This window comes from Pongo pygmaeus, chromosome 1, assembly GCF_028885625.2.
Source record: "Pongo pygmaeus isolate AG05252 chromosome 1, NHGRI_mPonPyg2-v2.0_pri, whole genome shotgun sequence".
NCBI classification, from domain to species: Eukaryota; Metazoa; Chordata; class Mammalia; order Primates; family Hominidae; genus Pongo; species Pongo pygmaeus.
In genome coordinates this window covers 97,153,969-97,298,147 of record NC_072373.2, presented here as the reverse complement: position 1 = coordinate 97,298,147, position 144,179 = coordinate 97,153,969, and the positions used below count along the sequence as shown (strand labels likewise).

Sequence of the window (144,179 nt, the reverse complement as noted above, 5' to 3'; positions counted from 1 at the left end):
TAGCTTTCAGAGATGAAGCCAGTCATCTGAATTGATGTTATACCACAATCAAAACCTCAAGGTTATCAAATGAGATAAAGAAATTAAAACCCATCCAAATGTCAGCAACTTCAAAGATTGAAGGAATATAAGCACATGAAGATAAGAAAGAATCAGCACAAGAACTCTGACAACTCAAGAAGCCAAGGTGTCTTTGTTCCTCCAAACAACCACACAGCCTCTCTAGCAAGGGCTCTGTACTGAGCCAGGATGGCTGAAGTGGCAGAAATAGAATTTCAAATATGGATAGGAAGGAAGATCATTGAGATGTAGGAGTATGTTGAAACCCAATCCAAGGAAGCCAAGAATCACCATAAAACAACGCAGGAGCTGACAGACAAAATAGCCAGTAAAGTAAAGAACATAACTGACCTGATAGAGCTGAAAAACACTACAAAATTCATTTTTTGTTATGTTATAATGCAATCACAAGCATTAATATCTGAATAGACCAAGCAGAGAAAAGAATCCCAGAGCTCAAACACTGACTTTCTGAAATAAGACAGCCAGACAAGAAAAGACAGAAATGAATGAAAAGGAATGGATGAAGCCTCAGAAAAATACGGTATTTCATAAAGAAATCAAGTTAGTGATACATTGGTGTTGCTGAAAGAGAAGAGAAGTGTGTAACTAACTTGAAATGTATTTCCAGATATTATCATCCATGAGATCTTCCCCAACCCAGCTAGAGAGGTAGACATTCAAATTCAGAAAATGCAGAGAACCCAAGTAAGATACCACAGAAGAACATCATCTGCAAGACACATAATCATCAGATTCTTCAAGGTCAAATGAAAGAATAAATGCTAAAGGCAGCTAGAGAGAAAGGTCAGGTCACCTACATAGGGAAGCCATTGAGACTAAAAACAGACCTCTCAGCAGAAACCATACAAGCAAGAAGAGATTGGGAGCCAATATACAACATTCTTAGAGAAAAGAAATACCAACCCAGAATTTCATATCTGGTCAAACTCAGTTTCATAAGTTGAAGAGAAAAAAGATCCTTTTCAGACAAGCAAAGGCTGAGGGAATTTGTTAGCACCAGACCTACCTTACTAGAGCTCCTAAATGGAGCACTAAATATAGAAAGGAAAAACAATTACCAGCAACTACAGAAACATACTTTAGTACACAGACCAGTGACACTATAAGGCAACCACATAAACAAGTTTTTAGAATAACCAGCTAATACCATGACACAATCAATTCCACATGTATCAATACTAACCTTATAAGATACACATCTTATAAGGCAGCATTACTGCAAACATGTCTCGCCTCCCACCATAGGGTGGTTTTTCTCTGATCTCAGAATTGAACAAATGTACAATCGGGTTTTATACCGAGACATTCAGTTCCCAGGCGCAGGCAGGAGACAGTGGCCTTCCTCTATCTCAACTGCAAGAGGCTTTCCTCTTTCACTAATCCACCTCAGCACAGACCCTTTATGGGTGTCGGGCTGGGGGACGGTCAGATCTTTCTCATCCCACTAGGCCATATTTCAGACTATCACGTGGGGAGAAACCTTGGACAGCACCCCGCTTTCAAGGGCAGAGGTCCCTGCGGCTTTCTGCAGTGCATTGTGCCCCTGGTTTACTGAGACTAGAGAATGGTGATGACTTTTACCAAGTATACCACTTGTAAACATTTTGTTAACAAGGCACATCCTGCACAGCCCAAGATCCCTTAAACCTTGATTTCATACAACACATGTTTTTGTGAGCTCCAGGTTGGGGCAAAGTGGCTGGGGCAAAGCTACATATTAACAACATCTCAGCAAAGCAATTGTTCAAAGTACAGGTCTTTTTCAAAATGGAGTCTCTTATGTCTTCCCTTTCTATATAGACACAGTAACAGTCTGATCTCTCTTTCTTTTCCCTACACACAAGAGAAGAAAGCCCTCTCTCACCACTCCTATTCAACATAGTATGGGAAGTCCTGGCCAGAGCAATCATGGAAGATAAGGAAAGAAAGGGCATCAAAATAGGAAGAGGATAAGTCAAACTATTTCTGTTTACATACGACATGATACTATATCTAGAAAACCCTATGGTCAAAGACCAAAAGGGTTTTTCAGCTGATAAAAAACTTCAGCAAACTTTCAGGATTCAAAATCAACGTACAAAAATTACTAGTACTCCTGTACACCAACAACCAAGACAAGAGTCAAATTAGGAACACAATCCCATTCACAATTGCTACAAAAATAATAAAGTACCTAGAAATATAGTTAACCAGGGAGGTGAAAGATCTCTACAACAAGAATTCTAAAACACTGCTCAAATAAATCAGTGGTGACACAAACAAATGGAAAAGCATTCCATACTCATGAATAGGAAGAATCAATATCCTTAAAAGGGCCACATTGGCCGGGCACAGTGGCTCACACCTGTAATCCCAGTACTTTGGGAGACCGAGGCAGGCAGATCACGAGGTCAGGAGATTGAGACCGTCCTGGCTAACACAGTGAAACCCCATCTCTACTAAAAATACAAAAAATTAGCTGGGCCTGGTGGTGGACGCCTATAGTCCCAGCTACTCAGGAGGCTGAGGCAGGAGAATGGCATGAACCCGGGAGGCAGAGCTTGCAGTGAGCTGAGATTGGGCCACTGTACTCCAGCCTGGGCAACAGAGTGAGACTCCGTCTCAAAAAAAAAAAAAAAAAAAAGAAAAGAAAAAAGGCCATATTGTCCAATTTACAAATTCAATGTGACTCCTATCAAACTACCAATGACATTCTTCACAGAACCAGAAAAAAATTTTTTTAATTCATATTGAATCAAAAATCAGCCCGAATAGCCAAGGTAATTCTAAGCAAAAAGTACAAAGCTGGAGACATCATGCTATCCAACTATAAACTATACTGCAAGGCTACCATAAAGGAAACAACATGGTACTAGTGGAAAAACAGACACATACACTACTGAAACAGAATAGGGAACCCAGAAATAAGACAACACACCTGTAACTATCTGATCTTCTAAAAACTTTTCAAAAACAAGCATGGGAAAAGGACTTCCTGTTCAGTAAATGGTGCTGGCATAACTGACTAACATATGCAGAAGATTGAAACTGGATACCTTCTTTACACCATATACAAAAATCAACTCAAGATGAATTAAAGACTTAAATGTAGAACCCAAAACTATAAAAACCCTGGAAGACAACCCAGGCGATACATTTCTGAATATAGGAGCTGGCAAAGATTTCATGACGAAGATGTCAAAAGCAATTGCAAAGAAAAGAAAATTGACAAATGAGATCTAATTAACCTAAAGAGCTTCTGCATAGCAAAGGAAACTATCAAGAAAGTTAACAGACTTTAGGTCTAAAGAATGGGAGAAAAATTTTGCAAGATACACATCTTATAAGGGTCTGATATCCAGCCTCCATAAGGAATTTGAACAAATTTACAAGAAAAAAAAACAGCCACATTGAAAACTGCACGAAAGACAGGAACAGACACTTTCAAAAAGAGACATACAAGCCATATGAAAAAAAGCTCAATGTCACGGATCATTGGAGAAATGCAAATCAAAACCACAATGAGATACAGTCTCACACCAGTCAGATGGCTATTATGAAAAGTCAAAAAAAAAAAAAGAGGTGCTAGAGAGGTTGAAGACAAAAATAAATTCTTATACACTGTTGGTGGGAGTGTAAATTTATTCAAATGTTGTGGAATACAGTGTGGCAATTATTCAAAGAACTAAAATTAAAGAACTACCATTAAAACCAGCAATCCCACTGCTTGGTGTATACCCAAAGGAATATAAACCATTCTACCATAAAGACACGTGAACATGTTATGTTCATTGCAGCCCTATTCATAATAGCAAAGACATGGAATCAAACTAAGTGCCCAACGATGATAGACTAGATAAAGAAAAAGTGGTACATATATACCATGAAATACTATGCAGCCATAAGAAGAAATGAGACTGTGTCATTTACAGGTACATGGATGGAGCTGGAGGCCATTATGCTTAGCAAACTAATGCAGAAACAGAAAACCAAATACGACATGTTCTTACTTATAACAGCAAGTTAAATGATGAGAACACATGGACACATAGACGGGGACAGCAGACAATGGGGCCTACCACAGGGTGGCGGTTATGGGGAAGGAAAGGATCACAAAAAATAACTAATGAGTACCAGAATTAATACCTGGGTGATGAAATAGCTGTATGATAAACCCCTATGACACAAGTTTAACTATATAACAAACCTGCATATGTACCACTGAACTTAAAACAAAAACTTTAAAAAAGCAGATGCCAAAGAAGATGCAAAGAAAAATGTCTTATATGCTCTTGGTAAGGATGTAAATTAGTACAGCTGCTGTGGAAAACAGTAAGATTTATCCAAAAAACTAAAAATAGAATTATCATTCAATCCAGCAATCCAATTACTGTGTATCTATCCAAAGGAAAAGAAATCAGATTATGAAAAGAGTGCCTAAACTTGTATGGTTATTGCAGCACTATTCACAATAGCAAAGATGTGTAACCTAAGCATCCATTAATGAATGAATGGACAAAGAAAAGATAGAATATACATGCAAAGAAATACTATTTCGTTGTAATAAAAAGATGAAGTCCCATCATTGGAAGCAACATAGATTCAAATGGAGGTCATTATGTTAAGTAAAATAAATCAAGCAGAGATAGACAAATATTGTATGTTTTCACTCATATGTAGGAGCTGCAAAATTTGATCTATAAAGGTAGAGAGTAGAATGGTAGATACCAGAAGCAGGGAAGGGAGTTCAGGGGATGGAGAATGATAAAACACTGGCTAATGAGTACAAACATAGAGATATATAAAAGGAGTAACTTTTAATATTTGATAGCAGAGTAGGGTGACTACAGTTTACAACAACATATTGTATTTTTCAAAATAGCTAGAAGAGAGGAATTAAAATGTTTCCAACAAAGAGAGAAATGATAAATGCTCAAGGTGATGAATGCCCTGAATTTCCTAATATCCTGACTTTATCATTACACATTTGATCCATGTAACAAAATATCACATGTATCCCAAAAATGTGTATAAGTATTAGGAACCAATAAAAACAGAGTCTTCGATAGCATTAGGAGATATACCTAATGCTAAATGACGAGTTAATGGGTGCAGCACACCAATATGGCACGTGTATACATATGTAACAAACATGCACATTGTGCACATGTACCCTAAAACTTAAAGTATAATAATATTAAATTAAAAACAAAAAAACAGAGTCTTCTTATTTTTTATATTAGTTACATCCAAGCCACTCTATTGCTGGAACAAATATGGTAGTGGTTGTCATGGGGAGTGATGATGATGATGATGATGGTGGTGGTGGTAATGGTGGAAACAATGATGATATGTTACTGCCAATAAACTTCTAAAATGACAGCTAATTATGTGTCAGGCATTGCACCAACAAAATTTCAGATAGTAATTAGATTTATCCCGCGACTAGTTTGTTAAGTAAATGTTATTTTGCTCGCTTTGCAATAAAGAGATTGACATTCACAGAAGTTGAATAATATGTTCCTGAAATCAATCAAACACTAATTAAGGAAAATAAAAGTGGTTTAAATAATGCAGACATAATCTTTGGTATGACCCAAATTTTAAGATTCTGACTGGTTGAAAGAAAGGTGGAAATAAACCCAAATGATTATATAATATTACTAATAAAGCAGATTTGAAAAGAAACAAAAGATCCATTCACAAATATGTATGCAAAGATACTTTATTCAGGGAGTGAAAGAAAAGTGACAATTGCACAGGTGTTAGAAGCCCATGCCCAGGTGACAGACAGACACAGAAAACATCAACAGAATTTTTTGATGGTTCCCAGGGACAGAGCTGCTGGTCCTTCTTCCAAAGCTCTGGGAACTGACACTGCTGAGGACTTCCTTTCTCAGTCTCCACCTGGACAGTGGTAGTACGGCAGCCTCAGAAAGGAAACTTTTGCTATCAGGGCTCATCATGGGCAGATCACTGGCTAAGAGGAAAGAAGCTCCCTGTGTATCCATGGTAGGCTTTGATGAGAAGATGTGGGTGAAGCTGTGGAACAAGGTGAGCCAATTATCCTTATCCTTTCATGCTCCTGATGAATTCTGAAGCTGTTACTTGCTCTTGGGTGGATACTTTGACTGGCAGGGTGGGGAAGGTGTCACAGGAGGACATTTCTGCTGGCACTGCTGAGGTGGGCAGGGCTGCGGACACTTTGGTGGTGGGCACGGCTCAGGGCACTTCGGGGGTGGACATGGCTCTGGGCACTTTGGCGTGGGGCACACAGGAGGTGGCTGGCAGGGCTGCTTGCACTGCTGCTGTTGATAAGACATCCTGCTGGAGTCTCAGAATCTGAAAGAAATGATATGACAGTGTTCATGGGAATGGACTCCTCCAGAGAGAGAAGCCAAAGCTTATATAATACCATGGCATATTATTTCTCCAATCTCCAAAATTTTATTTAAACCCTTAGCTCCCTTTTTATGACTTCCTGTCTTCTCCTTTCCACTTTAGCAAGTTGCTTCATCAGCCCTAGGAAATCCTGCCTTTCCTCATACAATTTTTCCAATGAAAACATCTCTGTAATAAAGAAGCAAGCATGTTATTCCATGAAAATGACATCTTCAGGAAAGGCAGTCACAAGTTCAGACCCCCTGGGCAATCTCACAAGCTATTCCTATCATGATTATCTGTTGTAAAGCACCAGTGGGTTGACTTGGGCACAGAGCAAGGGCTGTTCAGGAAGAAGTACTGGCTCTCACACCTGCTAAGACACAAACTTTAGAAAAGGACACCAGGAAAATACGGAAAACAGAAAAATACTTCATCCCTTTCTTCAAACCAAAGCTTTCCTATTAACTTCTCTGTCCATATGGACATGTAATTGTACATTTTTTAAAAATCAATGCAAAACACTGTATCATGTAGTCTAATCTTGTAGTTCCATCCATTAAGTACCATCAAACCTATGATCATAGGTTTGGATCCACCAAACTTGCTGGATTCAGATTAAATTCAACATTTCAGGGCACAAAGAACAGAGGAACTCAAGGAAGCAGACTCACCAGGTTCTCCAAAGCAGATCAGTGCTCAAGTACCAGGAGTTTAGGAGTTGTAGAGCAGAGAACCTCTTTATAGGGCCAGCTACCCCACCCAGCAGGAAGTGGAACTACGCAAAACTGGGCTGGTCCAGCAATGTCCCAACTAAAATGCAAATCTATCCATAACTAGCATGACAGGGATTCTCAAACTGGGAAATATCCTGTTCTGGGATCTTTCCACTGGATTAAGTGCTTCTGACTCACTGAGGCCCTGCCTTAGATCTCAGTTTCAGTGACTTACAGCAAAGAGGCACTTGGGGGATTCTCTAACTGGTGGTCAAGGGCTCTCTTTCTTGATTAGGGGCAATGAATGCTTCCCATCTTACACCTTCCCTAAATCATGAAACTTCCTGCCCTGATCCACTTTAGCTGAATGCCATATTGTTTGTACATGAAGCCATTCCACCTCCACTTTCCTTGTACAATTTGCCAATGTGCTAGAAGGAAGGAGAGACCTAACAAAGGCCTGAGTTCTGGCCCCAGATTTTTTTGCTAAGTTGTATGACCACAACCAGGTCAACTCTCCTCCCTGGAACTGTAAACAGAGGAGCATCATATTTACCTCTGGGTTTGAAGGCACTGACAACATTGTGCCATCTGTTGACCCTGTTCAAGCCTGAAATTTTCTGCTCCACCTCTTTCTCTCGCAGAACCCCAGATTTTACCTATATTCCTTTCCTCTTTGAGGGTTGTCTTCCACAACCCTTGTCTTCTACAACCCTCAAAGAGGCACTTGTGTCCCAGGATAGATACCAGAGTGAGATCCAGTCTTTCCAGTATGTTTTCCACTGCTGCCATCAAGGGTGTGTACTACAGGGTTTTCATTTGTAAAACTGTACTCTTATTCACCACATTAAGGAAATGGAGAAAAGGGAACCAAAGTTACAAGCATTCATTTTAAATCTATGTATTGAACCATGCCTGTATGTTTCCCTGTGAACATCATATAGAGAACAAGATGCACAGACTTACAGTATCTTGTGTAAATAATTAGAAGTTTTCCAGAATAGAGGTCAGAGCACTTAAAGTCTGAAATCTAAGGGAAAATATAAACTCAGTGTGATCCTATGTGTTTGCTTTCTCTACCTCTCTTTCCAAACAGGTTTTAGTCTTTGAAAAACCATATTTTTTTACTTGTTTGTATGTTCTTCCATTGTCTTTTCCAAAAGCCCTCTAGTCCCACAACCTGCTAGACTATCAACTCACACCCCAATGTATACCTCTCATCTGTCCATTTTAGTACACATCGTTCACTCGATACATATGTTGTCAATGTGAATGTCTTTCACATCTTTTTAAAACTCTTCCTGCAGTCAATGGGGCTTACTAAACATTGTATATTAAACATTTAAAACAATGCTGCTGGAGCTTTCTTGTCTGGGCCAATGATCAGGAAGCTTTCCAAGAATGTGGTTTTATAACTGGAGAAGAAGAAGGAAGAGGAAGATAAAGAAAAAGAGGAAGAGGAGTGACTCAAATTCTTTGGAGCACTCACCAGCTATCCTCCAGATAGAGCAAGAGCACTGAATCAACCCAGCATCACATCTCTCAGTTAAGCAGGTTAGGTTTCCAAATCTGCAATTGCTCCAGTCTCTAAGGAAGAGCTTGTGGCCAAGATCACCGCGGCCAGATGCTACAGAAATACAACTATCAAGTGAGCACCTTTGCGCCAGGTGTTTACAAAAGTGTTCTCACCAAATGCTTCCTGTAGACTATTACACATGCCAAGCACAGTGGGTAAAGTAAACAGACTTCACTCAATAGGTCCCCTACTCCTCCCCAGAGTCTCACATCACATCTACAACACAAATCCTTAGAGAAATGTCTGATTTCTAACATGCAAAATTGGAGAACTGGCTGCCAAATGAGATCACTGTGTGAGATAATACAGTTTGGGTCATGCCCTGAGACTCCCCTTCTGAGAACACCCCACTCAAACAGGCTGTTTATCACAGCAGTGCAGGCACCAGAGTGGCAGCAGCCCTAGTGCCCTAGTGCCCCTAGCATCTCAGACAGGCTCACTTTACAAGTTGAGGTGGTGAACTTGAAACTCAGAGTTTCTCACAGTCCAGGTACATGAAAAGCAGCCACAACATGAAGAGGGGCAGCTACTAGCCACAGCTTCCCCAAGTTATGACTTCCGGGCCCTGAAACATAGAGTGAGGCATACTTCACACACACACATACACATACACACTCACACACACACACCATGAGTCTTTATCTGTCATCTATCTACATGTCTAAAGAGGTTAGCTTTATCTTCTTTAAGAGTCTAATAGCCTTAGGTTCATTCCTATTACTTTTACTCCATAATTTTCTAGAGGATCATTAAGTATGAATTATTAGTACTTAAAAATGACAGGAAAGAACAAATACCTTTAACATTTTGCGATTCAGAAAGTATATTTGAATTTTATTAATTATATATTCACTCATGTGTGTTTGTGTGTGTTTATAATGCTATGAAATTTACATCACATATGTAGCATTGGCTAACTACTACTACAATCAAGATACGTAACTGTTCCATTACCACAGGGCTCCTCTGCTCCTCACTTATAGCCATAACCACCCCTCCTTTCCAAATATTTACCTCTAGTAAATATTACTCTTTTATCCATCTCTATGATTTCATTATTTTAAGAATATTTGAGTGAATTTATACATCATGTAACCTTTTGAGAATTGCTCTTTTTTTTCACATAACATAATTTCGTGGAAGTCCATTCACTTTGTGCAAACACTTTTAATTTTGTCTAATACTTCATTCAACATTTTATCTCACATTTTAATACGATACATTCCACTAAACAAAATAGTACTGGCAAATAAAGTTTTAAAATTAAATAGAAAAAAATAAAAAAACAGGAATTATGGTAAAATATTCTTGATATGTTCAGAGATATGGTAACTACAACTCCCCATGCATATCTGCCTTCTGCTTTTATTTCTGAATGAAAGGCTAAGCCTAGCATTTGTCCTTCCATGCTGAATCTGATAAATTACAGAACATACATAAGGTAGAATAGTGAAGATCATTAAGGTGGATGTTTTGGAAGATTATTTAATATAATTTAAAATATTCTAATTGTACTAAAACATATGTAAAGCATGACAACATTTTCATCAACATTTATTAAAAGATAGGAAACATATGAAACAATATATTAAATGTGACTATGTATGGCTGGTGGAATTACAGATGATGTTTATTTTCTTGTTTTATTTTTCAAAATATTCTCCAAATGTTACCTATTATTGAGGTAAGAATCTTAAAATTCTGCTTTGAAAAGCTGACAACAGACAAGCCTGTCCATTTTTCAATTAGTGAGATAATGGACTTTTTTCTTTTCAGCATTTTTGGCCAGAGACCAAGGGTGGAGCTGGATGTAAGTAGCAGTTGTTTTATTGTTATAGCTCTACATTGGATCACGTCCCTTCTAAAATCTCTCTTGAAGAAAACCCCGATAATATTTCCCATCCTCATAGCAGTGACATATGTACACAGAAGCCACAGACACCCAATATCCATATGTATCTATAAAACAGTTCATCAAAATTGGCAGATCTTCCTAGGGTAAAAAACAATCAGGAATGAGTTTGTCTACTATCTAAGACCCAGACAGATACAAATCATAAAATTGGCCATAATATGATGAAATTGGAAGTAATGGATGATAAGTAGACAGGTAATAAAGATAATAGAACATAATGATAACAATAGTACCTACCACTAAATTGTCATGAGAAAAAAAATTAAATCAGAGACTGCATATAAAGTACTTAGCACAAACTACAGATAGTACTCAAAATAGTAAAGAAACACATGGTTAATCAGAGATAGAGGCAAAACATTGATTTCAAGTTGTTTATGGTTAAGAAAGGTATTAGCTTTCTCTTTAAGATTGTTTATATAATCCTTGTTTAAAGTATGTGCCAGAAGTTTTTAGGAAAAAGCAAATGCAAATGTATGATTTGAATGAAGTGTGCAGAAATAAGATAGACTGTTCTGCACATTTGTTCTTATGTGTTACAAATGAGAGTTAACCTAAGCAGAAATTTAGAACAAAGGATACAAAAAAAGTTTTTATTTGTCCATGTTATTTGAACTGTCTACAGACTTCTTCTCAATTCAGTTAGTACATGAAAAAATAAATCTAAAAACAATAAATAGCAGTATGTTGATTTATTGATTTGCAAAATATTAACATGTATAGATATTTTTATTCTGTGTGAAAATATATATAAGTTTATTCTGTGTGAAAAAAATATATAATGTTAGCTCCCATTTAGTCTACTGTTCCTGTGGTTAGCTGTTTAGCACAATAAAAATATTGCTCATTTAAATATCACAAACTTCTGCTGGCAAACTACCTAAATTTTAGGCTAAATCCTTATAAAAAACTGAATACCTCATTAGCCCTAATCTTTCCAAAGTGTATAAACCTTATAAATTCTACTTTTATTTTCTCCTTATGTTAGACCCGAATATTTAAGAGCAAAATTCAAGAGCTATTAGTAATATAAAGTACTCCTGTATGCTTAGTGTTAATGAGATTAAGAAGGCTATGTGGTAAATGATGGAATGAATCAGACACTTCTCCTTGTAAGAATCTTTTCAAGAAAGTGAACGTGCATAGGCTGTGGTCTCCCTCAAAAAAAAAAAAGTCAAAAGGAAAACAAAGAAACACAAATGAAATTGTGAAAAAATTTGGAGAGAAAAGACTGTCTGAACTCTAACATAGGATGAGAGACCTGAAAATTCTACTGTAAGTTTGAGAAAGGTTAAATAAAATATAAACACTATGAAAAAAATCCAAACTAACTTACAATCTTAAAAGATAAACATAATTTTATGATATGATCCCACAATAACACATTCAAAAATTGATCTAGTACATTTTAAAATATCTTGACAAAAAATAATGTGCATTCAAATAATTATAGCAGCTTTAGTCATAATATCCACTATCTGTGATCTACCAAGATATCCTTCAATAATTGAATCGATAAACTGTGGTACATCACACCCATGCAATGGAATGCTGCGCAGCGATAACATGGAATGACGTGCGAGACTCACAAAGACATGGTTGAATTTGAAATGCAAACTGATACGTAAGAAAAGTCAGTCTCAAAGGCTATAGGCCCATTTACATGATTTCTGTAAAAGACAAAATTACACATCCAAAAAGTGCAACAAACTCCAAGTTCAATGAATTCGGTGACACCCACTGTGACACACATTACAATCAAATTATCAAAAGAGAGAATCTTGACAGCAGTAAGAGGGAAGTGAATCATCATATTGAAGAAATCCTTAAGAAGGAGGTGACCAAATGCTCATCAGAAACTTTAGAGATCAACAGGTAGTGGGATGACATATCTAAAGCGCTAAAAGAAAACACTTTCAACCTAGAATTCTACACACGGCAAAATTGTCCTTTAAAATGAAAGCAAAATTATGGCATTTCCAGAAATTAAAACTTGAGGCATTTCATTGGCCCTAGATTTTGTGTATGAAAAATTATAAAGAGAGACTCTCAAGTTGAAATTCAGGATGCTGGAGAGAAACTATATGAAGATATAAAAATCTCTGATAAAAGTACACTGGTACATAAAAGCCAGCATTATTGAAATTTTAGCTTGTAACTCCACTTTTTATTTTCTACAAGATTTAAAATGCAAATAAATACAATGTAATTACAAGTTTGTGTTAGTGAACACACAATGTATAAAGATGTAATTTGTAACTCAACATAAAAACAGGATAGGTTTGTATGAGTCAACTTTTCTTTTTCTTTTTGACAATCTCACTGCATCACCCAGCATGGAATGTGGTGGCATGATCTTGGCTCACTGCAACTTCTGCCTCTGGGCTCAAGCAATTCTCTTTCCTCAGCCTCCTTAGTAGTGAAATTACAGGCATTTGCCACCACACCCAGGTAATTTTTGTATTTTTAGTAGAGACAGGGTTTCGCCATGTTGGACAGGGTGGGCATGAGTCAACATTTCAATACAATTGAAGTTAAACGAATGTTAATTCAAATAGATTACTATAACTTTAGGACATAATATATTATCCCCATTGAAATCACAATAATATTTTCGAGTATACACAAAAGATAAAAGGCAATAAAATAGTTTCACTACAAAAAAATCAAATAAACATAAATCAGACAGTATTGAAAAACAAGCATTATACAGAAAAGACTAAATGCAGAAAGAAGACCTTCTTTATCAGTAATTACTTTAAATGTGAATGAATTAAATTCTTCCCAACAACACAAATTGGAAGAATGAATTGAAAAGAAAACAAAAATTCAACTATTTGATGTTTAAAAGAGACTAACTTTACAGCTAAAGACACAAAGAAGGTGAAAGTAATAGGATGGAAAAAGATATTTCATGTAAATAGTAGCCAAAAGAGACCAGAGGTGGCTACACTAACATCAGACACAATTAACTTTAAGTTGAGAACTGTTATAAGACACAACAAAAGACACACGGATTGATAGAGATTTGTTCACCAAGAAAATAGAGAAGTTATAAACATACATTTACTAAATATCAGAACTACAAAATATATGAAGATACAGTGAGAGAAATTAAAAGAAGTTGATAGGTCTATAATAATGTTGAAAACTCAAATAATTCACTGTCATTAGTGAATTGTTAGTGAATTCCCATTAGTGAATTCTCACGGCTAGAATAATAGAAGTTTGAAACAATAGAGGACTTAAATATATAAGTCAATTGGACCAGACAAATATAGAACACTCCACCCAACAGCAGCAGGATACTCCTTACAGTTTTCTCAAGAGAATGTGGAAGAACACTCTCCAGGATAGACCACATATTAGGCTACAAAACAAGGCAATGTATTTTAAAAGACTAAAATCATGCAATGGACTTTTCCAATCACTAGGAAATAAAACTAAAAACTTATAATCAAATTAAAACAGCAAATTTCACAAATTTGTGGAAATTAAACAACACACTCTTAACCAACAAGTCAAATATGAAATCATAGGGAAAATTAGAAATCACTTGAGACTACTGACAACAAAACACATCATGCCAAAACTTATGGGTTGCAGCAAAAAGCAGTGCTAACAGGAAAATTTATAGCCATAACCACATACATTTTTAATGAAAAAAAAAATCTCAGATCAATAATCTCATGTTACACTTAAGAAACTACAAAAAGTAAAATAAGATAAACCCCAAAAAAGAAAATATGGGCCTAGCGTAGAGATACTAATAAAGGACAAGCAAACAGTAGAGAAAAATCAATAGCATTAAGTTTTATTTCTTTGAAAAGGTCAACAAACTTGACAAATCTTTAGACAGATTAACTACAGGAATAAAAAACAATGTAAGAATCAAATACCTAAATTCTTAAAAGAAAGGAGGAATGCTACTACTGATTTTACAGAAATGGAAACAACTTGAAGAGGAAACTATAAATAATTCTATGTTAGCTTATTAAATAACCCAGTTAAAATGAACAAATTCTTAGAAATATACTGTCTACCAAATCAAATCATGAAGAAATAGATAATTTGAATAGATATATAATAAGTAAGGTGATTGAATCACTAATCTAAAATCTCCCTAGAAAGAAAGGTGTTGAACCAGAAAGATTTACTGGAGAAATGTAAAAAAATCCTTCTCAAAATCTTTCAAAAAAGAAAACTGAAAATAGAGACTACTTCCTGTTTTGTTCCATGAGGCCCGCCATTACCCTGACACAAAAACCAGACAAAGACACTACAAGAAATGAAAACTACAGAACAATATTTCTCATGAATATTGAAGTAAAAAAGACTCAAAAACATTTAACATCCCAGATAATTCCTTTGGCTCTGGGCAAGATGGCCAACTGGATGCCGCCAGGTGGAACAGCTGCCACTAAGAGACTGAGATAACAGGTGCACTTCTAACAGATATTCAGAGGGAAGGCACTGAGAGGGAACCAAGGGAAGACCCAGAAATGAGGCTGAAAAGAGAGAAAGTTAGGAGTCCTGCACAGGGACACTATACACCAGGACTGGTTCCTGGCCTCCAGTGACTCCAGGGGAACAGCTGAGTTGAACTGGCAAGGAGCAACCCACTCTTGCCATGGGCCTCTGGAATTCCAGCAGGAGGAGACCTGCTCAACCACCAAGGACACTCCAGTTGTCAGGGAGAGGTGCTTAAAGACAGGGGAGCTGACGTGGAGTCCAAAACATTTGGTGGGGGCTTGTCTATAGTGGAACAGGGCCAGGGATGGCCATCTCCCTAGGCTCAACTTACTCACATAGCAGACTTTAGCCCTTGGGGAACTGTTGGACCTGAATTCTGCGTAGCAATCTTGCCGTTCAGATGGGGCCAGTCTGATCTGGGCACTCCCTGGTCAGCTGGTCTCTCCTGGGGTGCCAGCCTGGATGCACTTCCTTGCAGGGCAAACTCGGGCAACATTGGGACCCATATTTTAGCCTCTGTGCTGGGAGATCACAGCTAACAAATGGAGAACTCCAGTGGGACAGCCACCCAGGGTCACCCACCAGCCCACCTGCTCACTCCTAACACTGTAGCCTCCCTGGGGCCCAGAGCAACACCCCATATCACTTTGCCAGCATGTGAATGCATGAGTGGGTTTTGCTTTCCTCTCCTCACCGGTACATGTGAGAGTGTGCATCCTGCCCTGTCACCGCTGCAGTGAGAGTACAGTCAGCCCATTCTCCCTGGTGATAGCCATTGCAGTCACATAGCCAGCCAACCCCATCCCTGCCAGTGCCCGCGCATGCCAGTGTATACCCCATGCCAACAATGGGAGTGAAACCAGGCAATTAAAACAATGGAAACTCCTGCACCCCAAACAACCACCCTTAACTGCAGCACACAGAAAAAGGACACAGACCTGCACCCACCAGCACCCTGTCATGAATGTCCCCACAGAAGCAGGTACCCTAGCACCTGCAAGAACCCTGCCCCCAGCCCAATAGTATGCACCCTGCCATGCTGCCACTGCTCTTGACACATACAAACAAGAATGGACCCCACTGCCACCACACTGCAAAACACTTTGGCTGACACCACCCATCAGAGTGTAGTGAACAGGGGTCAGGGAGCACCTCAGCCTCCATAGCACAGTGGATTCCTAACCTGGGGGAGCCAAAGAACAAAGTCAAGCCTGACACACTTCCCTCAGAGTTACGGCATGCAGTCCAGGATTTGGGAGCTGAGTGCTGGGACCCTAAAATCTTTCAGAGATGAAGCCAGTCATCTGAGTTGATGTTATACCACAATCAAAACCTCAAGGTTATCAAATGAGATAAAAGAAATTAAAACCCATCCAAATGTCAGCAACTTCAAAGATTGAAGGAATATAAGCACATGAAGATAAGAAAGAATCAGCACAAGAACTCTGACAACTCAAGAAGCCAAGGTGTCTTTGTTCCTCCAAACAACCACACAGCCTCTCTAGCAAGGGTTCTGTACTGGGCCAGGATGGCTGAAGTGGCAGAAATGGAATTTCGATATGGATAGGAAGGAAGATCATTGATGTGGAAGACTATGTTGAAACCCAATCCAAGGAAGCTAAGAATCACAATAAAACAACGCAGGAGCTGACAGACAAAATAGCCAGTATAGAAACGAACATAACCTACCAGATAGAGCTGAAAAACACTACAAAATTTATTATTTGTTATGTTCTAATGCAATCATGAGCATTAATATCTGAATAGACCAAGCAGAGAAAAGAATCCCAGAGCTCAAACACTGACTTTCTGAAATAAGACAGTCAGACAAGAAGAGAGAGAAACGAATGAAAAGGAATGAACAAAGCCTCAGATAAATATGGTATTTCATAAAGAAATCAAGTTAGTGATACATTGGTGTTGCTGAAAGAGAAGGGAAGTGTGTAACTAACTTGAAATGTATTTCCAGATATTATCATCCATGAGATCTTCCCCAACCCAGCTAGAGAGGTAGACATTCAAATTCAGAACCCAAGTAAGATACTACAGAGAACCCAGGTAAGATACTGCAGAAGAACATCATCTGCAAGACACATAATCATCAGATTCTTCAAGGTCAAATGAAAGAATAAATGCTAAAGGCAGCTAGAGAGAAAGGTCAGGTCACCTACATAGGGAAGCCATTGAGACTAAAAACAGACCTCTCAGCAGAAACCATACAAGCAAGAAGAGATTGGGAGCCAATATACAACATTCTTAGAGAAAAGAAATACCAATCCAGAATTTCATATCTGGTCAAACTCAGTTTCACAAGTTGAAGAGAAAAAAGATCCTTTTCAGACAAGCAAAGGCTGAGGGAATTTGTTACCACTAGACCTACCTTACTAGAGGGGGAAGTAAATATAGAAAGACAATTACCAGCAACTACAGAAACACACTGTAGTACACAACCAGTGACACTATAAAGCAACCACACAAACAAGTTTTCAGAATAACCAGCTAACATCATGACACAATCAATTCCACATGTATCAATACTAACCTTGAATGTAAATGGGCTAAATGCCCCAATTAAAACCCAGAGTGGCAAGCTAGAAAAAGAACCAAGATCCATTGGTATGCTGTCTTCAAGAGATCAAACTCACATACAATAAGAGATCAAACTCACATACAATGACCCACATAGGATCAAAGTAAGGGGATGGAGAAAAATCTACCAAGCAAACAAACAAACAAACAAACAAAAAACAGAAAAAAGGAGGAGTTGCCATCCTAATTTCAGTCAAAGGAGACTTTAAACCAACAAACATCAAAAAAAGACTAAAACATTACATAATGGTAAAGGGATCAAATCAACAAGAAGACCTAACTATCTTAAATATATGTGCACCCAACACAGGAGAACTCAGATTTATAAATCAAGTTCTTAGAGACCTTCAAAGATACTTAGACTCCCACATAATAATAGTGAGAGACTGAAACATCACAGAGACAGTATTAGACACATCATAGAGACAGAAAATTAACAATGCTACTCACTACCAAAACACAGCACTGGATCAAATTTACCTGCTAATAATCCACAACTGTCCACCTAAAAACAACAGAATATATATTCTTCTTATTGCCACGTGGCACATAGTCTAAAATCCATCACATGATAGGATATAAAACTCTCCTCAGCAAATACAAAAGAACTGAAATAATAACCAATGTCTCAAACCACAGTGCAATGAAATTACCAATCAAGACTAAGAAATTCACTCAAAAACATACAATTACTTAGAAATTCAACAACATGCTTCTGAATGTCTTTTGGGTAAATAATCAAATTAAGGAAAAAAATCAAGAAGTTCTTAAGCTATAAAATACCAAAATCTCTGGGACACAGCTAAAGCAGTGTTAAAAGGGAAATTTATAGCACTATAACACGGTGAAACCCCATCTCTACTGAAAATACTGCAAGCTACACATCTTATAAATGTCTAATATCCAGCATCTATAAGGAATTTGAACAAATTTACAAGAAAAATAAATCCAGCCCCTTTGAAAAGTGGACAAAAGACAGGAACAGACACTTTCAAAAGGAGACATACATGTGGCCAAGAAGCATGTGAAAAAAAGTTCAATGTCATGGATCACTGGAGAAATGCAAATCACAACCACAATGAGATACAATCTCACACCAGTCAGATGGCTATTAAAAGGTCAAAAAAAAAATAAAAGGTGCTAGAGAGGTTGTAGAGAAAATAAATGCTTATACACTGTTGGTGGGAGTGTAAATTAGTTCAAACATTGTGGAATACAGGGTAGCAATTACTCAAGGAACTAAAATTGAAGAACTACCATTAAAACCAGCAATCCCATGACTTGGTATATACCCAGAGGAATATAAACTATTCTATCATAAAGACACATGAATGTGTTATGTTCATTGCAGCACTATTCATAATAGCAAAGACATGGAATCAAACTAAGTGCCCATTGATGATAGACTAGATAAAGAAAAAGTGGTACATATACACCATGAAATACTATGCAGCCATAAGAAGAAATGAGACTGTATCCTTTACAGGTACATGGATGGAGCTGGAGGCCATTATGCTTAGCAAAGTAATGCAGAAAGAGAAAACCAAATACGACATGTTTTCATTTATAACAGCAAGTTAAATGATGAGAACACATGGACACATAGAGGGGAACTTCAGACAATGGGGCCTACCACAGGGTGGCGGTTATGGGGAAAGAAAGGATCAGATAAAATAACTAATGGGTACTGGAATTAATACCTAGGTGATGAAATTGCTGTATGATAAATCCCTATGACTCAAGTTTAACTATATAACAAACCTGCACATGTACCCCTGAACTTAAAATAAAAGTTTAAAACAAAATAGTAGGTGCTGAAGAGGAGGTAAAGAAAAAGTCTTACATGCTTTTGGTGGGAATATAAATTAGTACAGCCACCATGGAAAACAATAAGAAGATTTCTCCAAAAAAAACTAAAAATAGAACTATCATTCAATCCAACAATCCAACTGCTGTGTATCTATCCAAAGGAAAAAGAAATCAGATTATGAAAAGGATGCCTAAACTCCCATGGTTATTGCAGCACTATTCACGATAGCAAAGATGTGTAACCTAAGCATCCATTAACAAATAAATGGATAAAGAAAATATTATGTACACATGCAATGAAATAATATTCCATTGTAATAAAAAGAATGGAATCCTGTCATTGGAAGCAACATGGATTCAACTGGAGGTCATTATGATAAGCAAAATAAATCAAGCAGAGAAAGACAAATATTGTATGTTTTCACTTACATGTGGGAGCTACAAAAGCTGATCTATAAAGGTAGAGAGTAGCATGATAGATACCAGAAGCAGGGAAGGGTGTTCAGGGTGTGGAGAATGAAAAAACACTGTTTAATGAGTACAAACATAGAGATACATAAAAGGAGTAAGTTTTGTTTGTCAAAGATCAGATGGTTATAGATGTGTTATTTCTGAGGCCTCTGTTCTGTTCCATTGGTCTATATATCTGTTTTGATACCAGTACCATGCTGTTTTGGTTACTGTAGCCTTGTAGTATAGTTTGAAGTTAGGTAGTGTGATGCCCCCAGCTTTGTTCTTTTTGCTTAGGATTGTCTTGGCTATGCATGCTCTTTTTTTAGTTCCATATGAAGTTTAAAGTAGTTTTTTCCACTTGATGAGGATAGCATTTAATCTCTTAATTACTTTGGGCAGTATGACCATTTTCATGATACTAATTCTTCCTATCCATGAGCATGGAATGTTTTACCATTTGTTTGTATCCTCTCTTATTTCCTTGAGCAGTGGTTTGTAGTTCTCCTTGAAGAGGTCTTTCACATCCCTTGTAAGTTGTATTTCTAGGTATTTTATTCTTTTTGTAGCAATTGTGAATGAGAGTTCACTCATTATTTGGCTCTCTGTTTGTCTATTATTGGTGTATAGGAATGCTTGTGATTTTTGCACATTGGTTTTGTAGGCAATACCATTCAGGACATAGGCATGGGCAAAGACCTCATGACTAAAACACCAAAAGCAATGGCAACAAAAGCCAAAATTGACAAATGGGATCTAATTAAACTAAAGAGCTTCTGCACAGCAAAAGAAACTATCATCAGAGTGAACAGGCAACCTACAAAATGGGAGACAATTTTTGCAACCTACCCACCTGACAAAGGGCTAATATCCAGAATCTACAAAGAACTTAAACAAATTTACGAGAAAAAAAATCCCCATCAAAAAGTGAGAGAAGGATATGAACAGACACTTCTCAAAAGAAGACATTTATGCAGCCAATAAACATATGAAAAAAAGCTCATCATCACTGGTCATTAGAGGAATGCAAATCAAAACCACAGTGAGATAACATCTCAGGCCAGTTAGAAGGGCGATTATTAAAAAGTCAGGAAAACAACGGATGCTGGAGAGGATGTGGAGAAATCGGAATGCTTTTACACTGTTGGTGGGAGTGTAAATTAGTTCAACCATTGTGGAAGACAGTGTGGCAATTCCTCAAGGATCTAGAAACAGAAATACCATTTGATCCAGCAATACCATTACTGGGTATATACCCAAAGGATTATAAATCACTCTACTGTAAAGACACATGCACATGTATGTTTATTGTGGCACTATTCACAAAAGCAAAGACTTGGAACCAACCCAAATGGCCATCAATGATAGACTGGATAAAGAAAATGTGGCACATATACACCATGGAATACTATGCAGCCATAAAAGAGGATGAGTTCGTGTCCTTTGCAGGGAGATGGATGAAGGTGGAAACCCTCATTCTCAGCAACCTAACACAAGAACAGAAAACCAAACACTGCATGTTCTCACTCATAAGTGGGAGTTGAACAATTAGAACCCATGGACGCAGGGAGGGGAATATCACACACTGGGGCCTGTTGGGGAGGGAGGGGCTACGGGAAGGATAGCATTAAGAGAAATACCTAATATAGATAGTGGGTTGATGGGTTCAGCAAACAACCGTGGCACATGTATACCTATGTAACAAACCTACACATTCTGCACATGTACCTCAGAACTTAAATTATAATAAAAAATTTTTAAAAAGGAGTAAGTTTTAATATTTGACAGCAGAGTAGGGTGACTACAGTTTACAACAACATATTGTATTTTTCAAAATAGCTAGAAGAGAGGAATTAAAATGTTTCCAACAAAGAGAGAAATGATAAACGCTCAAGGTGATGAATGCCCTAAATTTCCTAATATCCTGACTTTATCATTATACATTTGATCCATGTAACAAAATATCACATGTACCCCAAAATGTGTATAGGTATTAAGAATCAATAAAAAATAGCAAAGAGAGTCTTCTTATTTTCTATATTAGTTACAACCAAGCCATTCTATTGCTGGAACAAATATGGTAGTGGTTGTCGTGGGAAGTGATGATGATGATGATGATCATCATCATCATCATCATCATAATGGTGGAAACAATGATATGTTGCTGAGAATAAACCTCTATCAAATGACAGCTAATTATGTGTTAGGCATTGTGCCAATAAAATTTCAGATAGTAATTCAATTTTATGCCTTAGACAAGTTTGTTAAGTAAATGTTATTTTGCTCACTTTGCAGTAAAGAGATTGACATTCAGAGAAGTTGAATAATATGATCCTCAAATCAATCAAACACTAATTAAGGAAAATAAAAATAAAAAATAATACAGAAATAATCTTTGATATGTCCCAAATTGTGAGATCCTGTCTGTGGATGAAAGAAAGGTGGAAATATACCCAAATGATTATAAAATATTGCTAATAAAGCATATTTGAAAAGAAACAAAAGATCCATTCACAAATATATATGCATAGATTCTTTATTCAGGGAGTGAAAGAAAAGTGACAACTGCACAGGTGGTAGAAGCTCATGCCCAGGGGACAGACAGACACAGAAAACATCAACAGAATTTTTTGATGGTTCCCAGGGAGAAAGCTGCTCTTTCTTCTGAAGCTCTGGGAGCTGGCACAGCCGAGGACTTCCTTTGCTCAGTCTCCACCTGGACAGTGGCAGTATGGCAGCCTCAAAAAGAAAAACTTTTGCTATCAGGGATCATCACAGGCAGATCACAGGCTAAGAGGAAAGAAGCTCCCTGTGTATCCATGGTAGGCTTCGATGAGAAGATGCAGGTGGAGCTGTGGAACGAGGTGAGCCAATTATCCTTATCCTTTCATGCTCCTGATGAATCCTGAAGCTGTTACTTGCTCTTGGGTGGATACTTTGACTGGCAGGGTGGGGAAGGTGTCACAGGAGGACATTTCTGCTGGCACTGCTGAGGTGGGCAGGGCTGTGGACACGTTGGTGGTGGGCAGGGCTGTGGACACTTTAGTGGTGGGCAGGGCTCAGGGCACTTCGGGGGTGGACATGGCTCTGGGCACTTTGGCGTGGGGCACACAGGAGGTGGCTGGCAGGGCTGCTTGCACTGCTGCTGTTGATAAGACATCCTGCTGGAGTCTCAGAATCTGAAAGAAATGATATGACAGTGTTCATGGGAATGGACTCCTCCAGAGAGAGAAGCCAAAGCTTATATAATACCATGGCATATTATTTCTCCAATCTCCAAAAAATTATTTAAACTCTTAACTCCCTTTTCAAGACTCCCTGGTTTCTCACTTCCACTTCAGCGAATTACTTCATTGTCCCTGGGAACTCTTGTGTTTTCTCATATAATTTTTCCAAAGAAAATATCTCTGTAGTAAACAGCCAAGCATGTTATTTCTATGAAAATAACATCTTCAAGAAAGGCAGTCACAAGTTCAGATACCCAGGGCTATCTCACAAGCTATTCCTATTATCATTATCTGTTGTAAAATCCCAGTGGGTTGACATAGGCACACAGAAAAGGACTGTTTGGGAAGAATTGCATGCTCTCACACCTGCTATGACATAAACCTTTGAAAAGGACACCAGAAAGGCAGAGAAAAAAAGAAAAATACTTTGTTGTTTTTTCTTCTTCAAATCAAAGCTTTCCCCTTAACTAACTTCTCTGTCCATATGAACACCTAACTCTGTACCAAAAGAAAGGTAAAATAGCATATCATTGTGCTCTAATCCTAAATTTCCATCCACTAAGTAGCATCGAATCAACATTCATAGGATTGGATCAACCAAACTTGCTGTATTCAGATTAAATTCAACATTTCAGGGCATAAAGAACAGAGGAACTCCAGGAATCCAACTCACCAGGTTCTCCAAGGCAGATCAGTGCTTAGGTACCAGGAGTTTAGGAGTCGCGCAGCAGAAAACCTCTTTATAGTGCCTGCTACCCCTCCCAGCAGGAAGTGTAACTGCCAGAATCTACACTGATCCAGTAATTTCTTAAGCCAAATGCAAATTTATCCACAACTGGCCTGACAGTGATTATCAAACTAGGAAATATCCTGTTCTGGGATCTCCCCACTGGGTTAAGTGCTCCTGACTCACAGAGGCCCTGCCTTAGATCTCAGTTTCAGTGACCTACAGCAAAGAGGGACTTGGGGGATTCTCTAACTGGTGGTCAAGGGCTCTCTTTTTTGACAGGGGGCAATGATCCTTTCCTGTCTTACACCTTCCCTAAATCATAAAACTTCCTGTCCGGATCCACTTTAGCTGAATGCCATATTGTTGTACATGAACCCATCTCCACCTCTACTTTCCTTGTACAATTTGCCAATGCACTAAAAGGAAGGAGAGACCTAACAAAGGCCTGGGTTCTGGCCCTTTTTTTGTTTTGTTTTGTTTGCTAAGTTGTGTGACCACAGGCAGGTCACCTCTCCTCCCTGGGATTATAAGAAGGGGAGAATCATACTTACCTCTGGAGTTGGGAGCTGACCGCATTGTGCCACCTTCTGACCCCGTTCAAGCCAGAAACTTTCTCCTCCACTTCTATCTTTCTCTCTCATAGAACCCTGGATTTTACGATTTTCCTTTCCTCTTTGAAGCTGTCTTCTCCACCCAATTTGTACAGGCAATTGTCACCTGGGACAGATTCCAGAGTGAGAGCCAGTCTCCCCAGCACATTTGCTACTTGCTGCCATCAAGGATGTGTACTAGTGCCTTTTTATATATAAAAATGTATTCTTTGCTACCACATTAAGGAAATGGAGAGACATGAAACAAAATTACAAGCATTCATTCAAAATCTATGTATTGAACCATGCCTATATGATTCCCTGAAACTACCCTATAGAGAACAATCTGCATAGACTCACATTATCATATGTAAATAATTAGAAGTAGGTTTGCAGAGTGGACATGGTCAGCGCACCTAAAGTCTGAAATCTGGGGGAAAATACAAACTAAGTATAATCTAATATGTATTCTTCCCCTCTGCTTCTAAAGAGGTTTTAGGTGTTTCTCAGTGTTTTTTAATTTGTTTGCATGTTCCTTCTCTGTCTTTTCCATAAGCCCCCTAGTCCCATGACCTGCTAGATTATCAAGTCACACCCCAATGTACACCTCTCATCTATTCATTTTGGTACATATTGTTCACTCAACATATATATTGTCAATGCATATAGTGACTCCTCTTTCATATCTTTTGTAAACTCTTCCTGCAATTAGTGAGGCTTACTTAACATGGTATATTAAATATTTAAGTTGATGTTGCTAGAGCTTCCTTAGACCAGTAGTCAGGAAGCTTTCCAAGAATGTAGTTTATAGTTGGAGAAAAAGAAAGGAAAATGAGGAAGAGGAAGAGGAAAGACTCAAAATCATTGGTGCAGTCACCCACTATGCTCCAGGAAGGGTAGGAGTGCTGAATCAACCCAGCATCACATCCCTCAGTTAAGCAGGTTAGGTTCCCAGAGCTGCCATTGCTCCCGTCAATAAGGAAGGGCTCTGGGGCAAGATCACTACTGGCCAGTACTGTACAGAAATAAAGACATCACGTCAGCACCTTGAGGCCAGGTGTTTACAAATGGTGTTCTCACCAAATTATCCCTACAGAGTATTACGCATGCTAAGCACATCAGGGGACAAAGTAAAGGGCCTTTATTCAATAGGTCACCTACTACTCCCCAACAGCCTCACATCACATCTAAAACACAAATCCTTAGAGAAATGTCTGATTTCTAACATGCAAAATTGGAGAATTGGCTGCCAAATGAGATCACTGTGTAAGATAATAGAGTTTGGGTCCTCCCTGAGACTCCCCTTCTGAGAACACCCCACTCAAACAGGCTGCTTATCACAGCAGAGCAGGCAACAGAATGACAGCAGCCCTAGTGCCCCCAGCATCTCAGACAGGCTCACTTTACAAGTTGAGGTGGTGAACTTGAAATTCAGAGTTCCTCACAGACCAGCTACATGAGGAATGGCCACAACATGAAGAGGGGCAGCTAACAGTCACAGCTTCCCCCAGTTAGGACATCCAGGCCCTGAGACATGCCCTGAGCAAGGCATACTTTACACACGCACATACACACCATGGGTATCTATCTGTCTATCTATCTATCTATCTATCTATCTATTTATCTTCTATCTATCTATCTAATGTGTCATCTATCTATCCATCTATCTATCTATCTTTCTATTATCTCTCCACATATATAAAGAGGTTAGCTTTATATTCTTTAACAGTCTGATAGCCTTAGGTCCATTTCTCCTACTTTTACTCCATGATTTTTGAAGGGATTATTAAGTTTAAATCATTACTACATAAAAATGACAAGAAAGAACAAAAACTTTTGAACTTTTGTGTTATTCCTGATTCAACTTCTATCTCACATTTTACTACTATGCATTTTACACCATTAAACAAAATAGTCCCGGCAAATTAATATTCTGCCATCAAACATGGAAGAAGAAACAGGAATTGTGGGAAGATTTTCCTAGTCTTCTTAAATAAATCACTCTAAGTCTCTGTGAATTTCTGCTTCTGTTTTATTCCTGAATATAAGGCTTACATTCCATCATTATTCCTTAATTTTGCTTAATCAGATAAATTATAGGACATAAATATTGCAGAATTCTTAAGATCATTAGGGAGGATGTTTTAGAAGACTATTTAATATTATTTATAACATTCAAATTATAGTAAAAGCATATATAAAGCATGAAAACATTTTAACATTTATTTATGAAAAGATAAGACGTACCTAAAACATTTTATTAAATATGATTCTGTTTGGTTGGTGTAATTACAGATGATTTTTATTTTCTTATTTTCCTTTTCAAAATATTCTCCAAATGTTACCTATTATTTTGTAAAGACTTAAAATTCTGCTTTGAAAAGCTGACAAGAGACAAGTCTGTCCATGGCTCAATTAGTGAGATAATGATCTTTTTCTTTTTAGGCATCTCTGGCCAACACCAAAGGTGGGGCTGGACATGAGTACGAATTGTTTTATTATTATACTCCAACATTTAATTACCTCCCTATTATAATCTTTCTTGAAGAAAACTCCTAATAATAATCACCCTTCCTCCTACCAGTGACAAAAACACAGAGAAGCCACAGGCACCCAATAGCCATACATGTCTATGAAACAGTTCACCAAAATTGAGAGATCATACTAGGGTAAAAACATTAGGAATGAGTTTGTCTACCATCCAAGAGCTGGCAAGACAGTAATCGTAAAATTCGTCCAATTATGATGAAATTGGAAGAAATTGATAGTTATTAAGACAGGTGGTAAGGATAAAAGAACAAGTGATAATAATAGTATCTACCATTAAATTGTCAAAAGAAAAAAATTAAATCAGAAATTGCACATAAAGTACTTAGTACATTATGTACTTAGACTTATGACTACAGATAGTACTCATAATAGTAATGTAATATATTGTTAATCAAAGAAATAGAGCCAAAACTTCAAGTTTGAGATGTGTTTGATGGTAAGTTATTTGCTTTATATTTAAGATATTTTATATCATATTTCTATTAGGTCAGAGCCAGAAGATTTTAGGGGGAAGCAAACAAAAATACTTTATTTGAATGAGGTGTGGTGAAATAATAAGATGGGCTAACCTTGACACTTACTCTTGTGTGGTGAAAATGAGAGTTAATCAAAGAAGAAATGTAGAATAAAGTACAGAAACAAGATAATTTAATTGTTCTTAGTTATTTGGACTAAGATTGTCTTCTGACTACTGTTAAGTACAAAAATAGAAAACTAACTACAATAAATGCAGTATGTTAACTGTGTTAGTTTGCACAAAATTGACATTGTAAATAGCATTCTGTATAAAAATATATAATGTAATCTCTAATCTAGTTTACTATTACTTTGATTAGCTGTTCAGGACAATAAAAAATTCTCTCACTTAAATATCATATTTCTTCTGGTGGCAGATTATTTAAATTTCAGTCTAAGTCCTTATAAGGAACTGAATCATTCATTAGCATTAACCTTCCCAAAGTAAATAGGGCCTGTAAATTCTAGTTTTATTATTCTCTACATGTTAGATCAGACTAGTTAAAAGAATAATTTCAAGAGCTATCAAGATGATCTTGTATGCTTTGTGTTAGGGAGATTAAAAACATGGGCTAAGAAATAGAATAAATCTGACACTTCTCCTCCTAAGAATCTTTTTAAGACAGTGAATGTGCATGGATTTAAAGTTGCCTCCCTTCACACACACACAAATAAATAAATAAAGGAAAGCAAGTAAACTGGACAAAATTGTGAAAAACTCTGGAGTGGAAAAGCAGTTTAAACTCTAACATAGAAAAGTGCTGACAGCATTGTACCATAAGTTAAAGAGAAGTTAAATAAACTACAAACAGAAAAATCAAAACTGACTCATGATCTCACAGAACTAAACATAATTTTACCATAGCATCCACCATCATGACTCCTAGAAATTCATGTAACAGATTTCAAAATATGCCCACAAAAAATAACCTGGAATCAAATGTTTATAGTAGCTTTATTCATAATTTCCAAGAATTATGATTCACCAAGATGTCCTTCAGTAGATGAATAGATAAATAAATTGTAGTATATCACAACCATAGAGTGGAATACTGTACAGTGACAAAATGGAATGACCTATCAAGACTCACAAAGACATGGTTGAATTTTAAATGCAAATTGATAAGTAACAGAAGTCAGTCTTAAAGACTACGTACTTTAAGTTTCCATATATGTGACTTCTGTAAAAGATAAATTTACACATCCAAAGAGTTCAACAAACTCCTAGTAAAATAAATTCAAAGAGACCCACACGGAGGCACATTATAATCAAACTATCAAAGGGAGAATCTTTAAAGCAGCAAGAGATAAGTGAATCTTCATATATAAGTGATCCTTAATAAGACTGTTGGACAATGTATCATCAGATACCTTGGAGATCAGGAAGCAGTGGCATGATATAATGAGAGTGCTGAAAGGAAAAAATGGCAACCTAGAATTTCACTTCTGGCAAAATTGTGCTTAAAAAATGAGGGTGAAATTATAGCATTCTCTGATAATCAAAACCTGAGGCGGTTCATTGCTCCTAGATTTCCTGTGTGAGTAATGATAAAGAGAGCCTTTCAATTTGAAATAAAAGGATGCTAGAGAGAAATTTGAAACTGTATGTAGATATAAAGGTCTCTGGTAAAAGTACATGGGCAAACATAAAAGCCAGCATTATTGTAATTTTAGCTTGTAACTCCACTTTTAATTTTCTACAGGATTTAAAATGCAAATGCATAAAATATAATTATAAGCCAAAGTTAGTGGACATGCCATGTATAAAGATGTAATTGGTGAAATCAATAACATAAAAAGGGGATAGACTTTTGTCAGAGTTGAATTTTTTATGCATTTACAGTTAAGTTGGTATTAATTCAAACTAGATAACTGTAACTTTAGGATGTTATATATAATCCCCATTGTAACCCCAAAATAAATATCTATAGAACATATACAAAAGGAAAAATACAGACAATCAAAAAGTTTTTCTACAAGGATCAACTGAACACAAAATCAAGCAATCATGGAAGAAATGAAGGACAAACAACATACAGTAAATGTGGAAGGAAGACCTTCCTCATCAGTAATTACTTTAAATGGAATTCCTTGAATGGAGAATTAAACTTTCTAATCAACAAACAGAGATTGGTGGAATGGATAAAAAAGAAAAAAGATCCAACTCTATGCTATTTAAGAGAGACTCACTTTACATGGAAGACACAACAGTTGCAGAATCAGGAGAACCAGAGAGACCATGGGGTAAAAGGAGGAGGATTTATAGAGTGCACTCAGACCCAGAGGATTAATGTCGCAAGCTGGGCCAAGAACAAAGACAGCACTTGACTTTTATACACACTTTTAAAAGGGGGTGGGCTAGCTTGAAACAGGCTTACAGTGGCGTGAAAGTGAGGATACAGAGGCAGAACAAAGACAGTTAATCAAATTTTAACAGGTTCATAACTCAGGATTACACATGACCATTGCTATGTAACCCAGATGGCCTTTATCTAGGTTTGCCCTAGTGCCTAGCACAGCTTATTCCATGACCTTCACTACAGCGCCCAGGTGGCCATAATTCAGGTCTGCTCAGACAGCTCATGTCCTTCACTGTTCCACTTAGATAAAACAGAATACTTGAAGTTACTAGTTACAGAGAACAGGAATCTATAAACTTATACCATAAAAGAAACAAAAATTTGTTTTTCTCCTCCCTATGTTGAAGGAGTGCTGGGAGGGTCTCCAGAGTACATTTCTTTGTGTCCTAGCTTCTTAGATAATGTTTTTCAAGGCTTTTCCTGGGTCTGGGCTGTGCCTGTTGCTGCCTCTGAGATAAGTCAGCCTAATACAGGAAAGCTTACTTCTTTTTCTTTTTAATTTTATTTTTCTTTCTTTCCTTAATTTCCCACCTCACAAACAGGGTGAAAGTAATAGGATGGAAAAGTAAATTATATGCAAATAGAAGCCAAAAGAGAGCTGAGGTGGCTAAACTAATATTTTATAAAGCCATACTTCAAGTTAAATACCATTATCAGAGACAAAAAAAGACATCATATATTGATAAAAGGATCAATTTACCAAGAAGATACAGCTATTATAATCATACATTCACTAAATATCAGAACTCCAATTAATATATGAAGCTACATTGAAATAAATTTTTTAAATAATTGACAGATCTATAATAAAAGTTGAAAACTTCAATATTTCACTTTCAATAATGACTAGAATGACAGAAGTTTGAAAAAAAAAAAGATGATTTGAACAAAAGTATAGACCAATTAGACCTAAGAGACAAATACAGAATACTCCACCCACCAACAGCAGAATACACATTACAGTTTTCTCAAGAGAACATGGAATACTCTCCAGGGTAGATCATATATTATATTATGCTGCAAAACAAGTTAATATATTTTAAAAGACTAAAATCATACAAAGTACTTTTCCAGTCACGATGGAATGAAACTAGAAATCTATAATCAAAGAAAAACTGGAAAATTCACAAATTTGTAGAAATTAAACAACATACTAACAACCAATGGGTCAAAGAAGAAATCACAGGGAAAATTAAGTACTTTGAGACTACTAAAAACAAAAGCATGTCATACCAAAACTTATGGGTTGCAACAAAAGCAGTGCTAACAGGGAAATTTGCAGCCATAACCACATGCATATTTTAATGAAAACAAATACCTCAAATCATTAACCTCATATTATATCTTAGGAACTTTAAAAAGTAAAGCATCAAAACCATCATTCTCAGCAAACTATCGCAAGGACAAAAAACCAAACACCGCATGTTTTCACTCATAGGTGGGAAATGAACAATGAGAACACATGGACACACGAAGGGGAACATCACACACCGGGGACTGTTGTGGAGTGCGGGGAGCAGGGAGGGATACCATTAGGAGATATACCTAATGCTAAATGACGAGTTAATGGGTGCAGCATACCAGCATGGCACATGTATACAAATGTAACAAACCTGCACGTTGTGCACATGTACCCTAAAACTTGAAGTATAATAATAATAAAATTTAAAAAAAGAAATTGAATCACAAAAAAAAAGTAAAGCATAATAAACCCAAAGCAAGTAAATAAGAGGGAAGAGAGTGAAGATACATAAAACAAAGGACAAGCAATCAATAGGGAAAATCAACAAAACTAAATGCTATTTATTTGAGAATGTCAACAAAACTGACAAATCTTTAGATAAATTAAGAGAAAAACAGATGTAAGACTCAAATAAATAAAAATTTCGAAAGTGTGAAATTTACAACTGATTTTACAGAAATGAAAAGGATTTTAAGAGAAGACTATGAAAAATTCTATGTCAGCATATTGGATAACCCAGTTGAAATGAAAAAATTCTTAGAAATACACTATTTATCAAACCAAATCATGAAGAAATAGAAAATCTGAATAGACTTATAACATGTAAGAAGATTGAATCACTAATCAAAAACCTCACAGGAAAAAAGATCTGAAGCAGAAAGATTTACTGGTGAATTATATACCAATTGTAACTCAAAGCAGGGAATATTTCCTGACTTGTTCTGAGACCAGCATTCCCCGGATACAAAAAGACACTATAAGAAATTAAAACTACAGATCAATATTTCTCATAACATTAATGGAAAAGATCATCAAATAAATTTAGTGCACCAAATTTAGCAACATAATTAAAAAGGATTATACAACATGACCAACTGTGATTCACTCCCCAATCCAAGAATTGCTCAGCATAAGAAAATCAATTAAGATGATATACCAAATTAGCAGCAGAAGAAAAAAAAAAGATGATCCTCTCAATCAGTGCAGAAAGAGCATTTCATAAAATTCAACCTTGTTTCAATAAAAAAAAAACTGCCAGGCACAATGGCTCACGCCTTAATCCCAGCCCTTTGGGAGACTGAGGTGGGTGGATTGCTTGAGGCCAGGATTTTGAGACCATCCTGGGCAACATAGTGAAACCCCATCTTTACAAAATATACATAAACTAGCCAGGGGGTGGTGGCATACACCTGTAGTCTCGGCTACTCAGGAGGCTGAGGTGGGAGGATTGCTTAAGCCCAGGAGGTCAAGACTTCAGTGAGTTGAGATAGTGCCACTGCACTCCAGCCTGGGCAACAGAACAAGACCCTGCCTTAAAACAAACAAAAAAATAGTCAATAAACTAGAGATAGAAAGAAACTTCTTCAAACTGATAAAGGCCATATAGGAAAATGTACTGCTAACATCAAACTTATTGGTGAAAGATCAAAAGCTTTTCCTTTAAGATCAAAAACAAGATGGGGATGCCCACTTTCTCAACTTCTAGTTAACATACTATTGAAAGTTCTAGTCAGTGCAATTAAGTAAGAAAAAATAAAAGGCATCCAAGTTGGAAAAGAAGAAATAAAATATTTCTGTTGACAGATAATATAATCTTGCATGTAAAAAAAACTCTAAAATATTATCCTGAAATCCCTATTAGAGCTAATAAACATATTAAGAAAAATGAAGATTTGTTTCAATAAAGTTTTCTTCTATACTACCAACTCCTACACATAAATAAGAAAAAAAATTCCTAATAAAAATTATGTAAAAGGCATGGGAAATTTTTTACAAATAAAGAAACAGCCAAGTGAAATACAGGGGAGAGGAAGCAGCAGAAAGAGCCCTGTGGACACTCTCAGTCCCCAAGGAAGACATTTCTGACTTTGTCTCACAAGAGTCCTTGAGGAGGGCTGCCAGTGGAATTGGGGAAAGACCACAGAGAGAAGGAAACTTCCAGCTGAACTTTGTAACAATTTCAACTGAACATGAAGTTTCCTGGACAGAACCCGGGGGAGGGGGTGAATGTGAGCACAGCAGCTGCAGCAGACAGGGAGGTGTGAAACCTGAAAGCCCTGCTTACTTTCTCAGCAGGAAGGCTTGTAGCCAGGAGCAAATTCTCAGCCCTGCTCACCTGCTGCCTGGAAGTAAACTCCGTGCTATTAGGGAGGCACAGTGGGAGTGAGACCAGCTTTTCAGGCTGCATGGGAGCTGAATGAGGCCTGTAACTGCTGGTTTTCCCCCACTTCCCTGATGACCTGTACAACACAGCAGAGGCAGCCATAATACCCCTGGGAACATACTCCATTGGCCTGAGAACCACACCCCCATCCCCACACAGCAGCTGCAGCAAGCCTCACCCAAGAAGAGTGTGAGCTCAGACATGCCTAATCCTACCCTAACCTGATGGTCTTTCTCTACCCACACTGGTAGCCGAAGACAAAGGACATAATCTCTTGGAAGCTCTCTGGCCCTGCCTACTGCCTGAGAAAACCAAATACTTATCCAGTATCGGGGAAATTCACCCCTGATATTTCACGTAGGTTCTTTTCTATTTTCCCTAAGTGTCAGCCGGTCTGAGAAATAAAGGGACAGAGTAAAAAAGAGGGAAATTTTAAAACTTGGTGTCTGGGGGAGACATCACATGTCAGCAGGTTCCGTGATGCCCCCTGAGCTGTAAAACCAGCAAGTTTTTATTAGTGATTTTCAAAAGTGGAGGGAGTATATGCATAGGGTGTGGGTCACAGAGATCACATGCTTCACAAGGTAATAAAATATCACAAGGCAAATGGAGGCAGGGCAACATCACAGGACCCCCAGGACTGGGGCAAAATTAAAATTGCTAATGAAGTTTTGGGCACGCATTGTCATTGATAACATCTTATCAGGAGACAGGGTTTGAGAGCAGACAACCAGTCTGACCAAAATTTATTAGGCAGGAATTTCGTCATCCTGATAAGCCTGGGAGCGCTATGGGAGACCGGGGCTTATTTCATCCCTTAACTACGACCATAAAAGACAGCCATCCTAAAGCGGCCATTTCAGAGGCCTCCCCTTAGGGATGCATTCTCTTTCTCAGGGATGTTCCTTGCTGAGAAAAAGAATTCAGCGATATTTCTCCTATTTGCTTTTGAAAGAAGAGAAATCTGGCTCTGTTCCACCTGGCTCACAGGCAGCCAGAGTTTAAGGTTATCTCCCTTGTTCCCTGAACGTTGCTGTTATCCTGTTCTTTTTTCAAGGTGCCCAGATTTCATATTGTTCAAACACACATGCTCTACAAAACATTTGTGCAGTTAACGCAATCATCACAGGGTCCTGAGGTGACATACATCCTCCTCAGCTTAAAAGATGACAGGATTAAGAGATTTAAGTAAAGACAGGCATAGGAAATCACAAGGGTATTGATTGGGGAAGTGATAAGTGTCCACGAAATCTTCACAATTTATGTTCAGAGATTGCAGTAAAGACAGGCATAAGAAATTATAAAAATATTAATTTGGGGAGCTAATAAATGCCCATGAAATCTTCACAATTTATATTCTTCTGCCATGGCTTCAGTTGGTCCCTCCATTTGGGGTCCCTGACTTCCCACAACAATCCAGGCAACCCTGGGGCAAGCTTGTATCTGCCCTATACTACTGCAGCTGATGCCATCTTGAAAGTGCCACCTCCTGTTTGGAGGCCAACAAAACACAAAACCAGCGTGCTAAACAAAACTACAAGCAAGGACCCTCACAGAGTCCACTTCACTCCTCTGCTACCTCCACCAGAGCAGGTGCTGGTATACATGGCTGAGAGACCTGAAGGCAGATCACATTACGGGACTCTGCAGACACTCCCCAGTACAAGGCTGGAGCCTGGTAGGACTGCTGTGTGGCTAGATCTAGAAGAGAAATAACAGTCACTGCAGTTTGGCTCTCAGGAAGCCACATCTCTAGTGGAAGCAGGATAGCACCAAATCAAGGCAGCACCCCATGGGACAAAAGAATCTGAACAGCAGCCCTTGAGCTCCAGATCTTCCCTCTGACATGATCTACCCAAGTGAGAAGTGATCAAAACAATTCTGGTAACATAACAAAACAAGGTTCTTTAACACCCCCAAAAGATCACACTAGCTCACCAACAATGGATACAAACCAAGAAAAAAATCTCTGAATTGCCAGAAAAAGAATTCAGAAGCTTGATTATTAAGCTACTCAAGGAGGCACCAGAGACAGGTGAATACCAACTTAAAGAAATTTGTAAAGCATTACAGGATATGGATAAAAAATCTCCAGAGAAACATATAGCATAATTAAAAAACAATCACAACTTCTGGAAATGAAGGACACATTAAGAGAAATGTAAAATACAATGGAAAGTCCCAGCAATAGAATTGAACAAGTAGAAGCAAGAACTTCAGAGCTCAAAGACAGGGCTTTTGAATTAACCCAATCCAACAAACACAAAGAAAAAAGAATTTTTAAAAAATGAGCACAGCCTTCAAGAAGTTTTGGATTATGTTAAATGACCAAACCTAAGAATAATTGGTGCTCCCAAGGAAGAAGAGGAATCTGAAAATTTGGAAAACATATTTGAGGGAATAATCCAGGAAAAAATCCCTGGCCTTGCTAGAGATCTAGACATGCAAATACAAGAAGCTCAAAGAACACCTGGGAAGTTGATTGCCAAAAGATCATCACCTAGACACATAGTCATCAGGTTATCTAAAGTCAAAACAAGAAAGAATCTTAAGAGCTGTGAGGCAAGAGCATCAGGTAACCTACAAAGGAAAACCTATCAGATTAACAGCAGATCTCAGTAGAAACACTACAAGCTAGAAGGGATTGGGGTTCTATCTCTAGCCTCCTTAAACAAAACAATTATCAGCCAAGAATTTTGTATCCAGCGAAACTAATCTTCCTAAGTGAAGGAAAGGTACAGTCTTTTGCAGACAAACAAATGCTGAGAAAATTCACCACTACCAAGCCAGCACTACAAGAACTGCTAAAAGGAGCTCTCGATCTTGAAAAAAATCCTCAAAATATACCAAAATAGAATCTAATCTCCTTAAAACACAAATCTCACAGGACATATAAAACAACAACACAATGAAAAAAAAGGTATTCAGGCCAACAAATAGCATGATGAATAGAATAGTATCTCACATCTTGATACTAACATAGAATGTAAATGGCCTAAATGCTCCACTTAAAATATACAGAATAGCAGATTTTAGACCAAATCTATGTAGGTTACAAACGGGAGCAGTTTTATCAGCAGTCAGGTAGACAGGCTGCTGATAAAACTGCTCCCATTTGTAACCTACATAGATTTGGCTTCTTTAAAGGTCACAAATGGTTTTAGCTGGGGATGAAATGCCTTCCCTTAGCCTTCTTCACATTAGTAAACATAAGAGCACCCTACCTTACAGTCATAACCAGGACCCTTGGAGCTTTGATAAAAACTGCACTGTCTTATACCTCCAAGAATCTACCAGAAACTCAAGAAGTTCTCCATCTAATTAGGTCTGCAAGGGGCTCGGTCTTTGGCTGGTAAGATGTAGGAGGTTTTCTGTTCGTATCTGCTGAAGTATGGTGCAGTATTAAGTCTTACAGGTCTTCCACAAGCTGACTTATCTTGATTGCTCCAAACATTAAAGGGCAAATAGAGTTTGGCTCATTACTTTAATGTTTGCTCCAAACATTAAAGGGCAAATAGAGTTTGGCTTATTTCTCATGCTATCTTCAAAAAGTTCTATCCATTAACCTCACCATTTGGTATGCCAATGAGCAATTATATTTATGTATTTTTATTAACTTTTTTTTAATATATTTTGGTTAGCACAGAAACCGTTAATAATGGTGAGATGTTCTTCATTAGGTTATGATTAACTTTGCATTATTATTAACTACCATTCATGTAAGAACTTCACTATGAATTATCATTGCTTCAAAATTTTATTGATGTTAATATTTGTTAACATTGTTCCCAGTTAGCACACAATTTGAAGGGATTAAGTGTCATCTGTGTAATTTTTATTTTCTCCATAAAATAGAGCAGCAGATAGAAGATAGAAAATATCAGGCAGGTCCTCAAGAGACCTTAGTTCTGGCCCCAGGTCAATCATTGAGAAGCAGAGTCTCCTTGGCCAGTCTTGCCCAGGATCTTTTTCTGAGCAATGGAGATGAGGTGTAGGTGAGGATGACACAGGAGTTTTCACTGACCCTGCTCCAGTCTCAATGACTCTACACATTTTCTTCCTCTCACAGAGCCTTCTCTATAGTCTATGATCCCTTTTCTTTAATTGCTCATTTCTTGCCTAAACCTTGAGAGCATCTGAGGATTCATTACAGAATGGAATTCTGGCTTTTCAGCATTCTTCTACTTTGCTGCCCTCAGAATGAAGACTAGAGTTCTTTTTTTTTTTTTTTTTTTGGAAGATTTAACTATTTTTTATTCTTGTATAGAAAAATAAAATGTAAACCAAAATCCCAAGCATTCCTTCATTGACAAATTGATAAGCCACATGTGCTCTACAACAAAGATCATGACTATATCCCTGCCTTTTCCCATACCTGCAGGCTAGTGAGAGAGACAGACCACAACGGCATAGGTTATAACAAGTATTTCCTGAGATGGCTGCTAGGGACCTGCTCTCTGCTTCCATTCTGGAGAATGTGATCTTCCTGCTTTCAGCTAATAACTCCTGATCAATCCTTCTTTTGTCATGGGCTTTCTCCCAACACCTAACACTGTGGTTGCAACTATTCCAAAACAATAGGTTCCAACTAATTTCCCCTCAGGCGCCTATTATAACTTTTATTTCTCAGCTTTTTTATTTTCTTATAGTTTTCAACACTTAATGAGACACTTAATGGAGTTGATTTAGAATAGTATGAAAATGCTTTTGGAATGGGCAAATCACCTGACCATCCAGGAGAAGCTGATCTAAGGGTAGACCTGTGTCAGCTAGAAATAGAGCAGAGAATAAAATATACTAACTATAAGGAAACATTTTGACTCAATCTTGACCTTTTTCCATTTTCACACATATTTTTAAATCAATTTATTATGTTGGGTTTTTAATTAGGATTTGGTTTAAATCCAGACATCAATGTGGGAGAAAGTTGATGCTTCTACAATTTTGAGTCATGAATTCACACGCATGGTTGTCACTCTATTTCTACACATGAAAATGTTGCACAAATTTTGTTAGATTTATTTCTATGTCCTTCACATATTTTTACACATTGATTCATATTATACAATTCTATTTTCTAAGTGTTTGCTTCTAACATGCAGGAACAGCGTTGTTTTGGTTCCTGATTTTGAATCCAGCACTTTTTTAAGCCCTCATATTAATTATAATAGTTTATTTGTAATTCTTTTACATTTTAATCTACAAATTATCTTTTATAAATAGTAATAATTATTTTTATTTTGTTGTTTTTGGTTGATATTATTGTTTGCCTTTCTAATCCCTATTCTTTGCATTTCTTTTCTCTTACATTAACTGCATTGTTGAGCACCTTCAGCACAATTTTGAGTAGACACAGGGAGAGCACTCATGTGGATAAAGCTTTCACTAGTTGACCAATAAGAATAATATTTGTGATAGGCTTTTAGTAGGTGTCTCTTGTTTAGATGAAATAAAATCTTTTCCAGTGCTAGTTTACTAAGCACTTTTTTCTTTTTTTTCTTTTTTTTTTTTTTTTTTTTTGGCTAAACCATGAATAGAGGTTGATTTTTATCAATCATTTCATTCTTTTTTTTTTTTTTTTGAGATGGAGTCTCACGCTGTTGTGGTGCAATCTCAGCTCACTGCAACCTCCGCCTCCTGGGTTCAAACGATTCTCCTGCCTCAGCCTCCTAAGTAGCTGGGACTACAGGCACCTGCCACCAGACCCAGCTGATTTTTGTATTTTTTGCATTTTTAGTAGAGACAGGGTTTCACCATGTTGGCCAGGCTGGTCTAGAACTCCTGGCCTCAAGTTATCCACTCGCCTCAGCCTCCCAAAGCACTGAGATTACAGGCACGAGTCACTGCACCTAGCCAATCATTTTATTCTACTGCATGGATGGATCATCTGATTTTTTTCTTTCATCTTTTATGTTCTGAAAAACATCCTGATCAGGTATGGAATCACAGTTTTGTTAGCCCCATATCAGGAATTGTTGAATATGCTTTTTTTACTTTTACTTAACAATTTATAATGAATTGAAAGTTTGAAATTATTTCTTCTTTTCATATATGTGGTAGATCACTGGTAAAACCTTCTGGTCCAGAATTTTCCATACAAAAGTATGTTTCATTACTACTTCAATTATATTTAGTTACTGGGTAGTTCAGTATTTTGTTTCTTTCTGAGTTCATTTTTTTAAGTTAGCTGTTTAAGTAAATTGTCTATTTTATATAAATTTTCCAATCTATTATCATAAAATTGTTCTTAATATCTTCCTGTTATCTTTATAATTTCTGCTCCCTTTATATGTCCCTTTTTCATTCCTGATGGTGACCTTCAATCTAATCAGGTATATGTCACTTTGATTTATTTATTTTCTCCAAAGTGTGCTTTGCACTTCTTTCCTTTCTATTTTCATCTTTATTATTTTTTACCTTAGCATTTACTTTCCTTTGCTTTCTCTAAAATTATAAGATGAGAACTTTACTTAATATTGTACCTTTTACTTTTCTGACATCAGTATTTAATGGTATTCAATTTTTCTAGAAATAACTTTAGCTACTTTCCACAAGTTTGATAAATAACTTAAGATGCCATTTTCATTAAAATACCACAGTATTTTCGGTACCTGTCTGTCATCACAACTCTTATAATTTCTAGTCTGTTTTAAAATTGCATTCCCAAGAAGAGAAAGTCTATTTCTCCACACACAATAATAAAGAAAGTAAGAAATTTTCAAAATACAAAGTAGTATTTTAGTCGTGAGCAAAACAAACTAATGACTAACAGAGAGTTTAGAGAGCTGAACCAAGACTTGAACTCTGTAGATCTAAATTCTGTAAAGGAATGTGGGTTTTGTCTTAAATGAGCTTTGTGAACTCTGAATATAAGGGGCTTCCCCCTTAACTAGCCTCTCATTCTTCTCCTTCCTGCCGCCATATGAAGAAGGACATGTTTGCTTTTTCCTTTCACCATGATTGTAAGTTTTCTGAGGCCTCCCCAGTACTGCAGAACTGTGAGTCGGTTAAGTCTTTTATAATTTCTCTTTCCTTTATAAATTACCCAGTCTCAGCTCTTTCTTCATGGAAGCATGAGAATGGACTAATACAACACCCAATTAATACAAATTAATTAAGCATTTATATAAATTTATATTTTCCCTAATTCTGACCAACTCTCCTCTTATTCAGTGGTGCCTTCAGTTGTTAAAAAAAAAATCCAATTGATCCTGCTAGAGCATCCTTGGCCCACCCAGATTATCAGGGCTCACCCCTGGAATGCAGTTTTCTAAGAGGAGAAGGAAGAATAGGAGGATAAAGGGACTTGGAGGAGGTATTGCTGGGAATGTGACTCTTGGATTCCACCTGAGCTCCAGGCACAGCTTCAGGCAGGGCTACCTCCTCCATCAGGACAGCAGGTCCCAGGATTCTCCAGGGCTCATAGTGTTGCCTTAGAGGAGATTTTATATGAAATTATTGACCATGGTTACTGAGAGACAAAGTCACCACACTCAACAGCTTGAAAATAGGTATCTATTAATAATTTTATTACTACCTGGTCCTCAAATGCCATGCCATTTACTGCTATATAATCCAAGTGGCTTCAGAGAACAAAAGCAACAGTTTCATATGATACCTAAAGCATGCTCCCTTTGTTTTTTTTTAGGCTATTTTTTAAAATTTAGTTTTGTAGTCTAAAATTTGAGTGACAGCTATTCAGTCAGTATTGCTGAAATAATCAAGCCAGTTGTGGTCTCATCTAGGAGACTATAATCCGTGTGGACAGCCACCTAGAAGGAAACTTCTGGCCATGGTAGCACAGACTGTGTCATCATTCCAGGTTCTGTGGCCAAGACCTCCAAACAGGAATCACGTAGTGAAGTTCAAAGAAACTTCCAAAAGGTGCAGCAAAAGAAAGAAAAGAAAAACATAAGAGAAAACATCAAGATAATAGAGACTCAATGCAGAAGATCTAACTTCCAGTCAATAGAAATTTCAGAAATAGAGAAAGAAAAAAAATAGATGCTATGAAATCAATTTAAAAAAATCCTAGGTAATTACCTGGATCTAAAAGACACAAGGATTCCAGATGAGAAGCCCAATTGACTGCCAGTGCATGTTTTAAAAATGACTCATTAAATGTGAAATTTTGAAGCAACATGTAAAGAAACAATTCCAAATCTTCCGGGGAAGCTTCTTTAAAAATAAAAACTGGCAGTGTTCAATACCTAAGTATAATGGAACAGAAATCTTCAAAGATTAGACACAAAAAGGATTTCAATCCAAAATTCAAATGTTACAGTAGAATAGAATGACTCTCCTATATGAAAGGACTCAAAAATATGTTTCAGCTGTCCTTTCTTAAGTAATACAGGAAAATCAGGAGATAAAACAAGAAGGAAGAAAATACAAGAACCAACAAAAAGTGGCTTCAACCCATATTAAAGAGAAAACAAATATTCCAGGTTGACAGTTGTGTGGGAAGTCAAGGAGCAACCAGTCTGGATTTATCTAGGGGGAGGTGTCCTTCAGTAGGGAAGAGTCTAGGAAAAATAAGCCAATCAAAATATTTAATATCATTTTAAATAAATTTTTAACAATTCAGAGAAATTTAAGGAAGAAATATAAGATAAGGCAAGAGAAAAGGAGAAACAGAAAGTGATATAGAAAAGGAAATATAATCATAGTCACTAACTGGCCTGTCAGTGAATAATATTTAGAAGCCATAATAATTAAAAAATTGTATTGGTCCTCAACTTTAGAATGAACCTATAGACTAAGCATGATAATAGAATAAAATATTTGTATTTTAAGCTAGACTACTGTAGCTGAACAATACTGAAATACCAAAAAGAAAAAACTTCTCAGTGGCTTACAGTAACAAAGACTGATTTCTCCTTCACGTATGTCTTTTGTGAATTCATTGCAATTCTTTTACGGATTGTCTCTATTCCAAATCTAATCAAAGGAGCTGGGTCTATCTGACACATGCTATTCTCATGGCAGAGGAGACAGAGAGCAATTTCCCAACCCCTTGAATCAGAGCTGGCCTGTGACTTTCTGTGGCCAAGAGAAGGTGGTGGATGTGATGTGTGCTAGTAGGAAGCCCAAGCCCTTGCAAACTTCTGCCCTCTCTCCGAATCTCACCACCATGGAAACATGTGGAGACTAAAGTATGGAATTAGGAGAAGCCACATGGAGAAGAGCTTTAACACCTGGAGGCCATCCAGGACCAGCTGATCACAAGTGCATGAGGGGGTTGGGCTGAGATCAGCTACTGAGGCCAGACTGGTACAGCAGACCTTCCAGCTAACACTAAGACCTGTGAGGAAAAGTAAATGCTTATTGATAAATGCTGCTGTGGTTTGTTGGTTATTTGTAATGCGGTATTAATATGGTGATAGATATCTGATACTTATGATAGCAAGAATTAAAGATATTCTAAAATTAATAAATCAAAACCAGAAATAGATATGTTATTTAGCTGTATGGAACTAATAATCAAAATAACTAAATGTAAAACAAAAACAAAAAAATTAGGAGTATTTCCTACTGGGAAGCAGAACTGAATATGAGAAAAACTATTGCTGTTTTTCTCTGTGAGCACGTCTGAATAATTTTTTTCTGACTTTTCAAGGTCTAGACTTTTATTTATTTTAGACTGTTTTTCAAAATATCTTTAATTTGTATAACAACTTTACAATTAAAACCCAAGACAAAGGGAGTGACATCATTTATGTGGTGGATTAGATTATTCTGGCCTTCATAACTCCACAGAAACACCAATTTTGATCGCCATCCATGGGCATAAATATTTCTTTGAGAATCCAGGAGTCCAGTGGAGAGATTCCAGCTTCACACTGAACAAAAATATTTGAGAATAGTGAATAATTTTGTTAATATAACCATCTAATACCTTTTAAAAATTCAGAGATTTGGAGGGCTTCAAGCGATTTGGCTGACTAGTGGCAGCTGGTACTCACCTCTTCCATGAAGAAGAACCAAAATAGCTAGTAGATAATCACACTTCAAATAGATCATCTGAGACAGAACATTGGAATTCAATAGAGAAGTGACAAGAAACCTCTAAAGCAGGAAAGAAAGAGAAGTGCAGTAACCTGCTCAGTCAGGATGGCTGGGAGCCTGAAGAGAATCCTAAATGCAAAAAAAAGGGTGATGGAGAGATCCCCAGGGATTCACATCCCTTCTGCAGACTCCTGCAATCCTAGCCATGGGAGAACCCCTCAATGCCCTCAGGCCCTGAGACTAACGTAGGGAGCTGCCTGGAGACCATGCAACAGCACCACTCCAGAGATGAATTTCACACTGTATCCCACACACCCCCAAGTCATAAGCAGCTAAGCAAGGCACCATAGTGAGAGTCTAGTCCCCCCTAGACTACCTCCTACCCTCAGGCCCAACCGCCCCTGCATCTCCACCTCCCAGGAGTCCCATTGACATGCTTCATCTAGAGCCATCGCTGCAGTTGCCTGCAGCCACCATAGCTGAAACACAAGCCATTGGCAATGACGCACTGCCTCAGCAGCAGCACTGTCATGCATTTTTACATGCCCCAAAGTCAGACTCCCCTGCCTGCAGTGACCGCCACTGCTGGCTGCCTCCACTGAAGCATGGGCCACTGGCCGTGACTCCACTGCCTCCAGTACTGGAATTACCATGCATTCAAAAGTATCTTGAGGAAAGAATCTCTCACCCACAACTACCATCTGGGGCAAAAGTGCACACTTTTGAGCCACCTACCTACAGTTGTTGCCACGGAAAGCAGCTCAGCCCTCCCCAGTAGCAGGGCCATAGCACATTCCACCAGGGACCTCAGAATCACCTCGCCCCTGTGCACCACAGCTAGCACGTACATGGACTACCAGGGAACCTGAGGACATGTTCTTCTCATCCAGCTCCACCCTGTCCTCCATGTGCCCAAGCGTACCTTCCAGGAACCTGGAGGTTACCCAGCCCTATGGACCACTGTTGCCTCCTGAACACTCCTCCCAGGGGCCTGAGAATGGGGCAGCCAAACCAGCCATTACCACCACAGCTGACACCTACCTGCACACACCAACTACAGGCATTGGAACTGGGCCACCAGGGCCATTGCAGCCATCACCAAGAGCAGACCAGTTGGGAAACAGAGGGTTGTTCTGCCACTGCTACTGCCATTGCCCATGCCACACTGGTTACCTAGGGCCCCAACGATCTGCCCACCCTCCTGGCCTACTGCTGCCACTATTAGCACTGGAGAAAGTTGCCTGGAGACCAAAAATTGGCCCCCCTGTACCTACTACCATGGGTACCATCACATGCTACCCTGGGGCCCAAGGACAGGTATGCTCAGCCTCCCACTGCCACCACTAGAAACTAAGAACTGGCTCACCTGGCATCCCTTTACCTGCAAAACTTCTCCACAGATTACACTAACACCCTTAGCCACTGAGGAAATCACAGACACCAAAAACACTGTTTACAGCTTAAGAAATCACAAGGAGACTACATTTCTGTATGTACCCAAAATCAAAGCCAAAATCTCTACTCAACCAATATCACACATCTTCAGAAAAAAGTTGTTTCCTACAAAAGCAAATTCAAAAATTTAGGAGAAGCAACTATTAGATCAGATGAACAGACATCAATGTAAGGACATAAGAAATAAGAAATAGCTATGATATATTATACCTCCAAAAAAATGATAATTCTCCAGCAGCAGATTCCATTGGGGAAAAATTATGAAATATCATAAAATAAAACAAAATAATGACATTAAAGAAGCTCAGTGAAGCCAGTGTGGTTGCACATTCTTGTAGTCCCAGCTATGCCAGAGGTTGAGAAGCAGGGATTACTTGAGCCCAAGAGGTCAAGTCTACCTTGGGCAACATAGTGAGACACGGTATCTAAAATAATAATAATAATAAAAGTTCAGTGAGATACAAGAGAACACAGATAAACAACACAAAGAAATCAAAAAAGAAATTCAGAATATAAATGTGAAATTTACCAAAGAAATTGGTATAATAATATAGAACAAAAAAGAAATTCTACAACTAAAGAATTCATTGAATGAAAGAAAATAAATATTGTTGAAAGTTTTGACAATAGACTAGGTCAAGTAGAATAAAGAATTTCAGGAATTTAATGTAGGTCTTTTGAAATAACCCAGTCAGATAAACATTTTTTAAAGAATTTTTTTTAAAAAAGAGAACAAAACCTATGTGGCATATAGGAAACATAAAGCAACCAAATATTCAAGTTTTCAATGTCTCAGAAGGTGAAGAGGAAACAAAAGTGGTAGAAAACCTATTTAACAGAATAATAACCGAAAATGGCCCGAATGTAGCAAAAGATGCAGACATCCAGATATAGGAAACTCAGAAATAGTTAAATAGAAACAATTTCAAAAGATCTTCTTCACAGCGAATTACAGTTAAATTATCAAAGGTCAAAGATAAAGAGAGAATTCTAAAAACAGCAAGAGAAAAGCATCTAGTCACTTATAAGGCAATCCCCATGAAAGTAACAGTGGATTGCTCAGCAGAAACCTTACAGGCAAGAAGAGACAGGATGATATATTCAAAGTGCTGGGGAAAAGAAACAAGGATACTATACCCCCCAAAGTAATCCTTTATAAATGAAGGAGAAATAAAGTCTTTCTCAGACAATCAAAACCTGAGAGACTTCATCATCACTAGCCCAGTCCTACAAGAAATATTAAAGGGAGTCTTATGCCTGGAAGAAAAAAAAATGGTATCTATGACGATGACAACACACGGGAGTATAAAACCCACTGGTAGAGCAAACACAGAAGAGAAAGAACTGAAATGGTACCACTATAGAAAATCACCAAATTACAATGATAAACAATAAGAGACAAAGATAGGACCAAAGATACACAAAATAACCAAAAACCAATTAATAAAATGACACTAATGAGCCCTCGCATCTCAATAATGACCGTGAATGTAAGTGGATTAAACTGTCCACTTAAAATACATAGACTGGCTGAATGGATAAAAAGCATGACACAACTATATGCATCCAAAAAGAAACTTATCTAATCTGTAAAAACACGTATAGACTGAAATTATAAAAGCATAGAAAAAGATATAACAATTATAAATCTATGCACACCCAATACTACAGCACCTAGATATTCAAGACAATTATTATTAGATCTAAGGGAGAGAGAGAATCCAATACAATAATAATTAGAAATTTGAATGATCCACTCTCAGTATTAGAGAGATCATCTAGACAGAAAATTAAGAAAGAAACATTAAACTGCACATTTAACAAAATGGAGCTAACAGATATTTGCAGAATATTTCATCCAACAAACACAGAATGTACATTCTTCTCATCAGCACATGAAAACTTCTCCAGGACAGAACATACGTTAGGATGCCAAACAAGTCTAAAAAAAGTTTTAAATATTGAAATCATATCAAGTATCTTCTTGGAATAAACCAGAAATTGATCACAATGGGATAAAACTATAAATCAATAATAAGGAATTTTGGAAACTCTACAAATACATGGAAATAGAATAACATGCTCATGAATGACTGTTAGGTCATGAAAAAAAATAAAAGAAGGAAATAAAAAAATTTCTTAAATGACTATTGAAGCTATGGATTACATTAAAAAAGTGCTGTGAGAATTTTACAGTATTAAATGCTTACATCAAAAAAGCAGAAAGATTTTAAATAAACAATGTCACCCAAGAAACTAGGAAAGCAAGAGCAAACCAAACCCAAAATTAGAGAAGAAAAGAAATAATGGCGCATATACACCATGGAATACTATGCAGCCATAAAAAATGATGAGTTCACGTCCTTTGTAGGGACATGGATGAAATTGGAAATCATCATTCTCAGTAAACTATCGCAAGAACAAAAAACCAAACACCACATATTCTCACTCATAGGTGGGAATTGAACAACGAGAACACATGGACACAGGAAGGGGAACATCACACTTCAGGGACTGTTGTGGGGTGGGGGGAGGGGGGAGGGATAGCATTGGGAGATATACCTAATGCTAGATGACGAGTTGGTGGGTGCAGCACACCAGCATGGCACATGTATACATATGTAACTTACCTGCACGTTGCGCACATGTACCATAGAGCCTAAAGTATAATAAGAAGAAGAAGAAGAAGAAGAAGAAGAAAAAAAAAAAGAAATAATGAAGACCAGAGCAAAACTAAACAAATTAGACACTACAAAAAAAAAAAACACACAAAGAAATAATGAACAAAAAGTTGGTTTTGTTAAGAGATAAATAAAACTGCTAGCTAAAATAACCAAGGCGGGGGGGAGAAAAGACACAAATGAACAAAAACAAAGAAAAAATAATCACAATTGAAACCACAGAAATACAAAATATCTTACTATAATAAACAACAATATACTAAAAAACTGGAAAACATAGAGGAAATAGATAAATTCCTGAATACATACAACCTACCACAATTGAATCAGGAAGAAATAGAACACTTGTACAGTGTAATAAATTGGCCAGTAATGAAAAGTCTCCCAACAAAGAAAAGTCCAGGAACAGATGGCTTCATTGCTCAATTCTGCCAAACTTTCAAAGAAAAACTAACATCAATTCCCCCTCAAAGTATTCAAAAAAATTGAAGAGGAGGGAATTCTTCCTAAATCTTTCAATGAGGTAAGCATTACTCTGGCACCAACATCAGACAAGGACACACACACACAAAAAGAAAACTATAGACCAATTTCCCTGATGAACATACATACAAAAATCTTCAGAAAATTACTATCAAACTGAAATCAACAAAACATCAAAAGATAATATACCATGATTAAGGAGGATTTATCCTGGGGACACAAGGATGGTTTAATACACAGAAACCTATAAACATAAATCACCACATCAATACCATAAAGGAAAAAACATGTAATTATTTTGATAAATGAAGAAAAAGCATTTGATAAAATTCAACATCTCTTCATGATACAAACACTCAACAAACTAAGCACAGAAGAAACATACTTCAATATGATAAAGTCCATGTATGGGAAACACACAGTCAACATCATTCTAAATGAGGAAAACCTGAAAACTTTTCCTCTAAGAACTGAAACAAGACAAGGATGCCCACGTTCATCACTCCTGTTCAATAAGGTACTAGAAGTTCTAGTCAGAACAATCAGACAAGAAAAAACCATCCAAATTGGAAAAGAAGAGGTCAGATTGTTACTCTTTGCAGATGACATGATCTTGTATCTAGAAAAGCAGAAAGACACCACCAAAAATCTCTTAGATTTTATAAATAAATTCAGTAGTTACAAGATACAACATCAAAATAAACATCAACAGCATTTCTATACACCAATAATGCATTAGCTAAGGAAGAAATTATAAAGGCAATCCCATTTACAACACCTACAAAAAAAATAGAATACCTAAGAATAAGTTTAACTAAGGAGATGCAAACTTTTAGAAGGAAAACTACAAAACACTGATGAAAAAAATCAAAGAACACTAAAACAAATTGAAAGATATTCCATACTCATGAATCAGAAGAATTACTATTGTTAAAATGACCATACTGCCCAAAGCAATCTACAGATTAAATGAATCCGTATCAAAATGCCAGTGTCATTCTTCACAGAAATAGAAAAAAAAATTCTAAAATTCATTTGGAACCAAAAAACACCCTGAATAGCCAGAGCAATCCTGAACAAACAGAGCAAAGCTGGAGGCATCACACTACCTGACTTCAAAATATGTTACAAGGCTATAGTCAACAAAATAACATGCTATTATATAAAAGCAGATACATAAACCAACGGAAAATAATAAAGAAACCAAAAATAAACCCCCATATTTACAACCAACTGAATTTGACAAAGATGCCAAGAATACACATTGGGGAAAGGACAAATTTCTCAATAAATTGTTCAGAAAAAAATGGAATTCATATGCAGAAGAATGAAACATGGGCTTATATCTCTCATCATATACAAGAGCCAACTCAATATGGATTAAAGACTTAAATGTAAGACCTGAAACTATAAAACTACTAGAAGAACACACAGGAAACATACTCTATGATGTTAGAGTATGCAAGGAGTTTTCGGGTAAGACTTCAAAAGCACAAGTAATAATAGCAATTTCACAGAAAATACTAAAAATAGAACTACCATTCAATTCAGCAATCTAACTACTATACAAAGGAAAATAAATCAGTATATCAAAGGGATGCCTGAACCTCCATGGTTATTTCAGCACTATTCACGATAGCAAAGATGTGTAATCAACCTAAGTGTCCATCAACCTAAGTGTCCAACAATGAATGAATGGAAAAAGAAAATATAGTATATTTCATTGTATAGTATACAATGAAATACTACTTGGTTGCAAAAAAGAATGAAATCATGTCGTTTGCAACAACATAGATGAAACTGGAGGTCATTATCTTAAGTGAAATAAGTCAAGCACAGAAAGGCAAACATCACATGTTCTCACTCATATAAAGCTAGAAAAGTCAAAATCATGGAGATAGATATCATGGAGAATAGAATGATAAGATAGCTGAGGCAGGGAAAGGTATTTGTGGGGGATGGGGGGGATGTTGGTTAATGGGTACAAACAAAAAGATACAAGGAATAAGTTTTAATATTTGACAGTAGAGTAGGGTGACTAGTTTACAACAATGTATTCTATATTTCACAATAGCTAGGAGAGAAGAATTAAAATGTTCCTAACAAAGAAAAATGATAAATACCCCAGGCGATGGATAATATAAATTTTCTGGTATCCTGACTTGATCATTACACATTCTATTCATGTAACAAGATATCATATGTACCCCGTAACTGTGTACAAGTATTATGAATTCATAAAAAATAGCAATAGAGACTCTTCTTATTTCCTGTATTAGTTATATCCAAGCTACTTTCTTGCTGGAGCAACTGTGGTGGTGGTTGTAGTGGTGTAGTGATGCTGGTGATGATGATAATGATGATGATGATGAAGACGATGATATATTCCTGCTAATAAACCTCAATTAAATGACTGCTAATTATGTGTCAAGCATTCTGCCAACCAAATTTCAGATAGTAATTCAATTTTATGCCTTAGACTAGTTTGTTATGTAAATGTTACTTTGCTCACTTTGCAGTAAAGAGACTGACATTTGGAGAAGTTGAATAATATGTTCCTTGAATCTATCAAAACACTAACTAAGGAAAATAAAACGGGTTTAAAATCACACAGAAACAATCTTTAGTATGACCCAAAATTCCTACAATAATCATGGGAGCCTGGTCCTGGGGGCCAAAGAAAGATAGAAATAAATCCAAATGATCATATGATATTGTTAATAAAGTAGGTTTAAAAAGAAATGAAATATCCATTCACAAAAATATAGGCATAGCTACTTTATTCAGGGAGTGAAAGAAAAGTGACAATTGCACAGATAGTAGAAGCTCATGCCAGGTGACAGACAGACACAGAAGACATCAATATAATTCTTCGATGGCACCCAAAGAGAAGCTCTGAAAGGCCGGTACAGCTGAGGACTTCCTTTTCTCAGTCTCCACCTGGACAGTGGCAGTATGGCAGCCTCAGAAAGGAAACCTTTTGCTGTCGGGGATCATCATGGGCAGATCACAGGCTAAGGGGAAAGAAGCTCCCTGTGTATCCCTGGATGGCTTTGATGAGAAGATGCAGGTGGAGCTGTGGAATGAGGTGAGCCAATTATCCCTATCCTTTCATGCTCCTGATGAATTCTAAAGCTGTTACTTGCTCTTGGGTGGACACTTTGGCTGGCAGGGTGGGGAAGGTGTCACAGGAGGACATTTCTGCTGGCACTGCTGAGGCGGGCAGGGCTGTGGACACTTTGGTGGTGGGTAGGGCTCAGGGCACTTCGGGGGTGGACATGGCTCTGGATGCTTTGGCAGGGGGCACACAGGAGGTGGCTGGCAGGGCTGCTTACATTGCTGCTGTTGATAAGACATCCTGCTGGAGTCTCAGAATCTGAAAGAAATTATATAACAGGGTTCACAGGAAGGAACTCCTACAAAGAAAAGCCAACGTTTATGTAATACCATTGGCTATTTCTCCAATCTCCAAAAAATTATTTAAACTCCTAATTCCCTTTTCATGACTCTCTGGTTTCTCCTTTCCACTTTAGCAAATTGCTTTATCAACCCTGGGAAATCCTGTGTTTTCTCATGCAATTTTTCCAAAGAAAATATCTCTGTTATAAACAATCAAGCATGAAAATAACCACTTCATGAAAGGCAGTCACAAGTTCAGATACCCTGGGCAATCTCAGAAGCTATTCCTATCACCATTATCTGCTGTAAAGCCCCACTGGGCTGATGGGCACAGAGCAAAGGGCCGTTTGGGAAGAATTGCAGGCTCTCACATCTGCTAAAACACAAATGTTTGAAAAGGACACCACAGAGATATAGAAAAAAGGAAAAAGACTTTGCTTTTACCTCTTCCTCAAATCAAAGCATTCCTATTAACTTCGCTGTTCATATGAACACCAAGCTGCTTACAAAAAAAAGCTAAAACAATGTGTCATTATGATCTAATCCTAAGGTTCCATCCACTAAGTAGTGTCAAAACTGTCATCAGAGGTTTGGATCAACCGTACTTTCTGTCTTCAGATTAAATTCAACATTCGAGGGCACAAAGAACAGAGAAATTCAAGTAAGCAGACTCACCAGTTTCTCCGAAGCAGATCGGTGCTCAAGTACCGGGAGTTTAGGAGTCATGCGGCTGAGAACCTCTTCATAGGGCCTGCTGCCCCACCCAGGGGGAAACGGAACTGCCTAAAATGGGCTGGTCCAGTAATGTCCCATCCAAAATGCAAATTTATCCATAACTGGTATGACAGGGAATCTCAAAAAAGGAAACATCCTGTTCTGAGGTCTCCCGCTGGGTTAAGTGCTCATGACTCACAGAGGCCCTGCCTTAGCTCTCAGTTTCAGTGACTTATGGCAGAGAGAAAATTAGGGGATTCTCTAACTGGTGGTCCAAGGCTGTCTTTCTTGATTGGGGGAAAGGATCCCTTTCTATCTTACCCTTTCCCTGAATTGTAAAACTTCCTGCTCTGATCCACTTTAGCTGATTTCTATATTGTTGTACATGAACTCAACTCTGCCTCTACTCCCTTAGTATAATTTGCCAATTTGCTAGAAGTAATGAGAAACTGAACATAGTTCTATCATTGGCAAGTCCTGTGATCACAGGTAGGTCACTTCTTCCCCCTGGGTTTGAGTCTTTCTCTGTTCACAGGAGAGAATAATGCTTGGCTCTAGGTTGGAGACTGTCCACATCGCGCTATTTGTAGACTCTTCTTCAAGCCTGAAATTTTTTCCTCCATCTCTTTTTTTTTTTCCTGTATAATCCTGGATTTGACCTATATTCTTTGCGTTTTTAGAGCTGTCTTTTCCACCCAATTCATAGAGGCATTTCTCTGCTAGGACAGATTCCACAGTGGAATCCAGTCCCCTCAGTGCTTTTCCTCCTTGCTGCCCTCAAAGATGTGTACTACAGACCTTTTAAGGAATTAAAAAATGTACTCCTAATCACCACATTAAAGAAATGGAGAGAAGTGAACAAAAACCACAAGGAGTCACCTAAAACCTATTTATTGAACCACGCCTATGTGGTTCCCCACAGCAGAAAACAAGATGTGTAGACTCACACCATCACATGTAAATTCTGGAGACTGGGGATACACACAAGGCTCTTCCCACTGCTGCTTCTACTTTGATATTCCTCACTGCTCCATAAATCAGTTCCGGTGCTGGGGAGGGTTAAGGCCTTCCTCCATAGCCTGGATTGCCAGGTTACCTGGTAGTGTATATCCTGGAGGCAGTCCATCCCCCCTCACACTCTGAAAAACTCTGTTTTCTGCCTGGCTCACAGTGTAGGTTGCAGCCTGCAGCTTCTTTCAAAGGATGTGTGGGGTTTTTTTCTTTTTTGTGGGTTTTTTTTCTTTTTCAGTTTTCCTGTTAAGTTCCTGCATTACTTCCTGGGAAAAAGTTCACAGTGGATCTCTACACACTATTTTGTCTTTCCAAGTGAGAGAGGCATGCTAACAATGTCTCCAATCCACTACCTTGGAAAAATAAAAACAAACTTCACTCAGAATTTTAAGACTTTTATCCATTGACTCCTAGCAGCCTGTATTGCTGATAAAGTGTTTGATGCTAAGGATTATTTGGGAAAGGAATTTCTTTATAAATCTGGAGGTGGACTTGAAGATCCAACTAAAGAGAATCTTTTAACTTCAGGGGACAAAGGAGCCAAAAGTCCTCCTGATTAAGTATGAGAGTTGATGAGGAAAGAAAGAGAAACAGAGTAGAATGATGAGGGAAACCTCAATGTGTTTTTTTTCTCCTAGCTGCACAAATTATGGAAGGTAGCTGAATCCTGTATCTGCTTTGAGACACTTATTTCTCCCACACATTCTTTATTAGGGAATTACATAAGGACATTCTTCAATGAGTAGTGGCATAAGCTCAAGAAACAGAAAGGTAGAGAAATGGTGGGTTTAATCCAGGAAATTATTTAAGAAGGGAAGAGAGAGGACAAGGGGTGTACAGGAGACCTGAAGAGCTGTCAGCACAGACTAGAAAAAAACAAACAAACAAACAGAGGCCTCCAGAAATGAAAATCTGAATAAGAAGGAGAACAGACTCTATATCATCCTTTAAATTTTTGAACAATCCAACAAGAAAATAAAGGCTATTGAAGCTTTAAAATATAGATATGGAAGAAGCTAATAAATGCAGCTCCTGCAGTAAATTCTTATAAAACTGCTTTGTCAAATACAACCATCCAAGAGATATAATCTACTAAACATCTCATAGATAGAAAGCTATGGTAAGAGAAATAGTAGTTAGCAATGTATCATTTTAAATAATGAAATAAACATAGTCATCTGTAGGAACTGAGGTCATAAAACAGAGCATCAGTATTTATAAACCCTAACAATGTGAAAATTTCTGTATAACTAGCAAAAATGTTGAAGTGAAAATGGGTTGGGAAGATACAAATTTACTCAACATTTATATTGGTAATTCTATAATAATATTTGATATTGAAATGTGGAGATAAGAAAACAATGACTCCAAATGCTTTGCATTTTAAGACCTGCTTATTCACACTGTTGCAGAAATCTGAGCACTGGAGAAAATTTTGCCTGAAGTTTGACATTTCTTAATTATATCTTGATTTCCTTTTCTTCTGTTAAATTAAATTAATGCATTAAAAGTTCCAGCTACGGCACTTCTCTATTCTTTCTATCTCTTTTTCTACTTACTATGCATGGAAAGGTATCTATAATGATGGCTGTTCATGTTAATGATGGTTACTTTGGAAATTAACTGTGATTATCTTTGGGCAAAAAGGAAGAGCATGGACTCAGATAGAGAGGGTCATAGCTTTTCTGCGCTGTTGAAGTTTTTTAACTTTATAGCAGTATCATTGTAAATAAGACAGAAATGGTAGCTATTTTGGTAGATAACCACAAGAAGGTTCACAACTGGGCTGTGTGTACTCTAACACAACTTTACACAACACCTACCATTGCACCATTTACTCCAGACCTACTGAGCGACAAAGCAGTCTCTGGAATATTGCAAGTGTCTGTGTGGGTTCTCTGATGTTGCCCCCGCGTCTGGAATACTTTACCTTTCAGCTCTCCCTGATGATCACCTGCATATGCTTCTACAGTCTGCTCAGTCATCTGGACGTTTTCCTAGCTCCACCCCTATCTTCTCAAGTAGAATCAAATGACCCCAAATGTTTCTTATAGAACATAATTTTAACATAGTATGTATACCGGAATTGCAATTATTTTATTTTACATATGATTCTAAGGTTTTTGAGGGCAAGCAAAATGGCTTATCATTTATCCCTTGAGCTTAGTGCCTGGCAAATATATACTCAAAACTTATGAAGGCAAGAAGGAAGGAAAAATCAGATAAATAGGGTGGGCATGTCAGAGGGAAGAAGGAAGAAATAAAAGAGAGTAAGATGAAAACAAAAGAAGAGCTAAAATAAACTGTCTCAAATCAAACAATTACAGACTTGCCCCCTTTTTGAAAAAAATAAAATGCTTGCATGTGTATTTTAAGTATTAGCAACTTTCCCAAGTTTTTCTGCCTCAACCACATAAATACTAACAAAAGATAAAGAAATACAGGATAAACATATGGTAAACACATATCAAAGAAAACACTTGACAAAACAAATCATTTCATTCAGTACCTTACTATTTCAGTGGACTAGCTTGAACATTTTAATTGTATTTTTAGTAGTAGTAGTTATGACATATGTATTATATAGTAATAAAATGGTACACAAAATTTTACAGAGAAAAAAAATGCTGCCTCTCACTTCATCATTTGACCATGCAATTTCCTATCCTACTTAAGCTTTTCTGAGAGAAGGAAGGAAAAATAAATACAGATGAGGTAGATTTCAGAGGTGAGTTTCAATTCATGTTGGGCTTTGTAGATCACTGTAGAGACTGTGTCTCATATTCTGATTTAGAAGGGAAGTATCTGGCTAGAGAAGTGACATTATCTTTAAGAGGTTAATTCTGACTACTGTGTTGAGCATTTGTTATATAGAGCAAGGATGAAAGCGGGGAGAGAGTAAGGAGGCTATAGAAATAATGCAGATATTCAGGTGGCTTGAAGCAGGGTCATAGCAATATCTGTAGCAACAGACAATTCAAAAATAAAATGTCAAAATCCACTTATAATAACATTTGAAATAAATACCAAAAAACTTTAAGAAAAGATGTGCAAGACCATTCACTGAACACTGTATACTTCTCTGCTGACAGAAAGTAAATAAATGGACAGATATTCCTTGTTCATGGATCAAAAAGTCAGTACTGCTAAATTTTGTCAATACTGTCAGTTCTTCCCAAATTGAGCCATAGATTTAATATAATTTCAGTCAAACCCCCTCAGTGTTTTTTAAAGAATTAACAAGCTAATTATAAAACATATGTGGAAATATATAGTACTTGGAGCAGCACAAATGAATATTTATTCTAGAACCAAACTAATCAGATGTAGTATTAGCATAAAAATAGACATAGAGATCAATAGAATAGAATAAAGTCCTAAAATAGACCCACATGGATATGTATCTATATCTATATAGTTAGTTGGTTTTCAATGAAGGTGTCAAGATAATTTAATGGGCAAAAAAAAAGAAACTTGTCAGCAAATGGTACTCAAGCAATTGGATATTGATATGGGAAATAGTGAATCTTGATTCTTACTTCACATATACAAAAATTAATTCAAAATGTATCACTAAGATATAAATAAAACATTCTGCAATTCTGGAGGAAAACAGGAGAAAATCTTAGTTACAGTGGGTTAGGCAAATTACCATTAAAGCTAAGTATCCAAAATATATTAAAAATTCATAAAAATTAGTCAGAAAAAAACAGCTCAATAGAAATGGGTAAAAGCCTTTAGCAGGCACTTCACAAGAGTGTATGTCAACATGGTTAATAAACATATTTTTAAAAACTTCTAAAAGACATTAATATTTAATAAAATGCATATTCAAAGTACAATAAAAGATAATTATGCCCATACCAGATAGGTAAAACTATGAAGGGTGACATTGATTGATTAGCTGAAGGAGGGAAAGGAAGCATAAAATCTACTACACAGCTCTAGGCATTTAAATTGGGACAGCATTTTAGAAAACAGTTTGGCATCACCTACCAAAGTTGAAGATGCACATACTTCTGGGTGTATACCCTAGAGAAATGTGTGAGCATGTGCACCCACAGGCAGGAAGAAAACATCATGATGGCACTATTCATAACAATACCAAATAGGAAACAACCCGATGTCAACCAAGAGTAGAAAAAATAAGGAAACAAAAGTGTTGTATATTTATACAATGATATGCTAAAATGCAATCATGAATAAGCAAAAATTACACAATGATGGTTGAAAGGAGACAGGCAAAAAAATGACATACTGTATGGTTCCATTTATATGCAATTCAAAAACTGGAAAACAACTATATCTATTAATATAGATCCCTCTATATTAATGGTTAAAAAATAAAATAAAAAGCAAGAAAGTAATTATGTTAAATGTCAGCAGAGTGTTTACTTCCAGTGATGAAAGTATAGAGTGTTATTGAATAAGGCAATGTGGGGTCTTCAGAAAGTTTGGTAATGTCATTTTTCTTGAATTTGGCATTGGTTGCATGAGTGCTCAGCTTGTAATTATTCGCCCTGTACAGCTAAAGTTTATGAACTTTTTGAATGGGTTGATTATATTTCACCTAAAATAAAGGATTTTTTATTTTTGTTTTTCTTAAAGACAAAATGTGGCCTGGGGGTTAGGAGGAACTGTCAACAATATTAAGCCAGAGCTTTATTCAACAGCTTACTGTTAAGACAATAACTTGGAGTTATTCTGTATTGCCTTGTGTAAATTCTACCTTCTAACATTCCTGTTGGGGCTTGGAGTACAGCAAGAACAAAATTCCCTAAGCATTCTGCTAGCTGCAATTTGATGAAACTAATCAAATATATTTCCCTTTAAGATGTGAAAATAGGTAGACCTACTTTTCATTTGGGCAGTCCCTCTTAGCAAAAGAGTTTTAATTTATTCCTCAGTTCTTTTCAACTTTAAAAAAAAATGTTTGAAACAACCTATGTACTTCTGGTTGAAATGCTGTGCAAAAGTAATTATATACAATTGTTGAGTTATATACAATAAAATTTCAGGACTTTGACCATCCTAAGATGGCTGTCAAACTTCAAATATATATCGAAATCATGACTGTATCCTAGAGATCCAACCTCTCTGACCTCATTTGCAGACATTTCTCCTTGACCACCATTTTCCTTTTTGTTATTTTGTATTTCTTTTTTTTTTTTTCTATTTGAGACTAAGTCTCGCTCTGTCGCCCAGGCTGGAGTCCAGTGGCGCGATCTCGGCTCACTGCAAGCTCCGCCTCCCGGATTCACGCCATTCTCCTGCCTCAGCCTCTCGAGTAGCTGGGACTACAGGCGCCTGCCACCACACCCAGCTAATGTTATTTTGTATTTCTTTACCACTGGCCATTTCTTCCAACAGGAACAATCAACCCCTGATATACCCATGGCTCCCTCTTCTATTCATTCATGTCTTTGAGCCAAAAGTCACTTCAAAGGGTCTTTCTAAATAATTTTCTTTAAATATAGCCCATGTATTACTATAATTTGTCCTGTGTGTGGGAGGTGTGTGGGGGTCAGGGGGTGGGGGTGGTATGTGACTCTCTTAAGACTGTAAACTCTATAAGAGCAAAGACTTTGTTTGGTCATCATTATCCCTATCAGCAGTGCATAGAAGACTGGCTGGCACATGATAGACAATTAGGAAACATTTGTGAATAAATTAATTGCTATGAGTACACTCAGCTGAATACATGCTCTCTTACTTTTTACAGATGATGAAACTGAAGCTAAGAGAGTTTAGGTAATTTTTTCAGTCATACAAGCTAGAAGGGGTAAAAATGAGTTTAAAACCAATAAAAGAGAATTATTTGTTGTACCGAATCCAAAACACACATTGCAAGCAACACTGAATTCAGTGATGGAAAAGCCTAATAATTCTAATAATTCAATAGGAATGAAAAGGAACACTCACTTGATGTAGTTAACAGAAGAGGTTAAAGACACGAAATGCAAACAAAAGCAATGTGGGCTTGACCATGAAACGTGCTTTATTGGGAAGAAGCAAAAGAATAAACACTTGCTCTCAGGATAGGAACCACCATCTACATCACAGACAGCAAAGCGAGATTAGGGGATGATCCGGCTGCTCATCTTCCAACAACATATCGGTTTTCAAAACTAAGCCTTTTCTCTGTCAACTCTCAAGCCAGGCAGAGGTTAGGGAAGATGCAGCCTCCCACTACAGCTGAAGGGATGATGATGGAGTCCTGGGAGTAAGAAGAGCCACTGGATCTTGTTGTTTCATGGTCCTGATGAATTCTAGTGATGTTACTTGCTCTTGGGTGGATACTTCTGCTGGCAGGGTGGGTATGGTTGCACAGGAGGGCATTTATCCTGGCATGGTGGAGGTGGGCAATGCTCAGGTGGACAAGGAGGAGGCAGGTAAGGCTCAGGGCACTTCGGGGGTGGACATGGCTCTGGGCACTTTGGCGTGGGGCACACAGGAGGTGGCTGGCAGGGCTGCTTGCACTGCTGCTGCTGGTAAGACATCTCTCCTCAGTCTCAGATAATCTGAAAGATACGCAAGCAACAGTGCTCATAAGAGAGACAGTCCTGTTGGTGGAGCAATTAGCTAGGACATCAAATCTCCAGTATCTAGGGACCAACTCTGATCCCTAATACAGTCTTTATGACTTTGTGTAGCTTCTTCACACTTCACTTTTAGGACCTCTTACCCTCAATTCTTCCGTGTTTCTGGCTGTTCCCTCATTCTACCATTTTCTGAAAATAAAATTGCCTATGAGACAGCAACAAGTGTTGTCTGAATACAAACACTATCTCAAGAAGAAAAACTCAGATATTAAAATTCTAGCCAATACCAAACAAATCTGTACTCTTATCTTCCATGAGGCCCTAGTTACCAGTTTTAATGAACTGGCTGTGGTGCTGAGCCATGAGTTTTTGAAGAGAATTGCAAAAACTTGCACCCGTCACCCAAGGAGATTGCACTCCAAGAGAGATGTATTTGGAATAGATGTGAAGCAGAAGACAGAACAGCATCTTGTGTCTCTCACTCTCCTTCAGTTTAAGATTTTATATATTTGACTCCAGGTTCCTCATCACCTTCATGTTTATCTACCAAATACCAGCTAAAATTTACCTTCAAGACCTCATTATCTTCTTTTTCCTATCCATGAGGATAAATTGGTTAAAATAAATAGGCATTTCTGTCCCCAGGTTAAACCCTAACACCATCCAAGTGCAAGAAAGGCTTCTAATATTTGTACTCACCAGAGTCTCCAAAGATCTACAACTGAATGGCAAGAAGACAGCATCAGTGTGGTGGAGAGTCCTTTTATAAGGGGCAGGCAGTCCTACACAGGGAACAGCCCAGGACTAGCATGATGTGCTTATTTCCCAACCAAAATACCACCTGCATGTAATACACGCTGGTATCACAAAATTCCTAGTCCAGGATCCTCCCCAGCAGGATAAGTGCACAGTGATTCACTTGGGACATTATCTCAGGTTCCTCATGCCAGTGGCAATTGTAGAATGTGACATATTGTCTGACAATTGTGGTGCTTTCCTATAATTAGAGATGGTGCTTCTCCTACTTCCCAGCTTCCAAAGTATCCTGTATGTAAAACTACTCCCATTCAGTTTCACATGCCCGGTATCCAGCTGTGTTCTCTTTAGTAGAGACCAGTATGTGCTGATCCTGCAGCCTGGCTATATCCTAACCCTCAACTGCAGTTTTTCTTTATAACTAACTTCCCCTTTTATCATGGCCTATTGATCCTTAGGCTTTTCTTGACAATTAATTGACTTGAACAGGGCGACAAAATCATATATCAGGTTCCTAGATGCTGACAGCCCCAACCTGGGTGTGTTCTGACATGGTATTAATGGGCTTGAACGAGGCAACATCATCTCTTGGTTTTCTAGGCCATTAGAGTCATGTTGGGGCCCCTCCTTAAAGCTTCACATTTGCAGATTTACACACTAACGTCATCTCTGTGGCCCTTGTGACTATGAGTGACTTGTGGTCTACTAGAAATCCAAACTCATCTTCTCCCATTTTCTTCCAAACTGACTTAATGTATGTGCTGCATCCATTTGGAAGCTTTTCTCCTACATGCTAATTCATTTGCTCCTTCACAATCTCTCTCTTTTGTAATGACATTTAGTAGGATTTCAGGCTTTCTTTGCACATTCAAGGAATGAAGTTCTGGAAAGCTATTTATCCTGCCATTTACTTCATAGATATTTTTACCTAAATAAGTAAAATATAGCTGGCACGGATCCCACGGATAATTTCTTAGTATAGCTTATTTAACCATATTAACACTTCAGCTAGTATTACTCACTGTCCCAACTTGGAGAAAACTTGAGTACCTTGGTTATGCATACATCTACAGCCACCACTACTGTGTGGCATTAAATATTTCCTAACCTCCTTGAAACACAGTTTACACAGCTGTAAAACAGAAATAAAAAATATACCTACCACAAAAGTCTCCTACAAAAACTCAAAGAGTGGCCTAAAATTATGCACGTTACATAGTGGGTCTTCTAAGAAATATAAACTCTAAAATGTAGAAGAAATAAGAATAATAACTAATCACAACTAACCAATAATTTCAAAAATGTCAAAAAAAGAAAATAAAGAATGGCATTGTTTAGAGTAAGGCCTATCTAGTGAAGATCCTTTCTCTGCATCCCCCGTTCTTCTAGCTATAGTCACTACTAATTAGACAGCATGGGTACCATAGCACCTGCAGGGTCGGCACCTTGTTTTCCTGAGAAAGCTCCTCTCACTATCTGAGGGAAGATTTCATGCCTTGTGCTCTTTACCCAGAAGAATGCTGTGCTGTATCTGCAATGTTTCAAACTTGATTGGGTTGGTACAGTAGAGAAACAAAAAAAAACTGAGGACCTAACATGGGAATTTGAAGAGGTAGGAATGTCTTTGAGTTGAGCCCTACTATTAAATTCTTTCTCAGCATCTCAGAAGAACAACATGAGGCTAGTTATCCCTCCCTAGTACTCTGAAACCAAACAATTTAGTCATCTAAGTTACTATCAGGAAACTGACACACTTCAGGGATGCCAGAAGGAACAGGGATGCTCCTGGGATGGGTGAGGCACTTTCACAGTGTTCTTTCTCATGTTGAAATCCTAGGAACCATAGCTGATGTATGCTGAAGAATTAGCTAAGGATTACGTGACTTAAAACAGTTCTATCAACAGTTCTATCAACACAATTTTAGACCTACTTTTCTTTGCCTCATGAATTACTAATAGATTCCAAAGTTATTTTTACCAATAAATTATTTGGGTTATCATTTATGCTTGATAAACTGAAGGAGGATTGGGCTTTTAAGAAAAGAATGCTTAATGAGGTTTGCCAGCTTCACAAAGGGCAATTTTTTTATATAGAGAGAAAATAGCTAAAGGACAGATGATCCTCATTTTTCACAAATAATGGGCACTTGAAGCACTCTGTGCAAATTAAACTTCTGAAACTCACATAGTATCTACATGAGGGTTTGCTAGAATTTACTTATAAACTAGTAACCGTGGTTATCTCAGGAGAATAGTTAAGTATCTAGGGGATAGGAGTGGGAGAGAGACTAATTTTTCACTGCATGACCATTTTCTTCTCTTTTGAATTTTGGTATCATGTATATTTTTTGCTTATTCAAAATGTTTAAATATTTAAATGTTCAAAGATATTTTAAAATTGAAATAAATAAATCTGTGAGTAAATACTATGTTAGCAAACTGGCATTGTATAAACACAATGATTGAGTTAAGTCCTAATTAGGTGTGTAACTTTGAGCAATTTTCTTAACATTTCTGCAATTTTCAGTTTCTTCATTGAGAAATGGTAATAATAATACTTCTCTGACGGACATTTTTGTAAGGTGCAAATAAAATAAATTAAATAGTAAGCCTAGTAAAACAACCATGGAAAGCTGGGAATTATGAGGCTGAATTACCTGGTCCCAAAATTCCTGATTTGCCTAAAGATTTTGAAAAGAAGGACAAAGCTATTTTATGGGAGTCCCAGAAATGAAGAAATGAAGGAAGGTAGAGAGGGTAGAAGACAGGGGAGTGGAAAGAAGAGGAAAGGGGAAAGAGAGAGATGACGACATTTCCCAAGGGCCATTTGATTTTACTTGATTTAACATTTATAGCCTAGTTCTTTAAGCTCCCGATAAAATTATTTCTATTTTAATAAATAAAGATATGCTGCTACTACATAATATGCCTTTAAGTTTTTGAGAATATAGAATTTAAAAATAATAGAATTAGAAATGAACAGAGATGGCAAGAGTGAGCGTCCTTGCTTTGCTCCTGATCTTAGAGGAAAAGCTTTTAATTTTTCACCCTCGAATATATTAGTTGTGGGTTTCTCATATATGGCCTTTATTACGTTGAGATACATTTCTTCTATACCTAATTCATTGAGTGTTTTAATCATGAAAAGATGTTGTATTTTTTTTTGTGATTGTTATTTCTTTTTTTTTCTTTATTTATTTTTTCTTTATTATTATTATTATTATTATTATTATTATACTTTAGGTTTTATCGTACATGTGCGCAATGTGCAGGTAAGTTACATATGTATACATGTGCCATGCTGGTGCGCTGCACCCACCAACTCGTCATCTAGCATTAGGTATCTCTCCCAATGCTATCCCTCCCCCCTCCCCCCACCCCACAACAGTCCCCGAAGTGTGATGTTCCCAGTAAACTATCGCAAGAACAAAAAAACCAAACACCGCATATTCTCACTCATAGGTGGTAGTTGAACAATGAGAACACATGGACACAGGCGGGGGGGGAAGATGTTGTATTTTGTGGAAAGCTTTATCTGCCTCTATTTAGATTATCATACAATTTGTATCCTTTATTCTGTTTATGTAGTGTGTCACATTTATTGATTTGCCTACATTGAACCATCTTTTTTTTTTTAGGAAAGAAGGAAATTTATTGAACCATCCATCTCAGGGATAAATCCCACTTGATCATGCTGCATTATTCTTTTAATGGACTACTAGGTATGCTAGTATTTTGTTGAATATTTTTGCTTCTATATTCATTAGGGATGTTGGCCTGTAATTTTTTTATAATGTTCTTATCTGGCTTTGGTATCGGGGTAATGCCATCCTCATACAATGAATTTGGAAGTGGTCTCTCCTCAATTTTTGGAAAAGTTTAATAATAATTTATTAATACATTAGTTCTTTAAATGTTTGGTAGAGTTTACTACTGTAGCCATGTGGTCCTGAATTTTTCTTTGATCACAGTATTTATATTGCTGATTTAATCTCCTTACTCGTTATTGGTCTGTCCAGATTTTCTATTTCTTCATGATTCAGTCTCAGTAGGTTGCATGTTTCTAGTAATTTGTCAATTTCTTCTAGGTTATCCAATTTATTGCTATATAGTTGTTCATAAGCAGTCTCTTAGGATCTTTTTTATATCCATGGCATCAGTTTTCATATCTCCTCTTTCATATTTGACTTTATTAATTTGAATCTTCTCTCCTTTTTTCTTCATTAGTCTAGCTAGAGGTTTGTCAAATGAGTCATCTACAACTGCTGTCTCTTCTGTCCCACATCTCACTAACCCCTCAACCCATGGCAGTCTGGATTTAGCCCACCATCTACTGAAATTATTCCAAGCTTTCTGTCAGATAAACTGAGTCATTCTCCGTTTTTATCTTCCTAGACTTCTCTGCTACATGTCACAGTGCCAATATATCTCTAAAGTCTTTGCTTACTGGTTTTCATAATACCCACTTAATATTCTCCAACTCCTGTGCTTAATCTTTCTCCTCCTTGATCTGAACCTCTTCTTCTAAATGCCAAATGGAGTCCTCTGGTGCTCATTCCATGGATCTTACCATCCTATGCATTCTCTAGTTACAATATCAATGATTCCTATGGTTTCAGTCATCACAAATCTACTAACTCACTCATCTACATTTGCACTCCAGAACTCACTTCAAACTTAAATATCCCCTTGCCCTCTAGATATGCCTGTCCAGATAACCTCAAGTACCAACAAACTGATCATCTTTCCCACAAACCATTTGAACCTCCAGTATTCTCTATCCTGTACACCAATAATCACCCAGCTACTTGAGTTACCTTGACATTTTCCCTTCTACCACATGCTACTTATCTAAACTCCTCATCCTGACAGTTCAACAGCCTAAGTATCTCTGGAATCCATCTCTCTCCTTCTATGCTGACTGCCATGCCCTAGTTCAGGGCCTCCTCATCTCTTGCTCGATTATTACCATAGCTTCCTAATATAGCTCTCTTCCTCTATCTTCTTTGATTTAAATCCATCTTTCCATTGCCATAAGAGTGATACATTAAAAAGTAAAATCTGACTACATCACTTGCATGCTTAAAATACTTTAACTTACAGAGCAAGTTCTAGGTCCATTACATAGCCCTTCCTTCACCTCTAGCCTCATTCCTTATTACTCCACTTTTTGAACTGTGTGCTGTCATGTATCAAACTCTATAATTTTGCTCACATACCAGATATTTCTATCCTCAGTGAATTTATTTACTAACCTGTAATATGCCATATTGTTATTGTTTTACCGGGTTAATGTCTACACAATTCTCTAAAAGCCATCACTTCAATGAAAAGCCTTCCTGGATCCCTCCTATTAGGGCAGGTGCCCCTACCTAAGAGTCCCATAAAACACTCTGAGCTTTGCATTAAGTGTTTAGTGCAACCCATCTGCATTAAGCGGATTTCCCACTCATATCCTTTTCCCTTGAGCTTGCAAGCACTTTGAGTAGTCGGACTGCAACTTCACTTTCTACACTCAGGACATGATCCAATACCTGAAACACAGTATGTGCTAAATAAATAGTTGTTAAAAAAAATAATGATTTCAGTTTCTAAATTTTGTTGCCTTACATGAGTGTCACAACAATCTTGTGAGTTCTGGGGGAAAGAATTTGCTATTACCTCTGTGACTAGAAAAAAATAACATTTAATATTCTACTGAATTACTATGTGATTTCATGATTTTCCAGACATCTCATCTTTCCACTACATTAGCCCTGCCAAAATCCACACACCTACCTATAGCAATTGGAATTACAGATAATAGAGCCATGACTATTTAGATTTGGGGCTCCTATATTTGGATACTCCATGACAATTTGTCCCAATGCATGTGATTGCTGAATAACTTTGTAAACACCATGTATCTTGCCAATGGATGACAAAAAGAATTGTCTAAAGAATTTTAAGACGCTGACATTGCAGAGTTTCTTTAGTTCATGTCTCCTGTGACAGAGGTAGTAGAATATTAAATATTATTTCTATAACATTTGGTAAGAGCAGTACATTGAAATACACGCTGTTTTCTCTATCCTCCCTCACCCTCACCATTCACTGCCCACTGCTGATTGGTAGAGAAGTTTGTTTTGTTGTATTGAACCAGATAATGGATAAAGGAGAGGACTAAAATAATACCAGAAAGCCTAGACAGAGTCATACTAAAAAGGACAGAAAAGGCAAAACAGAAGGTAAGGGTAGCTACCATGCAAAATTGAGTACAAATTTGGGGAGAGAGGTAAAGAGGATTTTAAGTTATTTTGTGGCAATATAATTCCAGTTTGCCATTTGTTAAGTAAACATCAGTATTTAAATTGATTTTCAATTACGTTTCCTTTTTAGAACTCAGACTAATATTTCTTCTGAATGTCACCCTGTGCATAAGGTCAGAACAAGATTGTTCGGCTTTATTCAAAATGTACAGATCTCCTCAATTTACAGGGTAAACCACATGGTAAATTGAGGAGCTGGGACTTACTGCCACTGCCCAGCATCACCCAAGAATATCACACCGCTTTCTACTGAATGCATAGTACTTTGGCACCATCATAAAATCAAAAATATTGTAAGGAAAACTAGCATAAGTTGGGGATTATCTGTATTTTGTGAATTATTGCTCAGCTTTTAGAACTTAAGGTACAAATTTCATATATATCTTTTTTATATTACATGTAGAATAATCATTAATTTTGTTAAGTGTGATGATCATCTTGTGGCTATTTTAAGATATTTGTTAAAAACACATACTGATAAATTTATAGGTGAAATTATATGATATTTGGAACTGTAAAATAGTTCAGTGATAAAAAGAACAAAGTGTGGGAGAGTAGATGAAGTCAAGAATAACAAATTGTTGATAATTTTTTAAGCTAGGTGATGGGTCCAAGGGAGATTATAATACTCTTTTTTATTGCTTTTATTGAGGTATAATTGATATACAAAAACTCATGCACATTTAATGTAGACATCTGGATGAATCTAGACATATGCATATACCCATGATATCATCACCACAATCAAGACACTAAGCATATCCATCACCTCTAAAAATTTCCCCATGGGTTTTTTGTTGTTGTGTTATTATGGGTTGGTTTGTTTGGTTTGGTTTGGTTTGAGTTTGGGTAAGAACACTTAATGTGAAATCTATCCTCTTATATTTTAAAGTGCACGATCCCATTAGTCCGTTCTCACACTGCTTACAAGGATACTACCTGGGACTGGGTAATTAATAAAGAAAACAGGTTTAACTGACTCACAGTTCCCCATGGCTGGAGGGGGGCCACACTTACAATCATGGCAGAGGGTGAAGAGGAAGCAAGGTATGTCTTACATGGTGGCAGGAGACAGAGAGGGGGGTGGGAGGGGGGCTGCCAAACACTTTTAAACAATCAGATCTCATAAGACGGCCCCATGATCCAATTACCTCCCAACAGGTCCCTCCCTCAACATGTGGGATTGCAATTCGAGATGAGATTTGGGTGGGTACACAGAGATAAACCATATTATTCTGCCCCTGGACCCTCCCAAATCTCATGTCCTTTTCACATTTCAAAAACAGTCACACCTTCCCAACAGTCCCCCAAAGTCTTAACTCATTTCAGCATTAACTCAAAAGTCCAAGTCCAAAGTCTCATCTGAGACAAGGCAAATTTCTTCCACCTATGAGCCTGTAAAATCAAAAACAAGTTAGTTGCTTCCAAGATACAATGGGGGTACAGGCATTTGGTAAATGTTCCCATTCCAAATGGGAGAAATTGGCCAAAACAAAGGAGCCACAGGTCCCATGCAAGTCTGAAACCTAGCTGGACAGTCATTAAATCTTAAAGCTTCAAAATCCCCTTTTGACTCCATGTCTCACATCCAAGGCATGCTGATGCAAGGGGTGAGCTTCCATGGTCTTTGGCAGCTCCGCCCCTGTGGCTCTGTACAGTACAGCCCCTGCAGCTGCTTTCTTGAGCTGGCATTGAGTGCCTGCAGCTTTCCCAGGTGCACGGTGCAAGCTGTCAGTGGATCTACCTTTCTGAGGTCTGAAGGACAGTGGCCCTCTTCTTACAGCTTCACTAGGCAGTGCCCCCGTTGGGACACTGTGTGGGGGCTCCAACCCCACTTTTCCATTCTGCATTGCCCTAGAACAGGTTCTCCATGAAGGCTCCATCCCTGCAGCAGACTTCTGCCTGGACACTCAGGCATTTCGATACATCCTCTGAAATCTAGGCAGAGGTTCCCAAAGTTTGACTCTTGTCTTCTGCATGCCCACAGACCCAAAACCATATGGAAGCTGCCAAGGCTTCAGACTTGCACCCTTTGCAGGAAGCCATGGCCAGGGCTGTACTTTGGCCTGTTTTAGCCATGGCTCAATCTGGATGGCTGGGACACAGGGTACCAAGTCCCAAGGCTGCACTGAGCAGTGGGGCCCTGGGCCTGGCCCATGAAACAATTTTTCCCTTCTAGGCTTCTGTGCCTATGATGGGAGGGGCTGCCACGAAGATCTCTGAAATACTCTGGAGACATTTATCCATTGTCTTGGTGATTAACATTCCTTTCCTGGTTACTTATGCAAAACCTAAGTTTGAATTTCAAATCATATCTTTGTGAATGTATGTGACGGTATGCTTTCAGAAACAACCAGGTCACCTCTTGAATTCTTTGCTGCTCAGAAATCTCTTCTGCCAAATACTCTAAATCATCTCTTTCAGGTTCAGAGCACCACACATCTCCAGGGCAGAAGCAAAATGTCACCAGTCTCTTTGCTAAATAAAGCATAGCAGCAGTGACCTTTACTCCAGTTCCCGATAAATTCCTCACCTCCATCTGAGAACAACTCAGCCTGGACTTCATTGTCCATATCACTATCAGCATTTTGGTTAAAACCGTTCAGCAAGTCTCTAGGAAGTTCCAAATTTTCCCACATCTTCCTGTCTTCTTCTGAGCCCTCCAAACTGTTACAATATCTGCCCATTACCCACTTCTAAGGTCACTTTCACATTTTTAGTTATCTTTATAGCAGTACCCATTCTGCTGGTACCAATTGTCTGTATTAGTTTGTTCTTACACTGCTATAAAGATACTACCTGAAACTGGGTAAAAAGAAAGCAGGTTTAATTAACTCACAGTTTTGCATGGCTGGGGAGGCCTCAGGAAACTTACAATCATGGCAGAAGGCAAGGGGAAGCAAGGCGTGTCTTACATAGTGACAGGAGAGACAGAGAGGTTGGGGGGAACTGCCAAACACTTTTAAGCCATTAGATCTCATAAGAACTCGCACACTACCACAAGAACAGCATGGGGGAAATTGCCTCCGTGATCCAATCACCTCCCAGCAGGTCCCTCCCTTGAAATGTGGTGATTACAGTTTGAAATGAGATTTGGGTGGGTACACAGAGCCAAACCATATCAACTATATTGTTAACCATAGGTATTACATTGCACAGCAGGTCTCTAGAATTTATCTTATACAACTGAAACTTTATACCCACTGAAAAACAAATTTTCTATTTCCTTCTACCCCAGACCCTGGCAACCACCATTCTTTTCTCTGCTTCCATAGGTCTGGATGTTTTAGAAACTTCACATAGTAGAATCATACAGTATTTTTCCTTTTACATGACTGGCTTATTTCGCTTAGCATAATATCATCAAGGATCAAACATGTTTTTGCAAATGACAGGGTTTCCTTCTTTTCTAAGGTTCAGTAATATTACATTGCATATATACGCCACAATTTTTCAATTCATTCATCTGCTCATAGACGTTTAGATTGTTTCCATATCTTGGCTATTGCGAATAATGCTGCAATGAACATGAGAATGCAACTGTCTCTTAGAGATCTTGATTTCCATTATTTTAGATATATCTCCATAAATGGAATTACTGAATTATTTTTAATTTTTTGAGGAAACTGCATACTGTTTTCCATAGTAGCTGCACAATTCTTCATTCACGCCAACAGTGCGTAAGTGTTCCAATTTCTCCACAGCCTCATTAACACTTGTTATCCTTTGTTTTTTGGGAAGTCAGGAAACAACAGGTGCTGGAGAGGATGTGGAGAAATAGGAACACTTTTACACTGTTGGTGGGACTGTAAACTAGTTCAACCATTGTGGAAGTCAGTGTGGCGATTCCTCAGGGATCTAGAACTAGAAATACCATTTGACCCAGCCATCCCATTACTGGGTATATACCCAAAGGACTATAAATCATGCTGCTATAAAGATACATGCACACGTATGTTTATTGCGGCACTATTCACAATAGCAAAGACTTGGAACCAACCCAGATGTCCAACAATGATAGACTGGATTAAGAAAATGTGGCACACATACACCATGGAATACTATGCAGCCATAAAAAATGATGAGTCCATGTCCTTTGTAGGGACATGGATGGGATGAAGCTGGAAATCATCATTCTCAGCAAACTATTGCAAGGACAAAAAACCAAACACTGCATGTTCTCACTCATAGGTGGGAATTGAACAATGAGAACACAAGGACACAGGAAGGGGAACATCACACACCCGGGCCTGTTGTGGGGTTGGGGGAGGGATAGCATTAGGAGATATACCTAATGTTAAATGAAGAGTTAATGGGTGCCGCACACCAACATGGCACATGTATACATATGTAACAAACCTGCACGTTGTGCACACGTACCCTAAAACTTAAAGTATAATAAAAAATAATAACAATAATAGTAGTCATCCTAACACATATGAAGTCACATCTCATTGTGGTTTTTGCCCTTCATTTTCCTGGTGATTACTGATATTGAGCATTTTTTCATATACATGTTGGCCATTTGTATTTCTTCATTGGAGAAATGTCTATTCAGGTACTTTGCCCAGTTTTTAATTAGGTTATTTGTTGTTTGAGTTCCTTGTATATTTTGGATATCAACCCCCTATCACATGTATGGTTTGCAAATATTTTCTCTCATTCTGTATGATGACTTTTCACTCTGTTGATTCTTTCATTTGCTGTCAAGAGGTTTTTAATTTGATGCAGCCCCACTTGTCTACTTTTTTATTTCATTGCCTGTGATTTTCATGTAAGTTTCATCTATAACTTGCATTAAATCATTACCCTAGGACTCACCTAAGAGACCCAGCCTGCCATTAGCTGGTCTGTTGGAACTCTGGAGCAAAGAAATGAGAATGACCATATATAAACTGTGAATAATCTTAGAAATCAGATGGACAGAAATTACAAAGACTACTCTAGAATTAGAAATATAACCTCAGGTAATATGCAGACTTTGAGAATCTTCACATCAAAAAGAAAATAGGTTTCAAATAATGGTAATTGACCTTTCTAAGTTGACAATGTCTAAAATCTCCTTCATAAAATTAGAAGACAGAAAACTGCATTTCAACAGACTCCATGATACCAATAGGGGGTTTTTGGTGGTGGTGGTGGTGGTGGTGGTGGTGGTGGTTGTTGTTGTTTAACTTTTATTTTAACTTCAAGGGTACATGTGCAGTTTTGTTATATAGGTAAACTTGTGTCATGGGGGTTTGTTGTACAGATTATTTCATCACCCAGATATTAAGCCTAGTACCAATTAGTTATTTTTCCTGATCGTCTCTCTCCTCCCCACCTCCTCCCTCTGATAGGCCCCAGTGTGTGTTGTTCCCCTCTATGTGTCCATGTGTTCTCATCATTTAGCTCTCACTTATAAGTGAGAACATGTGGTATTTGGTTTTCTGTTCCTGTATTACTCTGCTAAGGATAATGGCCCATAGCTCCATCCATGTTCCGGCAAAGCACATGACCTCATTCTGTTTTATGGCTGCATAACAGTCCATGGTGAATACCAATCGTTTTCAGGAATGCATGTCCTCTGTTGAACGGAGCAGAGAGCTACCTAGAGTAACCCAAAGATTCTGTCCTTCTGCTGTGCCTGAGCCAGGACATCCTGGAGGCTCCATTACTGCTATGGGTCCCACAATTAAACAGCAAGTTAGTGTGTCAAGGCTGGGGAAACAGACAGAATCACAGTTAAATTAGCCCACTGAAATGGTGCAGGCCCAAGACCCTGGCCTTAGAATTGCTTGGTGACCAGAGAGAAAGTGAGGGGCCGCAGGGTCCTAAAGCAGGACACATCATGGACTGGGAACCTCAAACTCCATGGCCTGACCACCTCAGACTTCCAGCTCATATCAGATGTTATGTCTTCCAGGAATCCTCTCCCAACCACAGCCAATCTGTGCATCTTTATCATTGCACTTGCCAACATAATATTTTAATTTTCTATGTGTCTTTACATTTTATACAAGATAGTATGAGCCCCTTAGGGCAGAGATAGTGCCTTACTCAATCTTGGGTCCCCAGTGCCTATGACAGGGCATGGTACATAATTGGGGTCAAACAAATATTATCAAACAAGTAAATAAACATTAGTTCTAATGCCTAAAATGACAATAAAGAATCTTCTCTCATGATTAGCAGGTCCAGTGATAATAATGGTAGAAACAAAACTGGCTTTTAAGCATCCGTTCAATCGTTTTACTACATAGCAGACACCATTAAAAATGCACAAGATGAAGATATGAGCTGTTCATGACCCTAATCTTGAAGACTATATGGTGTATTGTGACAGACAAGACTTGCTTCCCGATGATCACAACACAGAAAAAGTGGCACTGGAAAGGAAGCATTATTTTTAGAACTGTGCATGGATTGAGTGTGACTTTGTGCGCACATGTGATTGATAAAAATGGAGCTGAGGGATCAGCAGACAAATTATCTCATGGGTGAGGTTATGTTTCATAAAATAAAATATGGTTGTCTACACATTCCAAAAAGAAGGCCATCTATGCCAAAGGCACATGATTTTCTAAACATCTCAGCTTTCCACTATATTAGCCCTACCAAACATCACACGCCTACCTATAGCAATTGGAATTATAGGTGATAGAGACTTGACTATTTATATTTGGGGCTCCTATATTTGGGGACACATAAGAAAAGGGTAAGAGATCTTCAAAATGTTAGCTGGGGAGCAGTGTATACCAATTCCAAAGCAAGTTTCAAAGCAAGAGAGGTGTCCCATCCTCTTTTTGGAGCCTAAAATGCAGCCCTCAATCCTCTTAACCTTGGCATTCTGTTCTCAGCTCAGTCTTTCCTACTCACTTTGTCCCTCTGACTGTTCTCCTCCTTTCCCAAGTCTTCACCCCATCCATGTACCTTCTGTGTACTGCATCTGTGTCTCAGCCCTGTTGGTAGGCCATAGGAATGATATTCCTAAACAGCCAGTTAACATTTCAACCTAGATTATCACAGTTCTTGAGCACAGTGTATCCAAAACAAAACCCATCCCATTCTTCATAACCTTGCTGCTCTTCTGGAAGACCAAAACTCTATATCAACATCACCTATTCTGTCCTCCAAAGTCTAAGATTTTGAGTCATCTAAAATGCCTCATATTTCTCAATCCTCACCAAATGGTATCAATACTATTTCATACTAATATATAGTAATATCAATAATAGCAATACAATTAGAAAGAGAACTTTCTAATCTCACTAACAGTTAGTTCAATCTTTTATATAATTTATCTTACACTGAGTTATGAAATATTTTTGTTCTCAACTGCGTTTTTCAAGTAACAGGTTTTATATGATTTTAAACTAACAGAAAATGTTATTTGGCAAACAAAACTTAATGGACAAAATCATTCACAACCCAAAGAACAATGATGGAGATTATTTAAGTGCCCTTGGGCATGGAGAGGCACAGGTCTCTAACTGACTGACGGGCTGGCTCAGCAATGAATGGCAGGACCATGAGGCAAGGAAGAGAGGTACAAGAAAGGGGAAAAGTGGGTGTTCCTGGAAGTTTTGTCCGCCAGCAACTATCCCTGGAGAAAGTCCCTTAGTCCAGAATCTCTAATCCAATGCTGATGGGTGGGCAGAAGCTCAAAAGAGTAGTCTGAAGAGGGGAGGGGAGAAGGAAGTAAGTGGCTCTGTTATTTTAAAATAATTTGAGTACCAAATACAGTCATCCCTCAGTATCCATGGGAGATTGGTTCCAGGACCCTCCCATAGATACCAAAATTCACAGATGCTCAAGTCCCTTATATAAAATCAGATAGTGTTTGTATATAACCTATATACATCCTCTGGTATAATTTAAATCATCTTTAGATTACTTGTAATACCTAGTACAATTCCTAAACATCACTTCATTGTGTGGGGTGGGTTCAACATAGAACTCTGCACACTGCAAATTCAAGTTTTGCTTTTTGTAACTTTGTGGAATTTTTTTCTGAATACATTTGACCCACAGTTGGTTGAATCCACAAATGTGGAACCCACAGACATGGAGTACCGGCTGTATGTTTAAGGAACCTATAAACTCCCCTCAGGCTAGAGATGGAAAGTAGCAGGATAACAGGATAACTTCTACACACTTCTCATTTCTCCCTACACACTTCTCACCTCTCCCTGGTGCAAACTTTTGGGAAATTATTTTTGTTTCCATCCATCAAGTTGATCAAAGATAAAAGTAACTTAGGTCCTCTGAGAAAAGGAGCAACTAAAAGAGGATGATGAATGAGATGGTTCTAACTGGCAGGAGATAGACTCCCATTGAGTCTGAAAATCAGATCCAGAACATTTGCACCCAGGCGGCTTTCAAGGTAGGATTTAGAAAGCAAACGTGGATGGATGGATGGATGGATGGAGCAGTTGATTGATCAAAATATAGGTGATTCTAAATATTGATAGATATTGAACTAATACAATAAATAGGATATTCTAAGTTAAAAAAAATCAAAGAGAATTCATTGATTCAAGCACAGAGGAAGCTTACTACAGAGCATAAAACTGAACCAGTAGTAGATAACTGACTTCACAACAACTTTCCCACAGCTAGATTATCACTGACAGAACTTCCCAGATTCCAGAACTTGAATCCTTTTTCTGCCCTTTCTGACTTCATTTTCCTAATTTATAATGTAAGTCTGGCTCCTCAGAGGCATCAAGTAGAGACTCAGGGACCATTGTTCTAACACAAAACTGCAAGAGGATGAGGCTGGGATACAAATCTAGTGTTATGTTATCTCCTCTCCCAGAACTCCTTTGGTCCAGAGGTTAAGAGAACATATATAAAATGGCTTGAGAACACAGCATGTATTCTCGTGGGGAAGTGGCAGAAATAATGAAAAGTCTAAGACAAAATAATATATAATAGAGTCCTGGAAGTGTGGCTTTGGAAGGAAATCAGAGTTCTACAGGTGATAAGCAATGCCTTATTTCAGTCCTGGTGGTGTGTCAGTGATAGTGTATAAAACCTTCTTTGAAGATGAAAAACTAAACTCTTACTTTGGGGGCCAGTGTGACTGTGAGGCACAGGCTTCATGGCCCCACCAATAGCAGTGACAGCCTTGGGGTCAACTCAGGAGTGTCTTTCTTGTACTGTGCTGGAATCAGGCTGAACCTCTGACCGTAAACTCCACAGGTGCCAATTCTGCTTTGTATTCAAGGCTCAGCTGTTTGGATGGTGCAGCTAATGCTCTTACTCACCCAAGACTTCTCTTTTGCATAAGGCATCCCTAGTGCCTCACATGACACAATTCCCAGCTCCTTCTCTGCCCGGCCTCTTTCCTTGTACCTATATACTGGGTGGGTTGATAGGGCAGGTCCAGAGAATCATTTGTATTCTGTGTCTGGGCGAGATTTTCCATGGACAATCTCAGGGAGAACTGGCTTTCTTCCATGCCTTGTACCAGGGAGGCTTCTGCACTTGTAGTTTTAGTTCTGGTTATAGTAGAGGGGAATGAAAGGTTTCAATCATTGAGAATGAAGAAGATTTGAGTGTTTATGAGCCTCTCCTACATGGGTATTTAACTTAGTCTGGGAATTGATCTTTCAAAGCTCCACTTCAGTTGTATCTTGATAGAACTTCCACTGTATCTTACATCACATAGAAGTACATCAGGAGCTCAACACAGCACAGAGCTTCAGTTTTATAGCAAGAAAGACATGGATGTGAATCCCACAGAAATTGATTTCCCTCACAGTCTCACTAATTCTGTACCTATATTTTGGCATTTATAACAATCTGGTTTTGACTGTTATTATTTTTATCAAAATAGCAGAATCATAATAGTTACCAATTATTAAGTCCTTATTATCTGCTTGGGACATTACTAGATGCCATTTTATATTATCTCATCTAAAATTCTTAAATTTCAAAGAAGTTTTGAAGGAATTACATAAACATATGAATGATCCTGTGGAAAGACATTGATACATTCTTAGAGCTATTGAAAAGAACATAAAAGTATGCTAAAATACCCCCAGCAATGAAAAATCCAAATAAGTACCAAACGAAATCAGATAAAACCTGGGAAGGAAGATGCAGATTTGGACAACAGGGAATTCTTGGTCAATGTGCAATTCGAATCAGAAGAGCATAGGCTATGAGAGCACCCTATCTGGATGCCAGTCCCAACTGTCATCCTGACTGTGTACTCGTGTGTGTGTGTGTGTGTGTGTGTGTGTGTGTGTTTAAGATATAAAATTTGGCATGTTAGATCATCAAATAAATCAGCCTTGAGAAACAAAAATAAAGTCCTAAGGCTCCCAACTGACTAAGTGGACCCACTCTTGGCCAAGGGGGCCCCAGAGAAACCTTAAAACTGAGTTCCTAGCATTACAGAATGAGACGTTGGAGGTGCCTTGTTATACTCCTTTCCTCACTAACCGCCTTTAGGCTTTCTTCCCTCAGGGTTAAACAGCAACCAGCCCTTTTGAAAGATTTGCTCTCCAATGATTTCAACCAACCTTGTGACTACTCCTCCCTTTTGCCTTTGAACACAACAGTGGACCAACATTCCTTCCTAATAAAAGGCCACCTACCAGCCGGGGGCATGGTAGCTCATGCCAGTAATTCCAGCACTTTGAGAGGCTGAGGCGGGTGGATCACGAGGTCAGGAGATCGAGACCATCTTGGCCAACATGGTGAAACCCCGTCTCTACTAAAAATACAAAAAAATTAGTTGGGCATGGTGGCGCGCACCTGTAGTCCCAGCCACTCAAGAGGCTGAGGCAAGAGAATCGCTTGAACCAGGGAGGCAGAGGTTGCAGTGCGCTGAGATCATGCCACTGCACTCCAGCCTGGCAACAGAGCCAGACTCCATCTCAAAAAAAAAAAAAAAAAAAGCCACCAACCACAAAGTGTTTCTGGCCAGTCAACAGAGGATGCACAGTGATGACTTTCATGTCCTCCACTTCACCTTTTAATGTCAGAAGGCTGAAAACTTCAGCCTTCCATCATGTTAACACTGCCATTTTTTGAACATGGGACCCAGAGGCATGAAGCTCAATTGCGTATGTGCACGTTTCTCCTTTCACAAATATTCATAACTCCTCCTATAGCTTACTTAACATGTATATTCAGCCACGCTGTTCAGCATAAATTCCTGCCTTATTCTTCTCACCCTCCAAATATCTGTGTTTCTGGCTTCTGGCTGGAGGCTGTGCTTCCAAGTCTGTCAGAATGGCCACCTTGAAGACTGAACCACTTTATGAGAAAGGAAGCTCTCCTTTCCAAATATATGAATCTCATCATTCTTCAGTTGACAGTCTTACAGTTTATATTAACTAATGTAGCTAATTAACTTATTTAGGCATGATTTTAAGTTACAAAGTGTAATGGAATTTGGTTAGGTTTCTTTTTTTTTTTTTCTTTTATTATTATTATTATTATTATTATACTTTAGGTTTTATGGTACATGTGCGCAATGTGCAGGTAAGTTACATATGTATACATGTGCCATGCTGGTGCGCTGCACCCACCAACTCGTCATCTCGCATTAGGTATATCTCCCAATGCTATCCCTCCCCCCTCCCCCCACCCCACAACAGTCCCCAGAGTGTGATGTTCCCCTTCCTGTGTCCATGTGTTCTCATTGTTCAATTCCCACCTATGAGTGAGAATATGCGGTGTTTGGTTTTTTTGTTCTTGCGATAGTTTACTGAGAATGATGATTTCCAATTTCATCCATGTCCCTACAAAGGACGTGAACTCATCATTTTTTATGGCTGCATAGTATTCCATGGTGTATATGTGCCACATTTTCTTAATCCAGTCTATCATTGTTGGACATTTGGGTTGGTTCCAAGTCTTTGCTATTGTGAATAATGCGGCAATAAACATACGTGTGCATGTGTCTTTATAGCAGCATGATTTATAGTCCTTTGGGTATATACCCAGTAATGGGATGGCTGGGTCGAATGGAATTTGTAGTTCTAGATCCCTGAGGAATCGCCACACTGACTTCCACAAGGGTTGAATCTAAACAGCATTGAAATACTTAAGAAAACATAAGAATCAAAATATGTATAAATTTTCTTCAAGTATGTATTTGGAATTGTATTAGTCAGTGGGAGACTTAAAGTACTCTAAAATTGAGGATATCAACTTTGTAACCTCAGTTTAATTGTTTACGAGAGTTTAACCAAAGTTGTTAACTGGATCAATTATTACTCCAAAGCCCCTTGAAAAAATTACACAAATTTCTAGAATTTTAATTAAATTAATAACATTAGTTATCTAACTTATGGCTCACAAAAAGCAGTATAATTGGCAACTTTAATAAAGTAAATATAAATTTCGTAAACCAAAGTGTGCCTTAAATCATCTTTGTGATACACAAAAGCCAACTTCAAGGACACAAAAACAGCATATGGCAATGAAAAATGAACAGAAAACAAAAGCTTTATGAGTCACAAAGAGTAGGTAGAAAAGGTAGACCTGGGTTTAGGAATCAACACCAGAAGACTATTGGGCAATCGGACAAGAGAGAGGAAAGGAGGAAAGAAGAAAAGGTGGAAGAAGGGCTTGATAGAGAGATAAGAGAGGTATCATGCCATGGCTTCAAAAGAAAATGCTTTTGATTTTAAAAATTAACCAGCATACGGTAAATCAGCCCAGGATCCCACAGACCCACCTATCAGGCCCCTCACTTGCTTTTCTCCCACTCAAAGGTCCTACCTCCCTGCACCTCCCCATGGCTGCCCACCACCCTCTGAGAGCCACCTCTGCATATGGTGATTCAGGCCAGGACCCCACAAATCCACCTAAATAAACCAGCACTGTCTGGTCAGTGACTCAGAGAGGTGGTCAACAAGTGAGAAAGAACAGGGTATCATGGGCAACTGACATAGAAATTCTCAAAGGCTTAGAAGATCCAGGATCCACAGTCAGCTCATTCCACCCTCTTTGGCCTTGGCATTGACATCAGATGGGAGGGTCAATCCTCCCTCTTTTCACGGAAGAGTACTTTGCTTGGCAAGGCTGTTCTTGTCACTAATGTTTATTTGTTCACACCTGCCTTAAATGCCAGTATGACTGAAATGTTGAAACTCTCTCATCTTCATTGGTTTAGCCTGAATTTTCCCAGGCAATTAGTTTCTCTGAATATGAGCAGGGAAACACCCTTCCTTCCTCCACCCTTTTCCCGGCTGTCCTGGGACTACTTGAAACACAGGTGTGTCTTACCACACACAAACACTAAAACTCAAAAAGAGAGTAAATAACAATTATAGCTACTATTGAGCTAATGGATTGCATATAAACATTCAAGATTCTTGGACTACAGGAGCCTTTACACCCACTCACCTCCCCAGGAATGCTTCCCTTTATTCATTCATCAGGCTGAACATCTGAGAATTTGGGTTATACGGACTTGTGTGATCACACCATATACTCTTTCAGTACCTGAATCTCCACTGCACATGCCACCACTTTTCCTCCATCCAGCCTACCACCACTCACCACTATGGACATTTCTTCAGCAGATAATTGCTTACTTTTTCCACTGGCTAGGGCTCGGGTATCATGCACCAAAATGCTGAAAGTTGACTGGAAACCCTGTGTATTCATCTCTGGTGAACAGCCACCTCTCAACTTCATAGCTGCCAACATATGGTGGTCCCATCTCCCTGGCACAGATAGTGAAGTCTTTTTTTGCCCATGTATGGTTCCATAAGCACAGTTTTCCCTACCAAATAATACAACAAAGCAAACACATCAACCAGTGAAATTAGTGGATGTCTAACATTACCCAAGGACCACAATTCCCCTCTTGAGCTCTGCCCAATGCTTCTGCCCTCCCTTCCCATGCCCCCTGAATCCCCAGCCCTGTACTCCAGCTATCAGTATCTACATATGTCCTTTGGCCATGTACTAAGGACTTGTTCAGACCTTCTTCTTTGGTTTACCAATTTCTTTGACTCTCAACTTTAGTCCTCCATTGAAATTGGAGTGACCTATAGTTTCAGGTATCCAGCATCCTCCTGAATACATGAGACAACTGACAGTCAAGCCATGTCCCATGAGAGGACCAGGAATTGGCTTCCACTCTACTTCACCTCTCACCTTCCAGGGTCTATCAACACTCCCTGACTGACAAAACTATTCTTAAATTATAACTCTCATGCTCAGAAGAGCAGGTCTACTTCTCCAGACTGTCCCATTTAGTTTTTTCTAACAAACCTTTTTATCTATCAATTCCACAGAGTTCTTTCCTGGTGGCACCTATTACAATACTTGGTCTGGTCTCATGGGGTTGACTTTTGCTGTAGCATTACAACATAAGTTCAAGTCTTCTACCACTAACCTACCACCTACCAGTCCTTGCACACATCCTTCCCCCACTCAAGGGTCCTGCCCCCCACGCACCTCATTGCACCTTTCCCTTGGCTGCCCCCACAGAGAACCCAGAGGTACTGTGGGAAAGGGCTTCTGTGTCTTCTTTCTCCCAGGCTACCCTTCCTCAGGAGATGGAAACCTTGCTGGTCACTCAATACCTGCAAAACCGGAGTTTCCTGTACAAAAAAAGAGTTAGACACATCACATTAGTAACTGGAATGAGGCATCCAAAAAACAGAAAACTGGGGCAAACCCTTTTGTTTTCCAAAAGTTTGACTGTGCTTGGGATCAAAGGTACAAGATTACTTTTTATGCCACCTTAATCCTCTGAAGCAGGAAGTTGAAGAAGAGACAGCGACTCTCCCTTAGGGCTTGGGCTAGCCCTCATCTGGGCTGGAAGAAGACTGTGTGGTTGGACTGATAGTGACCACTTTTTTCAAGGTGGGGTTTTAAAGAATTAGGATAGTTAAGTGCATAAATAGACAGGCAGATAAACATAATATAATTCTAGAATTAACTTTGGAACTCTTACAAGTCTTCAATATTAGAGATGAAGAAATAAAGTCATGGAGATACTGAGGAACTTCACTCAGAATGCACAGCTGGTTAATGTCAGTAAAGCTAGCATCCACATGTTCACATCCTATCTCACGTTCTTTCTACAACCCCAAGAGGTCTTACTTCACTTAAATTGAAGTCAAATCCCAGCTATTCAGAAACCACAAAGAACAGTCTTCAAATGAGGACACAGACCTGACAATTTGAGTGAAGGCCTTGAGACAGAACATGGCTAACACTTCCAGAACCCTCAGGCTTGTGATATTCAAGTACTCCCTGGCTCCTCTTTCAGAGCCTGTGGTTTGGACAATAAGAAAGAGTGAAGTTGTCCTACAGACAGAGGGAAATAAATATGGAGGTTGTCCTACAGAGAGAGGGAAACAAATAGAGGGAAATGATGGAGGCTCTAAAGGGAAGTCAAACAGAAAAAAAATCTCAGAAAAGAATAGGAATCATGGGATCAGAAGCACATATTGAAAGGAAATCTGCTCTAAAATACCTCCTGATGGTCTTTCAGCCTCTGCTTGAAGTCTGTCCACAATAGAGTGCTCTGTACAAGGGAGGCAACCCGATTTATTATTAATGAAATTACTTAGAAACTATTTCCTTGGTTGGACTGAAATGTGCTTCCCAGTGACTTCTGTTACTTTAGGAGAATTTTGCTCTGAACTACAGAGCAGTTCCCTCCTTGTCACTGGAGGTGTCATAGCAGAGGCTAGTAGTCCTGAGTCAGTGATGCTCCAGGGAGTTCCTTCCATGGGGTTGGAGGTGGCAAGACTCAAGTCTCTCATTGGCTTCAAGAATCGTTTATGCCTTGTTTCTTCCCCACCTAGGCCACTCTTCCACCTGCTCATGGACTCCTTGGGAAATTTTACAGATTCTTTCACACCATAAAGGATGGGGCAGGAAACACTCACTCACTAATTCAGAGGCATTCACATTTTTTACTTTGTTATAGTTTAATTTTTAGCAGATGGGCTCAGAAATTCACCTATGAGAAGGCCCTATGAAAGAGTTTATTTGAAATGTTATAGGGACATACATTTCTCTTATATGTTGATAAATGTTTGGCATAACCCGTATGTAAGCCAAGCATGAACAAAAGCTTTGATCAGACCTATTTCTTCCTCTTTGGTCACTCTTCCAAGAACTCCAATTTCATGATGTTGCTTTAGTAGAATTTAAAGAGCAGGCTAATACTGTGTACTTAATAGCATTTAGTTTTGTATCATCTCAGGATATTAATTACAAACAACAAAAGCTCACTCTGATTAAACAGAAAAGGGGTTTATTAAAATATTATTGGGTAGATTATAGAACTCTTAGAAAAGCCACAGAACCAGGCTTGAGGCTAAGCATATAGGAGAAATATCCAAAAACCACACCACAAAACTAGCCTGGTGAGGAAGTTCTACTGCCACGGCGACTGCTCCACCATTGTTACATCATGCCAGGAACACATCCTTGCATCCTCAGCCAGCCGCAAAAGGGAGCCACCACCCCTGCCAGCAAAATGTCTTCTGCAAGGAGACCCTCCTCCAATTGTTCCTTTCCAGAGCATAGCTCTGACTGGTAGAGCCTCCGTCATAGGGCGCACCCTGACTGCAAAACAGACTGTGAGATTTACTTTCTGGGTTCTACCTTGGGAAGAAGGAATACAAGTCTGTAAAATAGTCCATACATAGTGACAGTGTGCAAAGAGTACTGGAAAGCAAGGGAAAAGATTACACATATTTGCTACAAGCCCAAATTATCACTGGTTTTAGATCCAGGCAAGTTGAGACAACACCTGCAGTGTCAGCCAATATTTGAAGCATCTGTCATGTCATCAAGTTTTGCTAGATGAAAATGACCTGGATTTTTAAAAAAAGAAAGAAACAAAAGAAAAGAAAGAGGAAACACTTAATACCTCAGGCAGCAGGCTGTACCCTAGAGTAAGGTAGACCTAACTGTATTCATTAATTGTGCTATGATGTTGACTGCTAAGATGTTATCATGGGTCCCAGACCCAGGGAAATGTTAGAATGATCAGAGCTAATATTGTGAGCTTAACAATTCCACCTGATATCTCCTCTATATCTTCCATTTACTTTTCTCCATTTCACTCTTGCTACCTTCATCCAGGTACCATCATCTCTCACTTAGACTAATCGTAAGAACCTCTTAACTGGTCTTCAACTCCCAATCCCCTATAAGCTAAACACCACACTGCCAAAATGATCTTTCAAAAGTACAAAGGCAATTGTGTTATCCTGCCTGCTGTCCTTCCTTCAATGGCTTCCTGTTACACTTAGAAAAAATAGTTGAACTCCTTAACATCGACCTATAAGGTTCTAATTGTTTGGCTGTTCCCATAAGTCCAGTCCATGCAACGCTCCTCTCCCTGGGCTTGGTTTAACAGGCCCTGGTCTCTATTCCTGTTATGTGCCAGGTTGGTTCTTCCCTCCCAGCCTTCACACATGCTGCTCTCTCAGCCAGGAGCTCTCCCTGATGAACTTTCATGTTCCATACAAGGTTCAGGCAAACTCTCATGGATTCTTTCAGATGAGGTTAGTTCCCTCTGTTTTATGCTTTTATAAATCTGAACAACTCCTTCATGACACATGTAACCATTATACTTAAGTAATTATCAAGGTAAACATTTGTTTTGTTTAATGTCTGTTATCCTTACTGAATTTAAATTCCATGTGTTATTCACCACTGCTATATGCCCGGTACCTCACAGTTCCTAAGACATATGAGGCCTCAATAAATATTTCTTGGCCAGATGTGGTGGCTCACACCTGTAATCCCAACACTTTGGGAGGCCAAGGCAGGTGGATCACCTGAGGGCGGTGAAACTCCGTCTCTACTAAAAATACAAAAATTAGCCAGATGTGGTGGTGCATGCCTATAATCCCAGCTACCCAGGAGGCTGAGGCTGGAGAATTGCTGGAACCCCGGAGACAGAGGCTGCAGTGAGCCGAGGTCATGCCACTGCACTCCAGCCTGGGCGACAGAGCAAAACTCCATCTCAAAAAAAAAAAAAAAAAAATTGTTGAATGGTTTTCACAGTCCGGTTCATTTCTCTTTCCTCCTAGAAATGAAGCCTTGGCCATGCAAGCAAGGGGAGGTGAGATCTGATACTGCCAGAAAAGGCATACGGCACTGTCAACTCGCTGAGTCCTAGTATTGGCTATGTAACCCTAGACAAGTTACTTTACATTTCTAGACCTCAGTTCAGCAGCTGGAACACATGGACATTGGATTTCCTTCTTCCTGGAACTTCCTTTATGCACTCGTGTTTGTTACTCACACATGTATTTATCCATTGTCCATGTCTGCTTCTCAGTTTTAGTTACCTCCTACCCCACCTGTCCAAGGTGCCCTTGTCCTCAGAAGATCCCAGTGGCATGAATAAGACAGACTTGGAAACTTTTATCCTAGATAAAACTGGTCTGGAACACATAAAAAGTATTTCCCCAACAATTTTGATTCACTTCAATTCCTGAAAACTAACTTCTGACTTTCAAAGAAAATTCCACTTTGGCAGCTGTACAGGTACTAACAACAGTTTTCCCTTACGTGGAAGAAGAGCCTTGGAGGAGAAAACACACCATGTCTGTATGGGTGTGACAAAGCCTACTTTTTCTAGCACTCCTGGGGCTCACAGAGAAGGCATTTATCAAGGGGCGAGATGAAAGCAGACTCAGATTTCATATAGCCAGTTCTTGTAGTCCATGTCAGTAAAAGTGAAAAAGCACAGCAATAATACATTGTCTCATTAAAGCTAATGTGAGTAAGATAATTCAAGTATGTAGATTTCTGGTAGTGTAATTTTATCTCAACAAAGAACTTAGAACAATGAGAAAAGTAAATAGAAACCATAATCCTATCATAACAGCCCCTGGAACCTCTGAGCGCAAGGGGGATCTAGAATATTTCCAATGCCCCCTTGCAGTTAGTTAATCCCCTCCCAAAGGCACTGTTCAGATTCCTCACCATAGGTTAGTTTTCCTTATTCTGTATTTCCCTGACTAATAGTGTTGTTAAGCACATTTTAATATGATTTATATACATAGAATCATACAGAACATACTCTGCTGTGTTTGGCTTATTTGCTAAACATAGTGTCTTGATACGCATCAAATTCCTGCTTTTTTAATACTTTCTTAAGTTTTCTTAATGCTAGGCAGTATTTCATTGTATGAATTTTCCATAATTTATTGATTTACCTGCAGATGGACATTTAGGTTATTACAATTTGGGGCTATATGAACAAAGTTGTTACGAATATTTATGTACAAGTCTTTCATGGACATGTTATTTCTCTTAAATGAATATTTAGGGGTGGAGCTTCTTGGTCATAGCATAGTTGTATGTTTAACTTTATAAGAAACCGCCAAATTGTTTTCTGCATTGATTGTGCCACCTTACATTCATACTAGCACTGTATGAGAGTTCCAGGGGCTCCACCTCCTTGCCACACTTGCTTTGTCATTAATTTTAATATTAGCCATTTTCGTGGGTCTGAAATGATATCTCATGGGGCTTTTTAACTGCATTTCCCTGACTGATAATATGGTTAAGGATTTCACATGCGTTTTGGTCATTTATACATTTTCACTTGAACATAAATGTGGGTCTATTTCTGAGTTCTTCATGCTTTTTCATTTATCTATATGTGTATTCATACACCAAAACCACACATTCTTGATTGATGAACATTTATAGTAAGTATTGAAACCAGACAGTGTGAGACCTACAACTTTGTTATTTTCCAAGATTGTTTAAACTTTTCTAGATTCTTTGAATTTCCATGTAAATTTTAAATTTGGTCCATTAAGTTCTCCAAAAAAAAAGCCAGCTGGGATTTCTGTTAGGATTGCAGGGAATAAATACATCAATTTCAGAGGACTGATACATTTAAAATAGTGTGTTATCCAATATATGAACCTATATCTCTTCATTTACTTGGGTCCTGTCTAGTTTTTCTCCAGATTGTTTTATAATTTTCAGTGTAGCAGTCTTACAAATTTTTGTTAAATATATTACTAACATTTTATCTTTTTATGCTGTCATAAAGTTATTTCTAAATTTTATTTCCAATTGTGTGGTGATGGTATATAGAAATATAATTGATCTCTATATATTGACCTTGTATTCTGTGGCCTTGATAAAGTTACATATTAGTTCCAATACATATTTCTGTAAGTTTCTTAGGAATTTCTACATGGGCAATTATGCCATTTGTGAGTAAAGACATTTGTGCTTCTTCTTTCAAATCCATGCTTGTACTTATTTTTCTTACCTTATTGCACTGGCTGGAACTTCCAGGAAATGTTAGAATAGAAGTAGTAAATTGGGATATACTTGCCTTGTTTCTGATATTAGGGGAAAAATATTTCACAATTAATATAATGTTAGCCAAGGCTTTTCATAGATGACCTTCACCGCATAGAGAAAATTTCTTTCTATTCCTAGTTTGCAAGAGTTTTATCCTCAATGTGTGTTGAATTTTGTCAAATGCTTTCTCTACATCTATTCAGATGATATAATTTCTTCCTTTATTCAGTTAATTTGGTGAATTACATTTATAATATTCAATAAACCTTGCATTCTGTGACAAATCCTCTTAATATATTGCTAGACTCAATTTACTGATATTTTCTTCAGGATTTTTGCTTCTGTGCTCCTGAGGAATAATGATCTGTAACTTTCTTTTCATTTAATGTCCTTGTCAAGTTTCAATATCAGGGCTACATTAACCTGAAAAAGACTTGGTGAATATTCCCTCTTTCTCTGTTTTATGAAAGAAATTATGTATGATTGAAATTTTTATTTCTTAAGTGTGTGGTGTAATTCACCAGTTAACCCTTTTGGACCTGGGGTATTCTATATGGGAAGGTTTTAAACTATGGGTTTTATTTCTGTAATAATTTTAGAGATTGTCTCAGTCAGGGTACAATGAGAGGAACAGAACCAGTTGGAAATGTACTTCAGAGATTTACTACAAGGACTCAATTTATGTGATTGCAAAGGCAGCTAGGCAAGTCTAAAATCCAGAGGTCAGGACATCAAGAGGGTAAGCTGGAACTCTGTCATAGGCTGAAGCTGTAATCCACATATAGAATTTCTTCAGGGAAGATTTAGCTCGGCTTTTAAAGCCTTTCAACTGATTGAATCAGACCAGACTATATAAACTAGGATTTTCTCCCTTACTTAAAGTCAATTCATAATGGACTTTAATCACATCTACCTTCACAGCAACACCTAGATTAGTATTTGATTGAGTAACTAGGGACTGTCATGCAGCCAGGCTGACACAACAAAAGACCATCACAGGGCTGTCAAATTTTCATTTCTTTATGTGTTAGTTTTTTATTTTCAAGGGATTTGTGCTTTTCATCTAAGTTGCAGAATTCAATATGAAGTTGTTTATAATATCCACTCATTTTAAATATAAAAATGTCACGCCTATCATTTGTGAAATGGTTTCTATTCATTTTTAAATATACAATATCATCATGTGTGTGAAGGTACTCATGCCACAAACTAAATAAGGATAATAATTTTTGAAGTAATGATAGTAGTCATAATGATAATTTTTAAGACCTAGGATTCATCTCTTATTCCTCTTTTCCTCACCTTCCACATACTACTTCTTCCTAGATCCCAAGTTCTGCCTTAAGCTTATTATCATTTCTCATCTTCTCATTATCTTCAATGTTCTTACCCTAATTAGAGCCACCATCATCCTCACCTGAACCACTGCAGAAGTTTCCTATCTTGTGACCTGATTTCTATCTTGTCTCCTTATTCCTATCTTGTGCCACAACAATCCCATATCAGAACAACCACAGCAATCATATAAAATATAGAGAAGATTATGTCCTGCCTAATTGAAATGATCAAATATCTTGCCATTTTATGGTTTTAGGTCTAACGTTTAAGTCTTTAATCCATCTTGAATTAATTTTTGTATAAGGTGTAAGGAAGGGATCCAGTTTCAGCTTTCTACATATGGCTAGCCAGTTTTCCCAGCACCATTTATTAAATAGGGAATCCTTTTCCCATTGCTTGTTTTTCTCAGGTTTGTCAAAGATCAGATAGTTGTAGATATGCGGCATTATTTCTGAGGGCTCTGTTCTGTTCCATTGGTCTATATCTCTGTTTTGGTACCAGTACCATGCTGTTTTGGTTACTGTAGCCTTGTAGTATAGTTTGAAGTCAGGTAGCGTGATGCCTCCAGCTTTGTTCTTTTGGCTTAGGATTGACTTGGCGATGCGGGCTCTTTTTTGGTTCCATATGAACTTTAAAGTAGTTTTTTCCAATTCTGTGAAGAAAGTCATTGGTAGCTTGATGGGGATGGCATTGAATCTATAAATTACCTTGGGCAGTATGGCCACTTTCACAATATTGATTCTTCCTACCCATGAGCATAGGCATGGGCAAGGACTTCATGTCTAAAACACCAAAAGCAATGGCAACAAAAGCCAAAATTGACAAATGGGATCTAATTAAACTAAAGAGCTTCTGCACAGGAAAAGAAACTACCATCAGAGTGAACAGGCAACCTACAAAATGGGAGAAAATTTTCGCAACCTACTCATTTGACAAAGGGCTAATATCCAGAATTTACAATGAACTCAAACAAATTTACAAGAAAAAAACAAACAACCCCATCAAAAAGTGGGCAAAGGACATGAACAGACACTTCTCAAAAGAAGACAATTATGCAGCCAAAAAACACATGAAAAAATGCTCACCATCACTGGCCATCAGAGAAATGCAAATCAAAATCACAATGAGATACCATCTCACACCAGCTAGAATGGCAATCATTAAAAAGTCAGGAAACAACAGGTGCTGGAGAGGATGTGGAGAAATAGGAACACTTTTATGCTGTTGGTGGGACTGTAAACTAGTTCAACCATTGTGGAAGTCAGTGTGGTGATTCCTCAGGGATCTAGAACTAGAAATACCATTTGACCCAGCCATCCCATTACTGGGTGTATACCCAAAGGACTATAAATCATGCTGCTATAAAGACACATGCACACATATGTTTATTCTGCCACTATTCACAGTAGCAAAGACTTGGAACCAAGCCAAATGTCCAACAATGATAGACTGGATTAAGAAACTGTGGCACATATATACCATGGAATACTATGCAGCCATAAAAAAGGATGAGTTCATGTCCTTTGTAGGGACATAGATGAAATTGGAAATCATCATTCTCAGTAAACTATTGCAAGGACAAAAAACCAAACACTGCATGTTCTCACTCATAGGTGGGAATTGAACAATGAGAACACATGGACACAGGAAGGGGAACATCACACTCTGGGGACTGTTGTGGGGTGGGGGGAGGGGGGAGGGATAGCTTTAGGAGATATACCTAATGCTAAATGACGAGTTAATGGGTGCAGCACACCAACATGGCACATGTATACATATGTAACTAACCTGCACATTGTGCACATGTACCCTAAAACTTAAAAGTATAATAATAATAAAATTAAAAAATAATTTAAAAAATTAAAAAAAAGATTTGAGCAGGGCCACAGATCCAAGCCATATCATATCTTTTATACTCATGGCGAATGTTTTGGTGTAAATATCTTCCATATATACCATTAAAAGGGTATCATATTAAAAAAATATATCTTGCCATTGTAGCTAGAGAAAAATCTGGAGACCTTACTGTCCTACAAAGCACTTCATGCTGTGTGGCACTGACTCTTATGCTGACTTCATCATATCTTTCTTTCCTTGTTCACTAAGTTGCAGGAATATTGGCATTTTGGTGGCTTCCTTCCCTTTAAAGTAACCTTTTAACTGACTAAAATTGAAGTATAAATTTATAAAAGCTCATCAAGTACAGGTATACATCTCAATAAAGCTTCATAAGCTAAACAACCATGCAACCAATGCACAAATGAAGAAATAACATGTTACCTGCATCTCAGAAGCAGTCCACCTGGGAAGCAGGTCCTCAGAAGCAGTCCCAGTCACTACCAGCCCCCAAACATTACCTTTTTCCTGGCATCTAACACTGTACATTTGTTCTTCATGTTCTGAACTGTATATAAAGGGAATCATACGTATGAACTCTTTAGTGCCTGGATTTTTTTTCCTCAAAATTGTGTTTGTGATACTGATTCATTTTCTGGTTTGTAGATATAGATTGTTCATTATCATTGCTGTATAGTATTTCTCTATGAGAATATGCTACCATTTATGCATCCATTTTATTGCTAAAGGCATTTTAGTAGTTTCCAATTTGGAATTTTTAAAAATAGTGCTAATGTGAATATTTATGTACTCATCCTTTTGTGACTATATGTACACACTTCTGTTAGGTACATACCTAGGAATATAATGACTGGGTCAGAGGATAGGGATATGCTCAGCTCTAGTGAATACTGTTAACTTTTCCAAATTCTTTCTACCATCTATTATTCCTATCAGTTGTGTATGAAAGTTTCAATTGCTCCACACTCTGTCTAAACTTGGTATTGTCTATCTTTTCTCGTGTTAGCCATTTCGGTGGCTATGTGGAGATAACACGTTGTGACTTGAATTTGCATTTCTCTTATGAATGATGAGATTAAACTCTTTATTATATGTTTACTGGAAATACGGAAATGCCCTTTCATGAATTGCCTGTTCAAGTTGTTCAGATATTTTTCTATTTGCTCATTTCTTGTTTTTTGTTGATCTGTGAGTAGGAACACATGTGTATATGTGTTCTGGGAACAAGCCCTTTGTTAAATATAGGTATTACATACAGCTTCTCCATCTCTGTGGCTTGACATTTTGCAGTCTTGGTGGTGTTTTTGATAATCAGAAATTTTTAATTTTAATGAAATCCAATTTGTCATTTTTCCACCTTATTGGTATGCTTTTTATTACCTGATTAAGGAATCTTTCCTATTGACAAGATCTGAAGACATTCTCCCAGAGTTTAGAATTTTGTTTGTTTGTTTGTTTTTTGGTTGTGTAATATATTTTTATTTTCTATGGGTACATAATATACATATTTATGGGGTACATGTGACATTTTGTTACACACACAGAATGTATAATGATCAAGTCACAGTATTTAGAATACCCATCACCATGAGCATTTATCGTTTATCTGTGGTGAGGACATTTCAGTTCCTCACTTCCAGGTATTTTGAAAGATTTTACAACACACTCTCATTAACTATAGTCAGCTCACTCTAATATCAATCATTAGAACTTGTTTATTCTATTTAACTATATGTTTGTACCCATTAACCAACCTCTCTTTATCCCCCACAACCCCATGCACATACAAGCCTTTCCCAGCCTCTGGTAACTATCATTCTATTCTCTACCTTCATGAAATCACCATTTTTAGCTCCCACATATGATGGAACATATGATCATTGTCTTTCTGTGTCTGGCATATTCTATTTAACATAATGACCTCCATCCAGTTTCATCCATTTTGCTGCAAATAATATGATTTCCTTATTTTTATGGCTGGGTAGTATTCCATTATATATATATATAAAATATTTTCTTTGTGCATTCATCTGTTGATGGACTCTTAGGTTGATTCCATATCTTTGCTATTGTGATAGTGCTTCAGTAAACATTAGGATGTGTATATCCTTTTGATATACTGATTTTCTTTCCTTCAAATAAATACTTAGTAGTGGGATTGCTGGATCACATGGTAGTTCTATTTTTAGTTATTTGAGAAATCTCCATACTGTTACCCATAATGGCTGTATTAATTTGCATACCCACCAATGGTGTATGAGAATTCTCTGCATCCTCTCAAGCTTCTGTTATTCTTCATCTTTTTGATCATAGCCATTCTTGCTGGAGTGAAATGATATCTCACTGTGGTTTTAGTTTGCATTGCCCTGAGGATTAGTGATATTGAGCAATTTTTCATATACTTGTTGGCCATTTGTATATCTTCTTTTTAGAAATGTCTGTTTAGATCCTTTGCCTACTTTTTAACAGGATTGTTTGATTTTTTGCTGTTGTTTGATTTCCTGCATACCCAAAATATAATACTTATATTTTGTTTTAAGAATTTTTTATTAGGTTGGTGCAAAAGTTATCGTGGTTTTTGTCATGACTTTATTTTTTTTATTATACTTAAAGTTCTGAGATACATCTGCAGAACATGCAGGTTTGTTACATACGCATACATTTGCCATGGTGGTTTGCTGCACCCACCAACCCATCATCTAGATTTTAAGCCCCACATGCATTAGGTATTTGTCCTAATGCTCTCCCTCCCCTTGTACTCCACCACCCCGACAGTCTCTTGTTGGATAAATGTTTTGCAAATATTTTCTCCCATTCAACAAATTATCTCTTAACTTTGTTGATAACTTCCTTTGCTGTACAGAAGATTTTTAGTTTAATGTAATACTATTTGCCTATTTGCCTGTGCTTTTGAGTCCTTAACCATAAAATCCTCACCTAGACCAATGTTCTGGAGTATTTCCTCTGTTTTCTTCTAGCAGTTATAGAGTTTTGGGTTTGCATTTAATGTCTTTAATCCATTTTGAGTTGACTTTTGTATACAGTGAGAGATAGGGGTCTAATTTCATTCTTCTGCATATGGATATCCTGTTTTCCCTGGATTATTTATTGAAGAGGGTGTCCTTTCCTCAGTGTATGTTCTTGGCACCTTCACCAAAAGTCAATTAGCCCTAAATACGTGAGTTTATTTGGGGGTTCTTTATTTTGTTCCATTGCTTTATGTGTCTGTTTTAATCCTATATCATGCTGTTTTGGTTACTATAGCTTTGTAATATGTTTTGAAGTCAGGTAGTGTAATTAATATGTTTGAATGTTGTGTCCCCTCCACATCTCATGTTGAAATATGACCCTCCAGTGTTGGAGGTGGGCCTGATGGGAGGTGTTTGGATCATGGAGACAGATCCCTCATGAATGGCTTGGTGCCCTCTCCATGGTAATAAGTGAGTTCTCATTCTGTGAGTTCATGCAAAATCTGGTTGTAAAAAAGTGTGACACCTCATCCCCTCTTCCTCTCTTGCTACCTCTCTCACCATGTGACAAACTGGCTCCCCATCTCCTTTCACCATGATTGATTGTAAGCTTCCTGAGGCCCTTGCCAAAAGCAAATGCCAACACTATGTTTTGTGTACAGCCTGCAGAACTGTGAGCCAAAATAAACCTCTTTTCTTTAGAAATTACCCAGTCTCAGGTATTCCTGTATAGCAACACAAACAGCCTACAGTGATGCCTCTAGCTTTGTCTTTTTTGCTCAGCATTGCTTTGTCTATTCAGGCTCATTTTTTGTTCCATACCAATTGCAGGGTTGTTTTTTCTATTTCTGTAAAAAGATGACATGGATATTTTGACAGAGATCACATTGAATGTATAGATTGCTTTGGGTAGTATGGTCATTTTAACAATATTAATTTTTCCAATGCATAAGCATTGAATCTCTTTCCATTTGTTTGTATCCTTTTCAATGTCTTTCATCAGTGTTTATAGTTTTCCTTGTAAAGGTCTTTCCTCTCTTTGGTTAAATTTATTTCTAGCTATTTTTGTAGCTACTGTAAATGAGATTGCTTTTCCAGATAGTTTGTAATTGGTGTCTAGAACTGCTACTGATTTTTGTATGTGGATTTTTTGTCCTGCCACTTTACTGAACTTGTTTATTAGAGCTAAGAGGTTTTTGATGGAGTCTTTGGGTTTTGCTAGATAGAAGATCAGGTCATCTGTGAAGAGGGACAATTTGACTTACTCTTTACCAATTTAGATGCTTTTTGTTTCTTTGTCTGGCCTGATTGCTCTGGCTGGAACTTCTAGTACTACATTAAATATGCATAGTGAAAGTGGCCTTCCTTGCCTAATTCCAGTTCTTAGAGGAAGATTTTGAACTTTTCCCCATTCAATGTTATATTAGCTATAGGCTTGCATATGGGCCTTTATTTTGTTAAGGTATGTTTCTTCTATACGTAATTTGTTGAGAGTTTTATCATAAAAGATGTTGAATTTTGTCAACTGCCTTTTCTGCAACTATTGAGAGGATGACGTTATTTTTCCTTCATTCTGTTTATGTGGTATATCACATTTACTGACATCCAAATGTTGAACCATCCTGGCATACTGGGATAAATCTCACTTGATTATGGTGTGTTATCTTTGTGAAGTGCTGTTGGAATTGGTTTCCTAGTATTTAGTATTTTGTTGAAGATTTTTGCATCTATGTGCATCAGGAATATTGACCTGTTGTTTTCTTTTTTGTTGTTGTGTCCTTGTCTGGTTTTGGTATCCACATAATGGTGGCTTCATAGAATGAGTTGGGTAGAATTCCCTCCTCTTCTAGTTTTTGAAATACTTTGAGGGGAATTGATATTAGTTCTTTATAAGTTTGATAGAATTCAGCAATGAAGCCATTATGTCCTTGTCTTTTCTTTGCTGAGAGACTTTTTATTACTGATTCAATCTTGTTACTCATTATTGGTTACTCATTATTGGTCTGTGGATTATTTTTTAAAGTTCCATTGTTTTACTGTTCAAATTTAGATCTGTAATCCACCTGGAACTAATTTTTGTTTATGATGTAAGGTAGGGGGAAGTTATTTTTTTTATTCCATAGGAATATAGGAATATCCAATTGGCCCAGGCACCATTTATCAAAAAGGCTCTACTGCCATGCAGTCATCCTTCTCATGTATCAAGCAATTATATGTGTGTGAGTCTGTTCCTGGAGTCTCTATTCTATTTCACTGGTCTATCCTTACACCAGCAACATGCTGTTTTAATTACTGTAGCATTTACATCGAGTAGTTGAAATTCTGTAACTTTGTTATTTTCTAAGAACCTCTTGGCTATTGTTAGTTATTTGTCTCTCCAAATAAATTTTAAAATAAGCTTGTCAAGTGCTACCAACAAAATTATGTCAGAATAAATATACAATAAATACAACCTAATTTTAAAATTGAATTTTTAAATAAGCTTGACAAATTCTACCAAAAATGACAGTACTATAATTCATACACATTGAATCTATAGGGCGATTTGGGTATAATATATTTTACTACTGAGTCTTCAAACTAAGAACATGTGATATTTTTATTTCATTTAAATCTTCTTTAATTTCTCTCAATAATGTTCTACAGATTTTAAAGATTTTGCACATCTTTACTAAATATGTTCATATATTTGTATAGTTTATGGCATTATAAACTTTATAACTTTTTAAATTGTCTTTTTGATGTTGATACAAAGAAATGCAGTTAACTTTTATATATTGATTTTATTTCCAATGATAAATTGACTTTTTAGGTTTCATAGTTTACAGTTTTTTTCATTTTTGACTTACATAATTATGTATTCTTCAGATAAAGACAATTGTATTCTTCTCTTTCAATCTTCAGACATTTTATGTTTTTCATGGCTTATGACTCCAGCTAGAATCTCCTATAGAATTCTAAATAGAAATGAATATAATGAATATCCTTGTCTCATTCCAATCTCTGGGGTAAGCATTTAAGATTTTACCATTAAGAGTAAAGTTTGTTGTATATTTTTATAGTTACTCCTTTAAGGAAATTCTCTTTTATTTCTAGTATAATCAGAATTATCATGAGTTCTTGTTGAATTTTATCAAGAACTTTTCCTGAATCTACTGGGATTTTTATATAATTACCATTTTCTATTAACATAGTAAATTTCAAAGATGTCTTTGTGAATATTAAACTAACTTTGCATTCCTGAAATGTAATCAACTTGGTTGTTGCATATTATTCTTTGTTGTATCTCACTTAATTGATTTACTTATATTTTGTTTTAAGAATTTTTTTATTAGGTTGGTGCAAAAGTTATCGTGGTTTTTGTCATGACTTTTTTTTTTTATTATACTTAAAGTTCTGAGATACATCTGCAGAACATGCAGGTTTGTTACATAGGTATACATTTGCCATGGTGGTTTGCTGCACCCACCAACCCATCATCTAGATTTTAAGCCCCACATGCATTAGGTATTTGTCCTAATGCTCTCCCTCCCCTTGTACTCCACCACCCCTGACAGGCCCTGGTGTGTGATGTTCCCCTCCCTCTGTCCATGTGTTCTCATTGTTCACCTCCCACTTATGAGTGAGAACACGTGGTGTTTGGTTTTCGGTTCCTGCATTAGTTTGCTAAGAATGATGATTTCCAGCTTCATCCATGTCCCAGCAAAGGACATGAACTCATTCTTTTTTATGGCTGCATAGTATTCCATGGTGTATATGTGCCACATTTTCTTTAGTCTATCATTGATGGGCATTTGGGTTGGTTCCAAGTCTTTGCTATTGTGAATAGTGCTATAATAAACATGTGTGCACACGTATTTGTAGTAGAATGATTTAGAATCCTTTGGGTGTATACCAGTAATGGGATTGCTGGGTCAAATGGTATTTCTGGTTAGAGATCTTTGAGGAATTGCTGCATTGTCTTCCACAATGGTTGAGCTAATTTACACTCCCACCAACAGTGTAAAAGTGTTCCTATATATCCACATCCTCTCCAGCATCTATTGTTTCCTGAATTTTTTTTTTTTTTGGGTGGGGACAGAGTTTCACTCTTGTTGCCCGGGCTAGAGTGCAATGGCACGATCTCGGCTCACCACAACCTCCGCCTCCTGGGTTCAAGTGATTCTTTAAATTATGTATGGTGGTGCATGCCTGTAATCCGAAATAGCTGGGATTACAGGCATGCGCCACCACACCCAGCTAATTTTGTATTTTCATTAGAAACAGGGTTTCTCCATGCTGGTCAGGCAGGTCTCGAACTCCCAACCTCAGGTGATCCACCCGCCTCAACCTCCCAAAGTGCTGGGATTACAGGCATGAGCCACCGCGCCTGGCCCCTGACTTTTTAGTCATCGCCATTCTAACTGGAGTGAGATGGTATCTCATTGTGGCTTTGATCTGCATTTCTCTAATGTCCAGTGATGATGAGCTTTCTTTCATGTGTTTGTTGGCCACATATATGTCTTCTTTTGACAAGTGTCTGTTCATATCCTTTGCCCACTTTTTGTTGGGGTTGTTTGTTTTTTTCTTGTAAATTTATTTAAGTTCCTTGTAGATTCTGGATATTAGACCTTTGTCAGATGGATAGATTGCAGAAATTTTCTCCCATTCTGCAGGTTGCCTGTTCACTCTGATGATATTTTCTTTTGCTGTGCAGGAGCTCTTTAGTTTAATTAGATCCAATTTGCCAATTTTGGCTTTTGTTGCAATTTCTTTTGGTGTTTCAGTCATGAAGTCTTTGCACATGCCTATGTCCTGAATGGTATTGCCTAGGTTTTCTTCTAGGGTTTTTCTGGTTTTAGATTTTACATTTAAGTCTTTAATCCATCGTGAGTTAATTTTTGTATAAGGTGTAAGGAAGGGATCCAGTTTCAGTTTTCTGCATATGGTTAGACAGTTTTCCAGCACCTTTTATTAAATAGGGAATTCCTTCTCCATTGCTGGTTTTTGTCAGGTTTGTCAAAGATCAGATGGTTGTAGATGTGTGGCAGTATTTCTGAGGCCTCTGTTCTGTTCCATTGGTCTATATATCTGTTTTGGTACCAGTACCATGCTGTTTTGGTTGCTGTAGCCTTGTAGTATGGTTTGAAGTCAGGTAGCATGATGCCTCCAGCTTTATTCTTTTTGCTTAGGATTGTCTTGGCTATGTGGGCTCTTTTTTGGTTCCATATGAAATTTAAAGTACTTTTTTCTAATTCAGTGAAGAAAATCAATGATAGCTTGATGGGAATAGCATTGAATCTCTAAATTACTTTAGGCAGTATGGCCATTGATTCTTCCTATCCATGAGCATGGAAGTTTTTCCAGTTGTTTGTGTCCTCTCTCATTTCCTTGAGCAGTGGTTTGTAGTTATCCTTGAAGAGGTCCTTCACGTCCATTGTAAGTTGCATTCCTAGGTATTTTATTTTCTTTGTAGCAATTTTGAATGGGAGTTCACTCATGATTTGGCTCTCTGTTTGTCTATTATTGGTGTACAGGAATGCTTGTGATTTTTACACATTGATTTTGTATCCTGAGACTTTGCTGTATTTGCTTCTCAGCTTAAGGAGTTTTTGGGCTGAGACAATGGGGTTTTCTAAGTATACAATCATGTCATCTGCAAACAGACACAACTTGACTTCCCCTCTTCCTGTCTGAATGTCTTTTATTTCTTTCTCTTGCATGATTGCCCTGGCCAGAACTTCCAATACTATGTTGAAATAGGAGTGGTGAGAGAGGGCATACTTGTCTTGTGCAGGTTTTCAAAGATAATGCTTCCAGTTTTTGCACATTCAGTATGATACTGGCTATGGGTTTGTCATAAATAACTCTTGTTATTTTGAGATATGTTCCATCAATACCTAGTTTATTGAGTGTTTTTATCCTGAAGGGGTGTTGAATTTTATTGAAGGCCTTTTCTGCATCTATTGAGATAATCATGTGGTTTTTATCGTTGGTTCTGTTTATGTGATGGATTACATTTATTGATGGTTCAAAGGTGTTGAACCAGCCTTGCATCCCAGGGATGAAGCTGACCTGATCGTGGTGGATAAGCTTTTTGATGTGCTGCTGGATTCAGTTTGCCAGTATTTTATGGAGGATTTTCACATCGATGTTCATCAGAAATATTGGCCTGAAATTTTCTTTTCTTGTTGTGTCTCTGCCAGGTTTTGGTATCAGGATGATGCTGGCCTCATAAAATGATTTAAGGAGGATTCCCTCTTTTTCTATTGTTTGGAATAGTGTCAGAAGGAATGGTACCAGCTCCTCTTTGTACCTCTGGTAGAATTTGGCTGTGAATCCTGGTCCTGGGCTTTTTTTTTTTTTTTTTTTGGTTGGTAGGCTATTAATTATTGCCTCAATTTCAGAACTTGTTATTGGCCTACTCAGGGATTCGACTTCTTCCTGATTTAGACTTGGGAGTGTGTATGTGTCCAGGAATGCATCCATTTCTCCTATATTTTCTAGTTTATTTGCGTAGAGGTGTTTATAGTGTTCTCTGATGGTAGTTTGTATTTCTGAGGGCTCAGTGGTGACATCCCCTTTATCATTTTTTATTGTGTCTGTCTGATTCTTCTCTCTTTTCTTCTTTGTTAGGCAGTGTATCTATTTTGTTAATCTTTTCAAAAAACCAGCTCCTGGATTCATTTTTTTGAAGGGTTTTTCACGTCTCTGTCTCCTTCAGTTCTGGTCAGATCTTAGTTACTTCTTGTCTCCTGCTAGCTTTTGAATTTGTTTGCTCTTGCTTCTCTAGTTCTTTTAGCTATCATGTTAGGGTATTGATTTTAGATCTTTCCTGCTTTCTGATGTGGGCATTTAGTGCTATAAATTTCCCTCTTTATGCTGCTTTAGCTGTGTCCCAGAGATTCTGGTACATTGTGCCTTTGTCCTCATTGGTTTCAAAGAACTTATTTATTTCTGCCTTAATTTCATTATTTACCCAGTAATCATTCAGGGGCAGGTTGTTCAGTTTCCATGTAGTTGTTCGGTTTTGAGTTTCTTAATCCTGACTTTTAATTTGATTGCACTGTGGTCTGAGAGACTGTTTGTTATGATTTCCATTCTTTTGCATGTGCTGAGGAGTGTTTTACTTCCAATTATGTGGTCAATTTTAGAATAAGTGCTATGTGGTGCTGAGAGGAATGTACATTCTGTTGATTTGGGGTGAAGAGTTCTGTAGATGTCTATTAGGTCTGCTTGGTCCAGACCTGAGTTCAAGTCCTGAATATCCTTGTTAATTTTCTGTCTCATTCATCTGTCTAATACTGACAGTGGGGTGTTAAAGTCTCCCACTATTATTGTGTGAGAGTCTAAGAACTTGCTTTATGAATCTGGGTGCTCCTGTATTGGGTGCATATATATTTAGGATAGTTAGCTCTTCTTGTTGCATTGATCCCCTTACCATTATGTAATGTCTTTCTTTGTATTTTTTGATCTTTGTTGGTTTAAAATCAGTTTTATCAGAGACTAGAATTGCAATTCCTGCTCTTTTTTTTTTTCCATTTGCTACATCCCTTTATTTTGAGCCTATGTGTGTCTTTGCAAGTGAGATGGGTCTCAGGAATACAACACACCAATGGGTCTTGACTCTTTATCCAATTTGCCAGTCTGTGTCTTGTAATTGGGGCATTTAGCCTATTTGCATTTAAGGTTAATATTGTTATGTGTGAATTTGATCCTGTCATCATGATGCTAGCTGGTTATTTTGCACATTAGTTAATGCAGATTCTTCATAGTGTCGTTGGTCTTTATATTTTGGTATGTTTTTGCAGTGGCTGGTACCATTTTTTCCTTTCCATATTTAGTGCTTCCTTCAGGAGCTCTTGTAAGGTTGGCCTGGGGTTGACAAAATCACTCAGCATTTGCTTGTCTGTAAAGGATTTTATTTCTCCTTCACTTATGAAACTTAGTTTGGCTGGATATGAAATTCTGGGTTGAAAATTCTTTTCTTTAAGAATGTTGAATATTGGCCCCCACTCTCTTCTGACATGTAGGGTTTCTGCAGAGATACACTATTAGTCTGATGGGCTTCCCTTTGTAGGTAACCTGACCTTTCTCTCTGGCTGCCCTTAACATATTTTTTTTTTTCATTTCAACCTTGGAGAATCTGACAATTATGTGTCTTGGGGTTGCTCTTCTCAAGGAGAATCTTAGAGGTGTTCTCTGTATTTCCTGAATTTGAATGTTGGCCTGCCTTGCTAGGTTGGGAAAGTTCTCCTCGATAACATCCTGAAGTGTGTTTTCCAACTTGGTTCCATTCTCCCCATCACTTTCACATACACCAATCAATCGTATGTTTGCTCTTTTCACATAGTCCCATATTTCTTGGAGTCTTTGTTTGTTCCTTTTCATTCTTTTTTCTCTAATCTTGTCTTCATGCTTTATTTCATTAAGTTGATCTTCAATCTCTGATATCCTTTCTTCTGCTTGATCAATTCGGCTATTGATACTTGTGTATGCTTCACAAAGTTCTCGTGCTGTGTTTTTCATCTCCATCAGGTCATTTACTTCTTCTCCAAATTGGTTATTCTAGTTAGCAATTCCTGTAGCCTTTTATCAAGGTTCTTGGCTTTCTTGCATTGGGTTAGAACACGCTCCTTTAGCTCAGAGGAGTTTGTTATTACCAACCTTCTGAAGCCTACTTCTGTCAATTCGTCAAACTCATTCTCCATCCAGTTTTATGCCCTTGTTGGAGAGGAGTTGTGATCATTTGGAGGAGAAAAGGCATTCTTGGTTTTGGAATTTTCAGCATTTTGGGGCTGGTTTTTCCTCATCTTCATGGATTTATCCACCTTTGAGCTTTAATGCTGATGCCCTTTGGATGGGGTTTTTGAGTGGGTGTCCTTTTTGTTGATGTTGATGTTATTGCTCTCTGTTTGTTAGTTTTCCTTCCAACAGTCAGGCCTCTCTTCTGCAGGTCTGCTAGAGTTTGCTGGAGGTCCACTCCAGACCCTATTTGCCTGGGTATTACCAGTGGAAGCTGCAGAACAGCAAAGATTGCTGCCCACTCCTTCCTCTGGAAGTTTCATCCCACAGGGGTACCTGCCTGATGCCAGCCAGAGCTCTCCTGTGTGAGGTATCTGTCGACCACTCCTGGGAGGTGTCTCCCAGTCAGGAGGCGCAGGGGTCAGGGACCCACTTGAGGAGGCAGTCTGTCCCTTAGTAGAGCTTGAGCACTGTGCTGGGAGATCTGCTGCTGTCTTCAGGGCTGGCAGGCAGGAACTTTTAAGTCTGCTGAAGCTGCACCCACAGCCACCCCTTCCCCCAGGTGCTCTGTCCCAGGGAGATGGAAGTTTTATCTATAAGCCCCTGACTGGGGCTGCTGCCTTTCTTTCAGAGATGCCCCACCCAGTGAGGAGGAATTTAGAGAGGCAGTCTGGCCACAGCCGCTTTGCCACACTGTGGTGAGTTTGGCTTCCTTAACATTGTGAGGGGAAAACGGCCTACTCAAGCCTCAGTAATGCTAGACACACCTCCCCGCACCAAGCTCAATCATCCCAGGCCAACTTCAGACAGCTGTGCTGGCAGCAAGAATTTCAAGCTAGTGGTTCTTAGCTTGCTGGGCTCCATGGGACCCGCTGATCAAGACCACCCTGGGTTCAACCCCCTTTCCAGGAGAGTGAACAGCTCTGTCTCACTGGGGCTCCAGGCACCACTGGGGTATGAAAAACAACTCCTGCAGCTAGCTCAGGGTCTGCCCAAACAGCCACCTAGTTTTGTGCTTGAAACCCAGGACCCTCATGGTGTAGGCACACGAGGGAATACTCTGGTCTGTGGGTTGCCAAAACCATGGGGAAAGTGTAGTATCTGGGCCAGGTAGCACAGTCCCTCATGGCTTCCTTTGGCTAGGGGCAGTAGTTCCCCACCCCTTTGCACTTCCCGGGTGAGGCAACACCTCACCATGCTTCTGCTCACCCTCCATGGGCTGCACCCAATGTCTAACCAGTCCCAATGAGATGAACCAGGTACCTCAGTTGGAAATGCAGAAATCACCTGCCTTCCGCTTTGATCTTGCTGGGAGCTCCCGACCAGAGCTGTTCCTATTCAGTCATCTTGCCAGCTCTCTTTAAGAAATTTTTTTATCTATGTTCATGAAAGAGGTTGACCAAAGTTTTTCTTTTACATTTGAAATTTTTATATGGTTTTCTTCTACTTCAACTTGAATTTCCATTTTAATTCTTTATGACATTTTTAGTGTAACATATGCTTAAATATATTTATTGGCTACTCTCTTTGAAAGAATGTGTAAGTACATTGAAATTGAAATATTTGTCTATTATTCCCTATGGTTATAAGGCTGTGTGTTTATAAATTCTTCTAAGTCAGATATCATTATACTTATTAGGATTAATAATAATTATTGTTCATTTTACCAAATAAAATATACTTATATTTTATAGATAATTATATTTAAAGTTTTATTAGAAACATTTAATGAACTTATAAGAGCTGTCTCTTTTTTGTTTTCAATTACTTCATAGAACCATAGAAAAATATTATCTGTTGATAGTTTCCATCTTTTTATATGTAAGTAACTAAGGAAACTTGTTCATGTGGCTACTCAAGTTGGGTTTCCTGGCAGAGATGAGGGAGATTGCCAGGACATACAATTTAGTATGCTCCCAGATTCTAACACATAAGATGGGCCATGACAAGGGACACTGATGTTCCTGAGGAAGTAATGATCAAGTTGTAAGTCGTAGGGGCAGTACAAAAGGTCCAGGGAAGTTGCCAAGGAGGGATGAGTAAGGAGAAAAAATGCCTTAGGAACAGGGGACACAGAGTCAAAGAAAGGATGTGTTTCATAGCAGAAAAAATATAATCCGATCTCCCTCCAAATTAGATTATCTGCAACAACAGGTCTGATTAATTTAGCCAGCGCTCTGCTTTGCCTTTCACTTCAAGGCTTACCTCCCAGATACCTTCACGTCTTTTCTCTCCCCTGACTTGTACCAACTCCTGGGAGGGGCAGACACTGCAGGTCTCAGCCATCTGTGGGGCAGACCCACAAAAGGCTTCTGTGGGGTAGGCAGTCTCAGGAGCGAGTGCAATGAGATGTCTTGTCACTGACATTAAAGAAAGGGGTGATGAAAGAGGGTGTTTCTCCCTTGTGGTATTTTGGGGGATAATTTTCTTCACTGATGTTGTCTCATACTAAAGTACTTTCTTCTTTCACTCAGTTTACTTTCAACTAGGGAAAATGTCCTAGTAGCAGCAGAAATAAGGCAAAGTCCCCTGCCAGCACCACTCCCAACTCAGGTCCCACAGCCCTATCCTCCCCAGGTGCCTGAGCCCTGTCTCCCACCCTTCATACAGTAGAAGTACAGCTGTTAATACCCCTTATGTCAGCAAGACTGTGCAGCAAAGCAGAAATGACCCTCAGAAGCCACCTTCTCTGACCTGGACAAGAGGATACTGCATCCCCCGCCCACCTCCATCCCCTTACTTCCAGCAATAATAGGGACCACCACACAACCTAGAAGATGCTACCTGTCTTCAGATTCAAGATGGAAGATATTGTCATAGTCTACTGGGGTCTCCTCCCTGAATCAACAACCCCTCCCAGCTTTTCACCCAGGAGACAACATGGTTTAGACAGAGTGCCATGTTTTCAAACCTTCCACCTGTGATCCAAATATGCCATATTTCCACCAGCTACCTTCTCTACCACACTGCCTTCTGCTGGCTATATGAGATTCCTGCAAGAACACAGAACATTTAGATCTCTGCTTCAATGGGATTCAACAACTTCATTAATGTTTCTAGGAGCAAACGTTGTTAAAAAATTAACACATGAAAACTGCTTAAATCAATGAAAAATTTGCCAGAATTCTTTACAGCACAACTCCACACTCTTTGATGAAGACAATGACATTGTCTGTTTGTATTTTCTCCCTAATAATCTCCATAAATCCTAACAAAGCTCACCCCTTCCTCTGGACTTTGAACCTATTCCAAGACCTATGATTTTATTTTCTCTCTTTGCTTCCCAATCAAACATATGTATCCCTGACTGGTCACGTCTCTGCTCTTTGCTGGAGATGTAAAAAAGTCACAGAAAGACAAAGTCACAGAGAGACAAAGGACAAATGGAGGAAAGTGGAGACTGAATGGGAAATCCTTGGAAGGACCCTAGAGGCAATCAGGGGCCACCCAAGAGTGACAAGCGAACTCGGTTCAAGTCAGAAGGTCTTCTTTTTCCCCCCAGTTGCCCAGTCTCAGTCTCTGATTTCAGCTGCCTCCAGACCCACCTCTACATGAGGCACCGATCCATTTCTGATTAGGGACTCGCCATGCAGGGGAGGTGAGGAGGGTACACAAAGGAGCCATCAGTGTCAGGGCTGCAGGAGGGATGAGCAAGTGACAGGCCCTGCAAGGTTCATAGATGTGAGCGCTCAGCATCTGGGACCAGAATTGTAAGCCTGGCTCTGCATAGAGCCCAGTCTGTTGGGGATGGACCCCAGAGAGAGTTATTACTGCAGCAGTTCTCACACTACTTGGCCTTGAAAATAATTTACACACTTAAGATTATTAAGGACCCTAAATAGATTTTATTCATGTGATTTACATCTATTGATATTTCTTGTATTAAAAATTAAAACTAGAAAATTTTAAACACATTTTACATAAGTAGATATTGCACTAGCTGGCAGAGTGATGATGTCATTGCATATCATCTACTCTCTGGAAAATTCTACCATAGACTAATGAAAAATATGAGTAAAAAAGTCAAATAATGTCAGCATTATGATTAAAATTGTTTTGATCTCGCTGACCCTACTGAATGCATCTCAGGGACCCCAAGGTTCCCACACCACACTTTGACAACCACTGGTCTAGGACATGATTGTGCACCAGGGCTCCAGGGTCTCAGAGCACAACACACCACAGTAGCACAAGTTTCAAAGGGTTGAGGACATTCTCCTTGGTCTCAGCTTACTTGTGGGTTTTATTTATGCCTGTTGTTTAACTATCCAGCTAAATTAAGTTCTGACCTTTAATTCAATAATCATTAATCAGAACCAATTTAGCACTGCTAAATTGAGTTCTGTACCATTATTCAACAACCATTGACAACAACGCCTAGAAAGCGTCTAGTTTATAAAACCTGAAGACAAAGAGAATAAGACACTGAGGCTCTCTAGAGAAGCCTCCTCGGTTGTCTCCTGCAGCAGTGGGGACACACATGTGCTGCATGAACCATTAGGCTGATCTGACGAGGGCTTCTATTAGGCACAGAGGGCATGTGGGATGATGTATTGAACGTGGAAGGTGAGAAAGAAGGCAGAGCAGAGGATGTCTCCTGGGCTCCCATCTGGGTTTCTTCCTTGGGTTCCTAAGCGCAACCGGCAGGAGTTTCCTTGGGAGCTAATCATATTCAGTGATTATGGAATTTTGAATCTAATCATATTATTTCCCAGTTCTCCTCCCACCAGCCACACAATAGCCTCTCCCTTATTTCCATGGAGGTAAAACCGCATCATAGTCAATTGAAAAATATACCTGAAGGATAAAAAATTTCAAGAACAATCAAGAGTGGAAGTGGAAGAGAAAGGATAAGAACTAATTTTATAGTAGGATTGGGAAGGTCCTCCCAAATTGTATCCACTTCCCTTTTGCCTAGTCAAGATTATAGGTTCCTGGGTCCCTTCACTGTGCACAGGAATGTACCTGCTGGTTAATTTCAGACTGAAACAAAGAGTAGAGCTTCTGGTTCTTGTTCTAAATCTTGTTATTAAACTCTTCTCCTGAGCCTAAATTTTTCTCAAGCTCTTTGCATTGTAGGTATGTAGAATATATTTTTCTCTACAATTTCCACAGCTTAAAGTCTTTTTGTTTAAGTTTAGCAGGCAGAATTTCTTAAACAAACTTTAAACTGACACTATTGCCTGTGTAGGTAAGAACCCCCATCCATCATCCACTGTCCGGACCCAAACCACTGACGTGTTTCTAGCACCACCACCTGGGAACTGGTGGTATCAAAAGATCAGAGCTACCTGGGCTATGCCTTGGCAAGCTAGTGTGAGGCACACACTAGAACTAGGTTTCCATTTCTTTATTTTGAGAGATTAGGTAAACCTTCTCCTTGTCGACTGACCAGCCCAGGAAGTCTTGCTGGTGAAGAGAAGAAAAGGATGTAGTATCCATAAACAAATGCAGCTAGAGAACAAAAGACTGGATAAACTGCCACAGGATGGTCGATATGCATTGACCTAGAAAGAGACAGAATCCCCTCTACATCATGCCTGGATGTGACAGCTCCCCAGGAGGTTTTCTGTGACCCACTCACCCCCACCTATCATCCAAATGGATTTCCACAGCACACTGAACAAACTTCAGCCATATTTCCCCACACTTAGCTCTGTGCCTCAACATCAGTGACCACACTCACTCTTGCCTAGACTGCAGAGTATTTGTCCAGGTTGCTCTGTATCTTCATTCCCTATGCTGCCCTCAAACATGTGGATGCACACACACTCACACGCACACACATGCACACATGAGGACATAGGCATGCATACGCACACACAGGGTCTAGCCTCTGGGAGAGGCTCAGTGACTTTAAACTTCATTTAATCCTAAAGAGCAGAGCTAGAGGTGGTGTGAGTTAATGTTAAGCGATTTCATTTCAAGTCTCCGAAAGAGAAGGTGGGATTGGGGTGGGGGCATATGAAAGATGCTAAACACCCAGCCCAGGAATCCTTGTAGAAGAACTGTTTCCTGGAGATGAGGAGCTCAGCAAGTTCATTCTGCTTGTCTCCTCTCAGACACCAGGAAGTCCCAAAGACCTGACGTGCTGCTGAGTAAATTAGACCTGCCTCCATATCCCCTTTCTCTCACTCCCACATCTCCATCCAGGGCAGCTATCAAACTGGAACTCCACTGGGGGCTTAGAGCAATAATACCTCCGCAGGTCTATGAGGGCTGCATGGACACCAGAGCCCCTTGCACACTGCCTGGCCACCATGCTCCAGCCCACAAGATGACAGCTGTAGATGAAGAAACCAAAGACACAGATCACAGACATGATTCTCTTAGACCTGAACTGGAACTTAACTTTCTTGGATCCCATGCTTTGCTCCTCCTTCTGCATCATCTTGAGCTTGTACCCAGGCTAGGGTAACAAAGGCCTGGGAATTTTACTCTTTCTGATGTTCAATTCTGATTCAATGATACAATGTCAAACTGACATGTATTAACCTCCTGAAAAAAAAAAGAGAGATCAGATTTTAAAGTAACTAGGAATAGCATAGATGAAGAAGAGAAACAGTCAATAATAGGAGAAAAGACAAAATGTCTGCATAACTATTAATAAAACACATCAAAACACAGGAAATTTTGCATGACATTCTAAAAGTCATCTAGTCCTGCCTCCCATCAAATTATTCTCCACCAAAACGCCTTCAAAAGATTAGTTGGCACTTAATTAAACATTTGCTGGGCCAGACAGTTGATAAACTTAGGAAGTGCTGCTACTGGCCTGAGAAGAGGGTGTTAGCAACTTCTTCCTTACCTCCTGCCACTTCCACCCACACGTGCTGCTCCCACTCTCTGGAACATTTGGGAGCATGTCTTCATAAGGGACAGCCTTGAATTATGTGCAGGCTTGTGCTCCCTCCTCCAAACTTTTCCTTCCTCAGACTAAAACTCCCCTACTCCACTTTCCATTTTTTAACAGGCACTCTATCTTGGTGCTTCCCAAACTTTTTGCTTTTTTTCTGAATCATTGCAATGTGAGAATGATTGTCTTAGACAGCAGCATCCATAACTGGCCTCAGACCTCTGAGTTTGGAGTAGACATGGGCAGGCATCGGCTCCTTGGTGCAGCCCCAGAGACACTCCCCTTGGCTGAGTGCTGTGCTCCAATGGAGGCAACCGTGGCTTTGATCATGGCAGTGAGTGAGTGGGAGTGAAGGTCTTAGTCCCCAAGGATGGAGAATTAGGGAGAAGAGAGGGAATATCTCACATGTGAACATTCAGGAGGAAGCTCCTCCACTGCTGTCACTAAAGCATAAAAGTTTATCTCCTGTTTTTTGCAGTGTATCATCAACACAGGAAAGATGACCTAGCAGCAGCTGCAGCAGTGCCAGATTCCCTGCCAGTCCCCTCCTGGGCCCCCAAGCCCTGCTCTGTACCCCACAGCTGGCAGAAGTGGACTTCCTCCCCATGCTAACAGGAATACCACCAAAGCCAAAGAGGATCTTCTGAAGCCTCCCTTCCCCCCAGCTTCTAGGCAGTACGTTGCTCCCTGCACCCTCTCCAATCTCTTTCTTCCAGAATCACAAAGCCCAGAAATTACCTTTCATCTACTGAAAGAGAAAGATACCTTCATAGACCAACAATCTGAGAGCAGTTCATCAACGGTCTCCTCCCGGCTCCTCCTCCAGACAACACCAAGGCTTGGACACGTGGGCCGTGTTTCAGGCATCTTTCATGAACAGCAGACCTGCTCTCCATTCTCTATTTTGACACTGTGTGGTCAGGACCAGTCAGTTCATCCAACTGTTGCCTCCACCACCACTACTGCCACCTGCTGGCTCAAGAAGGCATCTCAAGTATGGAGTTTTCCTTCCTTAGCTCTCAGTACCCTTTGGTTCCACCATTTTGGGGATCTTAAGTAGCAAGGATGATCGAAATTCTAAGAAAGAAAAACTGCTTTAGACAATGGTAAAGTCTTAAGAATTTTCTCTTTCCAATCCTTCAGCTTCAATCAAGACAATTACAACATTTATTTATCACCTCCTCTCCTAAGAGAGCTGACCTCTCAGTCTGCTCCTAAGCCTGTTTTGAACATGCTGAGATGACTCTTCCTTTCCTCTAGAGGCATGGGGACTCTATCTCACTCATCACACACACCTCCTTCCCTCGTGCTCCCACCCTGAGCACCCCACAGCCCACAAGACCCCAACTCTCATGAGCAACAAGGAGAAGACCTTCCCAGGCCACTGGGCCTCCATAGGTGGTGAGTGACTCCTCCCAGATCCTTCCCAGAAAACAGCAGGAATTAGACAAAAGTACACTCAGGACCTTCCTGGGGGCCAGGTGTGCCATCCTTCCCCTTCCTTATCCTCTTTTTAAATTTATTTATATTTTTGTGGTAAGAACATTTAACATGAGCTCTATCCTCTTAACAAATTGTAAGTGTATTAATACAATGCAATATTGTTGACTATGGGTGCAAAGTTGTTCAGCAGATCTCTAGAGCTTATTCATCTTACTTAATTATTTTATGCCTGTTAATTAATAACTCATTTCATCCTCCCCCTGTCCCTGGTAACCACTGTTACAGCCTTTGATTTAATGAATTTGACTATTTTTAGATACTTGATGTAAGTGGAATGATGCTGTATTTGTCTTTCTGTATTTGACTTATTTCACTGCATAATGTCCTCAAGGGCCATTTATGTTGTTGAATAAGGCAGAATTTCCTTCCTTTTTAAGGCTGGATAGTATTCTATCATGTGTATATACCACGTTTTCTTCATTCATCTGTTGATGGACATTTAGGTTATTTTCACATCTTAGCTAAAGTTTGATTAGATAAAGCTGCTTATTCCAGCTGCTACTGTTCCAGCCCATGCTGCCTCCTGTGGCAAAAGAAGATCATTAGGGAAACACAGTGCTGCCTCCCACTTTATTAAAAAATATGAACACCTTGTAAAGCTGGTTAAGAAATTGACAAGAACTACTTCAAATCATCTGAAAATGTCCCCTAAATTTCCTGACTTTGTGATCCCACACTCAGTGAAGGAAATGGGTCTCTGTTTTTCACTGCCTTCCTTACCTGTGCAAAGAGTTCTCGCTTTGTGCCCTGAGCCTGCAGAAGGCACTCTCAACCTGCTGAGGGATTTTCTCTTCATCTCTGCTCTCTCCATTAAGACATCTTCCCCAGTGGGCCCCCAGTTTATTGCCCTTGCTTGTAACTGGGAAGGTGATGGTGCCAAAGGAGGAAAAAGGAAACAGAAGGCTGGTGGGCACCTCAGGAGGAGCCCTCAGGTAGAATGTGGACTCCACAGCGGAGTCCGGTAGAGCTTCACTCAAGAGAATGACTCCCATTTACCCACAGGATCCTTCCCTACTGTGCCTTGCCCAGCTACTCCCCTACCAAGTCCACTCCATCCCATGTCCTCCTCAGTGCTCCTGAAACGGGTCTCACCAGCCAGAGAATGTGTGTGTGTGTGTGTGTGTGTGTGTGTGTGTGTGTATGTGTGTGTGTGTGTGTGTTGGAGGGTGAGGAGGTGCAGGGCAAGACAAACCCCAGCTGCAGGGAAGGGGAGATGGACACTCGCTGAAGCTTGAGTCCATCTCTGCTTGGGAGCCTGGATCAGATGGCGGCTGTATCCTGGACAAATCCAACATGATCTGGGATTTTCAGCCTACACAGCCCAGCGGTACCTGCCTCCTGGAATCTCTGGGCCTCATACAGATAGAGTCATGTTGGAAGCTGACCCTGAGAAACAGATCTCCATCTCCATAAAGTTGGATCTCCCTCCTCTGACAGATAGTTTATTTGATTCTTATCTCCCCTGCTGAACTTTGTCTTGTATATCCATTCATTTATTCCCCAAATATTCACTGAGCATCTATTATATGTCAGGCCCTGGCCCAGCACTAAAGATGCAAAGAATAATAAGAAAGCCCTTTCCTGGATTAGGGCACTGTATGAGACAGAAGACAGCATTGCCCCCCTCCCGGCAGAACAGGTGGGGAGTCAACCCATGGGGAGCACGTCAGGCATGTTCAGAGATGGTATCTCTTAACTGCAGCAGGGTGGGGTTCAGAGCAGTCCACATGGAAGGTGGCATTTTCAAGTTGTATCTAGAAGATAAAAGATAAATAAATATCAGTAAGGCAAAAAGGAGGGGGATACTCCAGTTAGAGAGAAAAGCAATTGCAAAACCATTGAAATAATATTATTCCATCTCCTTATTGACAAGAAGCATTAACTATTGCCTGGCCAACATGTGCCAAGACACACACTGGACACTGCAGAAACAGAAATTTTAAAAAGTAATTGGTTCCTGATCTCTACACTACATCATGTGAGAGACTAGATCAGGAAATAAATAACAATAAAATATGGGGATAAAAATTTCAGAATGAACTTGGCTAAGGCAACTAACTGCCTGGGAAGGTGAGAGAAATCATGCCCAAGGAGAATTTCCTATGAGTTCAAAGTTGAGGAGGAGAGAGGGAGGACTCGCTGGCAGAGCAAAAACTCAGAGTTTAAAAAAATAAAAAAGTCTAGCATATTTTGGAAACTGCAAGTAGCTTTACCCCAGAATCTACGGTAAAAGTAGAAGACTGAGCTGAAATAGACACCAGATTAGTAAGAGTTTTGTTGACCCAACCAAGAGCCTTGGGCCTCATCTTAAATTCAGTAGTAAAATTAAGCTTTTGTTTTATAAAATTCACTTTGGCAATGCTGTGGGGGTTGAATTAGTGGTGGGACTCTTTGGAGACAGGGAGACCTGTGATGATGATGCCACAATAAAGGCAGCAATCATGGCTGTGAGAGGATGGGGGACCAACTTGAGAGCAATGTCCCCTGCGGCTCCCAAACACACCCTGGCTTAGAAGCCTGTGGCTCAGGAGGTAGAATCTTCAGGTCCTGATAGCACATTTGGTGTAAGGTTAAGTAGGAAGCAAGAGTCTGGGAAGATCCCAGGTTTCTGGTTAAGTCTTGGTGGACAGGATGCTATTCACAGAGTTGGAGCGCATAAGAGGAGCAAGAGGGGCATGTTAGGAAAAATGTGGAAGGTGTTGAACTCTGATTTTGTAAAATCAGCTTGAGGTACCAAAGTACATCCAATGGATGTTAATATTGGGACCTAGAGCTCAGGTAAGAGGGTGGGTGGGCTTTGGGATTCTCTATGCAGAGCTGGTACTTCCAGCAATGGTGGATGATAATATCAGCAGCAAGGGTGAAAAATGAAGGTGCGGGTGATGTTCAAAGGATTCAGCAGAGGAGAAAGGGCTCAGGAAGGAGAGTAGATGAGGCTGTAAGTGGGAGTCTACCCATGTCACAGAGGACCAAAAGGGAAGAGGGTTAAAATATGGGACACAACTGTAACAATTACTGCAGTAAAGTCAAATAGGATAAACCCTGAACCATGTCCATGAGGATTTCATAGAACATTCTTCCCCCTTTATATAATGAATGAGCAAAAATACACAAATATCAAGAAAAACTTACCCAATGGTGATTGATAAACAGTGAAAGGGGAGGATGTATTTCTGGTTCCCATGGGCCAGATATGAGCCATAAGGGAGGGAAAACTGGCTGTCCACATGGTCTAAAATCCTTTCCAGGAGGTGAAGATGAGGAATACCAGCCAAGAGAAGCTGTTGGAGAGCTTGCCAATGCCTAGGCGCTACAGGAGTCATGCACAGCTAGACAAAGCAGACACGCCTGTCATACTAAAGAACTGTGGCCAACACCCAGCCAGCAGGGAGAGGAGAGTCTGTGAAGAACACATTCAAGTTCTCCATGGGAGAAAGGTCAGCCGTAAGCACCTGCCAAGCCCAGAAAGCTCTTATGCCAGTTCACAAAGTTTTCAGGTCTTTCTTTCTTATTCCTTTGCAGCCCCTACCCAAATGGACAAGAGGCAGCTGGGTGAGCAAGGGAAGAAAATTAAAAACTTCTAGTAACTAATAGAGAAGATACTCTTCTTTTCCGTGCAGCCTTCCTTCCTGCAGTAGTACCAAGTAGGAAAGAGAAGGAAATCCAACATTCAAGGAAAGACCTTCTGATTACTGAAATAAGATTTTTTTATGTAAATGGAAGTTATTTTTATGTAAATAGAAGTAAGAAATCATGCTATTTCTTAGCATGATTCTAAAAGTAAAGGGCATCTGCTAGAGATTTCATTCCAAGAGAAAGGGAAGAGCCAGCCCCACAGAGAGGGTTTTAAGAGGCATCAAGAGAAGAAATAGAGTTGCTTTCTGACTATCATGCAGGTTCTGCCTGTTCAACAAGAATTACACAGAGAGATAGAAAAAGGCATGGAAAAAAATCGAAATACTTTGACAAAAAAGCAGCGAGGGGGATCCTAATGGAGTTAAAGTTGCTGATACATAGCATGTCCCTGGGCTGATACAATATGCAGACATACAGGGCCTTCAGACACACACAGAGAGGAACCACTGAATGGCCCAATGACTTTTTTGGCCTAAATTAAGTTACTATCTTTTATCAATAACATTGATATCAACTCTTCCTGCTCAAAAGTGAAATCATCCATTAATAGTTAACATTAAAATATCTAATCTTACTGTAAACACCACCAGGATCTTTGGCTGGAAGTCAGGAAAAAAAAAAACGCTATGGAGAAGGGGTCTGAGGAAAATATTGAGTTGGAGAAGTGGGATTATAGGGCCAACACCAGAAAACAAGAGAATGAGACAGAAATGAAGACACAGAGAGAGAGGTTCAGCAAACCAATGAAGACACCTGGCCAGTGTTGACAAAAACGATAACTAATATGAATAACAAACATTTTTGGGGGGTACTTCATACAGGGCATCTCCAGTCTCTACAATTCTATGAGTCTAGTGAGGCACTGTAATGGATGAGGGTGTAGGTTTTGCACTTGCAAATATGCCTGGCATGTTATGAGCAATCGACGTAAGTTATATATTATCTTAAGATGATGGTGACATTATATCATTTTATAGATGAGGGAATCAAGACCTGGATGGTTATGTAAATTACTAGGAGTTGTTCAGCAAGTAAAGGATGAAAGCAGGATTTTTTTTTTTTTTTTTGAGACAGAGTCTCGCTCTATTGCCCAGGCTGCAGTGCAATGGTGCAATCTCGGCTCACTGCAACCTCTGCCTCCCATTTCAAGCGATTCTCCTGCCTCAGCCTCCCGAGTAGTTGGGATTTCAGGCATGCACCACCACACCCAGCTAATTTGCTAATTTTTGTATTTTTAGTAGAGATGGGGTTTCACCATGTTGGCCAGGCTGGTCTCAAACTCCTGACCTCGTGATCCGCCCGCCTCAGCCTCCCAAAGTGCTGGGATTACAGGCGTGAGCCACCGTGCCTAGCAAAAACAAGATTTAAACCCAGAAATCTGACTTCAGGGTCCTCTTCTAACCCTAATCTAGACAAGCTGGGCTTTGACATTTATCTCTTCTTCCAGCCTCTCTTGTGGAGGCCCAGCAGCCTAAGAAGCCTGTTCTATGTTTCGTCTCAGTAGTAGTTCCTTCTAGCCAGTGAAGGAAGTCACTTAGCCACCAAACCCTGAGTGAAAGGTAAGGCTGGTAGCTGGGATACCAAATGTAACACTGCCAGGAGTGCTGATCTTTAAAGAGGAAGGTTTTAAAGACTGGAAAGATAATGGGCAAACGGTATCCTACTGAAAGTCCAGTGACTGATATACTTTCATTCACTGAGAACTTCTTGAGCAAGAAATAGGAGAGGGAAGAAAGGAGAAAGAGAAAGATAACAATGGCTAGTAGAAATCACTACATTTTTTACATTGCTGTCACAAATGACTGCCATCCCCATATCTAGATTGGTAGCTTTGGTCCAGAGCTGAACATCGGGTGAGGCTGGGTCTCCTGAAATGAGGGTGAGAGCTGCTTCTCAACAGCTTTGAGGAGAGACAGCTGATGAACAAAATTATGGAAGAAAGAGGAAATTCTTATGAAAGGAGTGGCCTGCACCAAGACTATGACTCTATCGTCAATTATTCCAGTGATAGGGGGTTAAATCCCAACCCATTCTCCTCTTTTATTTAGGTTCATTTGAGGTTTAATTAAATATGGCATTATTTATCCTTGTGAATAAACCCTATATGAGGTTTCTCCATCTTCAACTCATGTTCTTCTATTCAATAAACACTTGTTAAACTGAAAGGAACTGAAGGCCTCAGGTCTCCCCAGTGGCCCAAGGGCCAAAGCCATATTTCCAATAACCACCCAAGAGGGTTCACTCTAACTAAACTCTTCTCAGACTTAAACCCATATTCTTTTAGCACAAATCTGTTCCCCTATTTCCTCAGCTCTCATTAAAAGTAATACTAACACCCCAAAACCTGGTGAAACATTGTCCCAAAGAGTTAAACAAGCTAGTGACTAATACAAGTTCTTGAGTTTACATGATGGTAGATTTTAAAAAAAGAACAACTTGCTGAAATGCTGAAACTCTCTGCATTTGTAAGATAACAAAATTGGCTGAAGTCATTGGCGCCAATATGGCAGACTGGAGTCTGCACAGAAAAAGCATGCTGATGTCACAGCCAAATTTCCACTGCATGTTTCATACTGACCCTCCCCGAAACTGTACACGTGACCCATGAGGTAGCATGAACAGATAACTTCCCATGCCTGAGGACTTTTTCCAGCCCTCCCTTTTCCTTCTACCAGTCACCTACTAATCCCAGAATCTGACCCCTAAACCTTTCCCAATAAAATGATTGCCTTAAAGCCAGCATAGGGAGACAGATTCGAGCTGAACTCTTGTCTCCTTGATGGTCAAGTTGCAGTAAAAAGCTTTTCTTTTCTCAAAAACCTGGTGTCATCGTATTGGCTTCTAGTACATTAGGAAGCAGCCCTTTTGCTCCGGAGTCATCTTCAATTCTTAATTTTCTGCACAGTCAGTAAATAAGTCCCATGAATCTGCCTGTCTAATGAGGCCTTTCTCATGGGCACCCAGACCCAAGACTGCCTTCCTTCAGATGTGGAGATTTTCATAATTTCTTTAAAACAGTCTCATTCGACTTTTACTTCACCACTCCATCTCCCAAATCATCCTAATATTTAAATACCTTAGGCACAATCGTGTCACAATTTTAATCAAAAGTCACTAGAGATTCATTCGTGATGACTGCCACGATGAACCTCCTAAACCTGAGTTCAGGCACCCTGTGTCTAAGCCTACCCACCTTTCGCACTCCAGCCTCCCATCGCCACTCCTGACACACCCCCATTCCAACCATAAAGACCCTGGTCAGGCCTTTAAAAAAGGCAAGGAAGGAATTCTGTGAGGCAAATCTTTGTACCCTAAGGCAGGATCTGGGGCTAACCCAATTGTGTGGGGTGGTAAGAAGAGGTTTCAGAATCTCACATTAGAAAAATAAAGAAAAGAAGAATGTCAAAATGGCTGTGATCAATTCAGGGTTGCTCTCCTAGAAGGGTGGGGAAGGGGCAGGTTCAGAGGAATTAAACTTTGAGGGTGGAAGAGGAGCTGGAGACCATGTGTCAACAGTGGGCCAGCTTTTCTGCTCCTAGCGACAATGAGCCTCCCATCCTCAGAGCCCAGGACTCTTCACTGCAGCCTCATTTTACCAGCCTGAATGTTGAGGGGTGTAGGGAGGGGTGGGACAGCCAAGGGAGGTGATTCATCATGGCTCTATTCTGGTGTCCAGGGCTTGCTGTGCTGGGAGCTATGGAGTCACACAACAATCGCCCCTCGATGATGCTGCAATGACCTCATAAGTGGAGGTCATTGCCCCTGCCCCCACCCCCAGCTTCCTCAGATCTGGGCAGAGGAACCAGAGGGAAAATCCACCTTCCCAGGCACAGCCATAACATCCACCTCACTCAACTGCTTGTCAAGTTCACCACCAACACAGAGAGGTAAGTTGCATTTGGACAGGTGGAAGTGGCCACTCTTTGGCCTCTTCTATCCTGGGAGTGACCTGAAGTACCCCACACACTGAGCAGAGTTGGGAAAGTCATGTTGAATGAAAGTTTCCTGTTATTTTCAGTGGTAAGAACTGGCGTGTGCTTCACCTTGGAATACAGTCTCAACAATTTTAGAGTTCAACTTAATAATACACCTCCCCAGAGAGCTATACTGATTTTAAAACAAAATTTAAAATGTTATTTTTATATTGTTAAAAGAAATCATAGAAATATAACCAATTAGATCCAACTTGAAGTATTGTGAGGGACTGAAAATTCCTGTCCGTATCTAGGAGTTAAACTGTCCGTACAGAAATGCCTAGCTCAGGGCAAAACTCAACAGGGGAGAAAAGGAATTCCCTTCTGAAAATCACATTTTGTGGCTCTATCATTCAGATTTTCAGAGAAATTGGAATTTCATGGTTCATCTCCTGATTTCTTCCCTTACCCTATTATTTATCAGAACCTAGATGGAGGCAAAGGAGTGGGCAGTTCTAGAGTAGCCCATGGGAACCCACTCATGGCAGGGATTAAATTACTTTCCTTCCCATGGCCTCTAGTAAAGGAAGCAATTCTCAAGGTTCAGGGAACTTAGGTGGGACACAGGATTGAAAGCAGTGTCCTAGGCCCCCAAGTCTGCTGGTGTACCTCCCATCTATCTTCAGGGGAACGGGAAGTGGCCTTAGAGGAGCGAAACTTCTATTGTGCCGTGAATGCCTTGAGCAATCTGGTCAAACTTAGGGACTCCTTGGAATCATGTTTCTAAATGAATTAAATACAACATATGGAGTTACAGAGACACCAATTCTACTGAAATACAGTTTCAGTGGGGTGGGGGAGGTGGGGGGTCCAAAACCCTAGGTTAAGAACTCCTATTAGAATCTATGGCATGGAAGCAAGAATAAGTGAAAAGGAAGCAGAGTTAAGGGTGGAGAGATTAAGAAATGCTGTCTCAAACTCATACAAGGATGAGGGCAGCCCTAAATGAGAAGATGATTTAGAGCCTGAATGCATCTCAGGGAAGACTTTCTTAAGTACAAGTATAAGCTGTAAGAAGCCTGTAGGTATCCTCTCCCATCTACAACCCATCTCATATTTCTTTGCAGGGCTCAGATAATCAAGAAACAATGTCAAGTGATGATAAAAGTAAATCAAATGACCCCAAGACTGAACCCAAGAACTGCGATCCCAAGTGTGAACAAAAGTGTGAGTCCAAATGCCAGCCCAGCTGTTTAAAGAAGCTGCTGCAACGCTGCTCCGAAAAGTGCCCACGGGAAAAGTGTCCATCACCACCCAAGTGCCCGCCCTGCCCCTCGCAGTCTCCTTCGTCCTGCCCCCCCAAGCTCTGCACCAAGCCCTGTCCTCCTAAATGCCCTTCGTCCTGCCCACCTGCTTGCCCACCTCCCTGCCCTCCCCCAGAGTGAGGCACTGGGGGCACTACCCAACCCCACCACCACTGCCACCTCCACCATGTACAACACTGTGGGGCTGGAGACTGAAACCATGAACTGACAAGTAAACGTGTTCCTCTGCTGTGCAAGACCGCTCCTGGTGTTTCTGATGGGTTTTGATTTGTTTTGTTTGTTGTTTTACAGCACTAAACCACCAACAAGCAATCCCTGAGAAGTGAGGCTAGAACCCTGCACTCTCAACAACCTTTGAGAACTGACTTTCCCTCTGACCCCACCTGCTGCTTAGAGGCAGGTGCCCACCTCTGAAGGGTGTACCCAGATAATGCCAGGCTGTGTTAGAGCAAAGCCTGAGAGATCCATAAATATGGTTGCAGCAGTGAAAGTGTCTAACTCCAGGAAGCAGGAAAGAGATGGTATGAGGGAGAAAGAAGAGTAGAACATTGGTGAAAGGTCCAGGAAGGCTCAGGAAAAGGCATTGTACTACCTTTCTGTTAGTCCTGTTGCACAATGCTTATGCAGAAGGGCTCTCAGTACAGGCTGCATGGGTTTAATGAAACCCTATCTCTGCTCCCTAACACCGTGTAACCTTAAGCAAGTTGCTTAACTTCTTTGTGTCTCAGTTTTCCTCTCTTTGCAAAAGGAATGATGATGCTAACAGTACTGCTGTTATGGAGTTGTTGTGAGGCTAAAGAATTAACAAATGCCAGGCCAGGCATGGTGGCTCACGCCTGTAATCCTAGCACTTTGGGAGGCCGAGGCAGGTGGATCACCTGAGGTCAGGAGCTCGAGACCAGCCTGGTCAACATGGTAAAACCCCGTCTCTACTAAAAATACAAAAATTAGCTGGGCGTGGCACATGCTTGTAATCCCAGCTACTCGGGAGGCTGAAGAAGGAGAATCACTTGAACCCAGGAGATGGAGGTTGCAGTGAGCCGAGATCGCACCACTGCACTCCAGCCTGCATGAGAGGAGCGAGACTCCATCTCAAAAACAAAAAAAAAAAAGAGTTAACAAATGCCAAGTGCCAGGTTTACAGGGACATAGTGAGTTGGTGAAGGAGCACCCCACACCCACCGCAGTGTAACACTCATCACACCTGAACTTCATTGCTTTGTGTAATTCTTCTTAGCCTGTAAATCTCCTGACCACAGGAGTCAGGCTTTGACATCTGTAAGCATACAGTTAGACATTCTTTTAAAAATATTCAAAAAGGAGTTACAGATTATACCACTATCTGTTACCTGGCTCTAATACTGAACTATAGTTACACAACATGTCACTAGTGGAAGAATCACAGTGAAGGGTACATGAAACCTCTATTTTTGCAACACTCTGTGAATCTATAAAATTTCAAAATAAAAACTTAAGTACAAAAAACTAGATATTGTACATATTTGGGACCTCAATTAGTAATGAATAGGAAAAGCATTCATGGCTGATGTGTTAGTGGAGATTATTTACAAGTAGTTAGAGAAAGTCCATGTCAAACTAGCTTAATTCACAAAACAGAATTTATCAGCTCATGCTGAGAAGGGTTTGGGAACAGGGCATAGCATTAAAGGGAGAACTGTAGGAATCAAGACTTCAAGGCCTAGGATCAGGGACCCACTCCACCATCTCAGCCACTCTCATCTCGCCAGCCTCTACAATGCCTCAGAATATGTCCCATCCTCTCCTAGTGCCCCCCACCCCGCCATTCAGTAAGGTCCTGGGCCAGTTGCTTACCCAGCTTGTTGACAGGTTGGGCACAAGGATATTCCTATTTTCACCAGGAGAGGAACCTGATTGCCTAGAAGGTCACGAGCATGCCCCCGTGGCCAAGCAGATGAGAGAGCTTTGACGCACAGACAAACCAGTTGTGAATTGTTTCGGTGCACTGCACATAAGCAGCGATACAGTGAACAGCATTTAAGGATTCCCTGCTATCATCGTAATAGATAACCAAAGAGCCAAATCTGGGATGGCTCCCTATGGAACCATTACACAAAACTAGCTCTCATCCTTCTGAGCCTGAAGGATGGTTCAGACAGCGAAGGGTGTGGCAAGTATAGAGAGTCCAAAATGTGTCAAAGAAAAAATAACTGGGACCCCACCAGACCGAGGCTGTACAGTCAGCTGGTGACAGAGCAGGCTTTTAGAATACGTGAAGCAGGCGGAGCATTTAAGGCACCACCCCCTCATTTTCCAGGTGTGACATGAGGAGACCTTAGGGTCTCAGGGTCTTCTGAGGCACTGAGGTTCCCATACTCTAGATCCCTGCAGAGAGGCACTCACTGGATGCCAGGAGCCTCTGAAAGTCTAGTTTAGAGCATTGGGGACTGTGGTAACAGGTGAAAACCCCTTCAGCTGTGGTTAACAGGTGGAAAACCCTTCTACCTCACAGGAAGTCAAAAAGGAGGAGGGACAGAAGAAAGGGAGAGAGAGAGAGAGATAATAGAACAATAACGTGGCATCTTCATTCATGGTCAACAGACCATCCTCTATTAAATGGTCACTTTTAAATAATAAATCCCGAACCCAGTGCTAAAGAGTGTGCTACAGTTGGTGGGAATATAAATAGACAAAAATCCTTTTAGAAAACAATTCAAGGAATGTGGGAATATGTATCATCAAAAGCATTAGATGATTCAACTCTTTGGCCCAATGGGTCCACTTCATAGAACCTATTCAAAAAAAAAAATTGCAAAATGGTGGGTAGGGGAGCTATATAGATAAAGATGATTATCACAGCGTAACTTAGAAACAATTTAAATATCTAACAAGGTTTGATTAAGTAAACTTGAACCTGTTATATGATGAAACATTGTTTTAAGACATTAAATTTAATAATACATTAATAAATTCATTACATTAAATTTAATAATTTTAAAACATTAAAATAAATTTTAATTTATTTAATTTTAATGTATTAACCTATTCAATGTATTAAATTAATTTAATACATTAAAATGAATTAAAGAAAGTAAGGCCTCAATTGAAAATATAACGTAAAGCCATTATCTTTAACCAAAACCTTCCTCGATAATAATGGTAATAATAATAACAAAAGGAAATTTGTGGATATTCTCATTATTTTAAGACAATGAGGATATGGGTAACTAGTAGTTTATTTCTATTTTCATCTGGATTTTCACGTTTTTGTTTTGTGATGGGTTAAAAAAGAGGTAATCATGAAATAATCAACAATTTATGAAATAATCATGACTACTTCAGAGACCCCCAAAGTCCTTTATTTAGTCAATGTACAAAAACAGGGAAGGAAGAATGTTTTAGGGAGTATGCACCTCACCTAAAACATGAGGTGCCACATCGAAGGCACCTCACCGTGGATGCCTTCCCTCCAGGGGCAGGATCTCAGTCCCAGGACAGGGAGTACGTGTCAGGAGGCTGTGCCCTCCCAGGTGGTTCTGCGAACTCTGCGCACAGCCTGAAAGGAGGCAGCTCTGGGAACATGAAACCATTCATTGCCAATTTAGGTCTCGTTTCTCCCATGTAAATGGAACCAAAGATAGACATCTCTTTTTTTTTTTTTTTTTTTTTGAGATGGAGTCTTGCTCTGTCGCCCAGGCTGGAGTGCAGTGGCGCGATCTCGGCTCACTGCAAGCTCCGCCTCCCAGGTTCACACCATTCTCCTGCCTCAGCCTCCAGAGTAGCTGGGACTACAGGTGCCCACCACCACGCCTGGCTAATTTTTTGTATTTTTAGTAGAGACGGGGTTTCACCATGTTAGCCAGGATGGTCTCGATCTCCTGACCTCGTGATCCGCCCGCCTTGGCCTCCCAAAGTGCTGGGAAAGTCTCGTATAGAGCACTGGGGACTGTGGTAACAGGTGGAAACCCCTTCAGCTGTGGGTAACAGGTGGAAAACCCTTCTACCTCACAGGAAGTCAAAAAGGAGGAGGGACAGAAGAGCCACCGCGCCTGGCCAAGATAGACATCTCTTAATGGCTACTTTCCCAACAAAAAGCTGGATCAAAGGCAATTCTGGGGAGATGGCTGAGACATGTTGAGGGTGCCACCTCCCTGCAGAATGCCATAATTACTCCCAGCCCCAGCGGCAGTCACCAGCGTTCTGCCCCAAACAGTAGAGGGCTGTATAAATAAGCAACGCCTGAAGAGTGGCATCACAAGAATCTGTGCAGCACCAGGCTCGATGGCTCCCAGATAACAAGACAGGCAGGACCAAGACCTCTCCCTTCATGACAAAGCAGTTCTGAGGATCCATTAAGATGGTCACAAAAGGAGCCTCCACCACAGACCCCTTTGCCTTGTGCTTTCTTGAGAATCAGGCAGAGTACAGCTAGCCTTCTAAAAGGGCTTCTAAGCCCTCCTAAATCAGGCAACTGGCTGTGAGGTGGGCTAGCGCTATGAGGGCTGGGCACAGAACCTCGGGGATGTCTGGCTTTGAAGCTGAAAGGAACCTTAGAGACCATTTTCTTGCATCCTCCACTTCCACGCATGAATGGCAACTGGGGAGAGGGGAGGAAGTAACCAGTTACCAAACGTCCTATTTTTCCTGTCCTGCTCCCACAGGACCAAGATTGCAGCTCAGCACACAAGCACAGGCAAATTCTAGAAGGCTTTATTAGTGATAAGTCATAACTGCTTCCATGTCACAGGGGTTGATGCTCAGCAAAGAGACCAGTAAAAACACTAAGCCATTTGCCAAACACGTAAAGATTTTAAGATACAAACTGATCGTAAAATGCATACCAGGATATTTTCAGCTGTACCTGTCTTCCAAGTGCAGGAAATCTCATATGTCTCATCTCCAGAGCTATATGCTCCCTCCCAGGCTCAAAGGAAAGTCTTCTCAGACTAAGGAGTCATGGCTTTTTCCCAGAAATGTGCTCATCATCTCTCACCTACACCATTCAACCCTCCTAACTGGCTTTCGAAGTTCACCTTCCTCCAATTCTTACTCCAGTGGAAGCCAGCCAAGGCAGTCTTGCTAAAATTCAAATTTATACATGATATCCTTGCTTAAAATCCTTGAGTCTCCCCTTTGCCTAGAGGGCAGCTCAAATAACATTCTGCCATGCAAAAGCCTTCATGATCAAGCCCCTGCCTCCTTCTCTAGCCATAGGGCCATTTCTCCATCTCCTTCTAGAACTTTACAGCCCAGTAACAGGTAACTGCTGGCATTTCCTGGCACACAACACAGAGTCTCTAGCCTTTGTGACTTTACACCACCTTCTCTATCGTTTTGCTCTGCCTCCACTGAATCTTCCTCTGAATGATCCACCTGGGCAAATCCTCACCCTTTAAGTCAACTCAAGGGTCACCTGCTCCAAAAATCTTCCCCATATCCCACCCCCAAACTGGTTAGATACCCCACTCTGTGGTCTCAGAGCTTCCATGCCTTCCTCCCCTTATCACTTCACATTCTGGCCACGTGTTCGTAACCTGACTCTCCCACCAGCCTGCCCTTTGAGAAGGGGCAGCCGGGCACACATCGCTGACATGCAGTAATAACCAATGATTGGATGCTCAGAGGCTGCAGAGCCACTTTCCCAAACAAGAGGGGATTGCTCTGGACTGAGCCCCTGTCCACTGTGCTCTTTAACCTCGTGGCATGGAGTCATCCCCAGAATGTGACGGTGGGGAGAGGGGAAGGGGACTCAGCATGAGTGGCCTGGGGCTGAAAGGCAGCCCTGGCCCTTGTTGCAGTCTTGTCCTTGGCCACTTTCCCCTTCAGCCACAAGATACAGATCCTGCCAGCCCTCCTAATGCCTTGCCAGGAAGATGCAGGCTACCTCCATGTGGGTCCCTCACCTCGGGCAGCAGCAAGGAAAGGGAAAGGGCTTGGGATCCTACAGACATGGGCTCCAAGCAAGCACTGCACCAACCAGCTGTGGAGCCAGGCAAGATGCTTCACCTCAGTGGGAGAAGGGAGCTCTTCACCTGAGGAATGAGAAGAAAAGTCTCACCAAGGAGCAAGGTGGGGTGATGAAGTGAAATAACTTATATCAAGCCCCTAGTGTGGGCAACTGAACTTAGGAAGCCAAGATGCCAACAGTACTCTAGTATCTATGTACACACTTGGAGTCACAACCCATCACCTACTGCAGCAAAAGCTTCCTGCTATCTGCTGTGAGAAGCAGTGCATTTGAGGGACAAACAAGGAGTTCCACAAAAGGATGACAAATATCTCTGAAGGCAAGTAGAGTTAGGGGCCACCTCGCCACCCCATTCCCAGGTTGGGCCCACAGTAGGAGCCAGAAGGAGATGCTCGTATTGCCAAATATCAGAGCTGAACATGGCATTTAAAATATCCTCAGTGTCTACATGAGGAAGCGAAGGTCCAGAGAGGGGAACAACCAAAGTCACAGGGTGTCGGTTGTAGAAAGCATCCAGGATTTCTAATCCTGATTTAGGCCAAGGTGTGCCAGAAATCAAACTCAAAAGGGAAAAAGTTGAAGATCTGCAACAAATTTAAGTAACTGGGGAACATCCTTCCTCCCCACCGTCTGTGTTGGTGGTCTTTGACCTGGAGTCCCTGAACACCTTATAGATGACGGCATGTACATGTGAGTATTTCCTGTGATCCCAAACTGTGAACAGCCACTGGCTGTTCTGCACCTTTGTTGTCTTCCCAAAGCTTATAAGGAATCCCCAATACACTGGTCTGCTAAGTGTTTTTTATGTGGACCATTGCCCAGACCAGACATGAGCTGACCACGTAACCTTGAACAAGATCTTTGACACTTTTGTGCGTCAATTTCCTCATCTAAAAAACGCAGTCTATAAATAGTTCTGTGTCTCCTGTTTAAAGCACGTGCTGGGGCTAAAACAAGGAGGTAGAATCAGGTGGCCTCTCAAGTCCCATCTGGCCCTAAGGGCTTGTGATTTACAGCTCTTTCCTGAATTCACACCTCTGATTCAGACCCCCTGTGTGGGTGACACAGGAGGAAAGGAAGGGAGAGGAGTGGTGGATTTCCCCCAGGAATTCGCAAGCTGCCCAGGGGCACCCGCTCTGCAGGAAACCAAATTCTGTACCATTCAGCTCTATCAGAGACATTGCCCTGTAATATGCAGATGAATGGATCAGAGGAGTCTGAGGACTTTTAAGATCTGAACAGAGGAGATAGTTATTTGATGGGAATGGGAGAAAAAAAAAACTGTCTTGCACACACCTGAGACTCTTCTGCTGATCCTGTCTAATTATGCCCTGGCTCCCAATAATGACAGCTCCAGAAGTCTAAAATCTTAAATCTCAGATGTCATTAAATCAGATTAACTCCAATCTTGCTGGAGGGCTGGGGATGATCACAGAAACAACTTAATCACCTTATCTTAAGATTTGGGGTGAGACAATTTTTCCAAAGCTTTCTAATCCACAACCCCAGATACTGGGCCATCAAGATTGATTTTTGAGGACTCAGACCCCAAATACTCCCACTCCACACCTAGGAAAAGACAGGTCACCTAAGGTCACTCAGCCACTGGGTGAGCTACTGCCACATGCAGAAGACAGAAGACTGGGTCTTCCTGTGGGTATATTACAACCTGACCAAGGAAAAAGTGCCCACATACATGTGTCCACACACTACAAAGTTACATAGTTACCCAGGCTAATCATTCATGATCACATTTATAGTGTCAGAGAATGTCAGAGATGGGATGGACCTGACTGAAAGTCTAACTTTCCTATTTTAAAGACGATGAGGCCAGGCCACTTACTGAGCTGAGGAAGACTATGGTAGGAGGAGTTTTTGAGGCAAGATCAGGAGTTTGGCTTTGGGCATGTATTAGATGTTCTATGACACACACACATGGAAAGATAAATACATGGCAGAATTTGAACCTGTTTTAAAGAAAAATGTGCGGTGTCTCACGCCTGTAGTCCCAGCACTTTGGGAGGCCGAGGGGGTGGATCACGAGATCAAGAGATCGAGACCAGCCTGAACAACATGGTGAAACACCGTCTCTACTAAAAACACAAAAATTACCTGGGAGTGGTGGCATGTGCCTGTAGTCCCAGCTACTCGGGAGGCTAAGGCAGGAGAATAGCTTGAACCTGGGAGGCAGAGGTTGCAGTGCCCTGAGATCACGTGCCACTGCACACCAGCCTGGCCGACAGAGCAAGACTCCATCTCACAAAAAAAAAAAAAAAAAAATTCAAGTCAAAGACCAAGTATTGGAGGGGCAGAGCAAAGGACATAGAACAAGAAGAACCAGGGAAATAATGGAAGGCTTCATGGAGGAGGTGAGTCCTGAACTGATTCAGATTGCACTAATATTCATAAGTAGCTTGATGGCCCTAAGTTTTGGAGCATGCATTATCTAATTTATTCCTCACAAGAAATCTGTGAAATAGTATTTTCCTTTCTCAACAAGAGGAAATTGAGATTATGAGAGGTTAAATCACTTATCCAATATTGCATATACTCTATGTGATAGTCAACCCCAGATGAATGGAATCCTGAGTTCTTTCTCCATATATCTCAGTGGCTCTTTTTTGTTGTTATTTGTTTTGTTTTGCTTTGTTTTTTGAGATGGAGTCACTTTTTGCCCAGGCTGGAGTGCAATGGCACAACCTCAGCTCCCTGCAACCTCCACCCGCTGGGTTCAAGCGATTCTCCTGCCTCAGCCTCCCCATTAGCTAGGATTACAGGAGCCCGCCACCACGCCCGGCTAATTTTGTATTTTTAGTAGAGACGGGGTTTCACCATGTTGGCCAGGCTGGTCTCAAACTCCTGACCTCAAGTGATCCACCCGCCTCAGCCTCCCAAAGTGCTGGGGTTATACGCTTGAGCCACCACACCCAGCTCAGTGCCTCTTTATCAAAAGCTAGACTTTGATTGAGTATGCTGACATGACAAGTAGGAATATATTTAAATGAGGGAATGGTAAATGAGATTTTATTCTTCATCTGAGGCTCCCCTCCTCAAGAGCTCCCAAGAGCCTCCAGCACTGGGAAGGTTATTAGGTTTCTACTGCTTCTGTGACAAGTTACCACAAATTTAGTGGCTTAAAACAACAAAAGTGAATCCTATGACAGTTCCTGAGCTCAGAGGCTGACAGAAGTCTCACCAGACTGAAATACAGTGCCTGCAAAGCTGCATCTCTTTCCGGAGGTCCTACTGGAGAATCTGTTTCCAGACTGTAGAAGCCGCCCTCATTTCTGGCTCATGGACTCCTTCCATATTCAAAATCAGCAATGGCCAGTTAAGTCTTTCTCAAATCACATCACTCTGACAGACTCTTCTTGTTTTAAGAGCCTTACACTTATGTTGGCCCCACCTGGATAATCAAGGATAATCTCCCTATTTTAAAGTCATCTGATTAGCAACTTTGATTTTATTCACTACTTTCAGTCTCTCTTGCCAAGTAACCTAACGTGTTTACAAATTCTAGCGATTAGGTGGCGAACATATTTAGGAGGCCATTATTCTGCCTACCACAGAAGGACTTTTGGGTCAATTTCAAGATTGTTCCACTGTCATGAATCAACTCGATGGCAGGCAGGGCATCCAGTGAGAGGAGTCAAACTCTGGGCTCTACCTAACTGGGCTCATCTCCCCTCCATGAGAACATGATCTAGTCTCTTGTTCTGCACATTCCTATTTAGTCTCCTTGTCCTGGGGCTTAACCAAAGTCACAGACATACATGACATGAGCAAGGTCACCTCATGCATCCTGTCACAGGAAACTTCCAGAAATCCCAGCTAAGAAGGTCTCTTCCCAGAGTCTCTTTCTCATTCCTTTCCTAAGCCGGCCTCCATCTCTCCTTTCATTTCACTTGTATCTCTGTACTTCAACAGCCTCCCAACAAGCATTCCTTCCTAGAGGCCACCTGAAATGCCCTTGTCCGCCCTCCTTGCCTGGGTAATTCATACTGTCCGGTAAGACAAAGCACAGACATCCCCTCCCCCAGGAGCCTCCCGTGACCTTCCACCCAAAACCAAGGAAGAGGCCTTCTTCTGGAGCACAGGGGCTTACCTCTGGCCATATTTTCCATGAAACTGTGAGTCATTTTGGAAGGGAAAGGCATCAACATCACATAGGGGCCATGAGTGACTGAAAGAACATATTATTAAACTCAGTGATGAATTCCTTGTTTTCTAGGACACAGGAGAGTTGCTTTGTCTCTTCAACAGCATTCTAAGAAAAGATGAAAAATACAAAGAGGAAGAGGACTGAAAGGAGGAAATGAAAAAAGAGGAGAAAAAGAAGGATGAGTTTCCCCACCCTACACCTACTCTCTCAGATGCCCCAAATGACTTTGTCTCTTCAGATATACAGCTGGGTATTCCAAGTCCTTCCACTCTCAGGCCTCTGTCTACTGCCAGGACATCAATGGGGCTCATGGTGATGTCACATTAACCTCTGAGAACCAGTCTCAAAGGTCAGAAATGCTTCCTGATCTCCCCAGCTTACCTTTTAAAAACTTTTCAGGTATCAAGCATCCAAAACCTACATAAACATTTGAGACATTTCTGATTTTAGCCAAATATTCTTCTTAGGAAATGACTTAAACCTACCCCTTCAAGTTAAGAGATTGAACATAACTTTTTTTATATACTTTAAGTTTTAGGGTACATGTGCACAACGTGCAGGTTAGTTACATATGTATACATGGGCCATGTTGGTGTGCTGCACCACATGTTAAACACCTAATGTTAACTCATCATTTAACATTAGGTATATCTCCAAATGCTATCCCTCCCCCCTCCTCCCACCCCACAACAGGCCCCAGTGTGTGAGAACATAACTTTAAATTAAGGAGAAAGGAAGGGAACATCATCATATTTAAAGACGCTTGAATTTGGTCAACTTCAGCAAACAAACACAGAACCACCACTTTAAGGAAGTGGGGGCTTCTTTTAAAGTAAATCTTTTCCATTTTCAATTAAATGAGATTTTCCTCTACTCCCAGCTCTCCCATATCCACCTTCTTTATTCCTTCATTAATACATTTACCCCATCAATAATCATTTGTCTTCCATCATCTTCCACTTACTATACCTGTAGCATAGTACCTATCCTCTAGGAACTTATAACCCAGGAAAAAATAAGATCTGTATATAAATATCTGGAAAGTCCTAATTTCAATAGTAAATGTCATATGGATAATATAAACAATAGATACCATGGGAATGCATAAAGAGGTGGATTCATTTCTGGTTTAGAGTAATCAGGAAAGGCTCTCAGAGGGTGGTAGACATGAGTAAAGCTTTGCAGAATGCTTAGGATTTCCACAGGCACAGGGAGAACACACCAGGCAAAAACTAACAGCCCAAACTAGAAAGTAGAGGTAGAGAAAACTGGGTGTGTTTGCTTTGAAACTTTTCCTTTCATCCCCTGACTTTTATTGACTTGAGTTCTAAGAAAACGTTTTCCAGAAGGCAAAGAGACAAGTTAACTTTGTTCCAGCCTGTTCTCCTGGTCACTATGAAAACTTTGTGAGTAACTCCACTTTCAGAAGGGTGTCATAAATCAAGGTTGAGAAGATGAAGATTGTCTGCCTTCTCCTTCCTCTCTCTTCCCCTTCACCCCACTTCACAACCCAAGAGTAACAAATGAACCGCAATTTCCCTCAAGACCACCATGTAGGAAAATCACTCTCTTCAGCAGGCTGAAAGCCTTTTGTTCGCTTGGAACCATAGGACAAGCCTTCGTCCTTGCATCTGAAGGGTGACTTTCTAGGCTTGATGAAAAAGTGTCTGCAACAGGCCATACAAGCCCTTGACCCAGAGAGGCCCCAGGCCTTAGGCATAAAATCTTCCCATTGGTGAAGATGAGATGAGCAAGGTGGATCTTATCTCTCACCACATCCTGTACCAGTTTGGGAAGACAAGGAATCCTGGTTGAACAGACTGAGATAACACTTTATGACATTCTTTTCCTGCTGCCTCTGATGAGAGAGATCTGATAGAAGCCCCTCCCTGCTGAGGTCTGGTGAGGACCCACAGGCCAAAATGCAGTCTGATTAACAGGCATCCCAAGCAGTGACTCAAACCATCAGCAATTTCAGAGGAAGCTTGTTATGGTGACTCCACAATTAGTACCACAGCCCATGTGGCCAGTCAGTCCCACGGGAGGCTGGACTAAGCACCATATAAAAGTCCCACCTTGCTGGGCTTCACAGTCCACAGCCTTTGTTGAGTCTTGTTGAAGATCAGGTAAGTGGGGCATCTGTGCCCTCTCTCTCCCTGTTACTCTGTCTTTAGGTGGCCACTGTTCTGTTCCTCCTATGGACTGTACTTTCTACTGATTTTTTAAGTGGTTTGCCATTTCTTGGGCCTCACAAACTATCCTGTATATTCTATCCAGACTAGAATTTGTCTATCTAGTCTAGTCTCTTGCACCAGTTTTTCAAAAGGATTCGTAGACTAGAAGAGAAGGGAAAAAAACCTGTGGTAGGACTGGGGTTTGGAGCTATGGGTGTCTAGACAGAGGCCGTGAGAATACTCCCACTTTGGAGACAGGTGCCACAGGGAGCTGCGGCCAGGATAGAAAAGAGAAAGAGAATATGCGGTGTTTGGTTTTTGCATATTCTCTTTCTCTTTTCTATCCTGGCCGCAGCTCCCTGTGGCACCTGTCTCCAAAGTGGGAGTATTCTCACGGCCTCTGTCTAGACACCCATAGCTCCAAACCCCGAATTGAACAATGAGAACACATGGACACAGGAAGGGGAACATCACACTCTGGGGACTGTTGTGGGGTGGGGGGAGGGGGGAGGGATAGCATTGGGAGATATACCTAATGCGAGATGACGAGTTGGTGGGTGCAGCGCACCAGCATGGCACATGTATACATATGTAACTTACCTGCACATTGCGCACATGTACCATAAAACCTAAAGTATAATAATAATAATAATAATAATAAAAGAAAAAAAAAAGAAAAGAGAAAGAGATAAAAAGCAGCCAAGAAATTAGTTCTTACTTCCACTCCTCATTCCACTCCATCAGTTCTTCCATCCACTCCTCATTCCTCTTTCTCAACCCTTCATTCCCCAGTTCCCATGCTGATATTTTTAATGCAGATAATTTCGAATCTTGTGTTTTTTTCAGGCTCTGCAAATCACCCTAGGATGTCCTTCAGTGAGCAGCAGTGCAAGCAGCCATGTGTGCCCCCTCCATTCCTCCCAAAGACCCAGGAGCAGTGCCAGGCAAAGGCTGAGGAGGTGTGCCTCCCCACATGCCAGCACCCCTGCCAAGATAAGTGTCTAGTGCAGGCCCAGGAGGTATGTCTTTCTCAGTGCCAGGAATTAAGTCAAGAAAAATGCCCACAGCAAGGCCAAGATCCATGCCTACCTCCATGCCAAGACCAATGTCCACCTCAGTGTGCAGAACCATGCCAGGAGCTATTCCAGACAAAATGTGTGGAGGTTTGCCCACAGAAAGTCCAGGAGAAGTGCTCATCCCCTGGCAAGGGAAAGTAGCTGCTCATATGTCATCTGGGGTGAAGAAGATGGCCAGCAGATGAAACCCTGACCCCAGCCCAGCTCTGGTGACCTTCTTCTGTGGTTACCTCTGTGTGCAATGTACCTTCTTGCCTCCTGGCTTCCTTAGCATTCCAGGACTTGGTCTGTGTCTCTGAAGACAGTTCTTTCTGTATTTCATCACCCTCTGTGAATAAGCATTGTTCTCAACAGTCTGATGGAAGGTCTTAAATGTAGGAATGGTGTGGTTGTCAGGGAAGACCACAGAAGCCTAGCACAGCTTCCTTGGTGCAAAAATTCACGCAGCTCTGGGTGTGTAACAGCCAAGGATGCCTTCATTCATCTTTCCGAGTTTCAGGCTCTCAAATAAGCCTCAAAACAAATTGAATTCTGATGGACTTTCCACTTATCACCACCAACACCACCTCCACCACCACCACCACCACAGGTGTTGAGACAAAGCGGCTTGCGGTGTTTCAAAAATCAAAAATTGGGTGATTTTGTCTCTATACATTAAAAAGAACAGCAAATTATTGAACATTGAAATGTTGGTTGTGCTTTTTTAAAATGAACCGAAAGTATGTAAATGATTGAATCCAAACAACCAGAAGGGAAAGATGAGATGGATGTTTGGTGCCCTTGTCAATCTCTGTGCTTCATAGCTGGTCTAATGTGGGCCCTTAGTTCTCACCATGTACACTCTTTAGAGATGTGATTTGTGTCTGTGTGATGCAGGCTGGTCTGTTCTCCAGCTTTCTTGCCTTCTTCTCCCTGGTGAAGGTAAAATACATAATAAAGCTGATCCTAAGGCTGATATCTGACTTGACGTGTGCTCTCTTTTCTCCACCATCAAACCCCTCATTGTCCTTGTGACAACTGTCTCCTCCTTTGGTGGGGGAGGAGAGTAATCTGAAACAGGAATAAAACACAGACCTCACCGGTGCATAAAATAGCAGTTCTGAAAGAGGCTTCTTGAAGGTCACTGAGACCACCCCACCCACAACATATCCTAGGTTCACCCACTTGTGCACTTCACACATGAGAGAATCCAGCAAGGGGCTAGGACCTGCCCACACTCAAAACCTCAGGTCCAGGTTCTTTCTACTACAGCATCTTTCCTCCCTGATCCTTGCTTTCCAAAGGGAAGGGCTGAAATGGAAAGGAGGGGAGATGTGTGGAAGAGAGATCCCAAATCAATTCATGACACCTACAAACATAGCATCTGTGTCAAAGGAGAGAGCAAAGCACGCCTCTGAGATGAATGCAGACTCGAGGACCAAAACTGTCTGCCCTGCCATCTGGCCAGGTTTCAGGTAGGCCTGGGGCCTGGGTAACCGGCCTGCTGCCCCCCACCCATGGAGGAAACACAGGCAGTGGCCACTGGGGTTTGTGAACGGGTGGAGAGGGCACTGTACTGACATGAAATAGCCACAGGCTGCTCCCTTGGCAGTGCCCCGAGCTCCGACTTGAGCCCAAAGGAAGCTATGCCAAGGACCAGCTTCCTAGGGGGGATGTAGCTTCTTACCCATTCTACAGGTCCCCCTCCCTCCTCAATCCTCGTGAGGAGGAGGTGGACAGCTGGGATAGCCCCTCCTTGTAGGGCCTGTAGAGCTCTATGTCTCAGTCGTTTGGCTAAACTGAGGGTCACTGAGTCTGTGGGTGACATGGACCAGGCCCTGAACTCCATGCACATTCTCTATGTGGATTCTAACAGCAGCCTTGGGGAGTTCCTGTGCTGCCCATTTGCTTAGGAACTTGTCCTAAAGCCAGTAAGTGGTGAAGTCAGGATGCTAACCCAAGTCCCTCTGACTCCAGAATGGAGCTCTCACTTTTGTAATGAAAGTGCTATGGCATACAGAAGAGATTTCCAGAAACTCATTCATTCATTTATCCACCTAAAACATGCTCCCTGACACCTACCAGGTGTCAGGCACCATGCCAGGTACTGGAGAGACAGTGGTGAACCAGGCAGTCAGTATCCCTGTGCAGAGCTACAAGCTGTCTCTTCTGCAGGCCACATGCACCAAGGGTACCTTTCTGAAAACCTCCTGGATGTCTCAAGTCCCTGAACATCTCCAGATGCCTGAATCACAGTTCTCTTGCCTCCTTGCCTAGTTGAAATAGGTTTTCTCATCCATTTTCCAACCTTGGAATAAACCAGCTGCTCCCCAGGGCCAGCAGCTCCCAGAGCTCCATCCTGCGGAGATGTGCCAGACAGGCCTTCCTATCAGTGAAGCTTCTGTTCACAGACACTTCTCCAGCTTGGCTCAAGTCCAAGAAACATCTTTGTTCTCCAGCATCAAAGGCATGCACAGATTGGAGTCCAAGATCAGACAGCCAGGCATTAAAGGAAGCAGGGGGCTAATGAACAGGGAGAGTCCAGACTTATCAGAGAGAGGAGAAATCTGCTGATTACAGGGAAGGCCTCTACGGTTAGGAAGGGGACAAGTCTGCAGATTGCAGATAGGTGAGCAAATGCCAAGCAGCCAGCAGGCCTTCATCTAGCTCTGTCATAGGAACCTCCACACCTCCTCATCCTCACAGAGGTCTGCCCCAGCCACTGCCTGGGCCACTGCTGCTGCAGCCTGGTCTCTTAAGACACAGACCAGGTCCACAGCCACAGAGGCCACAGGGACAGCTAGGACACAGCATTCAGACTTCCCCAGCTGCCACTTCTGTGCTGAGCCTTTCAGGAAGTAGGGAGGGGCCTTACCAAGGAGAGCCCTGGATGTTAGGGGTTCTAGCTAACAGTTAACTCAACATGAGACAATAGTGGATCTGTGGGCCCCACATGCCAAGAGGAAAAAACACAAACAGACAGGAATTCACAGGAGGACCTGTGGATTCACTCAATCACTCAAAATATTTATGGAGAAACTACTATTCCAAGCCAGACTCTGGAAACCTGCGACAATGCCAGGAGGTGGGCAAGCAGAGCAGTGGCCTGAAAGACTTTCACATCAGGAAGTGTTGAAAAATATTTAGTCCACAAAAGAAAATACCCGAGGGAGTGGGACAGCTGAACTCAAATATTTTAAGTGCTTTTATGAGGGAGGAATGAGATTTTTGTGAAGTGTCAAAGAACAAAGTTAGGACCCATGGGCAGAAATCATGAAATTGGGCTCAGTTTAAGAACTTTCTTATAATGAGATCTATTGGACTGCGACAGGAGCTGCCTTTGGATGCATTGTGTCCCATGAACTGGAGGTTTGCAAGCCAGTGGATGACAACCAGCTCCTCCCAATCCATCAAATACTGTGACTCCTCTAACTGTAACTTGTACGTGGAAATGGGACCCAGGGGCAGGGAGCCTCCCGCGAAGGGAGATTCAGAAGACCTGACCGCAAGCTCAGGAGACAGGAAGTTTCCCTGGCTTCCAGAACACTGCTGGGAGGCTCTTCAGGGGGCCCAAACTTCTGGGGACCAGCAGAATGTGAGACCTTGGCTTGAAACTAAAGGAAAGGAGGAAGATAGGTAAGTCATGGGAAGAGGCTCCCCCAGATTTGGGGTTTTCTTAATGTTTTTGGACCCACAAATGCTTCAGCCCTGAGAAGCACCCTACAGTAATTCCTCACTGCTTTCTAATCTCATTCTTCCCAGCTGGGTTTAGTGTGCTCACTCCCTTTTACATCTCATTTCTTTACCATCCAGATACCCTTTCTCTTCTGTACCAAAGTGATCCACCTGACAACCTATCACAGATTCCTTTCTGCCTGCACCTTCCTCTCTCCCACCCAGGGCTCTTCTCTGTTTGTCTCAGCCAAACCAGGGGTTTCAACCTGACCTCCAGGAAGCCCTCCATGGTTTCAGCCTAGCTCCTAAGTACTGCAGCTTGGGCTCTGTGCTGCAGTGGCCCCGGGGGTCTGCAGCCCTCCACCAGCTGCCTGTATGTGAATGACACATGTCTCCTGTCGGCATGAGAGCCCAGATGACAGCTCCTGGGGCTGTCTGTGTTCTTGCCTGACTTCACAGGGCCCATCACACTGAGGTCTGAGAAACCCGTACGGCCGGCCACCAGCATGCCCCCTGAGCAGAGACAAAGGAGGATGCTGGCTTCCAGACCACCTGGACAATCTCTTTTATTGATAGGGTAACCAGCTCATCTTGATTTGCCTGGAACTGTCCCAATTTTAGCACTGAAAGTTCTGAATCCTGGGAACTCCCTCAGTCCCCGACAAACTGGGATGGTTGGTTGCCCTAAGCACCTGTGTGTATAAGACATGATGCTTTGTTCCGGGTGGGGGAGCACAGAGGGAAAGCAGACGAGGCCCTCCATGCTGGAGGAACTTATAGCCCAAGGGATTTTTCTGGAAAACTGTAAACCCAGGAGGCCTAGTTCCCACTGCCTGCCCCCTACATAGCCACATTTTCCATGAGCAGGGGTGGGGGCAGCAGGGGCTGGTGAGGGGTGATCAAATACTAGATCAACGAGCAGGTTCCCAGCCTAGACCTGTTTCAGCATGAACTGGCAGGTCTTGACCAGGGGAAGTGGTATCGTGGGGGCCACCACCCCCATTCCTGCTCCTGTCAGTAACCCCATGGACAGCAGATCTGGACTTGTCCACTCCTGCTCTCCTTCTCTCCTACAGACACCTGCCTCACATCTGAAAATGGTTGAAAGAAAAGAGGTGGTCAGCTGGCAGGGCCTTCTCAACTCAACCTCCCTCATCACCCGGTTCCCAAGCCAGCCTCATAACCAGTCCTCCCTCCTTTAGAAGCCGCTGGGGACCCCTTTTCTCTTCTCTTCCCAACAGCACCACCTGCTGGCCATAGAGGCACTTGGCCTTCTGCTAATCACACCCAGTCTGGCCTGAGTTGGAGATGGCCGCACACACTCGGGCCCAGTCAATGCTTCATGTGGAGAAGACAAGAGTACAGAGATGCAGCATCTAACAGAGTCAGAGGAAGGCTATATGTGCAAGACAGAGTTACACTACTTATAGGGTGGGAGCAACACGAATAATGGTTCAGAACATAGGCTCAGGAATCAGACTTCTGGAATTCAAATCTAGACTCCACCACTTCTATTGTTCCCTTAAAACAAATTTCTCCTATGTGAGAGTAAGTGACAAAGAATCTCCTATGTGCCAAGCACTGGAGTTACAGCAGCGAACCAGATACACAGAATCCCTGCCTCCCAGAGCTCACATGAGGAGGAAGACAGACAAAAAGCAACTCAACAAATGTATAAATAAGAAAGTGAAAATGAAGAAAATGAAATAAAGTGGTGAGGAGTGACCAGGGAAGAGGGGTGCTCTTTAGCTCAGGTAGCATGGAAAGGCCGATCTGAGATGAGGATGTCCGAGTAGCGACATGAACAGTAGGAGGAGCCATCCATGTAGAATCAGGGGTAAGTATCAGCGCAAAAAGAACAGCAGGTACAGGGAGTACTGCAGGTCAGACTGCCCCTGGAGCCTTAACTCGGATGCTGGATGCTGCATTTGAAGGTAGACCCTGGCCAACTTTTAGTTCATCCAAATTAATGTGAGAAAAAGAGCGAGGTCTCTGGGCACCTTGTCACATGAGCCGTGGCTGAAGGAAGGGGGCGTTTCATCCAGAGATGAGGAGACTTAGGGACACACAGTGGCTGTTTTCAGGCCTGTCAAATGTCAAAGAGAGAGGCAGTGGATATATTCTTTGTGATCCCAAGGAGAATAGCATGGATCAGTGAGTTCTGGGCACAGAAAAGTGGATTCTGCTCATATCAGGAATAAAATGGCCCAGCAAATGGCCCACTGCTCATGAAGTAGTGATCCCACCATCCATGAAATATGCAAGCAGAGGCCAAATAAGTAGCTGAGATTATAGGAAGTGTGGATGCAATGTTTTTAATCTTTAATTATCACCTACTCTTGCACTTGAATTGCTTATAGGTTACCACAAGATTTTGCTTCTCTCTGAATACAGTAAAATAGCCTTTGTCAGCCAGTCACTGAAGGAATGTCTGCCCCAGGGTTGGGGAACATCACAGCAGGGCAGGAGAAAACTGGCTGTTGGGTACAGAACACGCTTCTTGTCAAACCCAGAGCAGACTCTGGCAAAGATGAAAAGTGGAGGTCCTCACCTCCCTTTCATATGCTCCCCTTTTCTGTCCCAGCACCAGAAGATGGAACTTCCTTTTCCTTACAACGGTCTAAGAAAAAACTAGTCTAAGCAATAAGCAATTAGAGAACATATCCTACTCTTCCCAAGTCCCAAAAGTTTTTATGTTGCACACCCTGGTAATAAAAATATTTCAGCCTCACCAACAAACATATAAAAACGGTGTTCAACCTCTCATTATTCATCAGAGAAATGCAAATGAAAACCTAAGAGATACCACAACACACCGACTGGAGGGGATAAAAGTCAAAAGACAGAATCACAGTGTGGGTGAGGTTGTGGGAGTGCAAATTGGTACAACCACTTTGGAAAACTCTTTGACGGTCATTACTAAAGTAGAATGTATACACAGCCAATGACTGAACAATTCCTCTCCTAGGCATCTGCCCTGCATACGGTCACCAAAAGTCAAATATTAGAATGTTCATTCTAGCGCTCATCAGGCATTCTTGTGAAAGTGGCATCACCTTTAAACCCTAAGTGGCAACCCCTGACACACTGCCATGCTGCCCAGGGAGAAGACAGGGCAACCTGGAAGTCCAACTACTTCCTTCAGATCATCCAATTTTTCAATAATTATCTTAAAGGTTTCATTGTAGGAGCAGCAATGTGGGCTCCAAGTAGATGCAGCAGATCCACATGTCCCTCTGAGGGAAGGCCATGGTGCCAATGGGCAAGAACACCATGACGCACAAGGCCATCCAAGGGCACCTGGAAAACAACCCAGCTCTGGAAAAATTGTTGCCTCATATCCAGGGAAATGTGGGCTTTGCGTTCACCAAGGAAGACCTCACTAAGATCAGGGACATGCTGCTGGCTAGTAAGGTGCCAGCTGCCACCCATGCTGGTGCCATTGCCCCATGTGAAGTCACTGTCCCAGGCCAGAACACTGGGCTGGAGCCTGAGAAGACCTCCTTTTTCCAGGCTTTAAGCATCACCACTGAAATCCTGAGTGATGTGCAGCTGATCAAGACTGGTGACAAAGTGGGAGCTAGCGAAGACACACTGCTGAACATGCTGAATGAACATCTCTCCCTTCTCCTTTGGGCTGATTATCCAGCAGCTGTTTGACAGTAGCAGTATCTACAACCCTGAACTGCTTGACATCACATAGGAAACTGCATTCTCACCTTCTGGAGGGTGTCCGCAATGTTGCTAGTGTTTGCCTGCAGATTGGTTACCCAACTGTTGCATCAGTACCTCATTCTACAATCAATGGGTACAAGCAAGTCCTGGCTTTGTCTGTGGAAACTGATTGCACCTTCTTACTTGCTGAAAAGGTCAAGGCCTTCTTGGCCGATCCATCTGCCTTTGTGGCTGCTGCCCCTGGGGCCACTGCCACCACTGCTGCTCCTGCTGCAGCTCCAGCCAAGGCTGAGGCCAAGAAGAGTTGGAGGACTTGGATGAGAATATGGGATTTGGCCTATTTGACTAATCACCAAAAGGCAACCAACTCAGCCAGCTTTATTTGCAAAACAAAGAAATGAAGCCTTACTTCTTTCAAAAAAAAATGTTTATTCTAGTGTTATTCATAATATCCAAGTATCAGAAAGAATACAAATACCCATCAATGAATAAATAAACGGTGGTATATTCAGACAATGGAATTCCATACAGCAATTTATACAAATGATCTACAGCTACACACAGCAATACGGATGAATCTCACAAACATAAAGTAAGTGGCCAAACAAAAAGACACATAAAAAAGCATTAGGATGAAACATATAAAATTGCCATTTATGGAGGTCAAAAACTGTTCATAGGGTTTAACATAAAACACGCTGTATAGTTCCATTTATATCATTTATGTGTAGTACAAAAGCTGGCCAAATAAATCTCTGTTGTAGACAGTAAGAACGTGGTTGTGTGTGTGTTGGTTGTAGTAGCATGGTCATTGGATGGGAGAAGAAGGAAGGCTTCTGTGTTGCTGGTAACATTCTATTTTTTTATCTGGGGGCTGCTTATCTGGTTGTGTTCAGTTTGTGAAAATTCATTGAGCTGGACATTTACAATATATGCACTTTTCTGAATGCATATTTTAATAAAGAGTTGAAAGTTTTATTGGGGTTCATCATATAATATATATTATTTAGAAGCAATAGATATGTACTGTGATTCTAACATCATGTAAGTTAAAAAACAAACACAAAATACAGACAATTTTAAAAGAAAAGATAAAAATACATAAAGAAAAAAGTTCAAATTTTTTCTTTCTGCTCCCAATGAATAGTTTTATGCACCCTCAGTGAACAATCAGCTTCTCTGGAGATTTTTTATAATCAAGTCCTGGATTACTTAAACGCTGCATGATCTTTGGCAAATCTCCCAGCCTCAGTTTCTGCATCTGTAAAATTGCACTAGTGATCACCCACCCATCCCAGATGGCTGTCCTCAGGATCAAATGAGGTATTTGTGGAAGTATTTGTGAAGGGTTAATATGATTATTACTATTAGCAGATAGTTACTATTAACATAGATTTACATGATAGTGAAGCCACTTCTATAGTAAATAGTTTGGATTTCATTAAAAGTAGCTAGAGGTTTCAAGAAGAGTGTTCTCCATCACTAGGATGGCAAAACTATCTGCCAAAGGTATTGTAGAGTGATTCCTGCACCAGGAAGAGAGTGGAAATAATGATATTAAAAATGATAATAATGGTGAATACTATGTGGCAGATATTTTCTAAGCACTTTATGTATATTAGCTGCTATTATAACCCTTATAACAAGCAAAAGAAGGAGGTCATATTAATATGACTATTTTATAGACAAGAAACTAAGGCTCAAAGAAATTAACTTACACAAGATCTCAGAGATAACAATCGAGATAGCCTAGTTTAGATGCTCTTCACATTACCCTCCAAAGCTGATTCGAGCATTCAAAATCTATTCCCATTCAGCAAAGCTCAGTCTAATATCAAGGCAAACTTCCTTTCATTAATCTATTATTAAGCAAGTATTTTTGAGCCCCTATTACATGCCAAGCTCTATACTGGTTATTGGGTATGCAATGGTAAATAAGCAAACACAGTCCCTGCACTCAGAGCATATGATCTAGTAAAAGAGGCAATCAATATAAGAAATACACAAAAATAAATACATAATTCTAAATTTTGTTACATTCAACAAAAGAAAGTTCTAGGTTATATAAAATAATGAATTGGAGAACCTAATTTAGACTAGAGATCAGGAAAATCTTCCATGAGGAAATAAAATTTAATCTGAAACTGGAGAGATAGGAGGAGTTGTCCAGGTCACAAGAAGAAAAAAATTATAGTGAAAACAAAAGATGGTTCTGATATAGGAAAAGCCTGATTGTTGTGTCAGACACAAAGACAGGGAGTGAGAGGGACTGTGTCCCCAGACAGGGACAGGAGGTATGTGGGCAGGAACAGACCCCACAAGCCTCTGAGACCACATGACAGGTTTTGACTTTTGCCCTAAGAGTGAAGCATTAAAGATTTTTAAGCAGAGAGTGACAAGATTCAATTTGCAGATTGTAAATATTGCTCTAGTTAAAGTGTGGAGAATGGATTAGAGGAAGCAAGCAAGAAGTGAAGCGGGAGCCACTGGGGACACCATGGCTATAGCCAAGTCTCTAGAATGACCTCTGTGCAGCAGCAGCCACCATTTCCAGAAGCAGCTGGGAAAGACTGAAGGAGGAACAGGTTTGGGTGCAGTCCAGGTAAGAAGACCAGGGGCTCAGTTTTGAACCTGTCAATTTTGAGATGCATATAGAGTAACCAAGCAAAGATACAAAGTAAGCACTTACATCTATGAGTCAGGAGCTGAGGAGAAAGTCAGGAACGGAGATCTACACTTGGGGGCCATCATCACAGGGGTAGCACTCTAGCTTTGGGGTGGAGAGATCATCCAGTGACAGAATATAGATTAAGAAAAGAAGGGAACTTAAGACCATGCCCTGAGAAACTTCAACAGCTAAAGGTTGAGAAGAGAGAGAGCCCTTGACAAAAGATTAAGAAGCAGTCAATGATTTAAGAGAAAAGTCAGGAAGGAGAGAGTGTGCAAAATGCTGAATGCCACTGAGGATCAGGAAGTGCCCACACTGAGTGACAACATGGAGAGCAGGCATGGGGGTGGGAGGGTCCAGCCAGGCTGGTCACCCAGGGGTTGCTCAAATACTGGAACCTCTTCCCACTCACTTCTCTTCTTCTAAGGCACAGCGGTTTGCCATCAGATCCTGGTACGTGGGAATAAATGAGTGAATGAATGATAAATGATCTGAGGACCCAAAAGGTTTAACAGCTTGACCAAGATTATCCAGCCAGTAAGTATCAATGCCAGAGCTGAAACCCAGCTCATCTGATTCCAATGTCCATATTCTTGGTTTAAAAATACAAGCTTTAACCCAGGGGAAATACCTCTGATGACACACTCTCTGTCATGTTTAATATCATACTTTAAGGACTATTTTACTTATCTCTAAAACTGAATCTATGGCTTAGGAGTTCATCAAAAACTGGGGTAGGGAGTGAGAGGCATCCCCTAAGGTCACCTATCCAGGGGATGATGCATGAAGGAATAACCTTTACACTAAATGAATGTATAGTTTGGGTTACATCCTTGAGACCCTGTCTCAACTGACGAGCATGTGAGAGTCTGGCCACTCGCCCTGTAGGGCCAGCTCAGAGGGGAGCTTGGTGTTCTGGAGTTGTCGGTCAGGGGTGATGGTGGTGACTGTGGTATCATGGGGGCCACCACCGCCATTCATGGTTGAAAGAAAAGAGGTGGTCAGCTGGCAGGGCCTTCTCAACTCAACCTCCCTCATCACCCGGTTCCCAAGCCAGCCTCATAACCAGTCCTCCCTCCTTTAGAAGCCGCTGGGGACCCCTTTTCTCTTCTCTTCCCAACAGCACCACCTGCTGGCCATAGAGGCACTTGGCCTTCTGCTAATCACACCCAGTCTGGCCTGAGTTAGAGATGGCCGCACACACTCGGGCCCAGTCAATACTCCATGTGAAGACAAGAGTACAGAGATGCAGCATCTAACAGAGTCAGAGGAAGGCTATATGTGCAAGACAGAGTTACATTACTTATAGGGTGGGAGCAACACGAATAATGGTTCAGGACATAGGCTCAGGAATCAGACTTCTGGAATTCAAATCTAGACTCCACCACTTCCATTGTTGCCTTAAAACAAATTTCTCCTATGTGAGAGTAAGTGACAAAGAATCTCCTATGTGCCAAGCACTGGAGTTACAGCAGCGAACCAGATACACAGAATCCCTGCCTCCC

At 39.9% G+C, this 144,179-nt stretch overlaps 6 protein-coding genes and 1 pseudogene across 13 annotated transcripts; 3 read left to right on the top strand and 4 right to left on the bottom strand.

Moving 5' to 3' along the window:
* Positions 1-5,774: 5,774 nt before the first annotated feature.
* Positions 5,775-7,161, bottom strand: LOC129012734 (small proline-rich protein 2A). The gene is made up of 2 exons (XM_054448723.1): positions 7,119-7,161; positions 5,775-6,405 (listed from the first exon to the last, which is right to left on the bottom strand). Exon 2 carries the CDS (start codon positions 6,384-6,386, stop codon positions 6,168-6,170), a length of 219 nt encoding a protein of 72 aa, XP_054304698.1. The 5' UTR covers positions 6,387-6,405; positions 7,119-7,161; the 3' UTR covers positions 5,775-6,167.
* Positions 7,162-22,568: 15,407 nt separating this feature from the next.
* Positions 22,569-23,900, bottom strand: LOC129016690 (small proline-rich protein 2B-like). Its single transcript, XM_054456289.1, has 2 exons — positions 23,873-23,900; positions 22,569-23,151 (listed from the first exon to the last, which is right to left on the bottom strand). The coding sequence occupies exon 2, from the start codon at positions 23,130-23,132 to the stop codon at positions 22,887-22,889; it is 246 nt and encodes an 81-aa protein (XP_054312264.1). The 5' UTR covers positions 23,133-23,151; positions 23,873-23,900; the 3' UTR covers positions 22,569-22,886.
* Positions 23,901-50,962: 27,062 nt separating this feature from the next.
* Positions 50,963-52,335, bottom strand: LOC129027157 (small proline-rich protein 2E-like). Of its 3 annotated transcripts, XR_008498301.1 has the most exons (3): positions 52,042-52,101; positions 51,534-51,574; positions 50,963-51,274 (listed from the first exon to the last, which is right to left on the bottom strand). XR_008498301.1 is itself a non-coding variant. In XM_063650776.1 (2 exons), the coding sequence occupies exon 2, from the start codon at positions 51,553-51,555 to the stop codon at positions 51,337-51,339; it is 219 nt and encodes a 72-aa protein (XP_063506846.1). In that variant the 5' UTR covers positions 51,556-51,574; positions 52,273-52,335; the 3' UTR covers positions 50,969-51,336. The 3 variants fall into 3 exon arrangements, 2 of the variants coding, with proteins under 2 accessions (XP_063506846.1, XP_054329823.1); XM_063650776.1 differs by lacking the exon at positions 52,042-52,101 and adding an exon at positions 52,273-52,335 and having other exon boundaries at positions 50,969-51,574; XM_054473848.1 differs by having other exon boundaries at positions 50,969-51,574; positions 52,042-52,086.
* Positions 52,336-59,299: 6,964 nt separating this feature from the next.
* On the bottom strand, positions 59,300-111,519 carry SPRR2G (small proline rich protein 2G). Of its 4 annotated transcripts, XM_054473783.2 has the most exons (7): positions 111,164-111,519; positions 109,706-110,017; positions 104,290-108,582; positions 96,210-96,317; positions 81,344-81,489; positions 80,473-80,663; positions 59,300-59,843 (listed from the first exon to the last, which is right to left on the bottom strand). In XM_054473783.2, exon 7 carries the CDS (start codon positions 59,820-59,822, stop codon positions 59,601-59,603), a length of 222 nt encoding a protein of 73 aa, XP_054329758.1. In that variant the 5' UTR covers positions 59,823-59,843; positions 80,473-80,663; positions 81,344-81,489; positions 96,210-96,317; positions 104,290-108,582; positions 109,706-110,017; positions 111,164-111,519; the 3' UTR covers positions 59,300-59,600. The 4 variants fall into 4 exon arrangements, 3 of the variants coding, with proteins under 3 accessions (XP_054329758.1, XP_054329788.1, XP_054329809.1); XM_054473813.2 differs by lacking the exon at positions 80,473-80,663; XR_008498199.1 differs by lacking the exons at positions 96,210-96,317; positions 104,290-108,582; positions 109,706-110,017; positions 111,164-111,519 and adding an exon at positions 82,371-82,542.
* On the top strand, positions 83,314-119,560 carry LELP1 (late cornified envelope like proline rich 1). Of its 2 annotated transcripts, XR_008497908.1 has the most exons (7): positions 83,314-83,810; positions 96,265-96,368; positions 109,419-109,934; positions 113,692-113,880; positions 113,966-113,995; positions 117,756-117,966; positions 119,121-119,560. XR_008497908.1 is itself a non-coding variant. In XM_054473772.1 (2 exons), exon 2 carries the CDS (start codon positions 119,142-119,144, stop codon positions 119,436-119,438), a length of 297 nt encoding a protein of 98 aa, XP_054329747.1. In that variant the 5' UTR covers positions 117,815-117,966; positions 119,121-119,141; the 3' UTR covers positions 119,439-119,560. The 2 variants fall into 2 exon arrangements, 1 of the variants encoding a protein (XP_054329747.1); XM_054473772.1 differs by lacking the exons at positions 83,314-83,810; positions 96,265-96,368; positions 109,419-109,934; positions 113,692-113,880; positions 113,966-113,995 and having other exon boundaries at positions 117,815-117,966.
* A 3,748-nt stretch (positions 119,561-123,308) lies between these two features.
* PRR9 (proline rich 9) lies at positions 123,309-133,356 on the top strand. 2 transcript variants are annotated; one of them, XM_054473721.1, is made up of 3 exons: positions 123,309-125,955; positions 129,497-129,776; positions 132,448-133,356. In XM_054473721.1, the coding sequence occupies exon 3, from the start codon at positions 132,468-132,470 to the stop codon at positions 132,816-132,818; it is 351 nt and encodes a 116-aa protein (XP_054329696.1). In that variant the 5' UTR covers positions 123,309-125,955; positions 129,497-129,776; positions 132,448-132,467; the 3' UTR covers positions 132,819-133,356. The 2 variants fall into 2 exon arrangements, with proteins under 2 accessions (XP_054329696.1, XP_054329676.1); XM_054473701.1 differs by lacking the exons at positions 123,309-125,955; positions 129,497-129,776 and adding an exon at positions 131,499-131,553.
* A 4,283-nt stretch (positions 133,357-137,639) lies between these two features.
* LOC129040244 (large ribosomal subunit protein uL10-like) lies at positions 137,640-140,355 on the top strand (annotated as a pseudogene).
* The last annotated feature ends 3,824 nt before the right edge of the window (positions 140,356-144,179 follow it).

Excerpts from the sequence above, each read along its gene's own strand:
- LOC129012734 (XM_054448723.1), bottom strand. The coding sequence starts at position 6,386 with ATGTCTTATCAACAGCAGCAGTGCAAGCAGCCCTGCCAGCCACCTCCT.
- LOC129016690 (XM_054456289.1), bottom strand. The coding sequence starts at position 23,132 with ATGTCTTATCAACAGCAGCAGTGCAAGCAGCCCTGCCAGCCACCTCCT.
- LOC129027157 (XM_063650776.1), bottom strand. The coding sequence starts at position 51,555 with ATGTCTTATCAACAGCAGCAATGTAAGCAGCCCTGCCAGCCACCTCCT.
- SPRR2G (XM_054473783.2), bottom strand. The coding sequence starts at position 59,822 with ATGTCTTACCAGCAGCAGCAGTGCAAGCAGCCCTGCCAGCCACCTCCT.
- LELP1 (XM_054473772.1), top strand. The coding sequence starts at position 119,142 with ATGTCAAGTGATGATAAAAGTAAATCAAATGACCCCAAGACTGAACCC.
- PRR9 (XM_054473721.1), top strand. The coding sequence starts at position 132,468 with ATGTCCTTCAGTGAGCAGCAGTGCAAGCAGCCATGTGTGCCCCCTCCA.